Source organism: Cornus florida, unplaced genomic scaffold (genome assembly GCF_030987335.1).
Source record: "Cornus florida cultivar Cherokee Brave unplaced genomic scaffold, ASM3098733v1 CherokeeBrave_3.0.0_Hap2_Chr05, whole genome shotgun sequence".
NCBI classification, from domain to species: Eukaryota; Viridiplantae; Streptophyta; class Magnoliopsida; order Cornales; family Cornaceae; genus Cornus; species Cornus florida.
The window spans coordinates 111,031,571-111,175,749 of NW_026775575.1; the positions used below are offsets into that span (position 1 = coordinate 111,031,571).

The following is a 144,179-nucleotide window of genomic DNA, read 5'->3' on the forward strand; positions in this document are numbered from 1 at the left end:
ATAATAAAAAGAGTGTCAATTGTTCCTTAAGAGATCAAAATAGATTTGAATTTGGTGATTCATGAGTGGACCCGGACCAGTAATACATCTGTCGTGATCACTAAGTAGTGTGAATGATCAAAATATAATTAGTCAGTTATTTCGTAAAGCTATTAGATGATGTTAACATTCAATCTATATATATTTAATTATTTTTTTTACTTAAATTTATAATATCTTCGTTATGGTCGGACCATCCTACCAACCCGAGACTTTGATAAACCTGAATACCTCTAACTAGACGCTTGGCGTGGTGCTTCGTTATATTCAAAAATTAGATCAAACTGAAACAAACTAAAAAATTAAATTTTTAAATAGTGTTCACACTCAATTCATATATACTTTTACAACAAGAGACGAGGCCCGAAAGGCAAAACCAACCCCCCTTGGTAACCTGCCTTTAAAGATTCAATTATGCGGACAGCGGAGCAAGATTGGGACGTTCTTCCATGACAGGATCTGGTCCAAGAGTGTGTTGGGCCACTAGTTGGTTTGGGCTAAATGAAAGACCAACACCATTGGCTTACGATTGTGACGAAAAATTATATTACAATTTTTTTATTTCTTAAACATTGGCCTGCAATCAATCGAGCCGAATTCAGTATTTAACAGTTGAAAAAATTAAATAAATGAGTATTTGACTGCTCAGTCTAGTTTGTTCATGAAACAATGGTATTTGTTTTGATCATAACTTGAGTTGTAGTGAGTTGTGGTTCTTCTCACGTGCAGTCTCCTAGGCAGATACACTTTTAAAAGTTACTTTTGATTAAATAAATATAACAAATAGGAAAAAATATATATAAATACTTTTGAACACTTTGATTTTTTTTTTTTTAATTAACAAGTACTAACTCACTTTTCAATGAGACTTGAACTCTTTACTAAATAATTGTTGTTGTAAAATTTTGAGAAAAATTAATTTTTCATAACCATCCAACTTCTCATCAAATTTTGTTATGAAGCATAGTTTGATTTTCTTGGGAAGGTTTTTTTTAAAAGAAATTTACAATATTGTCCTTTCTTTTCTTGTAAACTTCATGCATTCCAAATCATTAAAAATTGTAATTTTTTATGGCATTCTTGAAAAAAAAAATCATATTGGTTAAATGTTTAGGCCAATTTACATTAACACCCTATATGATTTGGCTTTATTACATCTAGAAACAATCTTGCGCAATTCATCCCCTGAGGTGTGATAAAGTTAACGATCACATGCCACACAAAGTAAATTGACTTATTGATCGTTGACTTGTGAATTAGCCGATTTAAATCATAAAATTACCATTTTAATATTTCTAAATCCTTTTAATGGACCAAAATAACCCTCCATATCTGAAACCTAAACAAAAACTTGTCCACCACCGCCAGCTCTACCTGAGCCCTACCTCTCCAACTCTTTCAGGGTAGCGCTGCCGCAAAATCCTTCCACCGTCTCAGCCGCCACAAACCTCTCATTTGATTCATGGTTAATGTGTAATACCCCGTAATTTTAAAGAATGTATTTAAATTAATTTTGTGTTAGGTTAATTAATTTTATTTATTTGTGCATACTACATTATTATATTATGTTCATTTAATTGTGCATGTAAAGTAATTGTGTATGTTAAAATAGTAAATTTATTCATTTAATTATGCATGTATTATTAATAATAATTTTATTTGTTGGTTATGCTTATATTAATCATTATTAGCTAATTAAAGTATTATATTTGTGTTATATAGTATTATGATGTTATAATGTATTCTTTTGTAATAATAATAATTATATTAGTTTAATAATAATAATAAAAAAATAATAATATAATAATCATATAATAATAAAAGTTTATTAATAATAATATTAGTAATAATAATAATAATAGTTATAATAAATCAATGTAATGATGGAAAATTAAATACTAGGATAGAATTTCATTTACTATGGTAGAATGGTGGATCAAATATCTTGATTAAAGATAGCATTGTCTTAAAGCCATATAGGTAGGAATATGAGAAATGGGTGAGAAGTTATTATAAATTAGATATTTGTAATATTTATATTATATATTTTGTGTATAAATTAACTAGCTTGCCTTAGAAAAAAATAAAAGGGAGTTAGAAGCAAAGTATAAATTCTAGAGAGCTATTTTATAAGAGTGAAAGGAAAAGAGAAAGAGAAAGAAGCTTGGACCGGTGTAGGCAATTTTACCCGACTACGCGCAGACCGGCGGATTTATTTTAAATCCAAAAAGGCAAGTTATTATCTACTTTTCCCCTTTGAATTAATAAATTAATTGTTTAGCTTATTTTTATGCATAGAGCCAAGGTTTGGAGGTTAATAAATTATTAATTTTATTTTATTAAATTAATGGAATTTTAATTATATAGGATGGTATATATTTATTTAATGTCCTATGAAATTAATAATGGCTAAAAATAATTAAATAAGACTTTAGGGATTTTTCTAGAATTTTCTAGATTTTTCCGGGCATTTTCTGCAATTTCCGGCGACCTTCCGGCGAGTTTTCCGGTCGCCGGCAGTGGGGGAGACGACCGGAGTGATCCGGTGCGACGCGGCACACCATAGGAGGGTGTACGCGCGCATCCTGGCCATTAGTGGAGTCTGATTGATCCGGTGCATCGCGGTCCATGATACCGCGGTACACCCGGATCTGTGGGCGTTGGATGGAGGGAAGATAGGGTGAGATGATCCGGTGTGACGCGAGTACGGAATCCGGATGCAGCCAACCAACCAGGAAGTGACACGTCAGCAAGGCACCCTTAGTGCGCGCGTGGCAGCGCGTGCGCGCGCGTGGGAGCGCGTGGCTGATGCCAGACGCGCGTGGAGGCGCGTGGGAGAGTGGGGAAGGTTGGGCTGCGCGTGGGGAGGCTCTGGGAGGCGCGTGAGGGCGCGTGTGGGGTCCCTACAGCTGCTGGAAATTACCAGAATACCCCTAGGGCCTGTTTTGTAAATTCCAGAACCTTAAACTTGGATTTTTAGGTACTGTGTTGGTAATTACGGGTTTAACGGGCCACGAAATTATTATTTTAACACCCGTTACTTATTTTTATGGCCGATTAATCTTTTCTAAGCATTTATTGGCTCGTTCGCAGTACGGATACTAATGTGATTTATTTAACGACATTGTTAAATATAAATAGTGTTATTATCGTATTTAATGGTATCAAACATTACTGTTAAATTAAATAAGGCCATGGTTTTAGTCAGATAAATTATCCATGATATCTTATAGGATGTTTATACTGTTAATTGATATATAAACCATGATTATTATGCTGTGTGCATTTCAGGAAATAAATGGACTGTTTAATTATGTCGCATTTATATTATATGGATGTGTTGCCATATAGAACCATATGAGCTGGCTAATAAGTTTAGACTCATTTATACCTTATGCATTCGTTGCGATAGACAGATGTGTGGCTGTCGGGGTATGTGGTTTAATATTATTGGCATGTGTTGCCTAATTGACATAGTCGGTATATTTATTAATATTATTGGCATGTGTTGCCTAAATTGACATTCTCGGTACATTTATTAATATTGTTGGCATGTGTTGCCTAATTTATATGCTCAGTATATTCATCAGTACTTTGCGAGGTGTTATCACTGTGTAGTTCGTTATAGTCTGCGTTGTCAGTACCGTACACCATGTATAATAGCTGATTTCCCGGGTAGGGAAAGGCGACACTTGACCACCTAGTGTGAGTCTAAGTGATCACCGTCTATTCTGGTTGAGGTCATGTTATACATCGGATAGTTCCCGTAGGATGTATACAGATATAGTACTCATCCGATTCATAATGATTAATTTATTTGATTCTCTGATTTGGGTCATAGTAGAGAGGACTTGCTCGTGGGGTTGACCCACCATTGTTGTTATTTCAGGATACGGTCAGTATCCGTTTCAAGGCTGAGGTTAGCAGTGTGGGACCATCATCCGAACTCATCTACTCCTACGATCCAGTGCAGGGTAGAAGTTTTATGTAGTATTTCAGTTTCAGTTTTTATTTACTTTTGACGTTGAACTCTCAGGGTTATATTTAGGGATCCCTGACGTAGGATTTCCAAGTTGTAATGAAGTACTGTATTAAATAAAGGATGGATGGATGTTGTATTATTTAGTGTTCCTTTCCGGTCTAAATTCTTTTATTATCATCATTTTGTATTCCATGCTTGTATATTGCCAATTGTTTTTGATATCCCTCGTTTTTCGTGTATAAGCCTGATCAACTTATGCGTGGAAAATGTGGGGGTGTTACAGTTGGTATCAGAGCATTCCAGGTTCGAGTGTCTTAGGGATCTGTGATTACTATACTTCCGCGTTGTGTATTCTGATAATTAGAGCCTAAGTATTAGGGTTCTTTGTATTCTTTTAGTCGGTCCATGATAATGTACTGACGTTAGATTCTTTCTGAATTTAATAGAAGGATGTCTCGGCGTGGGACAAGGAATGCGAACCGTCATCGCAGTATTTCCCCAACTCAAAATGAGAATCAGGAATTTTCTCCTCAAGTTGCTGATATCATTGCACGAGCGGTGGCAGCAGGAGTAGCATCTGCTCTACGAAACCAGCAACCTCCTCCGATAGTACCTGTTCCTGAACCAGTGGCACAGCCAATGTCATGGGACAAAGTTCGTCACTCGTTCATCCGGGGAAATCCACCGACATTTGCGGGGTCCACAGATGTCTTGTTAGCATATCAGTGGAAACAGGAGAGCGAGCGTCATCTTCGGATGGTAATCTGTACCGAAGTGCAGAAACAGATGCTGGCTACGTTTATGCTGATAGGCAATGCATTGCAGTGGTGGGAGTCTGTTACTACTGTCGAAGACAGGACCAGATTGACGTATGCTGAATTTCAGACTCGCTTTGACGACAAGTATTTTCCTATGTCAGTAAGATCAGCGATGAAGACCGAATTTCTGGATCTGCAACAGGAAGATATGACTGTGGCTGAGTATGAACAGAAGTTCATAAATTTGTCATTATTTGCACCAGAGGAGGTCAATACGGAAGAAAAGAAGAGAGACCGCTTTGTGAAGGGGTTAATATGGCCGATTAAAGTGGTGATCTTAGGTAGTCCAGCATATACTACTTATATCCAGGTGGTTAATGCCGCCTTACAGCACTGCCAGATGAGGAGTGATTACCGGAAGTCCAAGGGAGATAAGCGGACTAACCGAGACTACCAGACAGTGGAGAAAGGAAGCAGCAGTGGTACCAGGTCCAATGATCGGGGCAGATTTCAAGGACATCAACCTTGGAAGAAAAACAAAGGAAACCTAGATGTGCAGAGGGATGGAGTCCCTAATCAGGGTAGACAAGGTGGGATACCTCAGACCGGACAGGAACAGTGGTCGGGAAATCAACAGAGAAGGCAGGCAGGTCCTTTTACGGGACGTTGTTATCACTGTAGAGAGATTGGGCATCCGGCCAAGATGTGTCCCAAAGCTAAGCAGGGACAGTATGGGCAGCCGAGACCTAATCAGCCGTTACCTCTACCGGCCCCACCGATGCCACGTGGGCAAGTTCAGAATTTTCCGGCACTTCCAGCACCACCATTTCCTCCGGGACAACCTCCACAGCAGTTGCATCATGGCAGAGTTTATAACTTCATGCCACATAATGCGCAGGCTCCTCAGGCTATTGAGGGTATGTTTTCTATACATGGTAGAACTGCTCGTATACTGTTTGACACTGGTGCATCACATTCTTTTATGTCTAGATCTTTTGTTATCTTATCTGGTATGACGACTCAGTTATGTGACCAACCTCTTAATATTTATACACCATTGGGAGTTGGCGCAATTTTACGAGAGTATAGCGGTGATATCCTTATAGATATGGGCCGGCTTCGATTTCTTGCAAATTTGTTAGTGTTAGATGTGCATTCGTATGATGTTATACTTGGGATGGACTGGTTATCTCAGTACCATGCTCAGGTTAACTGTTACGAAAAGTCTATTGTATTTTCTATACCAGGACAGGAGATGTATCTTCTCGTTGTACCACAACCTGATAGAGGGCCTAGCACTTATTTATTCGTTCTTGAGGAGGACTCACAGGAAGCGACTGCGGTATCTCTTGACAGCATCCCGGTAGTACAGGAATTCCAGGATGTATTCCAGGAAATTCCAGGCTTGCCACCGAGTCGAGAGATAGATTTCGTTATTGATTTAGCTCCAGGCACTACGCCTATTGCTAAGGCGCCGTACAGAATGGCACCAGTGGAGATGCGAGAGTTGAAAGATCAAATTCAACAGTTGCTCAGCCAGGGATTTATTCGCAGGAGTACTTCACCATGGGGAGCACCAGTACTGTTTGTCAAGAAGAAGGATGGATCTCTTCGTCTTTGTATTGATTACAGAGAACTGAACAAGGTCACTATTCGCAACAAGTACCCGTTGCCCAGAATTGATGACCTGTTTGATCAGTTGAAGGGAGCTACTTACTTCTCAAAGATCGATTTGAGGTCTGGTTATCATCAGCTACGAGTCAGAGAACAAGATGTTCCAAAGACAGCATTTCTCACGAGGTACGGATCTTATGAGTTTCGTGTTATGCCTTTCGGTTTAACGAACGCTCCAGCTGTCTTTATGGACTTGATGAATAGAGTATTCAGAGAATACTTAGATCAGTTTGTCATTGTTTTCATTGATGATATTCTGGTTTACTCCAAGTCGGAGAAGGACCATGCCAGACATTTACGCACAGTATTGCAGACACTTCGAGAACATCAGTTGTTTGCGAAGTTTGAGAAGTGTGAATTTTGGCAGAAAGAGGTCAAATTTCTGGGACATGTAGTGTCAGAAGAAGGGTTAGCAGTAGATCCAGCCAAGGTTGCGGCCGTTATGGAGTGGGGACAGCCTACCTCACCGACAGAGATTCGCAGTTTTCTGGGATTAGCGGGGTATTATCGCCGGTTCATCCAGGGATTTTCCAAAATTGCGGGTCCACTTACTCATCTAACTAAGAAGAATGTACCATTTGTATGGGATGATTCTTGTCAGACTGCTTTTGCTGAATTGAAGAGTAAGTTAACTTCTGCACCTGTCTTAGCCACACCTCAGAGTGGAATCGAGTATTTAGTATTTACCGACGCTTCTCTGAAGGGTTTGGGTTGTGTGTTGATGCAAGAAGAGCGACCAGTTTCTTATGGGTCTAGGAAGCTTAAGCCTCATGAGCTTAATTACCCGACTCACGACCTAGAGCTCGCCGCAGTGGTTTTTGCCTTGCGTATTTGGAGACATTATCTTTTGGGGGAGACTTTTCGATTGTTTAGCGATCATAAGAGTCTACAGTATTTGTTCACACAGAGGGAACTGAATATGAGACAGCGCAGATGGTTGGAGTTCGTGAAAGACTATCATTTCTCTATTCAGTATCATCCAGGGAAGGCGAATGTTGTAGCAGACGCACTCAGCCGCCGACCCTATGTCAGCCTTTCAGCTTTGTTTACAACAGAGTGGGATGCTTTGAAGACTGTTGATGAGTTAGCAGACGCTTTTATGGCATGTGTGGTAGTAACTCCTTCTATCATTCATCAGGTCATTCAAGCGCAACTCTCAGATCAACAGTGTATTGATCGGGTTTCGGAGTTAGCCTCCGGAGATGTTCCTTTTTATTCTATAGGGACTGATGGAGGATTGAGGTACAAGGGACGTTTAATTGTGCCTTCAGCTGATAATTTGAGAAATGTTGTGATGAGAGAGACACACACTTCTCAGTTCTCTGTACATCCAGGGGGAGACAAGATGTATCAGGACATGAAACGCCAGTTTTGGTGGGCCGGCATGAAAAGAGATATAGCTATCTTTGTCTCTAAATGTAGCACCTGTCAGATGATTAAGATTGATCATCAGAGACCGCCAGGATCGTTACAGCCACTTCCCATACCAGAGTGGAAATGGGAGAGTATTTCCATGGACTTTATAGAGGGATTACCTACTTCACAGCATAATCACAACTCTATTTGGGTCATTGTTGATAGATTGACCAAGTCCGCTCACTTTCTGCCTGTTCGGTCAAACTTTACGTCAGAACAGTATGCTAAGCTGTATATTGCAGAAATGGTGAAACTTCATGGTGTACCATTGTCCATCGTATCAGATAGAGATCCGAAGTTTGTATCAGGATTTTGGAGGAGCTTTCAGCAGGCTTTGGGTACAGAACTATATCTTAGCACTGCTTATCATCCTCAAACAGATGGACAGACTGAGCGAGTTAATCAGATTTTAGAAGACATGTTGCGGGCATGTGTTCTTGATTTTAAGGGCAATTGGGAGGAATATTTGCCGCTTTCAGAGTTTGCTTATAACAATAGTTATCAGAAAACTATTGGTATGGCACCATTTGAGGCTTTGTACGGCAGACCGTGTAGGTCTCCTGTCTGTTGGCTTGGAGTTGGTGAGAACAACTTTCTGGGTCCTGAATTTATTAAGGACACGTCAGAAAAGATCGCTATCATTAGGGATCGGATGCGTACAGCTCAAAGCAGACAGAAAAGTTATGCTGACCGTCGAACTCGTGCTTTGGAGTTTAAGGTTGGTGATCAGGTTTTGCTTAAGGTTTCTCCCATGAAGGGAGTAATGCGGTTTGGGTCAAAGGGTAAGTTATCGCCTCGTTTTGTGGGTCCTTTTATGATTACAGATCGGATTGGGGCAGTAGCTTATCGTCTGGCTCTACCAGATAATCTTCATAGGGTACATAATGTTTTTCATGTATCTATGCTGCGAAAATTTCTACGGGATGAAGATCGATACCAACACATTGATGTGGGTGAGATTGAGTTGCAACCCGATGCAACCTATTTGGAACAACCTTACTGTATTCTCGATCGTAGGAATCAGATACTGCGCACGAAGACTATTCCATTAGTACGTGTACAGTGGAGTCATCATAATGCTACAGAGTCTACTTGGGAACGGGAAGATATTATCCGTGCCAAGTATCCAGAACTTTTTACTACAGGTATGTAGTGAATTTCGGGGACGAAATTCCTTTATTAGGGGGGGAGAATGTAATACCCCGTAATTTTAAAGAATGTATTTAAATTAATTTTGTGTTAGGTTAATTAATTTTATTTATTTGTGCATACTACATTATTATATTATGTTCATTTAATTGTGCATGTAAAGTAATTGTGTATGTTAAAATAGTAAATTTATTCATTTAATTATGCATGTATTATTAATAATAATTTTATTTGTTGGTTATGCTTATATTAATCATTATTAGCTAATTAAAGTATTATATTTGTGTTATATAGTATTATGATGTTATAATGTATTCTTTTGTAATAATAATAATTATATTAGTTTAATAATAATAATAAAAAAATAATAATATAATAATCATATAATAATAAAAGTTTATTAATAATAATATTAGTAATAATAATAATAATAGTTATAATAAATCAATGTAATGATGGAAAATTAAATACTAGGATAGAATTTCATTTACTATGGTAGAATGGTGGATCAAATATCTTGATTAAAGATAGCATTGTCTTAAAGCCATATAGGTAGGAATATGAGAAATGGGTGAGAAGTTATTATAAATTAGATATTTGTAATATTTATATTATATATTTTGTGTATAAATTAACTAGCTTGCCTTAGAAAAAAATAAAAGGGAGTTAGAAGCAAAGTATAAATTCTAGAGAGCTATTTTATAAGAGTGAAAGGAAAAGAGAAAGAGAAAGAAGCTTGGACCGGTGTAGGCAATTTTACCCGACTACGCGCAGACCGGCGGATTTATTTTAAATCCAAAAAGGCAAGTTATTATCTACTTTTCCCCTTTGAATTAATAAATTAATTGTTTAGCTTATTTTTATGCATAGAGCCAAGGTTTGGAGGTTAATAAATTATTAATTTTATTTTATTAAATTAATGGAATTTTAATTATATAGGATGGTATATATTTATTTAATGTCCTATGAAATTAATAATGGCTAAAAATAATTAAATAAGACTTTAGGGATTTTTCTAGAATTTTCTAGATTTTTCCGGGCATTTTCTGCAATTTCCGGCGACCTTCCGGCGAGTTTTCCGGTCGCCGGCAGTGGGGGAGACGACCGGAGTGATCCGGTGCGACGCGGCACACCATAGGAGGGTGTACGCGCGCATCCTGGCCATTAGTGGAGTCTGATTGATCCGGTGCATCGCGGTCCATGATACCGCGGTACACCCGGATCTGTGGGCGTTGGATGGAGGGAAGATAGGGTGAGATGATCCGGTGTGACGCGAGTACGGAATCCGGATGCAGCCAACCAACCAGGAAGTGACACGTCAGCAAGGCACCCTTAGTGCGCGCGTGGCAGCGCGTGCGCGCGCGTGGGAGCGCGTGGCTGATGCCAGACGCGCGTGGAGGCGCGTGGGAGAGTGGGGAAGGTTGGGCTGCGCGTGGGGAGGCTCTGGGAGGCGCGTGAGGGCGCGTGTGGGGTCCCTACAGCTGCTGGAAATTACCAGAATACCCCTAGGGCCTGTTTTGTAAATTCCAGAACCTTAAACTTGGATTTTTAGGTACTGTGTTGGTAATTACGGGTTTAACGGGCCACGAAATTATTATTTTAACACCCGTTACTTATTTTTATGGCCGATTAATCTTTTCTAAGCATTTATTGGCTCGTTCGCAGTACGGATACTAATGTGATTTATTTAACGACATTGTTAAATATAAATAGTGTTATTATCGTATTTAATGGTATCAAACATTACTGTTAAATTAAATAAGGCCATGGTTTTAGTCAGATAAATTATCCATGATATCTTATAGGATGTTTATACTGTTAATTGATATATAAACCATGATTATTATGCTGTGTGCATTTCAGGAAATAAATGGACTGTTTAATTATGTCGCATTTATATTATATGGATGTGTTGCCATATAGAACCATATGAGCTGGCTAATAAGTTTAGACTCATTTATACCTTATGCATTCGTTGCGATAGACAGATGTGTGGCTGTCGGGGTATGTGGTTTAATATTATTGGCATGTGTTGCCTAATTGACATAGTCGGTATATTTATTAATATTATTGGCATGTGTTGCCTAAATTGACATTCTCGGTACATTTATTAATATTGTTGGCATGTGTTGCCTAATTTATATGCTCAGTATATTCATCAGTACTTTGCGAGGTGTTATCACTGTGTAGTTCGTTATAGTCTGCGTTGTCAGTACCGTACACCATGTATAATAGCTGATTTCCCGGGTAGGGAAAGGCGACACTTGACCACCTAGTGTGAGTCTAAGTGATCACCGTCTATTCTGGTTGAGGTCATGTTATACATCGGATAGTTCCCGTAGGATGTATACAGATATAGTACTCATCCGATTCATAATGATTAATTTATTTGATTCTCTGATTTGGGTCATAGTAGAGAGGACTTGCTCGTGGGGTTGACCCACCATTGTTGTTATTTCAGGATACGGTCAGTATCCGTTTCAAGGCTGAGGTTAGCAGTGTGGGACCATCATCCGAACTCATCTACTCCTACGATCCAGTGCAGGGTAGAAGTTTTATGTAGTATTTCAGTTTCAGTTTTTATTTACTTTTGACGTTGAACTCTCAGGGTTATATTTAGGGATCCCTGACGTAGGATTTCCAAGTTGTAATGAAGTACTGTATTAAATAAAGGATGGATGGATGTTGTATTATTTAGTGTTCCTTTCCGGTCTAAATTCTTTTATTATCATCATTTTGTATTCCATGCTTGTATATTGCCAATTGTTTTTGATATCCCTCGTTTTTCGTGTATAAGCCTGATCAACTTATGCGTGGAAAATGTGGGGGTGTTACATAATGTTAGAATATATTATAGAATATATTGTTACCATATATTGTTAGAATATATTCTATAATATATTGTTACCATGTATAGGTTTATCATATAAGGTTTAGGTTTACCATATATGGTTTATATCTTATACGCATCAATACAATACAGAGTTCTATACTCTCTCTTTATTTTAAACATGGTATCAGAGCCTCTCGATTACTGGTAACAATCTTACCAATTTATTATAGTCACCGCCGGGGATGACATCGTTAGCCCTATCCTCGGTGGTGGCAGTCAACCAGCAAACTCACGTTTCCACACTCCAAGATTTTCATATGCCCCGTCCAGGTATGCCCCGTCCAGGGAAGCCTCGTTGTCTAAGTCTTCCTTTGGGAAACCCAACGAGATGCCTTATTTAGAGAAGCCCCTATTACCCTTTGGAGATGCCTTATTCAGAGTTTCTGTTTATATAAATTGGATTAGTAAAGTTATTTTTTTATCTGGGATTCAACTAACTACGAGGCAAGGTCAATATAGATTTACAAATGATAAGCAACGCGAAAGAGAAAACGCAAAAACTCTTTGAATCTGATTTGGCTAAGCCACGTCGGAATTAAAAAAGAAAGATTCTTCTCTTACATATAAATGAAAAAAAAAAAAAATGTACTTTCTCTTTTCTCTCACAAACACGAAATAAAAAACTCTCCAAAATTGGATTGAGAGAGCAAAAGAAAATAATTACAAACAGGAAATTAGTGTTCCATAAATTTAAATTGATAAAGTAAAAATTCATAAAACTATACAAATACAGTATTATCTATACTCTGTATAAACCAAATATTTATTGTTTTAAAATTTATATAACCAATTTTTTTTCCCTTAGAGCACATGTATCAGCCCCACACAACATACGCACCATTCAAGTCAGGAGTGCGATTCGATAGCAAGACCTCAAGGACTTACCTCCCGGATCTTTGCCAACGATGCTATGCTCAGGGATTATATAACCAAATATTTATTGTTTTAAATTTTATATTAAGGAATTTTTAATGTATAATTTATTTATTCTATTAAAGTTCTACAAAAATGTATTTGTCTTTTAAAGAAAAAGTAGGGGTTTTGAGGAGAAGTGTTGTATATATTCAATTTTGGAGAGTTTTTAGTCTTGTGTTTGTGATGGGAAAGAGAAAGTGCCATGTTTTTTTGTTCTTTTCTTTTTCTTTTTCTTTTTCTTTTTTTTTTTTTTTTTTTTCGTGGCTTAGCCAAATCAGATTCGGAGAGTTTTCGCTTTTTTCTTTCTCGTTGCCTATCATTACTCAGTTTTGAAATCTTAAGAAGTGTCAAAATAAAAATGTGTGTTGACCAACCACTGAGTGGCGTTGACTGAAACCTCATGGGTGTCAGTGCAATTTACCCTAATTAATTAGAGGGTAAATTACACTAACCTCCCTCGAGATTTTGTCAAATTACACTCACATAGACCTTTTATTGTTTATTACTCTCACCTCTACTGAAGCCGCTAGTGGACTAATAGATGTTAAATGTGATTACAAAAAGTCCATTATACGCTTATTTGTAATTAATTTTATAACACAAAATATCCTAAAAAGTTACTTATTCGCTCTCCTCTTTTTTCTTACATTCTTTCCCCTCTCCACTTCCTCTTATCAGCGCCTACTCCATCCACTGCCATCTCCACCCACAGTTGCCACCACCACCATATCACCTCTCTCTCCTCTCCTTTCATTCTTAAGTCTTAACAGCAAATCACATATGCATTAATAGATATATATATATATATATAAAATACCTTGTAGGATTGGCTCACAACTAAACCAAGCCACGTGTAGAATACTAGGAATTCTGTTTTAAAGCATTCCTTGAAACTATTTTATATTCACAAAAAGACTTAAAAGGTCTAGCTGTTACACAAACAAACCCTAGCGCTGCACTAGGTCACTCAAAGCCTTAAATGGTTCTCACTAGCGAGCGAGCAAACCCTAGCATTGCACTGGGTCATTTAAAAGCCTCGAATGGTTCTCCCCAATGAACAATCAAAATCTTAAAAGGCCTTGAATGATTCTCACCAACGAGCATCAAATCATAACATTGTGCTGGGTCATTTAAAAGCCTCGAATGGTTCTCACCAACGAGCAATTAAACTAGCGTTTCGCTGGGTCATTCAAAAGCCTCGAATAGTTCTCACCAACGAGCAATCGAATCCTAGCACTGCGCTTGGTCATTAAAAAGTCTCGAATGGTTTTTATTTAAGAAGCTTTAAATGACGCCGTCATCAAAGTTAAACAAACATCGACACTATACAAAGAACTTCAAGACTCCTCGGCAACCAAAATACCACATCATGCGGTATTATGAAAAGCAAATCATAAACAACCAACTCGAGATACTGTTGGCACCAAAACTTGGTAGCCATCTCAGCGATGACGTGGACCAATGAAAAGCTGATAAGTATTTTTAACATGGCGTCAAGGGAATCAGCCAGTTAAGAAATATCAGGAGCAAGTATTGGAGAAAGTTACTCAGCCACTTCATTAACAAGGCAGTTGCTAAAATATAGTAACAAACATTTGACTTTATTCAAGTTGGGTTATCAACAGGAAAGGAAAGACTAAAGTTTTAAGGAAATCAGACAACTGAATTCCTATTTTATAGGAATTCTAGTTGGATGGAACAAGGAAAAAATACAAAAGGCAGCCGCGTCATGAATATAAAAGCGATAAATGGCTTTTGGGCAATTCAAGGGAAGAAACGGTGACCAAGTATAAGGAAAGAAGTTGCTAAAAATTAGCAACTTTCCAGCAACTTCTTTAGCAACTTTTCAGCAACAATTCGACAACTTGCATTTGACTAAATCAAGGAGAGTTTTCAACAAGGAGTTTCTATTGAAGCAAGAAGAGAAGAGACGCAAAAGACTACTGGAACGTGGTTTAGTTTGAGTAATAAAGTGAAGAAAATCAAGGAGCAAAGAGATTTTCTAGCAATTAATTAGGAAAATAAGTTGAGATAGAACTTCTATACATAGAAGTATTGTATTCCATTTCCAATTCGTCCAGCACCACCACAAAACATGCATTTCAACTAAAAATGTTTTCAATTGACTCTATGTCATTTTCTTATCAATTTATGTATTTCAATTTAATGGCAATTGATTAGATCATTGTCAACTATTTCGATTCAGCCATTTACTTTCTTTCAATTTCAATTATGCCAATTTTAATTACGCAATTTTAGTTAGGTTTTCAATTCAATGGCAATTGATTAAATTCTTGCCATTGAATCGTAGTGACAATTGATTAAATTCTTGTCATTACTTGGCTGATGGCAATTGATTAAATTCTTGCTATCACGTTTCAGTGGCGATCGATTAAATTCTTGCCATTGTGTTTGGCTGATGGCGATTGATTAAGTTCTCGCCATCACGTTCGGCCGGCGATCGATTAAGTTCTTGCCGCCTGTCTTCACTCGGCCATTCCATCCATTCAAACATTCATCAGCCGTTGCATTTCTTTAGACACTCTAAAAAGTCCTTGCTACAAACAAGGCATAAAAGAACCTTACTGGGAGTTCTTATTAGTCTCTCTCCCACACAATCGCCTGAGAGTCAGCCATCGGAAAAAGGGATAGGCTGGTGTTCAATTACATATTTTGGGTATTTTGTACAACTACTCTGGTACGCCCGCGAAGAGTCCATCGACCAGCGTAGGGAACAAAAATCGCGCGAACAGATACTAATAAGGGTCTTCTTGATTCTGGGAGCTTCTCCCCATAGGGATCTATAAAAGGATTTGGTTTGGTGGATGAGAAACTAAAACATGCTCTGTAAACTAGCCTAGTGTAACAGGTGGGCGCTTGCTCATTTACCCAAAAGTTCGAACTGTTAGGTATGACTGCATACCCACCCATTTATACCCAACCTTTTTCCCATCCGATTCCGATGTGGGACAAAATAACCCTTGTTACATTCTCCCCCCACCCAAACTCGCAACGCCTTCGTTGCGGTTGGGCCACCCTGCCTACCCGGGTGGACTCACCCGGACGCCTTCCGGGCCGGGCGCTTGGCGTGGCACCGAATCAAGGACTGGGTTTGGCTCTGATACCAACTGTAACGAGTGGGCGCTTGCCCATTTATCCAAAAGCTCGAAATGTTAGGTAAGACTGCATACCTACCCATTTATACCCAACCTCTTTCCCATCCGATTCCGATGTGGGACAAAATGACCCTTGTTACACCTAGTTAGTGAGACGATGGATGCACGCTTTAAAGCAGAAGGCTTCACATTACATTTAATGCTCTGACATAGCCATAATCAACTTGGCTACTGTCAGGTATTAAAAAATGACAAATTGCATTTAATGTAATAGATAAAACTAACCAGTAGGTTCTAGGGATCGATAAGAGGAAATAACCTCTTAGAGTCCTAGGGTCATCATGACTACCTCAGTATCCATGATTTCATACTGAACTACTGGGTAAAATATCTAAGATATATTAAGGCTATAAATAGAAGCCTCAATACAAGTATTAAGGGCGGAGTATCAAGAAAAAAAGTATTAAAGTGATCCTGATAGCGCTATTCCCTATCTCCACCAACGTACTCGCTAACCAATCTATTTTCTCCTCCTTCTCCATCTTTTTCTAGATACTTCACAGTTATGTTTACATATCACAATTTATTTATTATTTACTAATATTAAGAAAAGACCCTCCTACATACCCAAAACGTAACTTCTCTCTCCTGGGTAGAAACCCATTTTAGGTTTGCTCATAACCATTTGCTTCTCTTCTCTCCACCTACTCCCACCATCAACTTCCCCAACTGACGCCATCTCCACCCATTGTTGCCACTACCATACCTCTCTCCTCTGCTCTCCTCCCTCAACAGGAAATCACATATATATTAATATATACTCCCTCTATCCCATATTAGTTGTCCACGTCGAAAACTTTGACTCACTACTACATTTTATTTTTAAGTCATTTTAAATCATTTTTAGTCATATTCTTTTTATATATTATCTCTGTACCATATTAGAAATCAGAAATTTTGACTTACAAAAATTGCGAATCAAAAATTTTAAGATGGTCATCTAATATGGGACGGGATTATATATATATATATATATATTCACAAATACTACCCAAAACGAAATTTCTCTCTCTTGTTGGTAGAAACCTATTTTGTGTCTGTTCACGAGCACATGCCATGAGGGGGCAACCACCACCTCATACTAAATTTGTAAGGACAAAATTAGATTTCACAATTGATTAGGTGAAGTTAGGCTGGTGATGGGTTTTAACTTTCACATTTCATTCACACACCATCTTTATCTTTATATAGATATATATTATGTCTCTCCTCCTCCTCAAAGATTTCAACTTTGGCGATGGTTCTTCTTCCTCAAATTAAGGATTTGATAGAAGATAAAAGCACACAAATTATATATATAAATAAAGGATTATATATACACGTCACTGTAATTGCGCACAGATTGGTAGATTGGTTGGAAGAGATTGAAAACAACTTTAAGGCTATTGTTGTCTTTTCAATGGGTAATATGGTAATTTTAAAAAATTTGTCAGTACCTTATTATATCAGGTCAGTGTAATATACTCTTAATTATATAAGATATTATTTGATTTTATAAGCTATAAATTTTAGAAAGTAATATTGATCTTGAGTATCAAAAACAACGCACTAAAAACAAAAGATCATCCAGATTCCCAATCTTAACAATTGTCTCACACAAAATCAACCATCAATGGGTAGCCTTTCTTATCAATATCATTACAAAATTATTCTTTTACCGCTGATTACTACTATTCAATCATTTCAATGGTTTTTTTTTTCTCCAGATTATGCCTCAACCTTCAGTAGGTTTTTTGGGGAAAAAATGTTTTTCCTTTCAACGACACGCGCAGACACATAATGTGAAAATTTGAATGGCATCGCCAAAAATGAGCCGCTACGGTGCGCCGGATGCGGAATATGAAGGGAGTCGGTCACCAGACAAAGCAACAAATTGCGGTTTTAAAGGCGTGTCAGGAAGCAGCCGCCCCAACCCCTAAAATAATCCACACACACGACACCTTTATTTGCTTTTAATGCCACACCCCTTAATATAACCTAAACGTGGCACCAATAAAACGCGTCCATTATCTCACCCGCGGGTCCTACTAACAAATAAACGCCAGACACGCCGGCTTAAATGTCTCTATCTTTGGACGACACGTCACCTACCACCTGTCAAGTCGTCAGCTCTCGCCGTACGGCCCCCACGTGAAATGTGAGTCGTGGCAGCCTCTGATTGCAAGTATGTCGAATCTCACAGTAGAGTAGAGAAAAAGATACAGATATATATTGAGAGAGTGAAAATCCTGTCCATAGATTCCAGACCATGACGACCGGGTCCCACCGAAAGCGGGCCGCCGCGCCTCCACCTCCCAAGACTCGTTCATACGTGGACCCCACTCACTCACACAAGAATAAATAAAATTGAAAGAAAAAAGAGATAGTAGACTGGGCCCCCAAATTTTTATTCAGCCTCGTGAGTTCTCTCATTTCCACACTTCGGTTTGGTGTTTTTTTTTTAACATATACTACGTATTTTATTGCTACTTTTACTAATCTTGTTGACTTTTTATTTTGGAAATTAAGCCAATGGCGTTTGGTAAAAAGACAGAAAAAAAATGTGGAAGAGAACTAAATGAGAGCCCATTCAGGTGAATATAAATCCTCAAAAAGAATAATACATTTTATTGAACCAAGGAGCTAAGGGTGTGTTTAGGTGGGAAAATAATATTGATGGGTTTTGAACAGCTAGAACTTCAAACAATACACACCATACTTAATAAAGCAAATAAGGTATTAAGTGTCCAATCTTATCGTCTTCAATCTACGTGATAATATTTATAATCACTACCATTCTTTTACTTGATCCCGTCTAACTTGAGTGATAAATAAATTAAATCTTTAAAATAATCAATTATTAAAATAGATGCCATACTACTAATTAAAAAGAATTATTTTATGCTATTAGGCACAAATACAAAAAAAAAAAAAAAAATTAACCATTCACAAAAATTGTAGCCTATTTGAAGCAAAAATAATGGAAGATTTAATGATTTTAAGTAGACAATTGACTTTGAAAATAGTTGCTCATGTTATTAATTTTGTCATCTTCAGGTGGAGTTTATTAGACTTGTCTGCACTTTAGTTTGATCATCAATATGTTTTTTTTAGTGTAATTAATTTTGGGCTGCAAGTAATTACAAGACAAAGAAACGGTCGTATGAAGTCAAAAGCGTAAATAATGTAAAATAACTAGGCAACAATGGAAGTTGGCGAAAATTAGGCGGTGGAGCTACACGTGACGACATTTCGAATCCCGACATCTACCTCGTCAACACGGAATTACTCTCTCTGGTCCCCACTCCCCAAACACCTTGTGATTCGGTCACTTAATCAAGCGGCTTCGCCGTCGGTGCCGCCCTCAATAAAAAAAATAATATAATCCCAAAATTTTACTCTGCACGCGTCCTCTTGGAGGACACATCTGATCCTTTCTTACCAGCCGTTTGATCAAAAAGACTCATATCATGATTCGTGCGTATTGTGTGAGAATCTTAAGGACAGAGGCAGGAGCCCATGCTGCTTCTCATCATCAACGCTGCCTCTTTCAACTTCTCACACGCAGTCCGTACAGTAAGTGGGCCCCTCAAGCCTGCTAAAATACGCCTCATAATCATGCGCATCGAAGTATTCGAGTTTGGTCGGCAGTTGAGTAAAGACGGACGGACGAAACGTTATATATATATATACACACACTATATAATAAAATAAGATAAACACAAACAAATGATTCATTCTTGTAATTGACAAAATAAGAAAAACATAAACAAATGATTCATTGTCTTCTATTGAATTGTTTTATAGAAACAAAAACAGCGATCAACGGTGATAGATTAGATTCCATTAACCAACATCTGAGAAACCATTTATTCCTCAGTTGCAAAAAAGGAGACATTGGTTTATCTATTTACATAAATATATATATATCTAAATAACAGCACATCGATGCAATGTCAGGCTGCGTTTTCTCTCTCTAGTTTTCTCCCTACTCTTTTTTTTTTTTTTTTTTAATATTTTGAAACCAAAAAAGAAAAAGAAAAGATGAATGGAGTCCGAAAACTGTAAACAGACGATGAAAGATCAGAGCCTCCGGCGGCGACGGAGTTTCCGGCTAGATCAGACGACTTCCGGGGGAGGAAGGTTGAGATCAGGAATGTTGAGATTGATATTGAGGAGCGCTCTAGGTGGACTGCGGTCGGAGTAATTGAAATCAACAACGGAAGAGGAATCGGAGTCGCTCTGGACACCGCCAGCGATTGTGTGAGGTAAGTCTGCAATCGATCGGTTGATTCTGAACATGTTGAGATGCTTATTCATGACATCAGACCGCGAAATCGCGTCGAGAAAGAGCACGGGACTCGCCGTCGGAAGAACGCCGAGGTTGAGGTCGAGTGACGGCTGCAGAAGCGGAGCTGCGGCGGTCGGCGGCGTAGAACTGGAGGACTCGACGGTGCTGCTCTGGCTAGGGCTCCGAGCGTTGCTGACGGCAGTGAGTTCCACGGGGGCAGGGAAGTTGGTCTTTGCCTTGGCGCCGCGGAACTCACGCGCCGCCGCGTCGTAGGCACGCGCTGCCTCCTCGGCCGTGTCGAAGGTGCCCAGCCAGACGCGGCTCTTCTTGCCGGGATCTCTGATCTCGGCGGCGTATCGGCCCCAAGGCCTCTTCCTCACGCCTCTAAAACGCGTCTCTTTGCTGTTAACTCCTCCGATACCGCAATTAACGGCGTTCGGCGATTGTTTTTCTCTCGGCGCCATATTTTATGTGTTGTATTTTTGTATCTATTTGGCGAAGGAAGGGAGAGGAGAGGAGAAGGAGAGGGTAGGTTATGAAGAGGGAAGGAGGCGAAGCTTGGGTTTTATAGAGCGGTGTGGTAGGGTAGGGTCCCTTGGCCACGCTCTAGGAGGAGCGTGAAAAAATAATGAGGATGTGGCTCCTCCGCGTGGGCTTGGGATGCATTCAAAAGAAATTTTACAAGCCACTCAAAACTCTCCACATCACTCCAAAAAAAAAAAAAAAAAAAATTGAGTAAATTATAATAGCAGTCTCAGAAGTTTGTCAATATTACAAGCTTTTAGAAAAAAATTACTAAAACACAATTTCCAAAAAAAAAAAAAACTAAAATTACCGAGACATCCTTTGTGACAAAATTCCCTCGTGTCCTCTACTTTTAAAACAAAGTAATTTTGATGTATGAGTATCGAAACTCCTTTAAATAAGAGGGAATACGAGTTTATAGTTTGAAAAATCATCTCAACAAAATCATTGTGCCTTTTGAAATAACGAAATGAATACAAGGCATGTTTGATGATGAAAGTTGTTAGCAGGGTTTGAAATGGATTGGCTTTCATCCCAAATTTATTCTATCGATTTTGTTTTATTTTTTTAATATGAATTATGAAATGCAATGTTTGTCTCGGACCCAATTTAGGTCCAGTACAAAAAAATAATAATAATAATAATACTTGTTGGCATATTCTAACATTCATTTTAACTACAACTGAAATATTAGTAACATAATATTTTTATTATTGAATTAGGAACTTTTTTAACGAATTTATGTGTCTCCCTTGTATATAGAAAAGTTCAAGTTACCTTCGTACCAGAAAAGGTATTAGATGTTTCGGACACACTATGCAACAAGCTCATTCAAGTCGTACGTGCACAACACACGCCTGCGCATGCATAACACTTACGACTCGGATGAGCCCGGTGCACGGTACACCGAGTGCACCCAATATATATGCCTTCAAACCCTCAAAGGTTTCACTTTACAATTTTAGATTAAAGATTTGATTAAAACAGTGGTCGGTCAACTTCCCTTTAGTTTTGTCAAAATCACATAAAGATCATGTTCATTAAAAATTTATTACATATATTTTAATTATACCAAAATTTTCCTTCTGCAACTTAAAACTACTATGTAGTTATAACGACCCGAATCCGAAGGTCCAAATCGTAAATCGGGTCTTTATCCGAACCCAATGACACCCAAAGGTAAAATGGTTATTATTCACCTTACTATGCATTAGGAGTTATAATGAAGTCATACTAGTCATTTATAACCATAATGGATAGTTAAATAATGGTAACTCTGACTTCGGGTTCATATAGGAACCCAAGGGTCATGAGGGGTAAAATAGTCATTTCAAGTTAAATTTATAAAATGAGGTTTATGCCAATGAAAATGTGGCTCAAAATGCATCAATATAGACTAAAGAATGGCTTAAATTGGGTTAGAAATGACCAAGTTATGATTGATTAAAGTTTGGTCAATTCGAAGATTTCGACAATCTCAAATTTTCTATGTCTAGGAAAATCCAATCGATCGGACCAAGAACAGATTTTGGAGGGTTTTCAAAATATTTTAAGTATGGAAAAATCCGATTGATCGGATTGAACCCAGAATGTGAATATGGGCTCTCAAGGGAGCTCTAGTTTGATCGTACCTTATAATTATGTTAATGTACACATTTATACAACTTAAAACTTGTCCCAAAACATTTACATACATAGATTCATTCATAAGCCAAAATAATTTACAAGCATAAAATAAGACGAAAAAACATAAATGCCCCTAGGTTTGTATTTTCTTCCCATCCATTCCATTTCATTCACAAGTTGCAATGTTCAAAATAGATAATTACATGTCCCAAAAAAGAAAATTACAAGTTTGAGACCCTTAAGGTCACAATTACAATGCTTTACAATTGAATTTGCATAGATTACACCTTAACTACAAAATTAATAAAAAAAAAATGATGCCATCAATCCTAACTATGCATGTGAGGGTTCGTTATCAACCACATCATCATCATAACCAGAAAAATGTTAATTGAAGGGGTAAACACAGAGACTCGGTAGAATATGCCTAAGGCGCCAACTTTGGACACCCTTGAGCCACACATCACACATTGGGGTTCTATCACATTTACAACATAATGTCAATCTCATCAACGACATTTATACAATATATCATAAATGTGTATGTAAATACAATACAATGCACAACCGCCCCCGAACTTGGTCTCTATCGACCCAAACTCGTACCAAAAATCGCTAACCGACTTTACCGAGGTGAGATTAATTAACTATCCCTTTTTCAAATTCGGCAAGCATTTGGGGCCTAGTAATCAACTTTTCACATCCTAAACCACCACTCGCTCCTTCTAGGTCAAATTAGCACCGGACTTGCGAAATCTGATTCTTTTTGTAAATTTTTCATTTTATATCCTTTTTTCCTTTCCCTTTCCCGCCATGTCATGCATATGCATCAATCTCATCAAATTGACTTCTATTTCAATAGTAATGGCATTAACATGTCATTCTCTATACAATAGATACAAGCATGACATTTTACATAATTTAATTTCAAACATGGCATGTTGTGGAAATCAACTACAAGTATAACATTCCTCACACTTTAACTATAAACATACACATTATGGTTTTCACATCATTGTTATAATCATGCTGGCATTTAGAATTTAACATTCCCACAACTTGGAAACATCATGTTTCACACTTACCACATAAAGCACATTTAATCACTACACTTAACATGCTTTCATCATATCATCTTCAACTATCATCTTATTCACAAAACATGCATTCCCTATGAAGCAAATGAAAAATCAATGAAGATTACTCAATAATTAAGGCATTAGAAATCCATACCTCAATAGAGCAATCCAACAAGCCCTTAGCCAAGCCCAAATTCAAAATTCCTTTAGCCCTTGCAATATTGGTCTCAAATGGAAGCCCTTGCCATGCTCTCTAACTTCTCCTTCTATGGCTTCACCAAAATCCCATTTTAAACCTCCCAAAATGAAATTTAAAGTAAGGACATATATATGTGTAGATATAGAGAAAGAATGAGAAATGATAAAGAAAGAAAGAAAAGTGCTGAAATGGAGAGGAAGACAAGGGTTGGCCTTGTTTTGTAAAGAAAAATATGATCCTAGCCTTGCCACTTGTCAACATTAGGGAAGTTACTAACATTCCTAAACTATCAAGTTACTAACATGCCCTCACCCTTCCTTTGCAATGCCATCCAAATCCCTAAAGTATCTCCTCAATGTCTATTTACATATATATGTATATATGTGTGTGAAATGACCACAACGCCCCTTAATGCAAATGGCAAAACCGGGAGAAGTTTTCGAGCCCAAAAATCGTCCAGACTTTTGAAAAAATCTAAAATTAATCATGTCACTTCTAAATGATTTAAAATAATTAAAAATGCATTTATAATACTCTCGGCTCAAAAAAATGACCTAAATGGTCCTCAGGCCCCCATGGCACGCAAAACGAGGCACGAAGAGTAACAATATTAAAATTTTCAAAAAAAAATCCGTGACATTACAGTAGTCGTTGTTTGCTTCTATTGAAGTTCAATTAGGGAAAAACACACACTTTACACAAACACACACACACACACACACATATATATATAAGTCATTCACCAAAATATCTCATGCAACCTCTACCACCACCAATATCTCTTTCATATTTCTTCCTTCACTCATCTCTCTTTTTCTCTCACACACACCACATAAACAAACCCCAAGTTAAACCACGTTGTCCATGGACCATGAATCTTCCTATGAAAATATAAATGTATACATATATTCCAGAGGTGATTTCAACATAACAAAAGACAAAGAACATCACATAGACATGCATATATTCATACTTTGAGCTTCAATTGATTGAGTCCGTGAAATCAATCTTATTTTTTATCACAATGATTCTTCTTTGAAATCCATGAAGGAGACTATGACATCCTACATCGTCTAGAAAAAAAGTTGTTGAGATTTATGTGTGGACACCCCTTAACCATGTAGATGCGTTTTGAAAACTGTGAGCACTGAAAGGAAAGTGTGCAAAACAGACAATATTTACATGGTGCAAGTTGGGTTGTGACATATGGTATTAGAACCAATCCCCAATTAAAAGTTGGAGGCGTGCATAAGTCCATACGAATTAGGCTAGTGAGGATGCTGAGTCCCAAAAGGCTGTGATTGTGACATTTCACATCGCCTAGGAAGTGAAATTGCTGAAATTTGTATGTATGGACACCCCATAACCACGTAGACACATTTTGAAAACCACGAGCACCAAGAGAAGAATGTGCAAAGTGGACAATATCTACACGGTGTGGGGCGGATCGTGACAGAGACGTTGAATGGGTCACGGGTATACATTAGCAAAAGGGATGGAAATTACTACCACTATGAGAGAAAGAGATAGAGATAACGGTGATAGTATTGTGCATTGCCTCTGTGTTGATGGATATATATATATATATATATATATATATATATATATATATATATATATATCATATTTCTTTTTGGTTACATCATCAACTTATAATTAAAATCAAAGGATTTTTGTACTTTCATAAGTGCCATTAGCAGTCCTAACTTTGACAAGTGGTGTCGAAGTAAGTTTATAAAAAGTTGCATCTGAGAGTGAATTGTGCAAACCACAAAGGGTCTAAGAGTAATTTACCTTATTAAAAAAGGAAGAGGTTTGATTAAGGTCTATTTAATTTGAGCCTATTTTTTGCTTAATGTGGATTTTTTGAACCATCCAAAATTGAATCAACCAAATATGGATTGTGACGTATACATAGGATCCAATTAAAGTTTGGAATTTAAATCTACTTCAAATTTTGTCTTATTATTCCACCATTTATTTGTTTTTATAATTCTCATGCTACGATTTGAATATTTAACGGTGCATTAACCTTTTCTGCCGTATGTTGCGACTCAGTGGGAGTTTAGGAACATAAAAAAGATATCATATCAACTCGTTATAACCTAACTAGAATAATAGTTATGAGCTTGGTCTTACTTTACTGTCAAGAAATGAAAGAAAAATTCCATTTCAAGTTTAACTCACACGTAACTCCCTTTGCTTCGAGTATGAAGGTCAAAGTAAAGTACCTAACAAGCATTTCATCTCCATGAAAGGATGTGATCCAACCTCACATTCTAGTATATGGCTATAATGTTATGCTTATTCTCCAGTCACTAGCCTTTCTTTTGGCATCATTCTCCTTGCAGTTAAGGTAACAACTTAAGGCACGATCAGCTCCATAGTATGACGGGCAACGTGTTCAAGGTCTAGGAACGAGTTCAAGTTTAACTCAGATGTAACTCTCTTATTTTGGGGTGTGAAGTACTGTCAAAACAAAATACCCAACAAACATTTGCTCATCCTGAAAAGGAGGTGATCCAATTGCATATTCCATGATGGCTACAATGTTACGCTTTTACTACAGTCACAAGCTTTTGGCATCTCCCTCATTACAGTTAAGGCAACGATTTCACGCATTGCCAGTTCCCATTGTGTAAAGGTCAGGATGTACAAGATATAGAAATGAATTCACCCCGTATAACTGACCGGTGATCACTAATGATTTTAACTTTATGCAGTCGAGTTTCAGCCGGTAGGATTGTAACGATAATTTCAAATTGGTAAGTTCATGGAAAAGGAACTACATTTTTATACCATTGAGATTTACTTTGAAATAGATATAAAGATTTATATGAGATCGTATTAGTAAAAATCCAATAGGTTCCATAAGTTGTCAATTATACGAGTTACAAACTTTCATATGTGCCCTTTGGGTTAGGAATATTTATTTCTTTTTAGTGTACTAATTGGACTTAGATTTCAACTATTGCAACAAAACTATCTAATTGTATGACTTTTCCATTGCTACACTAGCATAATTAAGTCCATTTTCATGATCTTTATTGTCCTAATTGAGGGATATATATATATATATATTATTGGGAATTTTAAAAAACTCCATTCATACATAATGAAATAAATACAAGAATTCTTGCTATATATATTAATATTATGAAGCACAATACAAAATAATTTCGTATTTAACATAAAGACATTAAGGGACTAAATTTTTCGAAATGAACAAGAATCTACAATTATAAATAATAAACATATAACATCTATTTAATTGAGAAGTGAATGAATACAATCATAGACTTTTATCAAAACTTGAATCAACAAGGCACACAAGTTATGCATGCAACGATAGAGAGAACAATATCATGATTCTAATAAGAAAAATGAAGAAGCATGAAGTAAGAAAACTCGCTTTTGAGATAAAGTGGCATGCTAAACATTGTTTTAAAGTTGATACTTTTTCCCCACGTGCGGGTGCTGGGTAGTAACGACTCCAAAAATACAACTCAAGAGCTCGCAAACAGTGTCCTCTTTAAGCACATCAAAGGGAAAACAGGGTAACCATGTTAACATCTCGTTGCCCATAAACACATCAAATAATACTAGCTTTCAACAAATGATATTTGATCACGTATATATATAATGATTAAGTTGTAATGGTCATTGGTCGCATAATGACATAATTAACTCATTAATAATATATATAATAATGTATAATAAAACACATTAATAAAATATAGTAAACCATAAGATTTTTATTAAAATATTCTCAACATATATATTTCCACATTTGGAAAATAATTATAAATGACATCCATAAATATACATTTATATTTGTCAAATTAAATTGATCTATTTGATGTATATGCTTTAGTTGAAGGAAAAATAGATGAAATGTGGCGTTAGTGCTTTAATTATATAATATTAGGCCTACTTGGTTTGTCCAGCTAAAAAGAAAAAAACTTAATTGTAGATATTCTCACACACATACTTTCATGAGGCTCGAATCCTTAATCTTGATTGAAAAAGTAGAAGCGTAATACTATTAAGCCACCAATTTATTGATCACTATCTTGTTCTAAAATAAGTTACTCTCTAACTAGTTTGCACAAGAGAAAGTAGAAAAAATGAAAAGAGAGAGAGAGAGAGAGAGAGAGAAAAAAAAAAAAAAGAAACAATTATGATGCTCTTATCGTAAAGAAAATGATATGCCGAACCAAACAATCGAATGAGAGAACTTAACGTGGCTTGGTCACGTCAGATTATTTTCTAAAAATATAAACGCCTTTTTCGTTCTCTTTCCTTGTTTCCTTTAATTCTCAGTTTTTCTTCTCTATTCAATCTTATTTCAATCGATTTTGATTTTGTCTACAAAACCCAAAAAAAATAAAAAATAAATAAATAAATTGTTTGCCCTTCAATTTTTGTTTGTTCATTATAAAAGAAAAGGGTAATTTACACAGACCTCCCCTATGGTTTGCCTTAATTACAGGGAGCACCCTTCCTGTTTCAGAAATTACGCGGACCTCCCCTACTTTTGAAAATATCCTACACGGACTTCCCTTATGTGTGACGGACCGTTAAATACACTAACGGACCTGTCAAAATTACTGAAATACCCTTTCCTTGGCCTCTAATATTACTAAACTACCCTCATAAATTATTTAGTAGGCATGACGTCACATCTGTGTTTGGGTTGCAAGTTTTCTCTCTCTACTAGATTTAGTTATTTCTCTCTTTACAAGATATCCTCACAACGCCGTGACCACCACCACGTCTGACACGGCCATCTTTGTATTTCCTTGTGCATGGTTGAAATCTATTGCGAATCTATCCAAGTATTGATGCAAACAAGACTTCTGAAACAACATAAATTGCCCCATGGTAGACGCCTTTTTTTGTCTTTTTTTTTTTTTTTTCTTTTTCCAAAGCTGCTGGAAACACTTTATGGAAGATAAAAAGGCATAAAACAATACTCTATCAAGAACTTCTCTCTCTTACCAGATTTTTCTCCGTATCTTCGCAGCTTTCTTATTGAGCAATCTAATAATTCCTAGCTACAATCTCAACTGGTTGTGGAAATTGATAAAACCCTAAATGAAATCAGAAATAAACCCTAATTTTACAAATAAAATTAAGTAGAAAAAACCTAAAATTCGCAGGTGAAAAACCCCAATTTTAAATACATATATACCCAAATTGCTTTATTCATATATATATATATATATATACACACACACACACACACACACGTATATATAGACACACCTCAAATAAAACCCAGATCTAAAGGAAAAGACCAAGATTGTGGTGCACACGCGCCCACACACACACATATATATATAATGATGTAACGTAGAAGAAGGTGGAGCTTAAGGACGGTCTCGATGAGATATTGCTACTACAAGAAGATGATTAATTGATATATATATACGATTTGGGAAGACTTTCTGCTTCTGTTACACCTTCCTATTTCATCTTCTAATTTCATGATTTTGTGTATATATATATGTGTGTGTGCGCGCGCGCGTGTGTGTATTAATTGGTAGAGATAGGGGTATTTTAGGAATTTTAGTAAAAATAGTAGATGACGTCATCAATTTTCGTCGTTGACTCTAACGGAAGGGAGGTCCGTGTAGAATATTTTTAAAAGTAGGGGAGGTCCGCGTAATTTTCGAAACAGGAAGAGTGCTCCCTAAAATTAGAGCAAACTATAAGAGAGTTCTGTGTAAATTACCCAAGGGTCTGTTTGGTTAGCCGGAATTTGATGGTGGAAAGTGAAAGGAAAAGAAAGTGAAGTAAAGGAAAAGAATTAGTTTCTATTATGCATTTGGTTAGCATGAATTTTTTTAAAGAAAATTGTGAGAAAATATTGTTTCATGAGTTGGGATGGCAGGAAAGTGAAAAGAAAATGATTTTATATACCAAAACTACCCTTACTAATTTAATATAAATAATATACATAGCATAAAAAAGTATATAAGATTAGGTTATATATATATATATATATATATATATATATATATATAATACAAATTTGGTAATTGAATAGTTTTTTAATTTTTTTTAATTTTAATTTTTTATTTTAAAGTTGCAATATATATTAGGACTCTACTACTGCATTATATTAGTTCATTTCTTTTGTGAGTAGAAAACAGTCCTAATTTTAAGAATCATAATCTAATAACAGAATTCTAATATATCTATTAAAAAAGAGACGAATGAATAAACAATTAATATGGGCATAATAGGGAATCAAAATATAATTATACAACTTTCACGGAAAATTATAATTTTTTAGTATTTTTTGGAAGAAACATTTTTAGAAAAATTAACTACTTGTGAAAATATTACTTTGCTGAAAATTTTCCTTTTCAGGCTAACTAAACACTTAAAAAATTTTAAAATTTCTTATTTCTTTTTCTTTTTGACTTTTTCACGCTAACCAAATTAACCAAAAGAAAATTTTGACCACTAGATTGTCTGACGTGGCTTTGGCTAAGTTAGAAACCTGCTGTTTCTCTATTAGTGCTCTTATCATAATTTAGATTATATCTCATAGAGGAATCTCTCTGGGTAGGGGCGCGTCTGAAAAGAAATGCGCGTGATACGGTTGGGTGTGGGAACTGTTGAGGTTCAAGTCAAAAAGAGGTTTGACGGTACTAGGCCGCCGCCCCTGCGAGGCTATAGATATAGCAATATAGATGTGTGTGTGTATATATATATATATATATATATATAGCTGTGTGTTTGTGTGTGGGAATAGGGCCACGTGGCACGCGGTGGGGGCGACCGACCGGCAGATCCGTGTGGTTGCGGCGTTAATGTGTCTAACGGCGGTTAAGACGGCTCCTTGCCCCTAAAAACGGAAAATAAGTCCGACGGCAGAGCTGTGGGGCATATTCCGCCTTCTCGCCGTCTCAGCCGGATCAATCACTCCCCCTACCAAACAACTTTTGAACCGCTCACACTCATTCAATTAACCCCACCTCTTACTTTCTCTCTCCAGGCTTGACGTAACTCTATTATAAATGCGACACGTGTTTCGGTGATATGAAAGAGCACTTGAAAGCATATCTAGCCACATCTTGGAACACCCAAATTTGGTCGTTGACGTGGTGACACATGATTTGGATTGACAGTGCAACACTCGTCGTACCTGTAGGTGTGAATGAATCACAAAACTAGTACAGCTACAGCGTTTACCATGGGTTGAACAAATTAAAGTTTATAATCCTCCCCCTTTAATAGTCTTAATTTAAATGCTATTTAATGACTTCAAAATCTAAAATTGTTTTTCTCAAATCAAATTTAATTCACGTTAAACAATTTATTTACTGATTAAGTACCCTCTCCAGCACACGGTTTATATATTTTTTATTAATAATTTATAAATTAATCATGTTGACCAAATTAAGTATAAGTTATATTTTAATAACAAAAATATAATCAGGTTTTAATTGAGCTAAAAATACTAGACACTTTTATTATGCTGGTTAAAAATTGAAAAAATGATTCTTAATATGAAAATTAACTAACCAATCAATTCAAGAGATAAAAAAGGGTTTTTTTATTTACTTAAATTCCTTCATTTTGTATGAATTTTGATATCAATTTCTTTTTCAAAACAATAAGAGATTAATTTTATTTTTAAATTTTTCTGTAAGTCAACAAATGATCAATTATTGAGTTTTAATGTAAAACATTTGAATGGTGATATGAAGAACATATGAAGAACAGATACCAACGAAAGAATCAAAAGGCTTGCCTGAATTGACAATAGTTAGTAGCATCGTGACGGCTGATAGCAACGGCAATTCAAATTAGAGAGAAAACAAATGGGGTTTTATTGTGATTAGGGTAGGTTGGTAGAAATTAGATTAAGGATAGTTTTGGAAATTTTTAAAAGAATTACTTTTACTTTTTACTATATTTAGTGCATGAAGTCTAAAAAAAAAGGAACAATCTCTAATATTGTTAATAAAGAGACTAATATCAAAACTCATACAAAAAAACCTGATAAAAAATCAATAAATAGTTTCGATATGACGTTATGTAAAACACACGGTATAATTTATATCTATTGTTTATTTTGTTTCAAAACATGATTAAAATCAATTTGATCCAATTCAACCCGTACAAATTGAATTTGTATTTTTAGATTCACGGTTTGATTACTGATTGATAAATAAAAAAGCCGTAATCCATATATGGGTTAACATATTAGAGTTTTAAAAATCCGATCTGATTCGTTAATGGATTCGGTCAAATTTATAAATATATATTATTATTTTTGTTCTTTTAAGTTTTATTAACTTTGAACCTTACTAATCTTTTTTTTTTTTGTTTTTTTTTATTTATAAATTGCACTCACACCCTGATGAGGTTTGGGTCAACATCACTCAGCGGACTATAAACGCATTAATTTATACTGACACCCGTAAGATTTCAAAAGTCATCATACATACCTCTTTTACCCCAAAAAAATAACTATTTTAATCTTTGACTTAGTCAACAAATATAAAAAAAAAAATTATAAATTACAAATATAACCTTGTAAACTAAATTTTGAAGAACCAAAATAACCTTCTCTTTAACTCACCGTACCCTCTCTCTAATCACACCATACCCTTTCTGTTTCTCTCTTCCATAACACCACCCACCACCATACCCTATTTGTCTCTCTCATCATAAGCACCACCACCACCATACCTTCTCTGTCTCTCTCATCAGAAACACCACCACTACCATCGCTCTCCAATTAGAGGCAAAATCCCTCTGCGAAAACGACGAGACCGTACACAACCACACACACACACACATACTCTTCGATGACGATGGCGATCGAGACGTCCTCAATGCGTTAACGCTTCAGATCGGGGAGCGAATGGGAAATTCCTTTAGACGGCTCGCCGTCAGGGATGTCGGCTAGCGAATCACTCACCATCGCCTCCACCACCCGACTACCACTGCTCTTCACGCGTGTTTTACGTGTTTGATTTGAGGTCGAATCAAGGAGCTCCCCGATTTAAAGTGTTGTGTGGTGGTAGCGGTGTGCGGTGGTTGTGGTGGTGGGTCTATGATGGCGGGGGTGGTTATGGTGTTGTGGTTGTAGGGGTGGTTGCGGAGGTGGGTCGGTGGTTGCGGCAATGGGTGCTCCGGTTTAGGGTTGCGGCATGGTGTAGTGGTGGTGGGTGTGACTGTGTGAGGTTTTACAGGGTCAAGGTTAGCGTTATTTTTGTCATTTAACAGGTTCAGGGGTAAATATGACTTTTAAAACCTCAAGAGTTGTCAATTTAAACTATAAGAGTAAACCTCAAGAGTTGTCAATGTAAACTATAATGCTACGTTTGGTATGCAGGAATGGAATGGAATGGAATGCAAGTGGGAATGGAATGGAATGGTCATTCTCATTCTATTGTTTGGTTGTAAATATGAAATGTGTAGGAATGGAATGATAATAACTATTCTAGTGTTTGGTTCGACCAATTTAAAATTTAGAATGGAATAAATTTCTAATTGAATTCTCCAAAATATCCTTCTTAGTAACAAATAAATTAAATTAACAAAATGATATTCTGTAATAATTTTTTAAAAATAAATGGTGGCAGTAGCGGTGGTGGATGGTGGAAAACGGTAGTAGTATATGTGGTGGTGTTGGAAGGCGGCGGTGGTGGCAATGGTGGAAATTGGTAGCAGCAGTGGTGGTGGAAGGTGGCTATGGTGTTGGTGGAAGGCGATGGCAGTAGTGTGGTGGTTGTGGTGGAAGGAGATAATGGTGTGACTATGGTGGTGGTGGAAAGCAGTGGAAGTGGCGGCGGTAGTGGTGGTGGAAGATGGTGACGGTGGTGGTGGTGGTGGAAGATGGTGACAGTGGTGGTGGTGGTGGAAGGCGGCGGCGGTGGTGGTGAAATGTGGTGGCGATAGCGGTGGTGGAAAGTGGTGGTGGTGGTGGTGACGGAAGGTGGTAGAAGGCAATGGCGGTGGTGGAAGGCAATAGCGGCGGCGTTGGTGGTTGTTGAAGGCGGCGGTAGTGGCGGTGGCGGTGGTGGTGAAAGGCGGCGGTGGCGGTAGTGAAAAGCGGCAACAATGGTATAGGGTTATGGCTGTGGCGGCGGTAGTGAAAGGCGGTAGCATTGGTGGTGGTGGCAGTGGTGAAAGACGTTGGCGGCGGTAGTGGTGGAAGGTGGTGAAAGGCAATGGCATTGGTGGTGGAGGTAGCGGTTGTGAAAGGCGGTGGCAGCGGTAGCGGTTGTGAAAGGCAGTGGCGGCAGTGGTGGTGGAAAGTGGTGGGCGATGGTGAAAGTCGGTGGTGGTGGAAGGCAATGGCGGCGGTGGTGGTGGAAAGGTGGAGATGATTGTGGTGGAAGGTAATGGTGATTTTTAGACTTAGAATATGAGGATGTTTTGGGAAGTCGATTTTTTAAAATAAATTACTTGGAAATGGAATGGTCATTTCATAGTTTTAGTTGTGTGGAATGAATTTTCATTCTAATAGAATAGTCATTCCCATTTTAAATTACATACTAAATAAAAGAATGATTAGAATGGACATTTCATTTTATTTTATTTTTGCACCCCATATATAGCAAGAGTAATGCTGTACAAGACCCCTCTCGTAATGAACTTTTCTTGAATCAATGAATTAACTAACTCATTGGACTTTTACAAATCCCAATAAACTATTTCACTCAAGTGATTAAATAAGACCGTTCATAACTTATTGTGGTAGTAGTCAAAGATACATTAAATGGATGCAAATCAAATTGTTAGTACTACTTACTAAAAAGAGAAAAAGAAATCAAAGATGTACGAGTATTAAATAATTTACTTTTTTTATAAATTTAATAATTAAATGTGAAAACCGTTAGTACTATTTACTAAAAAGAAAAAAGAAAATCAAAGCCTTTCAAAAATAAAATAAAAATAAATCAAAGCCTTTCGCTGAAGGTTCGGACTTTTGAGTTGGGTTTCGATTGGCCATGTTCCACCCCTGCCATATTAGTATAAATATCATATGTTTTCTTGCCATCCAAACGGACCCAACTCAAGTAGAGTTTCAACATGCATTCCAACTTCCAACCGTTGAAAACTTTTTCCCGGAAAATTCAAGGTAAACTCAAACTTCGACTCACAATCCGACCGATATACAATCACACCTACCACCCCGTTTCGCAGAAAATCCTATCTTGGCTAGTCCCTGTTCGGGATTATCAGCAAGAAAGAGAACTAAAATTTGATGATTCCACCTGCAGAGACAATCACAACATTGTCGTGCCGCTGCGCAATTCAGATGAACACTCCACCTCCACGGACAGCGACGCTCTCAGAGTTCAAGACCTCCTCAAGGTTCAAGGGAACAAATCAATGGATGAGATTGACCGAGCTCTTGATCAATGTGGGATATCTCTGTCTGAGGATTTAGTTCTGAATGTGCTTCGACGGCATCGATCTGATTGGAAAATTGCCTATAAATTCTTCAACTGGGTTTCTAGAGGACTAAATGGAAGTGGGTATTCACCTGGGACTGGTGTCTACAATGAAATTCTGGACATTCTAGGCCGAATGAAGCGGTTCGAGGAACTGACCCAAGTGTTCGACGAAATGTCTAAGAAAAAAGGTGTCATAAATGAGAGGTCATATGGGATTGTGCTTAATAGATATGCCGCGGCACATAAGATAGAAGAAGCAACTCAACTTTTCTATAGGAGGAAAGAGTTTGGTCTCGAGCTTGATTTGATTGCATTTCAGACACTTTTGATGTCCTTGTGTAGGTACAAACATGTTGAAGCTGCAGAGTTTTTGTTCCACTCTAAGCAGAGTGAGTTTCGCCACAATATAAAGACGATGAACATCATTCTCAATGGATGGTGCGTATGGGGTAGCTTAAGTGAGGCAAAACGGTTTTGGAATGATATAATCACGTCCAAGTGCAAGCCGGATCGTTTTACATATGGGATTTTCATTAACTCACTGAGCAAGGCAGGGAAATTGAGCACCGCAGTGAGGTTGTTTCAAGCAATGTGGGAGAAGGATTGCAACCCTGATGTTGTGATCTGCAACTGCATCATTGATGGCTTGTGTTTCAAGAAGAGGATTCCCGAGGCTCTTGAAATCTTTCGCGAAATGAATGAGAGATATTGTCTTCCTGATGCTGCCACTTACAATTCCCTTATCAAGCACCTATGCAACATCCGGCGGATGGAGAAGGTCTATGAGCTTTTAGATGAAATGGAACAGAAAAAAGGAAGCTGTTTGCCAAATGCTAGGACTTATGGTTACCTGTTGAAATCCGCAAAGAAGCCAGAGGAAGTTGCTGAGATTTTGGAGAGGATGGAGAGAAATGGATGTAAGATGACAGGTGACACCTACAATTTGATCCTAAGGTTGTTTATGGATTGGAATAATCAAGAAAGAGTAATGTCTGCTTGGGTTGAAATGGAGAGGAATGGGTTGGGACCTGATCAACGATCTTACACGATTATGATTCATGGGCTTTACGACAAGGAAAGAATAGAGGATGCAATGTGTTATTTCAATGAGATGACATCAAAGGGAATGGTGCCGGAGCCTAGAACCAAACTATTAGTGAATGCCATAAACATCAAGTTGAAGGAAAAAGAGAGTGAATTGAAGAATGGAGGAACAATTAACACCGACGATAGGCTTTCAAGTAAAAGGGGAAAGAAGAATAGGCAGGCTAGGTAATGGTTGCTTCACTTTTTAAAGTTTTACGCATGAAATAGTTCAAATTCTTCATGAGAAATGAAGAAAATGGTGTGCGCGCGCTTTCTTTCTTTTCCTGTTTCCTTTCCTTCTTAGGTATTGCATGAGCACTTGAGAGCAATTACAGTTGAGCTACAGCCTACATTGCCTATTAAGGCACGGAGGGTTGTGGTAGTTAAAAAGCTTTGTGTCACTGGACTACCGGGATGTAGTATGTCATTGATCGGATCTGGTAGAGAAACAGACATTTACATGTGTGTGTGTTATATACGAACGCATTTTGTCTCAATCTCTATATGTGCGCGCGCAAGCGTGTAGAACCAAGAAGAAATGAAGAGACATTGGAAATAGGAGCACCATATTGCAAGATTAGATAGATTGCACTTTGATACTAATAATATATTACACCTGAGTTGGAAGTATATCCTATTAGATAGTACTTATATATTACGTCGACTACCGGGCGCACCATGCACCCGATTCATCAGATCAGATGCCCGTGCATGTACAACACCTCGGATGAACGTGAACACCGGATGCACCCAATATCTAATTCCTAACATAGGTACCACTTCAGAGGTTTAAGAACAGTAACGCTACAATTGGATACTACTTAAAAGACCAAAGGAAACGAATAAATGTTGAGTTGTTGAAACACTCGCTCACAATAAAAAAATTGTTGTTGAAACAATCCAAATCCCTCACATCCTGTTGTCTTGCTCTTCCACTTGATTTTCTCAGAAAACAAGCACTTAAAAGAAATCATATATAAAAAGACACAACATTGATAATTTTCTTTAATGTTTCTCATAATTGATAAGAACAACTTTTTCGAGTCAAAAACTTCAGAATAAAATAAAACGTCTTTGGAGAGGTTATTGCACAATTGATCTTACAAGGCCCTTATCATAGTTAGATATCCAGTGCTTCATATTCATGTAAAGGATCCAGCCCTATGTATTGTTTTAGTTCCGGTGGATTTTTGAGAGCCTATTCTATTACAGACATGTGAAGTATAAATTCACAAATTCTGTCACCTGTAAGGTCCCTATAGTTTTATGTTAAGTCAGAAGTTAAAATCTCTCTGCAGTCATTACTGCAGGTTGCGATTCAGAATGCTTTCCTGCGAGGTATGGACCCCTTTGAACAGCTTCATGCAACTGCAGACACAAGGGAGAAGAATACCCACATATCAGTAGTAGTTTGTACACAATTTTTCTCAAGAGATTGACATAACAGACAAGCCCATAATAACGGGAGGAAGAGTTTGCTTGTGACCATAGATTTCATGCATTGCGGCATATATGAGCCCTCAAACACATCGTGTCGGACAAACTTGAATGGACATGTTTTCAAGCATTGTCACGTGATTTGATCCCTCCAAATCATAATTATACATAAAAGTAGATTTGGATTTAAGGAATAATTGCAGGTTAATTAGCACAAAGCATCGAACACCCTTTAACTGGTAAAAAATAGAACTGATAAAATGTTTGATTTTACTGGAATCACACCTTTGCAGCTATTCCACCAAGTGCGGGATCACTGCTTAGTTTACTTGACATAAAGGCCTTGCGGATTGCCTGGCAACATTTATGTCTAGCTTCCATACCTGAAAAATTATCACAATTCACAAAATTGATATAGACAATATAACAACATAGTTGAAAGTTAAATTATAATAAAACAAAAAAGGAAACATTAGATATAAAAAAACACATAAATAAAATAAGAAAAATTTAGAAACCATCAGTGAGATTTAATATCAACGCAAGCAAGGCTAATGAATGCAAATTAACTAGTTCATTATTATTATTATTATTTTTAACTACTCCCTTCAAATTATCTAGTTTATTAGGTTATGGACGGAGGTCTTTCTCCATAAACATGTACGAAATCCAGAAGTTTAATTGCATGCCTTGTTTGATACACCAATGCCTAATAGTTTAGGTACAGCAGAAGATTGGAAAATATTTCGGCTTCTCCATACGAACAATAACCACACTGCAAAATTATATTTTCCTTTTTACTCCTCTTTTTTTTATATAAAAAAAAAAAAAAAAATTAAAAAAATCGTGTACACCACATTTGTATAACACTTGCTAATTATGAAACAAAATAAAGTTTGTTGAACATTCTAGAAAATAGCATGAACATATTTTAATGTGGCGGTTAATATGAAGACTGCTTGTTTCTCATGAAGGGTTTGAGTCTGTTAATAGAGATTGAGAAGTCAAAACTTTATCACACATATTGGATATTATAAATGATAATTTCAGTAAAAGGTGCTCATTAATTCCTTATATCTAGAAAGGGATCTCCCATTTTATTTAACCACCAAAGGTTCAAATCAGTAGTCATTTGTAACATCAGGACCCGTTCTCCATTTTGTATGTGTTTTGCAGTATATCAACAAATAGGTTATAAAGCGTGCTGGTGATAAACACATGCATGCAAGATGATGATTGGATGATAACGAGAAATTGGTGACAGTAAAACAGACCTATCTTGGTGGTTTCAGTATATGTATCAGTCACTATACTTAGTATCTCCTCTCTCGAGCAAATCTCCATCAGGAACCATGACCGAGCCACCAATCCTGTGATTAATCTATAACCCTGTAATATTTGCATGGAAATGCCATACCAGATCTTTAGGACAGAGTACAACTAGCAACATCAAAACCAAAACACAGAATAGATCTAAATTAAACAATCTTATGGAGGTATAGTTACTCTGGCCAGTGGGTTAAAGTAAAGAAATGTTTATCTTGATATTTTTAATCCTCAGTAAATGTATTTTTCTGTGAGCTTCAGCATTTTAGTCCTTTTCTATAAGGCTATAGCAAGTGAAAGCAACAAGTTCTTTCACAAATAGAACGAGAGCATGTAAAGCTGGGTGTAGTGCTAAAAACTCAGGCTGCCAAGCATCAGAAAGCAGGTTCGAGCCTGAGGACCACCACTACTTTTACTAAATAAAACCAAAATTTTGGTTTGTGCCTAGTCCACTTCTTTAATCATTTTGAATCAATGAGGATCAACATAATACGTAATAGTTTTATTGCCAAAAAAGGAACAAATAATTTGAGAACTGCTGTTGCCAAAACAAGATTGGCTACTAGCCTACTAATCAAAGCAACAAACAACTATGAAAACATATGGAACAACTATTCACGACGACACTTGTTTGATAAAAGTCAATGCTACATTGGTGATAGCTGCAGTCAATGATTTACATATATATAGATAGACAGATATATACATCAATAACTATAAAGTCTATTACTTTGTATAAATGGTAAAACCTGAGTCTACCAGGCGTGAGAACAAATTTAAGCCAGATATAAAACATTTTGTGCAAATTATGCTTCTAAAATCATCTTCCTAGGTTGACTCTTAAAAGAGGATTTTTTACCATGATGACTACTTTAGTTTCCGTGGACAATTAGTGCAAGAATATTAACAAAGTTGGAAGCTATAAAAAGTATGGGGAGGAATGGTTGTAAAAGGAGTCCAAGTTTCTTCTGATTTCATGTCTCTCTGGAAAAAAGAAGGCATATTCTTGAAAATTCACGGAATTATTGTTGAATGTCAATTCACATAGTTCACCTAGCATCCTATTTGACAAATGGAGGAGATTCTTTCCACAAAGAGAATCATTGAAGGAACTTCCCAAGGAGATAAAATAATAAACAAAAAGTTAAACTCCATGACTTCTTCCAAATAATATAATTAACACATAAGGGTATTCCTGTACAATCTTGACTATTGATCACGCCCATAACAAATGGAGTGAAGAAGAAAGACATAATATGCTGGTAAATCCAGAAATTTATGTTCGATAAAGAGTTGCTATGTAGTATTATATATGGAAAAGCTGACTGGAAAGATCACTCCAACTTATTAGTAAGAAAAGGGAAACAGAAGTGGGAAGATCTTCTGTGTGTGGTGTGTGTGTGAGAGAGAGAGAGGGGGGGGCAAAGAAACAATTACCCAAAAATAGAAGAAAAAAGAAACGGTGATTCATTTGCTGTTACCCTAACTGAATAAGTACAAGAAGTCTCTCTTACTTACCAAAAAAAACTAAGTACAAGAGGAGCCTCAGAAAAGAAAGAATTACAAAAGTATTTTCGAGCATAAGCTTTCAGAAATGAAAGCTACTCTGTAAGCTGTGCAAGTAAGATTCTCACCGCCACACGAATTTCTGAATCTTGTTGAAGTACTGATGGAATGAGGCCCTACAAAATCAGCAACAACTGAGTTAACTTTCGTACAATTCCAAAGGGCAGGCAAGTGAAGTGACAAGGTACACAAACAAATGAACTTTGTACTCCCAAAAAAATAAATAAAAACCAGAGAATTAGCAGACAGTTTCAGTGCTTCATAAAACCTAGTTGTATGCAAGACACATGTACACCACAAAAATTCTGAAAAGCAAAATCAGAAAGTGGGTAATAAAAAAAAAAAAATCATTGTTACTGGACATAAAATAAAAAACCAAAGCTCCTCCAATTTAGTAATAGGAAAACAGACAGAGAAGTTACCAAAATAAAACAAGAATAATGACAAATAACGAAAAGGTTAATCAACTGACTGCTGGTGTTAGCTTTGAAGTCTTGGATGCTGTCTCATATATCAAGCGCCTAAGGCTTTCTTCTGTGTCACCATTCAGCAGTATGTTGTTTTCTGATCGAGTTTCTCCACAAATGTTTCCAAGAGCATGCAAAGCAGCCTATGTTTATAAATGAACAGCCACGTCAGATCAGAATAACAGTATATAGGACACAGCAGTATCAGGCTGAGTATTTGTAATATTAAAAAGGTTTTGTAAGACAACTTGTCATCCTATTACAAGTCACAATGTTGTGGATACACCATGCTCTCCACTATTTCTATGCCGAGTGTGATCAAACACTTTTGGTTGCTTTTCTTCCCCTTGGAAAAGGTCTATATTGGTACAAATGCATGAGCAGTTCAATTAAAAGGTCCACAGAAGGGTACAATTCAAGATGGCTACACAATCCATGCAACTAGGTTCTACAGTCTTAGCACCCACCAGAAAGTAGGCAAATTAAAAATAGGGTAAAAGAGACTGTAAATTCTTGACAAATGTCTTCTTATCGACAATATCGGTAGTAGTGTTGCTTCTTCTTCTTATTCCCCACCTTTTTCTCAAACCAAAAAAATTTCTTATTTTGCAGCAATTAGGATTTTAAATTACACAAAAGGGCAAAGGCAAGAAACCAAGCTGAAAGAATGTAGAGGGCCTTGTCATCTTCCAACACTTCAAAGCAAAGCACAACAGCATGACACAACTTGTTGCCAAACTGAAGTTGGTGTAAATTATTTAGGAAAAGAACATACAAGAGTTCTTCTAGACCTATGAGAGCCCGATAACTCATCCAGGTTATGGATGAAGAGAGAATTATTATACATATTGTTTTCTTCGTTACTTTTTGATACGCAAGGGGTCAATATTACACATTTCCATAAACTGCCAAGGCATAAAATCAATCATGAGGGCGAGTCGGGCAACTGGACGAGTACAATGACAGTTTTGGTCATGTCTAATGAAATACTGAGATTCTAGCAAAACTGAAGATTGAATACAGCAGTGGCTGCAGCAACAGCTGTTCCAAATAAAGATGGTAAGAATGCTATCTAGGTGTCATTTATAAATTTAGTTGATAGACTCCTTTGGAGAGGAGTCTAGTTGATAGAGTTATACATTTATAAATTTTTGTATCAAGGTCTTTGAAGAGTGTTTCAACATTCTAACCTTTTTGGTTGTGGGGGTTCTAGGCTGAGGGCAAGGATTATTTCTTACTTCTTTTGCAGTTTCTTGTATACAATGTAATTTGTGTGTATAGAAAATGAGCCATTTTTGCCAGTTTATTTAATTGCTTTTAAACACACACACACACACACAGATCCGAGAAATGTTTCCTTTGATGGGGTCTGCCAGTTTTCTTATAATTGACTGAAAGTTAGAGAATACAATGATAAAATTAAACTAAAAAAGAGCGAGAGAGAGAAGATCTCACCAACTGTCTACCATGTCCTTGACGAACAAAAGCAGCATCAACAACATGTCTAGCAGCAGGTGGTGCACTTGAGAGTAACAATGCTGCTCCTTGGATTGCTAGAAGCATCGTAACACAGGAGAATACGATTTGGAGAAATAAAAAGGAAAAAAAAATAAAAAATGAGCTGAGGGTTCTTGGAAACAAACAAGTCTTTAGCAAAGACAGTTGTTAAACTGCTAAAGGCCTCAAAACATATACAGAATAAGTATGAAAGGATAACACAATTTGATATGATCCACATAATTATTATACTGTAACATTCAGTCACAAGAATTTATTGTCATGTTAGATGACGAAGTGTAAAGAGAATGAAAAAAATAAATAAATAAAGATGTTTCAACTTATGGCAGTTATTTCATTAGCATACAGCATTCAGGGGCATACTTACATGATCCAATCTGGCCCAATGCTTCAAGTGCGGATTCACATTCATCTGCATCTTGACTTTTCAATAACCCGAGCCTTCCATCGATGGCTGAAATAACAGCTTTAACACCTAAAATCCAGAAACAATATTAGTACAGTCACAAACCACCTCTAGCCTCTAGGCCATTTAAGAGAAACAAATAACATATTGTTCATAAATAATAATATTTGCCAGTGAAGCTTCTAGTATCATAGATATTGCACTAGCTTTTTATATTATCGTCTACTAAACCATGCTTGCAGAAGAAAACATTTGCATGCAGACAAGTAACACTAGGATATTAACCTGGTGCAGTCGCTGGCATCCCAAGAAGTCAACCATTTTGCTCACCTGTGAAGACTTATCATGCACTTTCATGGAAAGCGGAGCAACTCTAGCACAATTTTTCATAATCCAGATTAATTTTGAACAAAATGGGATCACAAATGAAACATTAAAGAAGATAACAATAGTATCATTCACTCTATATCGGAACTACTGAACTAGTTATATTAGTTTGGAGGTTCAGTGGGCTCTAAGCAAATTTTTTATTTCACAACATAGTATGTAAATATTACTGTAAATATCCAAGTTAATGGAGATTCTTCAGCAATTCATTATATCACAATTATACAGCTATTGCTAAAACCACAGTATCATCCTTTGCTTTGACTAGAAAAGTATATTAAGATTAAGCAACAGCTATATCATGGATGCCATAACCAAAAAACTACCATGAGTTTGCACCTTATACTAAGCAAAAACTAATTATGCAAGCAATCATCAAGAATCGTTGGTGTTTAGCAAATTTTTGTGGAATGCAATTTCCAGACAGAAAGATGTAATGTCAATATCAAAGGGGTAACCAAAGACAATATAAGCAAAGTTGCATTTCTAAAGACAATAAATCTCAACGGCATCAAGAACTTCAGGAGTTAAGCAGAGGCCTTACTAGATTCATCAATGAACATATAAGTATTCTCCTTGGAGAGAAGCCTTCCACTAATCGTCATTGCTCTTGATCTTATAATCGATTCCACTGATGCATTGCTACCAAGGTCCAAAGATATGCAAGCAATCAACTTCTAAGGCATGAAGGGAGTAAAGATGAAAAAATGCGGAAAAGATGAAAAAATGCAGAGGTAATGATTCAGTAAATTACCTGATCATAGAACTAAGTAATTGAAGAAGGGTGGTTCTTGACAAGAACTCTGTACTGTGCGGAATTTCTGCCAACTTCATCAACAAGACATACCAAAAAGAAAATTAAAGAAGTATAAATTGAAACATAAACCTTTATTTTTTTTGATAAGTAAAAAATATATTAGAAAAACGTTCAAAAGGGGAACGCGTCCCTAATATGAAACATAAACTTAGGTAATAATTGTGAGAAAACCAAAATGAACCAAAGAGCGAGAAGTTAAATGGAGTAACATGCTTTTACTCTAATCTTTATTTTGAAGTGATTGATGCATTTTGGTATAGCGTACCAAGAACAAAGAAATTATAGTACTATCAAATCCAGAGACATGATAATCCCCCTTGAACAAATTGAAAATGCAGTATGTGAAGTGCCAATGTAGTTCAGAGTAAAGAGAATATATTTTGTTAACTGAAAGTATCATAAAAGAGTTTATGCATATGAAAGATTGCAACTATTAGTAGAGAGAGAGAGAGAGAGAGAGAGAGAGAGGGAGGGAGGGAGGGAGGGAGGGAGAAAGAGGAATTCAATGAAATGTAAGTTTAATCAGTGCCGAACCTCATAAAAGAGCTCCAAAACACTCAAAGTAACAAGTGCATCACTCGCATTGCTAACTTCTGTCTCTAATAAACTAAGAAGATTTGAATTGTAAATCGTCGACGCCACAGCAGTAGAAATAGAGAATAGCTTCACCAACAAAGCCAAAATTCGTACTCGTCCCTAAAAACATATTCGAAGGGTAAGAAGCCAGTAGTGAAAACATTGAAAAACAGTTTGAAATCATAGACAGCAGGCATGATCATAACATAGCTCATTGAGATTTACAAAAGAGTTATTGTAGCAAGAATTGGTAGGCACAAAATTATAGTGGTCTTCAGCCATTATGACACGGGGAAGATAGGTTTTAATTGAGAAACCTCAGAGACCAAACCAAAGGTTGTTTACATTCAACATAGATACAAAAGGCTAAAACAGCAACCAGAAATGCTATTTAAATAACACCACTGTGGGCTGTGGGTATGTTTCTCATACATTTTTATCTACTTGGTCAAAACTTCAAATAACCAGGATCCCCCCACCCCCTCCCACCTAAGGATATAACCATGATGTTGTTCCTCAGTAAATTTGATATTGTCAACAGTAACACAGGACCAAAAATAAAGACAATTTCAAGAAAACCATTAATATGAACACCTCATTCTGCCTAAATTTAACAAATTTTACAGAATATAAATTACCATACCAATGATGAGCATCGTGCCACCAAATTTCTGAGGTGAGTGGTTTCATTGCTATTAGCTGGGAAGATGATCTCCTGCGTAAAATTTGCATGAAAAACTGAAAAAATTTATATTCAGTAGAAAATGGTCATTTTATTCATAGCACATGAAAGAAAATATGATCGCACAGAGGAAACAAGTACTTACCATGCCCTTTGAAGAGCCAGCCAAATTCTTAATCGCATCCATTGATGCGGTGGCGACTCGTTCATCGCTAAAAAACAAAATGCATTTCACGAGAACTGTATAGGACATAACACATAGGGAGCAAAACAAAAGGATGCCATAAAGCTAACTTCAAATGCAGGGATAGCTCTAGGTTAATCACATTTCACTCTGAAACTTAAAGCCTAACCATAATTATTAATTTAAAAATATTAAAACTAATTAAACTTATTTAGGGGGGGAAAAAAAACAATAGTCAAACTTTCCAAGAAGATACAGCTGGCACAAAGCTTTCTGCAGTTCAACCCTGATTTTGAGCCCTTAAAATTTTAGGAGTAACAGAGGGTTGCAAAAGCCTGTATTGTTAACTAGAACATAGACCTGGATCATAAGAAGGTGTTTTAAGGACATGTAAATCTTCTTAAGACAGACATCCTCTACCTTCTTGGTAATTTGGGTCGATCAGAGATGGGGAATATTTTTAGAGAGAGCATACTTATTTTAGCTTTTTAAAACCTTTTGGACTCAATGCTAATAATAGAGCTGAAGTAAATGACCTTCTCGCTGAGTATTATGAAGGCAAGGAAGGGGAATTGCTCTAACATTTTGGTGTTAGGTGAAATCGCAATGTTATTAGATGGATTATATATGGCATGGAAATCCTTTGAGTCAGTTGAACTTGGCATATTAAACAATCTTCCAATTTTTTTGAGAAGTTTGCTCAGTTTCATTCCAAGATCAACCTACTTCTCTCTTTTGAAGATTTTAGGAAATTAATTTAATTGCCTCTATTAGAAATTAGACTATGTTCCATCATCATGCCAACTAGGATATTCCAAGTCAACCCGAGCCATGAAGCCTCTGCGAGACATGTGGAAGACAAATTCACAAAATATCATGCACCTCACTTGTATTCCAAAATTGAAATTACTCGATATAAATCTCAAAAAAAATTTTTATTGCAAAACCCTATACGAACTTTCTCATCCAGCTTCTAGATACAAAGTGGTGGAAATATGAAACTATAATTTTTTTTTTTTTTTTACCAGTAAGGCACACACACTCACATCCAAGTAAGAGGTGGCAAGAGATAAACACCTAGCTTCTACATACAAGGTAGTGATATCAGGTACAACTCAGATGGGGCATAACCAAAGATGAAAGAAATAAATTTTCTACTAGAAAATAATCTCTGACATCCCATAAACAGGAACACGGTACATAATTTAAAAGACTGAATCTCCATCAGTTAATCTAAAAAGGTTCTAACAAGAATTTTGGCTTCAAACATCAATATTAGGTGTCTGGAACAGCAATGAAAGGGCTACCCAATATACAAGGCCCCCACTATTACGGGATCTGGGGAAGGTCATGCGAGGCTGTTTTCAGTTTCAAACCCATGAGAGGTGTCTGGCACAGCAATCTCAAAACAAACTGAAAGACAATGCAGATGAAGCCTGAAGGTTCCCAAACCAAAAAAAGGATGGTAATACGATAGCATATAACAATGGCATTGTTGTTCAGGGAGAGGCTGAATTTATAGCATATATCAGTAACAGTTTGATGCTATACATCAAAATAGTTACTCTAATGGTCATAAATGAAACAAATCAATACCAGAAAAAATATAACCACGTTACATATATCGTAGAACTAGGCTGACTTGAACTCTATGAGTTGCAGTCGATCATGCAAAAGACAGATAGCGTAATTTACTCAAAATAACTACTCTGGTTCCTAACATTGTACATAGATTATACTTGCATTACTTCCCTTCAATTCAACTAATCCATTCAGATGACTCCTTAATGACATTTCACATCTTTACATTGGCTTTGGCCTTAATTCTTTCCAGAACCAAAGAGTAAATGACGTCAACAGAACAGCTTATCACAAGTGAGCAGAAACACAATTTATTAGAGAAAAAAATGAAAGCAAAATGCAAAACTGTAAAGGAATGGTTGGTGGCTTACCCATCAATGAGGCAATTAAGCATAAGTGGATATAGATCATAATCTTGAACTAGCTGCACCGCAACATCAGTATCATTCTCCAGGAGGCAAGAAACCTGCAGAAGTAATTATAATGTCAAAATCAGTTCAAGTAACTTCTGGTGCATTCATAAATTAAAAAGAAAAAAACTAACTTTGCTGGTGTTTAACTATCAATTACATGACTTCCAAAAGTATGGCAAATCAACAAGCAGTTAAAAACACTAAACACCATATTCCTGCATTTATTTTCCAACAAATAACCCGAGCAGTATTCATTTGTACTGAAAACAACACTAAGCAAATTCAAGATCAATATGCCGATTTTGAACTACAATGAAGTTTGTAGAGAGATGGATCACATCCTTTTTAGTTGGTTACAGCGCTCTTTTTTGCTGGTATTCCAAGCAATTCATAAGTATGCTTTTTGCTAACATAGGGATTCCTCCAACCCTTCCGGAAAAACAAAAAAGGCACATAAAATAAAAAATAAAAATTGGAACCAGCAGAAAATCTCAGCAGGCACATGTTAAATAATCTATTATTTAAAGAATGAATGAAAGATGCCACTGAAAATTAAATGAAAGATGCCACTGAAAAATTAAGTTAAAACTTGCAAGCAATTACTACCAGAGAACAAGTGCCAATAATATCAACTTCTTCAGAAAGTGAGTGATAAAACTGAAAAGGTCATAAATGTACATACTGTTTTGCAAGCTAAACATCTGACTCTTTGAGAATCTGCCCCAAGACCACCAACTACGAAAGGCTGAAAAACAACAAAAATAGCCCAATTAAATACTTGTTAACACATCACAATGAGCAAGCATAGCCCAAATCATAAGAGCAACAAAACTTTTCAAGATAATAAATACAAGAAAATTCAACAAGTGCAAGAGCAAGCAGTTAATGAAGAATAAATTATTCTACAATTATATAATATCTTACTGATCTTGTAGGAGAAGGTATTTTAAGAGGGAAAAAAAACAGTTGGCACACGTGCATTCTAATGTAAAATTAAACAAGAAGCTGGTTTGATACAGGCAATTGGTAGGAAAGCATATATATGTGATTGTGAACCGTCCTGACATTGCATTTGCAGTTGAGTTGTTATTCACTTCATACAAAATCTACGGCATCATCATTGAGATTGTCAAATCTTGGAGTACCTCAGGGGAACTCCAAGGAAATGGTGGAATGATAATGCCTTCTAATTCTCTGGATGCTGTAGTTTATGGTTATGAGATCAATTACTGAACATTGTAATTTTGTTAGTGGAATTTGGTGATGTTGAAGAACAAGCAGCAAGGTATTGCTGAAATTGAATACAGGGCTCCGCCTTAAACAACTTGTGAGATGATTCAGGCAAAATAACTAATGTCATGAGATGGAGGTCACTAACAATACAGATACACCCCATGAGGATGTCTTGTCATAATCGAGCTGCTGTTTATATTGTTTCCAATTCATTATTTTGTGAGAGAAATTAAGCAAATAGAGGTAGATTGTTATTTGTTAAAAAAATGGCGACTGGGAAAAACGATTTTCATCCCCTACTATGTCTGAAGTCCAGTCACATGTTTACTGAAGTTTTTGGAAAAAGTTGATAAATATCTATGCTCCTCCTACTTGAGCGGGAGTGTCAAGAGTAATATTCTTATTAAGGGTATAACTGTAATTCTACTCTCTATTAATGATAATAACATATCATAGAAACTGACCGAGAAAAGAACCATGTTCACTCTCTTTGTCCGTCTTCCCGATCTCTCTCTCTTTTCTATTTTCTCAAGGTTCTAAATGCTAAGAACAGATGTATCGTATAAATGGTATGAAAAAGTGTGGTCCAGAACTACACGCTTTATAGTTGAGATGTGATGTTTGTAATAGATAAAATATAAATAAATAAATAAAATCAATCACCAGGAACTAAAGCAACCTAGAATAAGCAATTCCATCATCGTCCTTGCCCTTTTCCCAGAAGAAAGGGATCAACAACATGAATTCTTTTTTTCCACTCTATTCTATTATATGCCATGTCTCCTCTAATATTTATTATTTTTATTCTTTTGTCATTAATAACTTCTTTCCATGTTCATTTTGATCAACCTCATTGTCTCTTACCTTATATGAAAACTAATCTTATCTTTCCTTTCTTACAGACGCACTATTGTCCATATCATCTAAGCCTTTGTCACTAATAGGCGCTATTCTTAATCTCTCCCTCACACTTTTTTGTAAATTTAGATTTTCTAGTCAGAAATGAGCTATTGCTTTCCCATGATACAAACCAGATCAAATAGTACATTCTAATATATTTTCTAAGGTTGCGTTTTAAATTCATAACTCATAAGTTGTAAAGTGTATCCCACTCAATGTTTCCCAAAAGATTTTTGCATAAAGCAGATAACCACCTTCCTAAATGCTAATTCCAATTCCTGAGCACTATTACCCTCAAATATAACAAATGTAGTGTTCTCCCCCACAAAGAGGTACAAATGGTAAAAAAGATTCACAGATGAAAATAATACTCAAAAGTGAAATGGAATCAGATTACAGAAATGCTGCTACCAGTGATCCTAATGCATAGTAGTATTGTGGAATCACAAAGCATCCAAGAAACTTTGCTTAGATTAATTATTGAAGAAGAAATGTAGGGAAATTAGACTAGACGAGTACCCCCAACAGTTCAGGGAGAACTTTTTCTTTCCTCCAGCAATTAGGCTGATTGTAACACAAATACAGCAAGAGAACACAAATATTAAATGCAGGATCCCTTAACTAAATATCCATAAAGGTTTTAGACATGTAACTGAAGTGGGTCTCGTTTTTTCTCAGATTAAGTCTGCCTGCATGTGGGTATATATTTATTTATGCATATAGCTATATATCCACAGAAAGAACAATTAGCTAAAGGAAGTACGGTGTTGAGAATTTTATAGCTATGGTTGTCCTTTCAATTGGGGTCCCTCAATGTTAGCAAGCTCACTTTGTCCAGTAAAAATATATGAACATTTTCAATGTACAATTGTAAGATAAGATGCAAAACATTAATTATTGCCAATAAACAGATTCATTGTTGTAACTTGAAAACAGGCATGAAAACAGGACATGCGCATGGATGTGATTTTAGTTGTCCATTGAAAAGAAGAAGGGAAAAAAAGTACCATGTATTGTGGGATGAGGGAGGCCCCATATCTAGTTCTAAATATCCTTTCTAGACAAGCAACCAAATCATTTTCAAGGCCAGGCACATCTGCTTTGGTTTGTAAAGCACTGCGAGCAAAAACAATGAATAATGAAGCTGACCAAGCAAAATTTACAAAACAATATTTGATTTGAAGGTGAACTCTACCAAATAGGAAACAAAATCTGAAAAAGAAAAAGAATAAATGGAACCCTATGTTGTCTACATAAAAATCACCCAAATGATAATTACACACCATCCATATATACCAGTATAAACTTGCAGAATATACAAATATATATGTGTGTGTGTGTGTGTGTGTGTGTACATATGAATATAAATTCATAAAGAGAGAGACTCACTTAATGATGACAGGAAGAGGGAAACGATCAAGGAAGTCCTTCGCTGAAGAGTCGGACTGAAAACCTGAAATTAGAAGGACGATGATGACAAAAAAAAAAAAAACAAATATATATATATATATAAAGCGGTGAATGAAAAGTTAAGCGGAGTTAGTGAGAGAAAACCCTGAAGAATGGGTTTACCGGAATGGTATGCAAAGTCTGAAGCAGCCTCCACTAACTCGGCGGTGCTCGCATATGAGAATTCTTCTTCCATGACTCACAAGGGAAGTTTAGAGAGAGAGAGAGAGTGTGTATCAAAACGCTGAATATATGAAGAAAAATATAAAGCGTTTCGAATGTTCCTCGCTACTAAACTCATATATAAAAAGCATTTGTTTACTCATTTTTTATTATTTTTTTCAGGTAAATACTCATTTTCTATTTTTCCTTTCCCTGTTTGACAAGAAATGAGTATTTTCAATATATATATATACTATACATATTAAAACGCATAACGCTGCTAAAAATTTGTTGGAATTAAATTATTAAATATTTGAAAATTAAGAATTGAAATAAACGAGTGCAATGCTAGAGAAATTATGCGTCCTTCTTTTGTAATTATGGAAATAATATTTTTTCAAAAAAAAATTGAAAACGAAAAATAATACAAAAACTCCTATTATTTCAATTAGTTATAATTAAATGTTTGTTTTCAAAAAAATTATAAAAAATTATTTTTTAAGAACAATTTTATATTATTTAGATTTTTGAAAACTATTTTTGAAGTTACAAACTAAGCCTTAATTGATATTTCACTTTTACAGCATTTGACTTACGAAATTATACTTTTGAAGTGAAATTTTGAAAAAAGAAAATGTATAAGTGATATTGACCATTTCATTATTAATAATAAAAGAAAAAGAGAGAGTATATTGGCAAGTGTATAATAATAATAATAAGAAATAAAATGTGAAAATTTCTCTTTTTCTTAATTGTATGATATGGGCGTCAGCCCAGGCCTGCAAGCAAAGCAGAGGTTAAGTTGTGGGCCAACAGGCAAATGTAGGTTGTCCCGAAACCCATACATTGGGCCAAGCCCAGATTTAGAACAGCTGGCAAAACGAAAAAGGTCAATTACCAGCTCACACGTCTCGCACTCTTCTTGCTACTTGTCCAGTTCTAGTTCAATCTAGTAAAACAAAAACAACACGTCACACACACACAGACATCTAACAAACTCATAATTATCTTCCACCGACAGACCTTCCAAAACCGGGTGTTTGGACAATTTGCCTTTACCATATTTCTCCACGCACACAAATATATCTGTATAATAATGTGTTTATATATTTCGTTATCTATATGTGCAGAGTTGGGCCCAGCCCAATACTTGCAAGAATAGGGAAGGCCGCGTGCAAATTCATTTCCGTACAAGGGTAGGGCACTCTTGCGTGTGGTCCCAAGTCCCAACCCGGAAATGGTGCACCATTGATTTGTTGTGCTGCCAAACATAAACAGATCGCACGGCTTACTCCAACCTAGACTCTGGACAAGCCCATCATTACAAATCTTGGCAACTTCCTACTTTCCACACATTAGAGATGGTTACGAAAACCGATTTCAGCATTTGGATGATGACTAAATCGTTTTGGACTGGAGGTGAAGGTGATATATATCTCAATGCCACTGCAATGGCAAAGTTCATGCTTTTTCAAAAGAAAATGACAAACATTTCATTACATAGTCCAGGCGTTTATCATCTAGAGCTAAAAATAAAAATGACGAGACGACATACAAATTTAGGTTTATTGGCCACCTTCAATCATGTTAAGGATAGAGGGACTAAAACACGGACACATCTGTTTGAAGCGCTCTACTAATTAGGTCACTGAATAATCTTATATGTTAAAATCATTTAAAACATTACTTTTTCGCATACCTTTTGCTACAATATTAATAATACTGTTAAACCCTAGCAAAATTAGGATTTGTTGGAGTCAGCTTGGTTCGATTTAGTGAGACTGTGGTATACACCCCCAACTGGGTAGGAATTAATAATACACGTAAACCTTAAGAACAGCTCTAGCGGTTAAGATTTTAACGATTTTGGGCCTAAACAAACGATTTGGGAAGTCCAGTGGGGTCCATATTGTGGTCCAGAATTTTTGAGTCGTGGAATCCGTCGCCAAAAACATCAACCTAGATATCTTCCGCAGACCCACCTGCTTTTTTATTTTTTTTTTTTAAAACCCAAATCACTTAGGGCGTGTTTAGTTGGAAAAAATTTCCATAAAGCAATTTTTGGGGTTTTTTTAATCTTTCTTTCTTTCTTCCTTTCTTTTTTTTTCCCCTTAACACAAATGAACCAAAGGGCTGTTAAGGAATTATTTGGCTGACACCAACAGTGTTATAAAAGTTTTTTGGACCAAAAAATATAAAATTGTATTTTTTTTCTTTAATATTAACATTATAGTCATTTCAGGCACTATTTAGTTTGACCCAAACAGTGCCTTAACGGCTCTATTGGTCCAAAATTTTATGTTTTTTACATTTCATTTTTGTTTTTCCCTAACGAAATGAAATTTATTTTAAACAACGATTTTTTAAAATATATATATATTTGCCTTTATTTTCACCTAAGAAGCACAGATTCTTTCCTGAGGTCGTTGTGGCAGTATCGAACACGTGTTCAGTCTCAATGCTCTTAGGATATGCACAGACATGTGTTCGATACTGCAGAGAAGTATCTGATTTTTTAAAATAAATTTTAAATTTTCAGATACGGATGGGATACGCGGTATACTTTTCGGATACGACTTTGATACACTAAGGACATTTTTCAAATGTTTTTTTTTTTAAATACTAATGCAAATCAGCCCTTTTTTTTTTTTCTCATACTATGAATAGTTTAAGAGCATCTCCAATAGTATGTTAAAATGTTATTTTGTGTAAAATATACACTGTCACGTAGTATGTAAAGATACATTGTCACATTACTAATGTGTAAAATTATTGTATATTTTATACAACTTTTTTACACAACCACATTAACATATTTCAATTTTCCTCCCTCTTTCTCATTTCCATTAATGAATCAACAATATATTAACTTGACATATGTAGGGTCCTAACATGACACGTGGTTAGTTGTTATTGGCAAATATATTTTTACACAAAATAATGGCTGAGTTAAAGTTGAGTAGTCCAAAATTTTTGTATAAATCTACTATAACATATTAGATTTACCAAAAAAATACATATACGCAGAACTATTGGAGATGGTCTAAGGCTTTAAGTTTATTTGATGTTTATTAATGTGCTGTGAAATAAAATTTCGTGTTTTATTTACTTGTAAGAAATAAATATATGAATATGTAATTATTTCATTTAAATTCATAATATTACAACAAAATGATAAAAAAAAAAAAAAATGTATTTTTTGTATGTAAAAAATATATACATTAAAAAAAATTCATCGATAATGGATATAGCCGTTAGGGAAAAAAAAATTAAAAAAAAAAGTTATTAAAAAATTAGCAAGTATTAAAATTTATTTATTTTTTTATTTTTTTTCTAATTGATACTCACACACACACGACCTCTACTGATATTCGAATCCCTGACCTCGCTTTGGGAAGTAGGGGTCTTATATCGTTAGGTTACAGGTTTATTGGTAAAGTATTAAAATTTACTCTTTTCGTACTAAAATAAGTTTTTATTTTTTGTGAGTCATAATTTTTAAAATGGACACATTTATAAGATAAAATAAGTAATATTTGTTATAAAATTTGAAGAGTTTAAAATGTTGATATGGTTCTTGAAAAATGGTAATTAGATGTGTGATTAGAGATGCTCTAACAAGTTAGCAAACCACGTAGCGTTATGATGTCATGCGCATTGGAATTCCCATCTCCTAGCCATCTCAGCATAAAAAGGGCCCGTCTGACATAGCAAAATGGGGACCACACTGATATAAGAGAGATGAACACGGCACTGGCCCATCCCAACAAATAAGAATTGGGCCGTACCAGCCTACTATATATTAGGCTGACAGGGAAAAGATAAAACACCACAGACCCTAGTGTGGATATTTAATTTGTCCCTTCCCTAATTGCCTATATAGCTTGTGTCCAAGTTTCAATTCAACTTATAGGCCCAGAAAGCCCATGTATATCTCACGGTGGTACTGTAGATTTGTAAACCTACTCCCACTTTACACTGAAACAAATTCCACCAATCATATTCCGCCATTACACAACCTCACCCAATAAAAGTACGGAGAAAGAAAAGCACACAAGGGATGGATTAGTGTCCCACCCAAACTATTTTCTTCGTCCATCACAAATTTTTAGAATTTTTTTTTTTAAAAAACCAAACCAGCCAAATAGGCAGAATTCCTTGACCAATGGAGTGCCATCCATTAGATTCACTAGTGTGGAACTCAATAGGTCCTACACTTGTGCAGGTATGGGATAGAGGGTGGTAATTCGTGTACATGAGTTGATTATTGTGTTAATGGAAGAATATTTTATTAAATAAGTAAATTAAAATTCAATTCATTTTATAATTAAGTCAAAATTTTTAATACTAACGCGACCTGTTTATTAAACAAATTAACATATTAATCATTTAGTGACTTGTTTATCAAAATAAGATATTTAATATTTCATCAAATAATAAAATACTAAAAAAAAATTGTCACAATTATTCAAAATATTCAAAATAAGAAAAAAAATCATAAAATTTAATCAAGATTTATGTTAAAATAATTTCATTGTCCATACTAATTAGTTTAAATGTATAACATATATAATACATAGATTATATTCATTATTACGACATGTTGGGTTACACGAGTTAAACTATTCAACCTTAACTCGACACAATTAAATAAACAGGTTAATCGTGTCAACCCGTTTACAACCCAAACCCACTTATCTTGTCTCGTGTTCGAATCGCGTCATAATTTGCCACCAATGTCACACGGAAGAAATGAGTTAAACCCGTAATATGTGTGAATACCTCGCGTAACCAAATAACAATAATAATAATAAGTGCACTGTTTCATATATTTATGTAATCAGTAATCAGTAATCACTCAATGTAGCACTATGAAATCAGTTTAACCCATGAGCAATTTTTGCATCACTTACCCTAGTTAGTAATTATCGAAATTACCATGAAGTTAGATTGTTAAAAAGACATCAAATAAAGACAATAACTAGTTCATAAATAACAAACATTAGCACCAGTGTACCACATACAAGATTCTCTTAACACAAGACACTAGAATGTTATATAATACGAAAACTACCCAACAACTAATTACTTAGACCATGGAGCCAAATAAAATTTGACCGCAGGTGTATGATGATACCTAAACTACCCCAACGCTTAATTAGTTAGGAGATAACCGTCATTAGAAAAAGTTTCAAGGCCACAAATTGAATCTCAATCGCTAGAGAGATTGAGAGCCCAAACTTAAATCTCAGAAATTCCACATGCAGTCGAGCTCGGTGGGTCCCACTGCCACTCTACCACCTTCCAGTTTAAGATTCTCGGGCGGCGGCCAGCAACCCATGGTTCCAAAACCACCCAAATCACCACCTTGCATTGGCGGCGCAGACACCGCCGAGAAGAACGGCAGCTGGAGATTCTCCTGCAGTGACCTCAAGCTCGGGAAAGCAGACATTCCGATGGTCCTGTGGAACCGAGAAGAAGGATCAACGGCCGCGTTGAAAGCCGCAGCAGCGGCCGCTGACGACGGCGGTGGAAACTCGAACGGAGCATGAGAGTTGAAGCTTGCAGCAATGGTGGAGAAACAGGGCACGTGCTCCTTTGTGGCATTGCCGTCGTAGGAGCAGCTGTCGCGGTCGGTGGCGCCGTAGGCGGAGGAGTCGAGCAGTGGCGGGAGAGAAGCTGAGGATGGAGAGCTCACTTCTGGGTAGAGATTGACGACGGAGTTCAGACGGTTTTTCTTGCCTCCTGGGGCGGAGGCGGAGCCACCTGAACCACTCTTCTGGAACACCCGTGAAATAACCCATTCATCCTACAAAGGTGGATGTCAATTATATACGTATAGATACACGCAAAAAAACATTTTGAACAACATAATAAGCCAACGCTCGATCACAGCTACATAAATGCATTCAACTGCTATTGCAGTTGGTATGATGCAATTAAATTGAACATAACTAGCTAGTTGACAGCCCAAATTATTATAAACATATGTGTGTACTGTATATATTATATATATTGATTATATAGCATATTGTACGTACTTTGGTGACTGAAATTACTTGTTTTTGTAATGAATAACCTACAGCTTTTAATAGCTGCCCCATATTACCAGCAATCAACTTTAATGCTAACATCTCAGCAGATTCACATTCTACTTCAGTAGACCGAGGAACATTAAAATCTCTTACCATTGTTAGTATCATCAAAAGCTCTAAAAGTTGTCACATTAAAATAAACAAAAAATTAAAAAATAAAATAAAAACGCAAAAAGTTTTCCTCTCCAACATCAGTTAAAAGGCCTTAAATTCATACTAGTAAATAAATTAATTAAAGTCATTTGTGATCACCAAGTTCAGACCTTTATTGCACATAGACACACACAGTGGCAAACACTAGCTAGCTAGCTAAGGTAGTAGAAGAATATTAGAGATACATGATACATACATACCTTGGAGCTTCTGGAGAGGTAATGGTAGGCGAATTTGCCTTCGAGACGGTACTCATGCATGACCCAGTTGCTCTTCTCACCCTTGGGAGCTCTTCCTCTGTAAAAGACTAGGGTTTTCTTCATACCCACAAGAGAGCAAGTCTTGGAGCTGTAGATCTCTCTGTCCTTCCCAGTGGCTTTCCAGTACCCAGCGTCGGTTGCTCTGTTGGTTCTAAGACCAGTTGGGTACTTGCGATCGCGGAGGCTGAAGAAGTACCACTCTTTCTCTCCCATCTTAGCTTTCTCTGCATCCAAACAAACACATTAAATTAATCAGAGAAAACTTCAAATTTCAATGATTTGACAAATTAATGAATTATAATGATATATACCAGGAAGCTCCCAGGGCTCGCATTTGTTGAGGTCAACTTCAGCAATGGCTCTGCCACTGAAGTTGCTGTCAAGGACCTTCTTGAGGAGGTAGTAGGTGATGAGTTCTTCGTCAGTTGGGTGAAACCTAAAACCAGGAGGCAAGTGTGCTTCATTGTTCCCAAAATGGTTGAAAGCTTCCATTATGAAAGAGATTCAGCAACACCCAGATGGGAATCACAACATGAAAAGCAAGAAAAAATCAACTAGTTTTCCAAGAAATTGTGAAAAACCCAGATGCGAAGAGTTGCAAAAATTAAGCGGATAAGGAACTACAAAAAAAGATGACAAGCAAGAGACTCTGTTTGTCCATGAAGTCCTAACACATATCTCTCCGCTTTTAAGCAAGCGTGTGTTGGTTTGGGGGAGAGAATTGGAAGAGTGGAGTGTTGTTATATGAGTGTTGTTTATGGGGATTTGATGAATCGATTGGCAGGAAGGAAAGGCGAAGAAATAAGGTATGATTTTGGCTGAAGAAATCTGCGTCTCTGGCCTGTCCTATTCTGTTTTCTGATCTCTCTGCACTCTCTGCTGCAGCCCTTATCATATCCATATGGCTAGAGAGAGAAAGTATGTAGATAGAGAGAGAGAGAGAGAGAGAGAGTAGAGGAGGAGGATGATGTATGAGCCTGAGGAGTGGGGCTCTGGTTCTGTTTTGAGTATGCGTGCGTGCGTGAGGAAGTGTGCAGGTATTCCTCTGTCAGTGAAGAAAATGAAAGGGAGGGAACAGAAAGTAGTTTCTAGAGAGAGAAAGGGGAGTTTTAGAGAGAGAAAGGAGGGAGGGGTGGAGAGATTTCACCATGGATCGATAAAGCTGATTCATATCTCATCTGTCAGCACAGTACAAGATTAAATAATCGGATGGACAGGGACAAGCTAAATACACGACATCTTTAATTTCTCTCCACCCTTTTTTTGATTCAGTTATCATCACCCTGTTTCTTGGGTTTTTGTTCATTTCAGCTCATTTTGCTGTCTATCAACATACAATGCGATTATGACAACCCGAAAAAGTATATAAAACCAACATTAAATTAATCTCATTTTTTGCATTTTGGTCGTATATCACATTTACAATACTAGTACTACGTATGCCATTTTCAATTGTGGGCACAAAATCATAGTTCAACATAAAAGGCAGTCTTGTAACTCTGGGAACCAAGAGTTCAATTTTGCCACAAAATATCTCTAAAATGTTGAATTGTGACAAAAATCAAAAGTCAAAGAAATAAGATGAAATATTTTAAAGCAATTTTTTTTAAGGATTTTATTAATATTCTTCAATCATCCTAATCTCATTCCCAATTAATTTAAAACACGAATAATCAACCAATAAAGTAGAATTTTCTTTATATCCCGTCTGTGTCTTATTAATCTTGGAATTTTATTGTCCAAAAAAAATCAAAAATACATTACTACTGTTGTTAGGAATACGATCAAATTTTATCCCGATTTACCTTGGTCCACATAAAATGGAGGAATTGTACGATGAATTATGTGCCACTCCAAGAACCCAACACTTCCAATATCAAAAGAATTGAATTATCTTTTCTTTTCCATCCAAGCCATCTACAATAACGTTAGAATTCAGATTCAGATTGTACTCGGAATGCCGACACCTCAATTTCTTTCGTCTTTATTTTTGCCTTCAATTTTTAACTTATTTTCTTCAAAATCAAACCTAGCCTCAACTTTTTAACAAAAGAAAATAGTAGCATGGTCACTTCGGAAATTCAAAAAGTACTTGGTTCCGCGTGTGATTGAAACAAAGTAATATATTGTACAGTAGTCTACTTCTGTCCCTCAAAATTGTACTACAAGTCCATTATTTGTAGGAAGTAGGGGAATTTTTACATTTATTTCAAGTAGTTGACCTACCTATCTTCCAGAAAATAAAATAAATCTTGGTTAAGATCGAAAATTAAGGAATATAATGCTACTGCAATTAAATTATTAATTTAGATAATAATTAAATTTAAACATTATTGAGTGACGTAAGTAATATTATGTCCTTAAAGAATGTGTTTACGTTCATGTTCATGTTTTCATCTTTGTCAAATTAATAAATAAAATAAATTTGAATTAATCAATATCAGATTAAAAATCTGTTAGTAACCCATTGGAATACCATTCAGGCATAGCAATAAGGGTTTTGATTGTCTGCACTAAAGCTTTGATCAATATCTTAGAAGTCACTCATCAAATCTACCAAAATAATAAAATATGTATTATCACATCAATTTTGATAATATTATAGTGATGCCTATCTTGAGTGCTGCCAAAACAACATTTCTTGCTGTCAAATCAATATGCAACTGTTGGAAAGTTTTAAACAACTGTTCACAGAGTTGCAGGCAATTGCTTCACAGACAAAGTCAACCCTTCACAAGTGCCTACCTAGTTGTTGATTTACATTTTCAATCAACGATGAGAACTATAATTTGTAGTCTAATAAGGAATTGGAATACTCCGTAACATTATTATTAATAATTATTATTATTTTTATTGTAGCATACTTCCCTATTCTCAATTAATATGGTTCAAATTTCTTGTAAGAGAAGTAAAATTTAAGAAATGAAAAAAAAAAATTCAATTCATTTTCAGGTTTTTTTTTTTTAATTGTTATATAGTAAGGCCCGGTTGGCAATTACTTTTATTTTGTGTTTTAATGAAACAAAACACAAATGCATGTTTAATAACATTTATTATGAATTACATTCTTAAAAAAAGAAGTCAAAAGCAGAAGTACTAAGTTAATTTTTCCGGTTAATTCCACATCGTAAATAATTACTAAAAAAAAATTTAAATAACATTTTTAACTACTCTTTTTAATTTTCAAACTTGCAATATTTTTTTTTGCAAATATAATTTTTTACTTTTTATTTCAAAAAACTTGCAACAAATTTTATGTGTTTCTGATTATTATTGAACACACTCTAAAAACTTAGTTCAAAACAAAAAAATAGATAAAAGAACAAAACTAACTTGTTTTTTCAAAGATGTTTAACTTAAAAATAATTATAAGCAGATAGAAGAATTAAACCCAAATAAATATTTAATTTGACGTGTTTTTATTTATCTTATTTACTTAAATAATTTTTAAAAAAATAATTATTTAACACATGATAAAAATAACCTACCACATCAAATTCGAAGTTAATTTAAAAATTCCTATGGTTACTCTTTAATTTGTTTTTTCATGACTTCAAAAACGTGGCCATGAAAGGTGTTAAAAAGTACATTAGTCATTAGTGGTATTTTTGTTTTACAAAGTAGATTTGGTGGGGGTGTGGGTAATATTTGAAGTGAAGTGAAAAAATGGATTTGAATCTAATTAATCTCTCATGCATGTATCTATTCAGCAATCCCGTTCCTGTATCCATCACCATCAGAAGGGGAGATTGATGCCCTGAGATATTGACGCGCCATGCCCGGATTTTGAGAAACAATGCCTCGAAGCAGGCTTTATATCAAATCATCTTATCAATCTGCATGATGCTAGGGACCCACCACAATCTCTTTTTCTCTCTACAAATATATATATACAAATATATGTCTATCATCTTTTCAACTTGACAAATACTACTTCTACTTCCTAACAGTAGTTACCATGAATGGCAAAAAAATCCCCACCGATCTTCTCTTTCTATGGCCATTTTACCAACTTTGCATTTATGGCCTCAAGTCCGTCCACTTCAAATGAGAACGAACCCGGGTTTTTGTCCATCTTGATTATTTAACCGTTCTGTATCTAGGGATGGCAACACACGGGTTTGGGGCGGGAGACCCGAATCCATCCCCATTTTGCTTTTCTCATTTTTGTCCAAAATCATTTATTAAACAAAATAGAAAAAAGGCCGACACAGGGTGCGGGCGAATATCTATTTATTATTTATTAGGTCTTTTGATTAATTAGCATAGAGAGTCTGAGAAGGAAAATATGCCTCCACGAGAAAGGAGGTATGCAGTCTAAGATTGTGGTGTGGGGGTGGATTGCGCACAAAAGTCTTTAATAATTATAATAGGAAAACTTAGGATTTGATTAGTAATACGTACTTAATATTTTTTAATATAAATTATATTATAATGGTAAAATTATAGTTCCTTTTGTCTCAAAAATTGCCTTGCTTTTGAAAAATTGTGTCAATTCAATTTGTGAGACTTGCGATTTTTAAAAAGTAATACTTTTTATGAGACAGAGAAAATAATTTTTAGTATTAACTGGACCAGGGTAACCTTCCGAGTCTCACCCTAGGGAGTTTTTAATCCTAACATATTCCCTTTGAAAATCATTTAATCATCTCCATTAAGTATTCTAAAAAAATCATAAGGGTTAGTTCAAGTGGCTAAGAATTTAGTCTGGTACTTCGAAAAACATGAGTCTAAGGTTCAATTTTTCTTGAGCCAAACAAATTCATTGAGAGAGTGTGAATATCAATTAAAAAAATAATAATAATAATCTAGAAGGGGTGGGTTGGGTATGAAATGAGGTAGGCAAATATCTAATTTTATTCTCTCTTTTATCTTTGTTTGTCACTTTTTTGACATTACATTTTAACTTGAAAAAAAAATTGCACCATTAAAAGACCAACTTATCGAATCAGATATTAAATTAATAACGCATTGGATATAAATTTATTTATCTAATTTTCATCTCTCTCTTGAAAAAAAAAAAAAAAAAATGACTACTTCACAAATCAAGTTATCAAAACAGACATTAAATTAATAACACAACCAATATGAATTTATTCATAAAATAAGCCGTTGAACAATGATATCAAATAGAAACAATTTTTTTTATCTGATTTTAGAGCGGGCCGCTAGAAAATTTTCTTATTGGATCCAATCAAATTTAATGCATTGTACAAGTTTAATTTATTTCTTAAGTCACGTAGAGCTCGGGGCAGGAGCAACTGCAAGATTGCAGTGCAAAAGTCACAAAATTAAAAGTGGGAGTAGGTGAGCGGGAGCAACTGCAAGATTGCAGTGCAAAAGTCACAAAATTAAGAGTTGAAGCGTAAGAATGATACCGGTTTACAAAAATTGTATGACTTATGCTATATTTAGAAGTACCGAACTAGCACCGGTTTACAAAAATTGTTTAACTTATGCTATATTTAGAAGTACCGAATTAGCACCTCAAATTTAAAACGAATAAAAATTTAATTAAAATTTCAAACTAAATTTCTTCTAATTTTACATTGAATGCAATATAGTGCTCCAAACACAACATTAGACTCTTCCAATGAGCTCCAAAGATTAATATTATGTGATTTAAAAGAAAAATGAGAAAGTAATTCATTCATTCGAATGGACTTAGATCCTCTAAGTTAAAGATTCTCTAAGTTATCATAAATTGAATTTCTACCAAATAACACGTAACATTAAAAATTGATCTACTGTGGATGTTAAACCACGTTAACTAATTTAAATTTTTTTAAAAAACTGCACCGTTTTAAAATAAGAAAAATTTATCAGAGCTTAAAAACTGTACCGTTTTGAATTAAGGAAAATTTACCATATTCTAACCACGTTTAATATCGTTATCTCTCCCTCATATCTGAAACAAGTCGCATCTCTGTTTCTCTTTTAAATAGTAACAAATTTTAAAAAAAAATTTCCTACTTAGTACTCACACAATCCTGATTCCAAAGGATTATTTGCACAGAGGCAGGGTTAATTGTTTGGTACATCATTCTTGAGGCTTCGATATTGCTTTCAATTTGAGACAAGTTATTTGGTGCTTTTGTAGCCCTATAATGTATTTAAAGCTTAAGAGTCTTGACATTGTAAATGAAAAATAAAAAATTGTACACATGCACTAAAACATCCTCTAGTTTTTCATAGCCTTATAATGCATTTAAAGTGATATTAATCACGCCTATAATTCAGTTGAATTATGTTTTAACGGATTCATTACCTTTTTATTGTATTACTTAAATAAAAAAAAATAAAATTATAAAAAAATCTAAAATCTAAAAATTTTGTGCAAACAATCATTTGGAACTGGAGTTGTGTGAGTATCAAATAGAAAAAAAAAAATTAAAATTTGTTAATCCCGCTATCCCATTTTATATGTCGGCTTTGGGAACCGTGACTCACAATGTGAGTCAGGTTCCCGAAGCCGACATGTAACATGGAATGGAGGTAGTACTATTTAAAAAAGAAACAGAGACGCGACTTGTTTCGGATACGAATAAAAATGAGAGAGAAGGAGAATCTTTTTTTTGGAAAAGATGAGGGAGAGATAATGATGTTAAACGTCGTTAAAGTATGGTAAATTTTCTTTAATTCAAAATAGAACAGTTTTTAAACTTTAATAAATTTTTCTTAATTCAAAACGGTGGAGTTTTCAAAATTTTTTTAAATTAGTTGACGTAATTTAACACCTACAATAAATAAATTTTTAATGTTTAATTCAGAGGATCCAAGTCCTGAACGAAGAAGCCAATCCCATTCTAACGATTTAATTCAATCTAAAACCTATTCATTCAAAAGTAAAAAACATAGAAAAATGGATTAAATGGTTCCTATTGCAAGCGACACTATGAATAAACATCATCATATACTGTATAATATTTGCCACTTCGATCCTTATTGAAGATCAGTTTCTACATCAACATGCAGGCATCGCTCACAAATGGATAGAAAATGTTTCGAGATGAACATGAAATGATAAATATTTTATTTTCTTTTCGGCTATTTGTATATAGTTTTTAAATATAGTGGCAAAAATTTGTAAAGATTTTGATGTCACACAAAGTAAAAATTAAAATGCTACTACTAAATAACACAAAATCTAAAAAAAAAAAAAAAATGGGAAAATAATTTTTAATTTATTCCAAAATTAATATAAATATTTTGTCAAGAATAATACTTAAGCACCTGTGCAGTGTTTGTCTTCGGCATTCTAACCAATAAGGACTCGCTTATCGATAAATTGCAAAGAGGAACCCACATGACGACAATATAAAGTCAGCCGCCGCCCTCCACCTACGGCGCTTTGTAGTGCGAGACCCCAACTCTGCTTTAAATTCACCTGAGTTTTTATGTATCGTGGACACTTCACTTAACCCTCAGGCCCACTATTCTCGTAATTGGATTTGTAGCTGTTGGATACAAGACTGCCCTGTCCTAGATGGGAATAGACCGTCTTGGATTTGGTCACATATATTTTAATTGGGTGATGGTGGTTTAATAAATAGATATTACATGGATAATAAAGTTTTGTCAACTTTTATCATTTTGGTAATTAATTCATGAGGCACACAAATGCTAAGGTCGAGCTTGACAATAAGACAAGTGCCTGTCTTTAGCTCACAAGGGTGACCCACTCTCATGACGAAGAAAAAAAAATATATTAAAATTTAACAAAAATAATTATTTATTAATTTTTAATAAATTTTTTTACACGTTTCATCCGATGGACTTTTTGATAAATATTTTTACATGTTCCAATCGATGGACTCAATCATGATTTTGACAAAGTAAAAATAAAAAAATATTTTATCTAAAAAATATATATATTTTTTCAAATATATATTTTACGGAAAAAAAAAAAAAAAAACAAAACCTAAATGTAATTATCCTTTCTTTAAATGTAATCTTTTATCCTATCACATCACACAACCTAGCTTGCCCCGAGAGACGATCTCATTTGTTCATAAGATCCTAATCCAATAACTGACATTTTATATTGGTTTTATGTGGTCTTCAACATTCTACATTTACTTAGTGGTAACTTAGCTGGTAGAATAGCTGAAGGCGTGTACTGCCTTCCTTTGTTTCAAATCATTTCCATCTATAAGTTTCAGCATTTACCGTTAACATTTACTTTATACACTAGTGTCATGCTTCATTTGTGTTGTAATACTAGCATTTAACTTTCAGTTGGGATAAGGCTATAATGTAAACTAGGCGGCACGGTAAACATACATATGATACGAGATGAATACGATACGAAAAATTTAAAAATAAAAAAATATACTAATGTAGTGATATGAAAAATTTAAAAAATATACGAATACGACAATACGAAATATTTAAAAATTCAAAAAATATACATTTTTTTTTTTTTTACCAATTTCTTGTAATATTATGAATCTAAATATAATTATTAATATGACGTAAAAGTTTGTTTCACAACACATAAAACAAGATTCCTTAATCATCATTTAATAAATAAAATAAACATCATTTGTCATCACTAGTCAATTTTGAACTTTTCTTAACAATTATATTATGTTATATTGTTATAAAATTTACAATTTGATAGTCAAAACTTATTTAAAATGTGTTATGAAACATTCGAGAAGAATTGGATACGCAATGGAAGTATTTGAAAAGTATCGAATACGTCTAAAAAATATCTGACACAAAATTATCTGTATCCGACATGGATACATCGTTATTGTCGAAGTATTCGTACTTTTTAGGTAAACTTAAAATATGTGCAAATAGATTTTAAATAGGTAAACCTTATTACTTATATACCAAGAATTGATGCTTTATATATGTGTGTGTAGTATTCAGAAGGAAAAAAAAAATTAGAGTATGAGTAAAGAAGGAAAATTTAACGAAAAACAAAGGAATATTAAGAGTTCAAGAAAAAGGAAAAAAAATTTAGAAGATAATATTAGAAATTAAAATTTTTATGGAGGGTGTCATATAAAAATTTTATTATAAATGTAAAAGTAGATTAAAAAATAGCTAGGTTCTATACTGGGCGGGGGCATGTGCCCCGTAAGCACACACTGGCTCCGATTAAATATCAAAATTTTTGACGCCTGACATCTTATTTGAGTTCCAAAAGAGTTCCAAAAATATCGAGTTGAACTCAAACTTGCAAGCAACCAACTAAAATTGTTTGGCCCCAATACCCTACAACGAAGACCGCATCAAAGACGAAGATGTAGAAAAAAATTTAAAATAAAATTTCAAAGTAAGACTCATTTGTCTTGATATAAAATATAGGACTTGTTTGCCTTGTTATAAAATTTTAGGACTAGATTGTTTATTTGTTTTAAATAAAGGTGGCAAATTACGATACGACCTGTCAACACGACTCAAACACGACACGAGATAAACAGGTTTATGTTAACCTTAAACGGGTTCGGGTCATGAACAGTTTGACACGATTAACCCATTTACTTAACTGTATTGGGTTAGGATTTAGGAATTCAATTCGTTTATGACCCGTTTAACTCAACATGTTATAATCGTAAACATGACATATGTAATGTGTTTGTCTAAACCCAATTACTATAAATAGTTAAGTCATTTCAACATAAACTTTGTTTACGTCTTATGATATTTCTTCTTATTTTGAATATTTAGGTTAATTGGAACAATTTTTTTATTATTATTATTTACTATTTGATTCAATATTAAGTGTCTCGTTTTGATAAATAAGTTTTTAAACGGATTAACACGTTTACCCATTTAATAAACATGTTGAGTTGCTTAACTTTCTTTATACAATTATTAAATAAATTGAATTTAAATTTACCTATTAAGTATAAGGGTAAAGTGCATTAAACCACCCTAAACTATACTCCAATGAGCAAAAAAACCCCCTGAATTTCAAAATGAACAAAAAACCTCATTGAACTATTCAGTCTGTTGCACTTTACCCAATCCCGCTACTGGCCGATAAATTTCCTTCCAAGTGAGAGGCCAAATTTATGTAAATGACTATATTGCCCTTATCAATTTAAAAGACTATAATGCCCATAAAACACCATTGGACCCAAACAAGCCCTAACAAATTCACTCATTGTCTTTTTCCTCTAGTACATATGATATATATACACATATATATACACAGCACATGTGATGCTCGTTCTTTGGCATTAGAATTGAAAGATCCAAGGTATAGTTTGAAACTTTTGTACCCAAATGTTAGCTTAGTATACAGTGAGTAAAAATAAAATCAAAATCAAAATAAAAAAATCAAAACCCATTTGGCATATACAGAACAAGAAATCAAAACCCATAAACATATTCTATCTGTACTTCCCACTCCAGTTCAAGAGTATTTAGCAGACTCGATACATTCTCCAACCTCCAACGAAGCAGGCACTCTTCTGCAATTTGACTCATTCTGATTTAGATATCCATCACAAAAATCAACTAGAAGGTGTTCTCACTTCGATTGGGACCGTCACATAGCTCTCTATCTAAATCGATATCAAATAAAAAAAAAAATTCAAAAACTTGCCGACCGCTCCTCTCCACCGACACATTTCTTCCTCACGACCGAGCCCTCGCCGGTCCGTCACTGCCGCTGCACCACCTGCGTTCCATCACAGCTGACATCATCCAAAGTCGAAACCGCCGAGGCTGTCTTCATCCTCTCTACTGTCCGAAGCTTCCTTGCTCGCCGTGAGTTCGACCGCCGTTCAATCCCGCCAAGCTTGCCCATGGCCGAGTCAACTGAGCCCTCCACCGGCTCTTTGCCGTTCAGTCCACCTGCCTCACCGTCACAGAGCCCTTCTCCACCTCGCCATCACAGCCAACCCTTCTCCATCAAGCCGCCACAGCCAAGCTCGTCACCGCCTTGCCCGCCGTTCTGTCAATCGCCGGCTTCGAGATCACCTTTTCAATTTGGGGGTTCATCGAGTTAGAGAGAGAGGGGAATGAGAAGAGAGACCCAGTTGAAGATAACGAAAAGAAAAGGAAAAATAAAAATAAAGTCAGCAGCCAATATTCCGCTGACACGTGTCCTCCAAGCATTTTATTTTCCTTAATGTGATGCGGCACCCTTTTTTGGAGGGGTAAATTAGACTTTTCCAAATTTCGGTAACTAGAAATGACCTGAAAAACATTCTTTGTCCTAAAACTACACCAAGACCATAGTTGAGGGGGGTTATTTTTAGTTAAGGAAGGTTAGTTACACTTAGGATATAGTTGAGGGGGTTTATTACACTTTATCCTTTAGTATAATATCATTATATTAACATAATACGAGTATGATCGACGAAAACAAATTCTAACTACTAGTTGGTTAAAAAGAGGACTAGGAGGTAATTTTACATATATTAAAATCCTTGGAATGAACAAATTGCCAACTCACCAATCCTGGATTACAAATTTGCAACGGCAGAGCCGTTGTCCCGTCCATTGGAGCCTTCCCGTGTGTCCTTGTTCAATTTGTGGTCCCCATGGTTACGTCAAGTTCTATCTTTCAGTTTTTCTGTTTCTTCCTAGCTTTTGATTTACACACAGGAAAAAATATATATATATATCTATATATGTCATATAATTGATTGACTACAAATCATAAATTATACAAGAAATGTATAAAATTTCTTTTAGGTACATAAAATGGACTAATCTGATCTTTGATATATATATATATATATATATGGTCATCAATATATAACCCAGTGCTCCAGCTCACCTGATCAATTTTCTTCCACAACCACATAGGTCAAACACACACTCCTCGCGAAGACTTGCAAGCATAAAAAGCTGAATCATCATCATTCATGATAAGCACAAAACAACCCCAAACTTATCTCAACTGTTTGAATTTAATAAGACCCATTCACCCATTACTCTATAAAACCCTTATATCCACATGTCACAAAAAGAATGGAGCATCATTAAGAAGGATCTTCGGAATCACCACTATGGAGGTCTCATCTTCCTCATTGCAGGCAAGTCTTTTAAATCCCTTTCATTTTCCATTTTTGTTTTTTGGAAGTCTGTTATTACTTATTACTCCTTGTATGTCACAGTTCATAGAATTATTTTTTTGGTAATTAACATCTATTCAAATTATTGCTATGATAATTATGCAAAATTTCACATAATTTACACTAATATTATATTTAAATGTAGTGAATTGGAATACTGGAATTGTAATTGAAATTGAGGACTAAAAGTTATGCGTGACGTAGTATTCTCTAAGACTAGAATTCAAATTCTATCAATATACTGAACAATTAGAAAAAGAGTAGGACAATTCAGATAATTATTAAGGCCATAAATAGAATTTGAACAATCTTGTAGCTCTTTCCTCTTTCTTTTTCTCCCAAATGTTCAATCCAAAGTCCTAGCTAGCTATGAGTATGAAAACAAAACGTGATAAATAAAAATGCTTTCACAAAATAGTGTCGAAAGTAATTGTTATTCCGTTTTGAAGTCATATGTAGTGGATTAAAAGACAAAATTATCCTTACAAATTACAGGACATTTTTGTCTTCATCATACTCCTAAAGTAAGTTACCATGAAATAGATATCTACTACAAATATGGGTAGCATTTAACACGAGTGGTACCTTAAATGTGAATGCGTTTTTTTATTTTGGCACAGCATCCTCTTTTATACATGTGATATAGAGTACTTTGGAGTTTGCCAAAATATTATTTTGTGTTACACAACAATGTTTTCTTTATTTTAAATTCATAATCTTCTGGTCATGTCCCGAATTAGGTGTCGCTTTTGGTATTTGTGCCAAAGACGACATCTAATTCGGAACAGAGATAATATTTATCCTCTCAAACAATATGTCAAAAAGTAGAAATCTGTACTTGGGATGTAACAATGTACACAACAAGTTATACGAAATTCTGAAACACAATACTTATGAGGGTTGCGAGCAAAAAACACTCTTATGGTATGTATATAAAATGTATAATCCTATATACGTTGTAAAAAAATTTTAACATTTAATTTTAGAGCAAATAAAGACATGAATTACAAAATAAGTAAAAATAACTAATTATATATAAAAATGACTAATTATCCCTCTCTTTTTTTTGGTTTTTTTTTAATCATCACTATAGCATACAATAGAAAAGTTGGTTTATTGTGTATATATATATAAGGGTATATATATATATATAGAGATAAGGGTGTTTTTAAAATTGTATATCTAAACAATAACTTCAAATTTTTATTTTTTTATTTTCAAATTTAACGGACTTATATACATAATATAAATTCTTTTTTGTTAAATTTTTTTAATTATATAAACAACATTAGGGATATTATTTGCCCATATATTTTTTCCAGTATTAAAAAAAATTTAACAAAATTATATAAACAACGTTAGGGATATTATTTGCCCATATGTTTTTCCCAGTACTTCACTAACATCTTGCATCGAGAACGCAAAGACTTGGTCTATTTGGTGATTTTGCAATGTATCTTGATGTAATACATGTTACGGAGTATTTTCGATATAAAGTATAATATTTACATCAATACCACGTCGTACTGATTCCCTAAAGCAGCATATGTTACTTTCAACCCCAAACACCGTAGTGGTGTTGGATCAGAGTGAAAAAAGAGGCTAGTGTAGATTTTGTCGTGGCATGTCTAATGGGCTAAAAGTTTGATAAGGATTGGTGAGTCCAAAAGCCTCGGACTCTTTTCTTTTGAAGATCCGACGGTACGGATGAAATGAGTGTGAGTTGTCACCATCACATGACTTTGGCAACAGGGTCGATGTAGATTGATATGATAGCTTGCATTGTATACTATTAAAGTTGCTAGAGGGGGATTGTGATAACATGTGACTAATCTACAAACTCTCATATACAGGAATCCTATCAGGACCAGTTGGTTATGATCAAATCATTTCTAAAAGTGAATGCCTCTGATTTGCCACGTGGCATTTCTCTAATGTCCTGATTGGACCCACAAAATGAGAAGTCTTATCTGGTCCAATCCATCTTAGTAATGTCTTGTCTTTTCAGTCTAATTTTCCAACCTAAAACGTGTCAAATTGTGTATTGGTCCGGACTGGGCTTCTTCTATTACGATTGGTTCGACCATAAAATTCAATGTTATGTTGAAACTAAGGCCTAAAATGTGCCATTTTGTCCAGACCAACCATTCCCCAAGCCCATGTAATGTGAGCACAGGTTGACATGGTTTGAAACAAAATACTCTTCCGTCACATAATAAGTGTTATTTATTCGAAACCGTGAAGTAATATATTCAACATTGATAGTATATTTACATTAAAATTTTATTTTCATGTATTTGTTTAGAATGAAAAATTACAAGAATATTTTAGCACAATACAATTTTATAACTTGAGAAATATGAAGAAAAAAAAGTTTAAAAGTACTTTTCCAAAATTTTTATTTTCTCCTTCCAAACTCTAAAAAAATCTTAATTTTTTTTTTTATATTTTTATTTCCTACACTTTGGACAACTTCCCGTATAAAATTTTAAGAATTGATCCAAGGAAATATAGAGACTGGGCCCAAACAAACGTGTATTGGACCGGTCCAAACTCAGCCTAATATTGCAGCAAGAAGAGCCATGCCTTTTTAGAACTGGGCTGGAAAAAGGCTGAGATTTAAATATCAAACCCAAATTTGTGCTCTTTTGGTCTTAGCCCAAAGCTAAGATCTTATTTTACAAAACCGAAATGTTTAGAATTTGCAATTTTTTGAAGTACTAATTTGTCCTTTTTTCGTCTAAATATGTACAATTATAAAAATTAATTTTTTTTGAAAACATAAAGAATAATGATGGATAACTATTTTGGATAAAGAGAATGGTGGCTACTAATATGGGACAGAAACAGTAATACTTGCATAGTATTATTGCAAGTCCATTTGTATTGATTAAGAAAAGATATACTTCATGTGTGAAGTTGTACCGGTAATGTTTCAGTATTATCAACCAATTACTCTGTGTAGATATCACATAAATAAAAGTGCATTTAATTCGATGAATTATAACTTATCTTTAGAAAAAAAAAAAAAAAAATCAACTATATCTCATCATATAAGTAAAAAGTGCAATTACTATAGTGGGTGGTATCACATTTAATGGTACCATATCATCAATATAGTAGGAGCATTAAAGTATTTGGACTTTGTAACCTTTGACAAGTTAGATTGTAAATTTATTTCTTTTTTTCTTTCAATAACATAGCTTTGCATTACGAAGAAACAAAGGACAATACATCGAAAAGCCATTGAGGGCAAATCTGTCATTGCAGATCATTACACTTTTGACTTGAGCATTTTTACTCACTGTATTAGCAACCTCATTACAGGGTCGTGGAGCCCAACGAAAAACCAACATCAGATTTGCTTCTGACATCTTTTGAATATCCACTTTCATGATCAGTAGGGTTATTTTATGGTGGATGTGAAAACTGATTGTCTCTCTCTTGTTAGATTGTAAATTGATAAATGGAGATTTTGTGATAAAAAAAAGAAAAAAAAGAAAAAAACCAGAGTTCCATTGGCCTCTGTTAAACAAGATTAAACGTACTTGTTGTTTGATATTAGTTGGCAAAGACTCTTAAACCTTCTTAGATAGTGGCTCTAATATTTAATTTTAATTTTATTTATTTGAAATGTAAGTTTGGATATCATTCACGCCATGTCTAAACATCTAATTTGATGGCAATTCGACTTCACTAAGATCCAGGACTAATCCGCTTAAAAAAAATATTCAAAAGCAATCAAGATACTAAAATTCAATCACTTGTACAATTTATAATGAGTTCCGAAAATTGACATTAAAAAAAATTATAAAGGGCGTATATTATTTTTTTTGGGCACATAAATGGCGTATTCAAACGAATTGAAAGGGTACCCATTCAAGTGGCTAATTATATAAAAATATCATTTTTGTAGTTTTCTAGGTGAAGTGATCACTGATCTCTTGTAATGATAAATTAGGTAGAAGTGTTTTCGTACAAGTTTAGTCAAAAGTCATTTTCTCACAAAGTTGTTTTTGTACCCAATTGATATTCTGTAGTGACTCGTAAGCCAATATATATATATATATATATATATATATATATATATATATTATTCTGTCATGTGGTAGACTGAGGATCAATGAATTATTTGGATATGGTATTGCCATGCGTTAGATCTGAAATTTTGTATTTTATTTTCATCGTACCTTTTGAATGCCACTTGAGAGAATTTTAGTCAAATAAAAATCATGTTTACAAGTGATTGTGATCGAATAAAATGTTGCATTCAACACTGTTCGTCTCTGTGTGTATTGTCAAGAAATGTAATGGTCTAGAAACTCTCCCCCTCCCTTCTTGTCTCTCTCAATTGTCAAGAAGAAGACAATAAATAATGGGTCCAAAAACAACTTGCAATCTTGTTTGGCGTGTGGTTCCAATTTTAGACCTGATCATGTTTGTATTTATTCCAATGATTTGAAATAAATAATAAAAAAGTCTATTTTTTTATTTCTTCAATTAGGCCTTTATTTTTATTTTTTTGAAATTTTTATTAAATATTGAAACGAATTTGGAGTGAGAGTAATACTCTGTGTCTGGTAGGAGTAATTGGAAACTCAATCATATATATATATATATATATCTATTTATTATTTCTATTTTGTAAATTTTAGATTTACATCTTGTCAACTTATCAACACACAAAGTATGAATAGCATCAATTGAGATTTAAATTTTAGATTTTTTTTTTTTTGGCAACTCGAAACTAAAATCAATGATTGATATTTCATTAATAATCAACACGTGGTTTGCATGAGAGGGTGGACCATTCTCAACCGCACAGAGATAATTAGGGTAGAGTAATTCTGTGTAATACACCATCTATCTGATTGTGTGGGTCCTACCAGTACTAGACATATGAGAACACATGGACATGGGTGATGGACCCCCTATTCCTATTAAGTTAAGATATGTCTCTCTCTCTCTAACTTAAAAACATTTTGTTGCCATGCAGAAGAGTACACGAGGGAGCTTCAACGGGTGGCCTTCAAATTGAACTCCCTAATCCCTCTATTTATTATATATTCATCTTCTCTCTCTTCTAATCTCAAGAAATAGAGAGAGAAACAACCCATTGAATCTCAGAGATGGAAAATGGTAGAAAGAATTGGGTAAATGGAGCTAATGGGCAAGAGCATGAGACACCTTCTAATATCACCATTAAAGGCATTATTGGGTTGTTAGTGGCCAATATTGATGCTGATGAAAAGAGGCGGGTCATTTCGTTGGGTATGGGTGACCCATCTGCCTATTCATGCTTTCACACCACTCCTGTTGCTGAAGAAGCTGTTGTACACACTCTTCAATCTCAGAAGTTCAATGGTTATGCTCCCACTGTTGGTCTTCCTCAAACCAGACTGTAATTACCCTTCTTTATTCATATCTATATGTGTCTTATTGTTATTATTCTGTGAATTTTGGTTTTGTATTAGCTCTGATTTCTTCATATTTCAATTTGCTGCAATGGGAGTTGAACTAATTTAGTACTGATTTGCCCCTCTCTCTCTCTATATATAAATACACACAAATTGGGGGTTTTTAGAGGGTTGTTATTATTATTATTTGATTTGTTACATGCGATTGTTATTTATTGATTTGATGATACTTTCAGCTTCATTTATTGTTTTACTTTGCAGAAAGGATGTTCTATTTCCTGCCTTACTTCTGCTTTAATTTCATAATTACTCATTCTAGTAATTGAATTTGGAATTTAATCTCCAGGTTGAGATAGTTTTTGTTCAATCTAGTTGGTCCCTTTACATGACCCTATTGAATTTTTAATCCAGTTCATCGTTGTTATATGGTAATTATGTTATTGTTATCTAGCATTACTTTTTATGTTTCAACACACTTATGGTTGGAATTAGTTTGTGTCTTTAATAATTAATTATTTATGTTTATTTTTATTTTTATTTTTAACGACTTACATTTCAGTATAGTGTTTACAGCTCTAATTTCATGCCAATCCTCATTTTAAATGATGTTTATTGATTTTGAAATAGTTTTGTCTTTCTTCTTTTCCTTTAAGTAATCATTTCATCTAATTTCAGTTTCAAATTGGGCATGCTGCACCTGGTTGAGATTTCTCTGGATTAAATTTTATTTTTATTATTTTTTCTATAAACAGGGCAATTGCAAATTATTTGTCCCGGAATCTTCCATACAAGTTGTCACCTGATGATGTTTATGTCACATCTGGTTGCACGCAAGCTATCGATGTATCACTATCAATTCTATCCCGACCTGGTGCAAATATCTTGCTTCCAAGACCAGGGTTTCCCATATATGAACTTTGTGCTGCTTTTAGACAACTTGAAGTCCGGAATTTTAATCTTCTTCCTGAGAAGAGCTGGGAGGTTGATATTGATGCCGTTGAAGCTCTGGCGGATCATAATACCGTTGCAATGGTAATCATAAATCCCGGTAACCCATGTGGCAATGTCTACAGTTACCAGCATTTGAAGAAGGTTAGAATAGGCTTTGAGCTCTGCATTTGCAATTCTGTACTTGGAACTGTTTATGCATACAATTAGTATCATTTAATTAATTTGTTTGGGTACTGACGTCAGATTGCTGAAATTGCGAAGAAGCTTAAAATTCTTGTAATAGCTGATGAAGTTTATGGGCACCTTGCTTTCGGAGATAAACCTTTTGTGCCTATGGGAGTTTTTGGGACAGTTGTTCCTGTTCTTACACTAGGGTCTTTATCAAAGAGATGGATAGTGCCCGGTTGGCGACTTGGTTGGTTTGTGACAACTGATCCCACTGGAAATTTCAAGCACCCAAAGGTTTGTGGCAAGTTATCTTACTGTCGTTTGACCGGAAGAGAGAAGATTGCTCCACATGCTGTCCCTCTTGATATCGTTCCTTTACTAGTTTTGAATATCAACACTCGTTCTCTCTCCTTCAAGTGTTTCTTTACCCTTTTTGTAGCAAAATTATTTTATAAAATAAAATAAAATAATGCATAGCATTTGCCCGCTTTTGCAAATTTTGGCATTATTTTGCACAAAACTTTTGTTCTTGGACTCAAACATGCATCCCCACATTTTGCAGCCCAAATTTTTACCATTCAGCAATCAACAACCCTTTATATTGAGTCAACTTTTCTTTATGATCTCATGGTTATGAATCTTTTCAGTTGATTTGGATGACATGGTACTAATCTCAGAAAACTGACTTTCTGCAATACTAATCCATCTTTCCTCTTCCCTTTTCTCAGATGGTTGAGCGCATTAAGAAGATCTTTGATATTTGTGGAGGTCCTGCTACCTTTATACAGGTTTGTACTGCATTACTTATATTCTTATTCAAGAACTGAGGTATGCTCATGTTTTGTCCCTTTTTTCTTTTTCTTTTTTTTTCTTTCCGGAAAGTATGTTTTTTCTTTTTCCATGTTGATGCAACTCCTAGAACTATCAGTTGAAAACTTTGAACTCGGGCATGCATGCTAACAACTCTTGCATTCATATGGAGCAAGTCAATTTCAAGCACTTGGAAGTAGAGGTTTCCAAGCATTTCTCCACAGAGAATAAGCAGTTGGAAGGATGACACACAAAAATGATTTCTGTTGATTTTTATATATGAGTCCAGAATTCAGAGGCTTAGAGGGCCCTTTTAATTCAAGTCGAAATGAACAGCTGCTAGTATCCTTATAACCATTAGACTAAGAGGCAGACATTGCAACCTTCCAATCCGATATATTGTTATAAGGGCGTGAGCTTAATGACAACGTTCTCATGATGGATTTTTTCCTGTACTTAATATAACCTGAAAAACGAAAAAAGAAAACTAGTGTACAACTTAAATAAATTTAGACAGAAAGATGATATGAGAAAAATACATGAATGAAGTATTGATATGTTGCAACAAGGTATACGACAACTGTGGACACCTTTTCTTTCACTAGATTTAGATTTTTAAAGCAAGACTAGAAAGATTCAATGTACTTTGAAGGGGCTCCATGAATTTTTCTTTTCACAAACTCACCATTATAGAGGGGGCCAGGGGCCACATTTAATTTTCTTATGCAACTTACCATTAGAAGCCATTATTAAGTAATTATAAGTGAGGGGCTCAAATTTTTATTTATTTATCATTTTTTTAGGGGAGGGTATTCTTCCTCTGGTCCTGCCCCCGGGTCCATGCTTGAACTTGACAATAAAATTCTAATTTTAGGAGAAGAATGTACATTTTACTTATTTTATTTTATTTTTTGGGTGTATGTCAAGAACCCATCAACTTCTTTATCTGTTCTTAATTTCATAATATATATATGTGTGTGTGTGTGTGTCAGGCAGCGGTCCCTAATATTTTTGAGCAAACTGAAGATGTTTTCTTTAAGAAAACAATCAATATACTGAAGCAGACCTCGGATATTTGTTCTGATCTGATAAAGGATATCCCTTGCATCACTTGCCCGCACAAACCAGAGGGATCCATGGCCGTAATGGTGAGGAAACAGATAAAAAAAATTGCGGCATTAAATAATTGTTTATTGTAGAAGTAATTATTTGCTTTGCGATACAGGTGAAGCTAAATCTTTCGCTGCTGAAAGATATTAGCGATGATATTGACTTCTGTTTTAAGCTGGCCAAAGAGGAATCTGTGATCATTCTTCCAGGTGAGAAACAAGCAAAGTTACAAATCTTGATAGCCTCACAAGTGATTATTTGTATATGTGTTGAAATACTTGATAGCACAACAGTCACTGATTAAGTTAAACTCAGAACCTTCACTGTTTTTCCTTTAACTGAGAATTATGGACACTTGAATTGATCTATTAGAAATAATTTTAATGACAAAAACAGACACATCTGAAGTCTATATTGGTGGAACTGGTGGTACATTCCAAGCATGCTTATAGACAAATTGGAACCAATGTTTGATGAGCAATGCTATTCACTGTGAGACAGTGGCTGTGGCCGAGCTGTCGGTTATCACAAAGAATATTGTTTTCCATGTTTGAGTTTTCGAGGGTTTGAAGTGACTCTAAAGGGGTGAGATGTTTGTTTTGCAGGATTAGCTGTGGGTCTAAAAAATTGGCTCCGGATCACATTTGCTGTTGAACCATCTTCCCTCGAAGAAGCTTTTGGGAGGATAAAGTGTTTCTATCAGCGCCACTCGCATCAACAGAAAGAACATTAATAATTTATGCTAATTGTGTAGGAGGCAATCAATAATTGCTGCTGAAATCGCGCTTTTAATTGTATAGCCAGTTTTAATAATTGTACATTGTAATTGCAGTTCCCCACAGCTCAATTGTATTGCAATGACATACAATAATTGTTTTCCAATAGTTGGGACCATATTATTTTGTTGAACATCATGCACCATAATATGGGAACTTGTACAAGTTATGAATCTTATAAATGAGTCGTCTTGCTTGTACGTTGAATTATTGATACAATGTTCTGTCATATATGATGTACTGAGTCTTGTAGATTCAAGCATTTTCAATGTCCCTCAACTGTGTGAAATCAATTGTTGGTTGGGATGGAAGTGATCATATCAGAGATGGGGTACTTGATGTTCTGAATAATCTCACTTGCATTCATCCACTCCATGCATTGCGTTGCCGCCCAAATTATCATGAACTTGTCATTAATGAATACCAGTTAGGAGTCAGTACTGCTATTGTAGAGATTGAAAAATTAATACAAATTTAGAAGTGATGTATATTTTTTTCACTTTCTTTTTTCCCGAAAATAATACAAGATTTTATGTTTACGGAGGCTTGAATATTAAGTAAGGAAGATGAGGTAGATGAGATACCAGTCGAATATTTTATGTGTATGAAATAAACATCTGGGTCCTGATTGTACTAGACATTTCAGAAACACATGGGTGATGGACCCCTGTTTTTTATTTGATGGTCGACCCTGTTGCCATGCAGAGTTCTGGAGCTTCAACTAGTGGCCTTGAACGTGAACTCTATCTAATTATCTGGCAACTTTGTTCATATATTCATTTTCGATCTCCCTTCTAGTTCTAATCTCAAGGAATAGAAAGAGATCAAAACCATTGCATCTCACTGTTGATGACCGCGCCACGATAGCTGCTTAGATGGCGCCACCTCTGCAAAATAGGTATAACTGGCCAACTCCTACTTGGCGTACCTACAATAAGGACAATATTCTCGAGCTACTCGTCCTATAACTGGTCTCACTGGCCAAGGAAGGGGTCGCTACCCTTCTTCTTCTGTAGACGTGCCCCGCTCTAGTTGGATGGGCTCCTTCCCCCCCACCCCCCCTGTTTCGATCGAGGTTGCCTTCTGAAAATGGCAACCTCGACTAACCTGCTTTGCGAGTCTCCTCTTTTGGCCATTGGGGACCTCGAACTATAAATTGGGATAAAGCTTTGCGAGGTCATGAAGGCAGGACCTCGAGGAAGGCCTTCTCCCTTTGGAATTCGGGAATCTGAGAACATGTGCACAGATGGCTGAGACCCAAGGGCTCGCCTCAGTTCGAGGCCAACACAAGGGGGAAAGGATACTTGGTACCCAAGCTCGAGTAAGGAAGGATAAAGAATGCATTAATTGCGAAAGACATTTGATAAGACCCATATTAATTATGGAGTGCCATTACATCTTTTGACTGGGGGGCAAAGCATCACGGCTCGTCCACCAATGTCTCATTTGTCAGAAGGAGAGACCCCAGAACCCTTGGCTCACCCAAAGGACTAAGAGACATTGACCGAGGAGGTAAACGCTATAAATAGGGGTGTTAATCAGCCTTTAAAACACACAACAACCACATTAATAGCTATTTGTTGATAAGCTCGAGCTCACGCAGTACCGAGTTCAGCCTTCCCTTTCTTAATCTCTAAGAGTTCCTTGTGTTGCTTGGATCTCCACTTGGATACTGGTCTCAAGATTCTTGGCTTACGTGATCTTCTAATCCTACTCACGAAACACCTTCAACACTCATAGATGGAAAATGGTAGAAAGAATTGGGTAAATGGAGCTAATGGGCAAGAGCTTGAGACGCCTTCTAATATCACCATTAAAGGCATTATTGGGTTGTTATTGGCCAATGTGGATCCTAATGACAATAGGCGGGTCAGTTATTTGGGTAGGGGTGACCCATCTGCCTATTCATGCTTCCACACCACTGCTGTTGCAGTTGCTCTTCGTTCTCACAACTTCAATGGTTATGCGCCCATTGTTGGTCTTCCTCAGACTAGAATGTAATAATAACTCTTCTTTTTAAATCTCTCTCTGTATAGAAATAAATATACACACAAATTGGGATTTTATTTAGAGGGTTAATTAGTATTATGGACATAGATCGTTTCCAATATTTTTGAATATTATCATCCCAATATTGCTTATTATTATTAATGTATATGTAAGTAAGACACACATATACATTAATAATGCTAGAGTCCAGCTCTTTGTGGTCATTTTGCTCATCATTTCTTGGCCAAAATCATAGTTGGTCCCCTTTCATGAACCCTATTGAATTTATATTCTAATGCTATTGTTATCTAGCATTAGTATTTTATTTATTTTATTTTTTTGACACTCTTGTTGTTGCAATTATTTTATGCTTTAGACCCCGTTTGGTAATCGTTTTTGTTTTGACCCAAAACAGAAGTGATATTTTTGCTTTAGAGTATTTGGAAGCTTATTTGGTAATGTAAATTTGTTGTAGGATTTTTAGAAGCAAAAATATGAAAACATATTTAGTAAAAAGTGTTGCAGGTTTAAAAAATTGAATGGCTAGTTAAAAATGTCATTTTAGATTTTTATTTTTTTGAACAGTGCCTTGCTACAGTGAGAAAGTACACAAAAACATCATTTTTATGTTTCCGGTTTTTACCTCAATTTCGGAAGGTTTCGATACTATTCAAATGAAAGCAAACGTTACCAAATATGCTTTGTACTTTTATTTCGCTACAGTACACTAGCAAAAGCAAAAAACACAAAACAAATGCATTAGCCGAACAACCCCTAATATTTATTTTTTACTTTTAACAACAAACATTTTTTTTTTCCCTGTTTTACATTTCAGTTTAGTGTTTAAAGGTCTAATTTCATGCCAACCCTCATATTAGATGATGTTCATTTTATCTAATTTCAGTTTCATATGGTTGAGATTTCTCTGGAGTTGATTTTGCTACTTTTTTTTCCCCTGTAAACAGGGCAATTGCTGATCATTTGTCCCATAAACTTCCATACAAGTTGTCACCTGACGATGTTTATGTCACAGTTGGTTGCACCCAATCAATCGATGTAGCATTATCAATTCTATCCCGACCTGGTGCAAACATTTTGCTTCCAAGACCAGGATTTCCCACATATGAACTTAGTGCAGCCATTACACATCTTGAAGTTCGGCATTTTGATCTTCTTCCTGAGAAGAGCGGGGAGGTTGATCTTGATGCCATTGAAGCTCTTGCAGATCATAATACCGTTGCAATGGTAATCATAAATCCCGGAAACCCCTGTGGCAATGTCTACACTTACCAGCATTTGAACAAGGTTAGAACTTAGAACAGGGCTTTTGTGTTCTGCATTTGCAATTCTCTACTTCCAACTGGTTTTGCATATTCAATTAATTTGTGTACTGATGTCAGATTGCTGAAACTGCAAAGAAGCTTAAAATTATTGTAATATCTGATGAAGTTTATGGTCACCTTGCTTTCGGAGCTACACCTTTTATGCCAATGGGAGTTTTTGCAATACAGGTGAAGCTAAATCCATCGCTGCTGAAAGACATTAGCGATGATATTGACTTCTGTTTCAAGCTGGCCAAAGAAGAATCTGTCATCATTCTTCCAGGTGAGACAAAACAAGCAATGTTACTAACCTTTGTATATTATTTGTATAAGTGCTGCAATACTTGATAATACCTAGCAGAATTAGAATTTACACTTTAAAAACAGAAATTTACTCTTAGTGGAACCAAATCTCACCAGTCACTGATTTAAGTTAATCTTAGACTCTGCGCGCTTACTGTTTTTTCTTTACCTGAAAATTATACACATTTGAATTGATCCATTAAAAATAATTTTTGTGACGAAAACAGACACATCTGAAGTCAATGCTTATAGACAAATTGGAAGCAATCTTTGATTTTCAGCGACTCTAAACGGATGAAATGATGGTTTTGCAGGATTAGCCGTGGGTCTGAAAACTTGGCTCAGGATCACATTTGCTGTTGAACCATCTTCCCTTGAAGAAGCTTTCGGAACGATAAAGTGTTTCTGTCAACGTCACTCGCATCAGCCAAAACAACACTAATAATTTATGTTAACTATCTGCCGCTCAAATTCTGCTCTATTAATTAATTGAACATTGTATTACATCTTGTAGATTCGTTTGTGTAATTTGTATGAATTAATTTTTCAGTCTCTAACAAGCAGGTAAGAATCAAGCATTTTCAATGCCCCAGCGCTGTGTGAAACCAATTGTTGATTGGGATGCAAGTGAAGTTCGGATCTGTGGCTGAAGTTGAAAATGCACCAGCTTGTTGGAACCAGAAATAGGCCGGCCAATGTGGTGCTATAGTCTCCACAGAGCTATAACAGCTGATTGCAAACTAAAAGCCTATAAAACAGCTAGCTCAATGCACATATTTTACTTCTTCTTCGTATTTATTATTAATTTACTTTGATTATTTTGATTCATAGGTTGTATAATGTTAAATTTATTTTCCTCAAAGCTGTGGTGTGATCATTTCTACAATATCAAACAAAAGTTTATATTCAAATTCAGTAGTACTATAAGGATAAGGAAATATGCAAAATCCAATGGTGAAAAGATGGAATGGCCTGTAATAAGAAATTCGACATTCTTTCTGATTCGGATATGTCACCTCCTGCAAAGAGCCTATGCCACATTAGTTGCTACTGCCGCTGCTACTTGTGTACAAGTGACTAGAATACACTATTTTTATGAAGAATTTCCGCTGGCCTGCTTATGTATTTTACTCAACAAAATAAATGCTTTTGTAAAGGGCCTGTTTGGCATGCATTTTGTTTTTGGTTAAAACAGAAATAGTGTTTTTACTATTGGAGTGTTTTGGCAAAAATCGGAAACACGTTTGGGAACGATGTTTTATTGTGGAAATGTTGGAAACAGAAAAATAAAAAACATGTTTGGTAAGCCATGCGTTTCAAGAATTTTGAAAACAAAACATGTTTGGTAACTCCAATTCTTGTTAAAAAAAAAAAAACACCATGTTTGGTTATCATTGTTTTTAAATTTATTTATAAATTTATTTCTATATAAATAGTCTATATATTTTTTTCTTTACAGGGTAGGCTTCTAAGATGACTGAACAAGATTAAGACAGGAGTTGGTAATATTTATTACTGAAACTACTCTCTGACTTGTAGTATACACACATTGGATCCTTTTGATTTGATAAAGTGGTACGTAGCATTTCACTTTTTTATTATATTAACAGTTTGAATTATTAATCAGAATATTGGTGAAATACGATCAACAAAGAATTCAGAATATTATCGCTGGAGACCTAAATGAATCACCCAAGCAGCCCTGCAAAACTCCTCAACTTGCTTTCCTTCTCTCCACTTTTTTGCTCTTGCAACCAAATTTTCTGTCTTCAAATAAATTTGCATATTGCCGTGTGAAGGCTTGAACTTCAAATTTCATCTATAAAAAATGATCTAATTTACTTATTAAAAAAAATGGTCTAATTCACTTATAAAGAACAACAAACTCATTCAAACTCATTTCATAGTCCTAGTTTGTTCTCAATGAAAAGAAGATGGACATCAACAACAGGCTCATTACGAACTCAAAGCGTGGTTTTACAAAGTCACTCAAAGCGTGGTGCCATAGACGATCCAGGAGCCGTACATGACCTATATACTTAGCAGTGGATGAATCTAATTAGGTTGACTTAAATCATCAGATTTAAATCCAGATGCTCTGGCAAGCTCTGACAATTCTTGCTCTCCACTCAAAACCTGCAAGACGTAGTGTTCTATAAGAACAAACCTTTAAAAAATGAGACAATTTAAGATCACCTTTTTCATTTCTAATCTATCTATTTGAAGTTAAACTTCACAAAACATCTATCAAGGAGTCATAACATAAAATAAAAAAAAAAAAAAAAAAAAACACCCTGCTAGAATGGAAGCTTCTCAAATCATATTCATTCTTTTGTATTAGGAAAAATGACAAAGAAATTGAGAACAAATTAAACAGGAGATTAAATTAAACAGGAGATATAATTCAAAGTTCAACCACAATTCACTTCATTGTTTACAAATTTCAACAATAGGATTAAAAAACGAAGAAAAAGATGGTTAACAAATAAAAAGATATTTCCTTATGTTTTCCTTACAGGAGACATACTTCAAAAACACAAATTTCACTTCCATGGAACAAGCTTCAATAGTAGGACACGCCATCTTCATAACAGCACACATCACCTTCAAGAGAGTATCAACACACTTCACATCTGTAATGGTAGAATTTAAGTTGAAAAATATTAACAATAATATCAACAGTAATAAAAGCAAAATAGTAAGAGCAAATATGATATGTATTACATATATATATTACAAGCCCACAATACCAACAAATATATTACAAATAAAAGAAAAAACATACCATCAGTTTCAGGAAGATCAAGAGTGCCCAAGAGAATTCCAGATTCGATCAGCAATAGTATTACACAACTGATCCATTTCTCGAAGCTGAGCTGGAGGCACATGCTCAACAATCTCATCGTTTTCACCATCACTTTGAGGAGGATCGTCACCATTAAATAAATCATCAGGCTGATACTGATTTCTAATGAAATTGTGTAATGTGCAACAAGCCATTACAATCAAATTATTCCAACCACTTTTACTAAATGTTGTGCCACTACGACTACCAATCATAACTTCTTCCACCATAATATTCACAAATTTTTCAATGAGTGACTTATCCCATAACAATTTTTCATCCTTCGTAACTTCAGCCACTTCTCCTTCAATTGTGAGATAATAACCGCATTGTTCCACATTCTCAACATTCATATCCATCTAACATATTAATAACAATACTATAATTAATAACGACAAAAATAATATATTTTGACTAGAACATATAGACTAACCTATTAATGTTCAAACATTCACTTAGACAACCCACTTATATTATAAATAAAAAAAAAATTACATTTTAGAAGCAACGTGCGACAATTTATTAAGAAAAGGAAACACATTAGCTATAAATTGTATCACTCGTGAATCGCGCAACACTTGAAAGAGAGTTCAAATTACATTAGACCCAAAAAGGATAGAGAAAACATATTTTATGTTTATGATATCAGCAGCCATGTCGGAGGTAATTTAGTGGAAACTGCCAATAAATATTCTAGCCCACTATTCTACTCAATTGTGGAGACTAGAACCCAGGTACATCCTTGAACTATTTATCAAGCATGGGAGCCCCAGGGGAAGTGGTTGCAAATGATCAAAGCTAAACCTTTAGAACCTTATTAAAGGGCTACAAGGATGACAAGGAAGAGCTCCTTCTAAATTCTAACCATATTCAACTTTATTTTGCCCAAGGAAAAGACTATTAGATTGCTACAAACTTACTATGACAATTTGCAATCACATAGTTCCATAATACCAACCATGATAAAAACATGGTACAGAGAAACTCAACATGTTATACTGCACTGTTATCAATATCGACAGATCATATTGTACACCAATCAGTATGCAATATCAAAAAATCAAATTGTTACATGTTATATTCCTATGCGCCTTTCCTGGTTCCCACTTTTAACAAGCAAAAGAGAAATCAAGAATTTTGCAAAATGACAAAAGGTCTCCATTGTTCTTTATATGTCAAGTTCTAATTCAGTAGTTAAGAAATTTAACCTCAATCATACATCCATACTGTAGATAGGAATACAGATACATTGTAGAAGGTTACACACAACTTAATAAGAAATTCACTTAAACAAATCTTTTATTGAAAAAGTGAATTCAGGTGATAGTAAATCAAGATTCATTATTAACAATCTAATAATGTACAGTTGCTTTAAAATAGAAAGTTGTATCTCAAATTTTCAAATCAAATTGAACAATAGACTCCACCACAACATTATTGTGGTAATTAATCTAAAAAACTGAAATAAAAATTTAGAATTTATACAAATATAAGATTATTAGGTTCCAACACAACACTGTTGTGGTAATTAATCCAAAAACCGAAAGAAAAATTTAGGGTTTCTGCAAATATTGGTTTCCCTTCAAATATAAGCTCAAATCTAACAATATAGAAGAGTTTTATGTTCGTAAAACTGAAAGAAAAATTACGGTTTTCAGGAAAAATCAATTTTTTTTAAAAAAAAAAACCTCCAAAATCAAAGAATATTTACACACTATCTATGGATTTCCAACAAAAAAACTAAAAAAAATATAGAAAAACAGTCAACATGTTGAACTTAATCGAACAAAGTTAAACCAAATGGGTCAAACCTGGCTTCTTCTTCAACGGAAAGTGTAAAGAGCTTTAGATCGATGGTGGTTTTAAGCAAAAAGGCTTGAATTGATCGAAGTTTTTAGAACCCAAGCACTGTATAGTCGAATCGCCCTAAATCGCCACAGAGAACATGGATGGAGGAGAGAGAAAGTTGGGGTGCAAAATGACCTAAAATATTTAAGCGTCGCCTTTATACTTGTTGTAGAGTGTTCTAAGTTTAGCCGAATTACTTCCTCCGCTTTAGTGCATGAAGTAGGCAAACAGTGCTGAAACAACTTAAAAACACCATTTTGGTCTTTCAAGTTTTGGGCCTTTTTCTTAAAATGTTTTACAACTGTTCCAAACAAAACATAAAGAACCAAACATGCTTTGGGCCACTTTTGAGTACCGTAACGAACCTGCAACAAAAACACATGAAGTAAAACAGATACCAAACAGGGCCAAATTCTTCTCATTTTCTAATATTTACTTTTTGCTTTGGCCTTGGAAAGCTTTGTGAACTTAAACTTGTATTTTGATTGTTATATCAAATCCCCGTTATGCTTTTTGATAATTTTGTTAATACCAAGTGATGTATTTGTGAATTTCCTTCTAATTTGTTCTTAAAACCCAAAAGAAGTCTCAAATTTCACCTAATTATTCCTTTGTTTGAAAAACCTTGATGTATTAACTTGTATATACTATATCATCGTTACTTCTTTACCTCATGCTTCATAAAACCGCCACCAAATTAAAAGACTATAAAATTGATTATACAAATTCACAGATCAAATAAACACTCGAGACTAAAATCAATGATCGGTATTTGATTAATTCTCGACACGTGGCTTGCATGAGGTGGGTGGACCACTCTCAACGGCATAGAGATAATGAGAGAGAGAGAGAGTAGAGTAATGCACCTTCTATCTGATTGTGTGGCCCAACTTATTGCTTTAGCCCAAACTACTGTTTTGAAGGGTGTGTTTGGCTGAAATAATATCCAAAATTCAGGTTTTTGGGTTATATTCGTCTTTTTTTTTAAATTTTTTTTTATTTTAAGTTTTCAATATTTCTACCGACATTATAACCTTTTAGGCACTATTTGACTGACCCAAATAGTGTTTTAAAAGTTATATTGGCACAAAAACATATTTTTTTAAAAAAATAATTATATATATATATTGAAAAAAAACCTTTTATTTTTTCACTATAAATACATCAACCCCTACTATCATTCACTTCATATCTAACCCATCTATATTCTCTACTCTTCAACTTACAACTTTAACCACTAAGTCATTTTCTCAATCTTTTATTTATATTTTTTACTTAATTTCAATTTCATGGATCCTCCACCACCATATTACAACTACAACTCCCAATTCAACCAATCAAATGATAATTTTGATCCCTTCTTACAATTTGTTAGAGAAGAATCTCAATTTCTGTCTCATTAACCTTCTCAAATTTCCAACATTCTTACTGAAGTGCTACAATCCGGTAACTCCCAACCTCCCAGAAAGCTAATGGTTAGTCAACCTCCTAATTGGTCCACGGCTGAAGATGAGGCTTTATGTTATGCGTGTATGGCCATTAGCTCTGATGCGGCATCGGTTCAAACTAACAAAAAACAACGTTATGGGGCTGAATTTATGAAAGTTTTGAGCAACACATTAGTGGTACTGGTACACCTAAAAGAGTTAGTAACGCCTGCTTGAATCATTGGTCCTTCATGCAATAAATGATTATCAAATTTTTTGGATGCATGACCCATATCGAAGGAATCACCCTAGTGGGCAAGACAATGAGTATAAGGTAAGTTATTTACTATATTAATTTTAATTGATAAATATTTTAAAGATTTGTTTTCTAATAATTATTGATTTTTTTTTTTTTTTTGTAAGATGATAACAGCCAAAGAGTTGTTCACTTGTCAAAATAACACTAAATTTAAGTTTGACAGTTGTTGGAACATTTTGAAGAGAAACAATAAATGACATTTACATTGTTAAAAAAAATCGGCATCCAATTACAAAAAAAAAAAAATCAAGTAACCCAACAACAACACCAAGTTCGGTTAAAGGATCGATGCACATAGGTGAAAATGATCCGACGAATGTTGAAAAATGTCAGCGACCACAAGGATGAAAAACAGCGAAACAGAGGCGAAATAAGGATAAATGTTCTTACCAATTATAGAATGAATTCATTAGCAAATTCGATCACGTAACAACCCTTTATCAAACTAAATCTGAAAGTCTTGAAACCGCTCAAATAACACGAGAGTCACGCAAAGCAGATAAAGAAAAGACCAAACAACTAGAGCTTCAAAGCAAACTAAGAGAGATTCAAAACAAACAAATAGCTGAAGAGATGTCAATCATGAAAACAGATCCAGAATCGATGCCAACACAAGCCGCAAAAACATTGCTAATTAAACGCCAAAATGAAATATTAGAATCTATACGTTTACGCAGTAACTCAAGCTTTTCATAGAATTATCCCAAACTTTTCATATGATTGTTCTGTTTTTCCTAATTGATTTTAATAATGGTATTGTATTATTATTATTATTTTTAAATTCATATCGTATTTTATTGTTTGATTTTTATAAATTCTAATAAATATTGTATTATTTAAATTTTTTGTATGATATAACTGTTAAAAAAAACTTTAAAAATAAAATTTATTAAAATTTAAAATATTAATATATTTGCAGAACAAAAATGTACCATTAAAGTACATGCCATAATTAAAATTTAGAAATTTTAAATAATTGATGGGACTCGTAAAAACTATTGACGTGATAATGCTTAAGGTTGTCATTTGAAACGGAGTGAAGTGAATATTTGTGGACCAATCTAAAGCCATCAGGTGAATGATAATGGGCCACAGCTCAGCCCACTACGAGTCAAATGCCGAATGCTAAATGTGGTAAAGAAAGCCGAAAGGACAGAGTTCCAAAAATAGTAACAATTGGAGAGGGAATATGAAGAGTGAGAGTCGTGGAGGATATGAAAGAGACAAGAAAGGGAAAGCAGATAGTAGAGAGAGAGAGACAGAGGGGCGAGAGATCGTTCCATTTTCGTTGAAATTAAGTTTAGGGCTAGGGTTAGGGTTTTCAGTTATCAATGGCGTCGAACGCACAGCAGAGCGGTGCGAAACCAGGGCTGAGAAAGCCGGTGTTCACGAAGGTCGATAACCTCAAACCGGGGACCAACGGTCACACGCTCGTCGTGAAGGTCCTGAATTCGAACGCTGTATTGCAGAAGGGCCGATCTGTGTCTCCGCACCTCCGCAACACTCGCATTTCCGAATGTCTCGTCGGCGATGAAACCGGCGCGATCCTCTTCACTGCACGAAATGATCAAGGTATATAATTTTGTTTTTCTCTGCAATCGATTATAATGCTGCATTCTTGGGCCATTTGGAACCCTAGAAATTGATCTTAATTATAATGTGGTTTCGTCTTTCATATGTTTTGAGTTACTTACATGTGGAAGGAATAATATGATTTGACATTTAAATTTGTGGAGTGAAACCCTAGTTAGAAATTGTTCTATTGAGGAACCTTTATTTATTTAAATATTTGATTTGTTTAGAATGGCTTGATAGGTCATTATGTTTTTTATTTTTGTTGAATGGGAGGAAATGTTGATTGTTATGCAATTTGTGACATTGTGATTTGGAAACATTGTTCTGGTTATTTTGCTGCTTTGATTATCTTGATTCATAGGTGGTATAATGTTAAATTTTATTTAATCAAAGCTGTGGGTTGATCATTTCTACAATATGATAATATCAAACAAAAGTTTACATTCAAATTCAGTAGAACTATAAGGTTTAGGAAATATGCAAAATTTAATTGTGAAAAGATGGAATGGCTTGTAATAAGAAATTCAATATTCTTTCTGATTCGGATACCTCTCCTCCTGCAAAGCCATATGCCACATATGTTGCTGCTGCTTCTTCTTCTTCTTCTTCTTCTAATTACTACAGGCCTACTTGTGAACAATTGACTAGAACACTATTTTTAGGAAGAATTTCCACTTGCCTGCTTATGTATTTTACTAAACAAAATAAATGCTTTTGTAAATTCTTCTCATTTTCACTTATAAAAAAAAACAATAAATAAATCTTCTCATTTTCTAATATTTACTTTTTACTTTGGCAGGAAGCCATTAACATATTCTTGGAAAGCTTTGTGAACTTAAACTTGTATTTAACTGTTATATCAAATCCCGGTCATGCTTGTTGATAATTTTGTTAATAGCAAATGATGTATTTGTGAATTTCCTTATGATTTGTTCTTAAAATCCAAAAAAAGTCTCAAATTTTACCTAATTATTCCTTTCTTTGATAAACCTTGATATATTAACTTGTATATACTATAACATCATCGTTACTTCTTTAGCTCATGCATATGAAACAAGTACTTGATTTTAGCAAGCTGTGTGTTAAGGGATATCATTTTCACAATTATACATAGATGCAAAGACTTGTGATAACTGATAAACTGTTTTCTAGGTTCACATTCCCTTCTATAGTAACGCCCTTGTTGCATTCTGTTCTGTTGAAACTTTCTAAATGGTTAAATACTTCAATATTCAGTTGGAATACCCAATTGTCTTTTTTCACCACTGTCGAAAGCACTAGAAACTTTGGGATTTGTTAAAATTAATTTGTATTTTAATCCAGTCTAGGTTTCTTCTTTTATTATTTTTTCTGCCCAGTTGATTTGATGAAGCCGGAATCTACTGTCATCCTCCGTAATGCAAAAATTGACATGTTTAAGGGAGCCATGAGACTAGCAGTTGATAAATGGGGCCGTATTGAGGTCACTGAACCTGTCACATTTGTAGTTAAAGAAGACAACAATCTCTCCTTGATTGAGTATGAGCTGGTGAATGTCCCAGCTGATTGACTGTGATCTTTTGGCAGCTGATATAGAGATATGGGGAAGCTCGGATATCTAAAGGCCGGATTAGTTGATGTTAATTCTAAGTTCTGTTAATGTCGTGCTGCTGTAGTTACTCCTTTTCTTTACCCGGTAGAACAGAGAGTTTGAAACTCGTTAACAAAATGATATTTCTTTCAGTATTACTAAGATATTAAGAAAGATTTCGTGTTAATGATATGTGGTATCTTGGCTTATAAATACTTTGCTTATGTATGGATTCCTTCCTGGTGTGCCTTTTTGGTTCATTTATGTACATGCAATGGCAGAAAGATCGTCTTTACAGGCTATTGTATCGAATTTAACAAAAAAAATTCTGGCCAAGCCATTTGATGCGCATTTTGCCAGGCAAAGGGTTGAAAATACATTCAGGAAAAAATTGTTGAAAATACTGTCATTTTCTTTAACTTTTTAGGTTAAACAATATTTTTTTTCTGATTAAAACATAATTTTAATGTAAATCATATATATGGGGTTTTTAGTGCCCTGCGCTATACTAGATTTCTTTTTTTTTTTTTTTTTTTGCTATGTTGGTAACCATGTCATCTCGTGGTCATTACTCTTTGAATAATAAAAAGGAAGTTGTTTAAAATTAATTTGATTCACTTTTATTATAAACTTCTTGCCTGTTGAATCATTCTGCAATGTGCAATGACAAATTTTCATAGCTGATAAGTTCAGTTTTTCATTATTAAAATAATAATAAAAACAACAACAAGAACAAAATGTAAAGATCCATTTTTGTTGGAAAAACTACCTCAATTTTCAAATTTTTGTTGAGGATTCTTGTTCTTTGATAGGCATTCCATGTCATATATGCTTGTTGAGATGGAAGCAGTTTTTCAAAAACAGTTTTAGTTAAAATACTGAAATTCGAAAGATGAAGGACAGAACTAAAATTCACAAGGTAGAGTTAGTCAAGGAAGATTTTTTTATTATTATTTTTTAGGTTAAACAAAATCACACACCAGACTTTTTGTACCAGCTTGGTATTATTGCCTATTGCCCATTTGGTATAAAGAGTAAAAAGGAATATGCATAGAATTCAGTAACGGAATTCATCATTAAAATAATACATACACATATACATATATATATATATATATTTTTTTTGAAGTTACCAAAATTACCAAAGGGGTCTTGGAAGTTTTGGGGACATTTTAATGAATTTTCAAGGTTAATCTTGTCAACATAAATATCGTGGACGAAACTCCATTGCCGCGAAAATACAGTTGCCTTGCTTATTTGTAATCTGCCATAATAAGAAACGGTTGTGTCATCTCTCTCTCTCCCTCTCTTACAGACACATACACATACACACAAAAACACACACATGTACACAGACATTCATGAAAACATAATTTTCTTCTGGAATTTGAAAGGAGAGAAAATTAACAAAGAAAAGGAAAAGAATGGCTTGCAGGCCATTGGCATTCCTGCTAGGCTTGCCTTTTGCTCTCATTGCTCTTGTATTATCTGTTGTGGGCGCTGTTATTTGGGTTATCGGGTAATTTTTTTTCCATTGACCTTTTTTTTTTCCGACGAATTTGTTTGTATTATTTCTCTGCATACATATATATATACAACTTTACACACACACACATATAAATTCCTCCTTTTGTCAAACTATTTTCTTAATTTTCTGATTTTTCTAACAATCATTTTTATTTCCTTATAATCTCCCTCTACATTTATATATGTGTGGCATTATATATATATATATATATATATATTATGCATGATGCATTAACTAGAGTCTAAAAAAATTAATGCATTTATCTTAGTTTAATTTATTTCTCCTTAATTACATTATTAAGTTTGCAGTTGATTATTGTGATATTAATTGATTGTTATATATATTGAATGGCAGGGCTGTTGTGAGCTGCATATGTCCTTGTTGCATATGTTGTGCTGCGATTGTAAATATGGCAATGTCCCTTGTGAAGCTTCCTGTAACTATACTCAGAAAATTCATTAGTTTGGTTCCTTGCTGATTATTTTCATTTTTGTTGTATTTTATGTATAATTTCTTTATGTACATGGGCGCGCTAGAATGTATCGTCAGTACTCGAGTTTGATCAGTACATGATATATATATATATACACACACACACACACACACATATATATATATATATATGAACTTTAATATTCTCAGGACTAGTACAGTGGCTTGTTTTTCTTTTTTTACGTATGTTTAGTGGATTTGTTAATTAGTGAGCTTTATGCCTTTGAGGTTGATGCATGATGTGTACTATTGAATTTTAAATTCAACAGCTTATGATTTAACTGAGATTATATTAATTAATTGCTCATTTATTTCTCTCAGAGACACATTCAAGTTTTTGTTACATTGATCATAATAGGATAATTAAATTGCAAAGGGGACTCTATGGTTTGGCAATTGGCATTATGTTATAATTAAGTAATTGATTTTTTAAATCAGACTGTAGTGTGACGAAATTAACAATATTCATCTGATTAATACATGGTGCAAAAGTAATCAAATAAACATGAATTAGAGGAATATTCTTTGCCATCGAATTTAAATTTGAGTCATTTAAAATTTGTTGAAAAGCTACAAATGCTAATCGAATGCTTAAAAAATGTCCAATTATTTTGATTTTCATAATATAAATCTCGTATGCTGATATTTTTCATAACATTAAAGCTTTGATGGAAGTTTTAAATCAACAATTTAAATCATTTAGCATATGGTCCTTTATTATTATTATTTTTAAGCAACTTTCATTTCTACACATACTTGAGCATAGTAAGCGACTGGGTACATTGTGTAGGCTCTTAAAAATGCTACAACATAATTAACTAAAGAACAAAGTGAACCCTTATTGTTTAAATTTTAGGCAAATATCACTTCTAATTTTTTGGTATATAAGTGTATTAAGTTTGAAAAAATGATAAAAGAAAGCTTGAGGTCATTGTTTCCTTACAAATTTTGCACGACATTCTTAAGATATAAAAATCTGAAAATGCATTATTCTCTTCCAAACATACCCGTATATATAAGAAGAAGAAAAAAAACAGGGGCACTTTATTCATTTCACATTCAATTATTATTTATTTTTTTATTTATTTTTTTTAATTATTGAGGAACACTTTAGTCAATTTCAGCATTCAGGTTCTTATTTACTCAAAAATTAAATGTTAGAATTTTTTTGGGAGTTATACACTTTATATGCATATTATAGTGGTGTTTTTTCTTGGCTCGCGACCTTAAACTAAAATCATTATCAGAATAAAGTTTAAGTAGGAATTTAAAGCATTTTAATTTTCATCATTCATGCATTATAATTTGCCAGAATTATCAGTTCCTCTTTCAAACTCAATGCACAGGGTTCTTCATCAATCTCAAGCAATTTTTCAATCTTTGGAAAACTGTATGTAAACCAATTTTTGAGAAAAATCTCTCTTCTATTTTTCATTCTTTTGAAAAACAAAAAACTCTACAAAAAAAAAAAAAAAAAAAAAAAAAAAGGTTCTATATGTTTATCTGGATAGTTCTCTTTTTAACATTTTTAAAGTTTCAGTAAATAAAAAAAATAGTTTAAAGAATTTAAAAAGAGTGTTATATAATTGTTTTTTCTTAACTAGAAGTTTAAAAAACAAAATTTCAGAAAATGTGGACCACCAGTTTTCAATTTGTTTTTTACGTTTTTTATTAAAAAAAAATAGAAATAAAAAAATTAAACCAAACACTTCAGTAATTTTACATAGAGTTATTAAAAATTGGAGTATTAGTACAAATTAGAACCTCACGTGAATTTGATTTGGTTTTCTTTCCCTCCAAACACCTTCGCGAACCAAACCAACCCATGAGCCATTAACGAAGAGTCGAGGACCAAACGCTTCCCACAAAACTAAATGGCATCGACCTCTTCTTCTCGCAACAATGGCTGTGCCGGAAGAATCAAATCTTCTGCTTCGACGCTTTACTCCGACAATCAGTCTCTCATTACTGTAAGTTCACCCTACTTCAAACCCTAGCCCTAATCAATCTTCTGTTTTTCTGATTCAAATAATTGAATCGATTTTCGATTGTTGATTTCAGGAAATCCGAAAAGCTATAATCACGATGAAGGAAGTCGCGGTTGATTTGGAGACAGATAATCAGTCCCAAATGGTACTTATAAACCCTAGTTTTTGAGTTCCAAATTTTCTTGTGATTCTTTTGATGGTTTGAAGTTTTTAACTGATTAGGTTTGATCATATGCACATGGGTTTAATATGTTATCTGATAAACTAAATTTTTAGTTGTTATACAGCGTGTGACGATGCTGATTGTTCTTATTTCTATTTAATTACTTAAGTAATTTATACTTAAAGATGTTGAACTCTAGTTAGAAGATGCTGGTGAACCATTGTTTGTGGAGTTGTAGATAACTCTAGAGTTTCTCTCAGCTGAATAGCCCTAATTTTTAAAATTAATTAGTAGTTGTAACTGGTCAACCCTGTTGAATTTGACTATCTGCTGTGGTTTCAGATTTTGCTGATTTAAGGGTAGTAGCAAACTCCCATTCTTTTAAGATTAAGATGATTTTATTATTATAACTGATGGTTGTTTAGACTTCTTTTAACTGATAAACTCCAGTTTGAAGGTGCTGATACACCCTATTTTGAAGTTTTAGACTAGTTCCTAGTTTTGAGTAAAAAAACATAGTCAACAATGGTGATGAATGTCATCTATTGAAATATTGGATAAAATATTTTTGTCAAATGATGAAAATAGTTTGAGGAGGATGAGAACTTTGGAGTTTTAGATAAATAGATGCTGATTGTCATTGCAGGTGAAGGAACTTGAAGATGGCGTTATCCAGTTGTTGGAAACTTCTGAAGATTGTATGCATTTTTCCTCAGTAATTCAATTGGTTGGAAATGGTTACCAGCCTAGAGAAGAGGTGCTTATTATTATTTTTTCCCCTTACATTTACAGTTTCTTCATATGTGTGGTGGATTTTCTTTCACCTATTTCAAAAATAATATTTTGTTAATTTTATTTAACTCATCTCTGTTGGATGTCTGAAATGCAGCTAACCGATTTTAACAAGTTGTTTGATGACGAGGTTGCAAAGTCCAAGGCTAGTTCATCCGCGGTTCCACAAAATCTTCCAATTTTACGTCAATTTAGGGAAGCTATCTGGGTATGTTTCCCACTAGAATCAAAAAGGAAAATAATTTTAGTTTTGCTTGGATTTGAGCTAATTATAAACATAAGCATACTTGTTGCACTTTTGTCCTGGTTTCTGTTACTCTTAGTTATGCTTTAGGTTGCCTTTTCTACTGGGTGTTAAAAGCCCATATGAATTATCCATATGAATAAAAACTAGAGTTAAAATGTTATATGTAATTCTTTTATTTTAAATTTGGAAGAATTAATTAGCTAATAGAAGAATTAATTTGATTGAATTCCATAATAAGTTCAATACTTCTATCTGCATTAAGCATGCTTAATTTATATGATCCTAGCTGATGGATAAAAGTACCAAAAAATTGGTAAAGGTTGTCAAATTTTCATGTTATAAACATGCTGTAATTTTTTGTTTTTTTATTTTTTAATTTCCTTTTTGTTTACCTTGGAGCCAACATGACTTGGTCTATAACACTTAATGAGTGTACCCCCTGGAAGGAGAAACAAACTGTGTCATATATATGACTAAATAATTTGAGACTTCTGGCTTATGAAAGGCAGGTTGAAAAGTTGACAGTGGTCTGTTGCTGCATATTGTTGCCTATGATCTTGGTTGTGCATGTACCTGTAGATGCATAGAAGACGCTGAAGCAGGGAAGATAATCTAGTTGTGTTCCATTGCTAGACCATATGTTTGTGGTGATCCATTAATCTTTATCCAAGGTTTTTCGATAGAGAATCACCGTCTGTGGTAGAACTAGATGAGAAGTCTCACTAGAATAAGAAGTAAAGGCGGAGTAAACTGTCAGCACATAATGAATGTAGATCTCGCAGTGATATTTTTGTAGGATGTTAATATCATGGCTTGGTATGCTTGACTGCATTAATTTATGTACAAATTCCTCAATATGAGTGCTAGCTGAGCCTTTGCTCGACTTACATGAAGTATTGATTAAGTCAGAAGTGGACTAATGGCAATGGAACTCTTTGCCATTAACATATGTTCTGTGGGATGAGGGGCCAACAAATCTTGGTATAATATATGTATTTAAGTCTTTCATTTGAGGAGTTCAAAGATATGTCAGCTCCTTTAAATTTTTGAAGATTCAGATAGCGTTGCCGAAGATATTTGTGTTCAATGGGGCCTTAGTGACAAAGGCATTTTTTAGAAGGCTTTAATGGAAATTTTGTTGTGCAGATCCGGCATTAGAGACCTAAGAGAGTAATTGACTAGGCAGCTTATAAACGAAAAAGCAGTTGGACTAGAACAGCATATTAGGTGTTTAAAGAAGTGAAACCATGGGTGCGACATAATATGTGGTGCTTGGAAACATGTATTATTTTGAAGTCAATCGTATCCCTTCTTGGCATTTTGTTATGGGAACTTGATTTGTTAATCTTGTTCTATAAACTACAGAATGGGCTAAAATTTTCTTGCTGGGTCTTATGGATTATTGTTAAGGAAGTTGGGGGTAGATTGTCAATGACAACGGAACCTCTTTTAGGAGCCTGTGTGCTGCATGTGTCACCGGTTGAATTAACTCTCCATTGTGTTTTTGGTAAAACGTAGTCTGCAAAGAGATAGGATTACTGGAAAATTTCTAATAGGTGATTAACCACTGACCAGACTTCTATCATTTTTGTAGAAGGATTCAAGGTCTGTATTTAACTTGATTTTCTGATGATTAAATCCAGTATTGCTGTTATATAATCATTATGTATTGAAAAGTGTTGCTCTAGGATGCTTATTGCAGTTATATTATCAATATGTACACAAGAGAGCTGATGTAGGAGTACTCTTCCTCTCTCTCCCCCTTCCTCTCCTTGCATAATGCATATTGTTGACCATTATTGTTTTTTTTTTTTTTTTTTTTTTACCTATACATTACTCATCAGTTTTTAATACTTTACTTTCTATTAATATTATATTTATTCTCTAATTTTCAGGGTATCTTCAAAATTGTATACTTCTAATTTGGTAAAGTTCTTACTGTTTTCCTGCATGGCAGAATGTTCATCATGCAGGACAGCCGATGCCAGGTGAAGAGCAGGAGGATATTGTAATGACCAGTACACAGTGTAACCTTCTGAATATGACTTGCCCATTAAGTGGAAAGCCTGTTACTGAGCTGTCAGATCCAGTTCGCAGGTATTATACATGTCTTCTAGCACTTCCATGTATTCTTATTTCAGTGATGAGATTTGCATTTTCGTTATATCGTTCTGGTTACCGGCTACCCATTTTGATCTCATAAATCAATATAGGTTGAAGGTATATATAGGTAATTAATCTAAACAATAAAATGTAATCATACTTTTTAAGCTTGTTTCTTAGATTATGAATGGGCGACAGAGGTTACCTTGTTTCAAGTCCTTTTGCTTGAGTTAATTTAGATTTTTTTTATTTTTCCAAATTTTTGGCTGGTTTAAATTTATTTTCCCTTCAACAACAACATCTGTATATTTGGGACTTTGACCACTCACTATATGCCAAGGAGATTATGCAAATGCTTTGACCACTCGGTTCACTCACTATATGCCAAGGAGATTATGCAGATGCTCGTGTCCAGTTTGAGTGAATATAAATTCCCTTCGAGTGACATAAAGAAGTTCACAGAAATGTTTAAAATTCTATTTGGTAGGTATTGGATTTGGTGACAGGTGTGTGGACATGAGAGTAGCCACTTTGTGCAATTTAATTTTATGTCAAAGGTTAGGTCTCCCAAGTCTTTTCCTTCCAACATGTGTGGATGGGACCAACACCAAACAATGACCTTTAGTGGCCTTTAGGCTTTGGGTTTGTGAGGAGTCAATTGGAAACTTCTAGTGCTATAACTGGGAAAAAGTTGTTGTATTCTCTTTTGCTTCAATGAACATAGAGAAAAAGGCTATCATGCCCAAAGAATATAAATTAACCACTATTTATCAATATTTTTAAAGCATTGACTGGTGTATGTCCTGCCTACTTTTTGTGCTGGAAGGGAAGAATGGAGACAGACCTAACCTTTGGTATCATTTTACATGGAGTGATTCTTTTAAGCCTCGAATCTGCACTCTCACACTCGCTGGTTTGGGCTTTCACCATTGCAGCAAGCAATGCCCCCCTAGCAAATTTTTATTTATTTTTGGTGTGGCGGGTGGGTGTGTTGGAGGGGCGAGTTGGATTTGTTATTGTAATGTGACTTGAAATGGATTGCTTGGTATCAGAATAGGAACAAGGTACCTTTATTCCAATTTAGTTGGATATGCCAAATGCAATAAGCTGATTTTAATTTCTAAATGTGAGATTACATTCTTGCTCTAAAGCACCTATGTGCTGCTGGGGGGCAACATATCCGTGTGTCCAAGGCTTGGACACGTGTCCTACACCTTGAAGAAGTGTCCTATATAATAATATATAGATATATATATATTTATAAATATGTGACAGACACTTAGAGGACATGCTAGGACACGGACATGGATCTATCTGTAGAACCTTTTTTTATAATGGAAGAAGAAGATGATATCTATATCTATGATTCTATATATATATGTATATCCATTCTCTATATATATTACACAAAGAAAAAAGTTCATTAAGAAGATTCAAGATATGAATCATGGTATAAAGTATAAATTGATACTGTTGTAAACCATAAAACGGAAGCGAAGAGATAAATAAAACAAGTAGATCACACAGATATTACGTGGTTCAGCCACCAAGGCTTACATCCACGACATAAAGAGCCCAAAGGGCTATATCACTTTTATAATACTCTCTCAATTCATATACAATATAATGGCGGAGGCTCCTTTATATAGGAGAATAAATTATGAGAATGGAAAGAATTAGAAAATAGGAAACAAGGAGGATTTTTCTCCATTGATTCCTTTAGTAACACCAATTCTTTAATAATAGGAAACAACATTTATTACTGAAAGATTTTCCTCCACTGATTCCTCCATTAAATCTTTAATACTCCCCCTCAAGTTAGAGCATGAATGCCCAACTTGCCATTGAGATGAAGAGTAACAATAAGTGTGAATGATGAAAAGAGAAGAGAGAAGACGAAGAACAATGCTACCGAACACACCGACAACCCAAACAAGTCAACAAAAAATTGCCGGAGGCACGACAAAGGCGAGGACAATGTTACCGAACAAACTGGCAGCCCAAACAAGTTGATAAAAATTGCCGGAGATACGGGAAAGACGAAGACAATGCTACCGAACACACTGACAGCCCAAACAAGTCAATAAAAATTGCTGGAGACACGGCAAAGGCGAACAACATTACTGCCTAACAAACCGGCAGCCCAAACAAGTCACAAATAGCAGTGAGAAACCCTTAGCAACATTTCAGATGCTAAGGGAATACCCCAAAATAGGGGTCCGAACCTAGGAATACACAACTAAATTTATAGATCGTGTTCTCCTTTGCCAAGATCATGTTCTCCATTGCCACCTCTAAGATTGTTCGATCTGAAATTTTTGGTAGACGAGACTTGAAATTTCTGGTAGATAAAGTTGAGAGAGAGAGAGAGTAATGTCATCCAAATCGGTTGATGGAGGGATGCATAAGGTTATAACAAAGAGGGAGACCATATGTGAGATAAAAGATGAAAAATTTGAAGAGATGAGAGATAAGCACGGCTGGAAGAGAGAGAGACATCTCCGTGGATGAAAGAGGGTGAGGAAGAGAGAGAGGGGAGAAGATGCAATATTATCTTCTTTTACCACTTGGTTGGTCACAAGTATAACACTTGTGGATTGAAATTTGGGTCATTGGACTCTTCTATTTTTTTAAAAAAATATGAAATGAGAAATTGAGAAAAAATTAATTATATTTTATATATAATAAAATTATATTATTATTTTATTGGCGTATCCTTGTTGTGTCTGTGTCCTATTTTTTTGAGATTTAATGTATCGTGGTGTCCCCGTGTCCGTGTCTGTGCTTCCTATTATTCTTGTTTATTGGTTGATAATTAATGAAGCGTAGTGCCTCCAGAAAGCACTCTCGACTATTAGAGAAACTTGTTATGTAGAAAATAATCATGTTAAGGCATAGCACTTGTTTTGGAATTTAGATATGCATTTTGGAATGCAGATCACCGAGATCAGAAAAACTTTTGTAGATACTAAATTGCAGAAATGCATGGTGATACCATTTGGCATGTAGATTGCTGGGCTGTCTGTTAAAGCAAAAAACTTAGGAAACTAAGTCAAGAACCAGTAAAAATACTAGTGGGACACATCAGACACTCTAAATGAAATGAATATGATCCATTATGTTCTTTATGATGCACATTAAAGTAATTCATTGTCCATACAAAATGAAGTTTCTCATCTGAATACAATTCCTTAGAGGCTTAGAGCCTCATCCATGACTATTTGGGTGCAAGCATATGATTTATATTCCAACACTAAATTTACTAGATTTGAGAATGCATGAAAATGTTAAACCGAACTTTTATCTCTTACTTCTATTGGTTCTGCTTTCTTTATTTCTACCGATGCAGCATGAACTGCAAGCATATATATGAAAAAAAGGCTATCATGCACTACATAAGGTCCCAGAATACGCTATGCCCTGTAGCAGGTATTTCTTTTTTCTTTTTGCTAGTAATAACTTCTTAATTCTATTGGTGGGCTGTTGCCTCACCCTTGACCATATTTTCTTTGTTCAGGTTGCCCCAAGATTCTGCAGGCAGAAAATGTGGTGTGCGACCCATTGTTACTTGTTGAAATTGAAGAAATGCGCTCAATGAGCAAGCAAACTGCTATGCCTAATGTGATAGAAGATTTCACTGAGTTTGACGAAGACGACAACTAATAAGGGTTTCAACTACAGGTAAGCTTTCAACGTGAAATCAAGACCATGAAACGATCACTTCAGCTCCTGTACTAATAGGCTATTCTTTCTTTTATGATTCGGAGAAACGTATTTTTACCCCACATCTCCAAAAAGAAAATCCCTTTTTTGCCCTCTTCTGGAATCTGCAATATAGTGTATCTTCATCTTTAGTTTTCTTCTTTGTATATTTTGCATATGTAATCAAACTCAAAAGTTGGATGAGTTGAATTTCTGATTTTTCAGTAAGTTTCTGGATGCAGTTGAATGAAGAATGACATCTAATTACTGAGATGTTTTGTAATGGCTTATTGTAGAGCATATTGCAGAAATCCATTTCAGATTTAATGGGGGTATCACAATTCTAACAGAGGTCTCTGAAGGGACAAAAGTTTCAAAATTTGGGAATATAAAGTCAATATATCACCTTGACCTTCGCCATTTGAAGTGACACTAGTTAATTTCTTCATTGAAACTGTGACTTAACCTCTGATTCTTTCCTTGATCTTTTTTATTTCCGGAAATTAATATTCTTTTAATCTTCTGTAAACAAAGAGGTTGAATCCAGTTCTCTGTTCACCATATGGGTGAACTTCAAGATTTAACATCATGTTATGACCAATCCTTTGTCTGATGCATTGTCCAGAGAAACCATCAATTTATGCAAGTCAGTTTTTTTTGGTAATTATAAGTGTTCCTATTTAGGCTATTTTACATGCATAATTCATAGATGAATCAACAGATTTGTTACCCTTTTACGCATGTTTCGCTTAGTTCTATAGAAAATGCATTTTCTGAAAATTTCAAAAATAAAAAAGAACTACAGTATAAAAGTGAGTCTTTGCTTTTCTTTTTTCTTTTCTACTTTCGGAAAAGATTTATCGAAAAAATTGTTGTCATATAATTGTCCGGAAGATAAATTTAAGATGATGGTTCAGTTCTCCTGGCAATTTCATAGTACCGTGGGTTGTGTTTTCATGCCATTTGACAGTTTTGGCTGTGCAATTCTGGCTATTTACTTGGAACAATATAGGTTTAAATCTTATATGTTCCTGCAGAAATTTAAAGTGTGTTTAAAGCACCACTCCAAATTAACAGGCAGTGTGGTGATTCTTCAATCTAAAATAGCTGTGGAATTAAATATGAACATCTACTTATCTGCCTATACGAATTCCATTCTCTCTCTCTCTCTCTCTCTCTCTCTCTCTCTCTCTCTATATATATATATATATATCTATTTATATATAATAAAAGCAGGGGGATTTGATATTTGGCGTCCTCAACGGTCTGAAGTTAGCAGTACCCCCAAGATTTTAGTCCTTTTAATAATTAAATAATCTCTTGGTAACATTTTAATAATGGGATTGAGCTTTTCATCTTGCTTTAAATGCTTTTGCGTGTAAATTTAAGAGATGATGTCTATTGTCAAATAGCATAGAACCACTTCATAATTGGGGCATTACTTCAAAGTCAGTAACGTTTTTTTAAGAAAGTTGAGGATATATTCATTCAACTACAATATGTGATGGTTGAATTATATACGTGTGTGTGTGTGTGTATATATTCAAATAAACATACTTCTAACATGAAAAGTTGCTCTTAGGGCCAAAAAAACGAAAAAAAGAAAAAAAGAAGTTACACGGCTAAACATGCACTTGTTGAAGTGGTAAGGGCTCCTGTTCTATGATGTGAAAAGATTGTTTGTGATGAAAAATACTTTAATGCTTTTGGAATATGTATGATGTGATATTAATTACCGATTAAATGTGTATATATATTTTATTTGTGTGACAGGACACAATTAGTATTATATATATATATATTATTTATGTGACCGGACATAATTAGTATTATCGATGAATTTTTTTATTTTTTTATATTTGTAACATGAGTATGATTACTTTAATATATATAACATGAAGTTAATGGGGGTCACAATATCACATTCAACTCTCTACTCACACTATATTTTTAATGACTTTACGAATCAATAATAATATATATTCAATTCATTAACCTCAAATTAGTTATAAAAAAAAGAAAAAGGTGTTAGACTTATCACAAAGTCATATCACATTATGGGATAAAAAATGAAAATTAATTAAAACTTTAAAGAACAGTTGAACATGTTATAAATGGGTTTGTTGGGATTTTATCTACTGTGGAAAAATATTTTACAAGTGAAGGTGGCCCCAAATAAGTATCTTCTAAAATACCATAATATTTTTCACTTGTAGCATATGTCTTTGACACACTGCGCATGTCCAATTCAACTAACATACCCAATTCACTCTATTTATTGTCAATAGAAACCTATATATATATTTGGCGGTAACGTTTGGTGGGAAAATGAATAAATCTATTTTTTCTATCACACACTCTCAATCGTTTCTCAAGCGCGTTCCAACAACCGCGAGATCTGAATTCGTCACTTAGCCACGTGGCGCCATGTGATTTAGCTGATGTGGGCCCAGATTGACAAACAAACACCTTAACGCGCGTGGTAATAAAACCCTCATATCAGAGTGGTGTGTGTGTGAACCCCTTCTCTGTACCTCCGCCCTAGTCTTCTTATAACAGCGAAAGAGTGAGAATGTAGAGAGAGAAACAGAGAGAGAGAGAGGGGGGCTCGAGAAAGCAAAACCTATCACCCAATCTTCACGGAACGCAGAAGGGTCGAAAGCAAAAGAAACTGATATCGAATCAAAGAAACTCTCATCGATGATTTCTAGGGTTTCTTTTTCTCTCTACTCTTGAATCATATTTATACCTCTGATCAATCCATCGGACGACGGAATCACAAGGTCAGTGACTACTCATTCATCGTTTTTTCTCCCCAATTTACAGTTACGGAACATCAAATGAAGAAACAAGGAGATTAATCAATACGCATTTATTTAAACTACAGATTTATTCATATACAAAAACACACACACATAGACGCACCATATCACATATATATTGGTAGTTCTTGTCATGCGATTGGCTCGGTCAGCTTCGGTTGCGAAGCGGCATAAGAATCTGCAATTGGGTATTTCTAGGGCTCGAAAGAAGCACAAGAGGCTTGACGCAATATGTGAAAAGGCATATACTCGAAGCCATCGTGGTGTCAAAGCTGAATCAAGTGAATGTAATGTTGGAAGTGAATTGAGTATTAATGAATCTGAGCTTCGTCGAAGTACAAGGGTTCGGAGGGCTCCAGTAGTGCTCGATGCCTCGCCCCCGCCTGCGAGGAAGAGGGCAAGGTTCCATAGAGGGAATGGAAGTGATTCTGTTGGAAGGGCGAAGAGGACTGATGGGATTAAGACTGATTCGACTTGTTCCACTTCGAAGGATATTGAGGAAGAACAAGTTAGTTGGACGTCTAGATTGAGATCTAGGGCTAAAAATGTGACTTTTGGAGTGAGAGAGAAGGGGGATTCATGGCCAAGGGGTAAAAGGAAGCTTTTTGAGGATTTGGATGGGCTTGAGAAAGAAACCAAGTTGGAGATTGGAGATTTGGATGACAAGAAAGAGGGACCAGAAAGTGGCAAGTCAACGGTTGTTAAGTCAAAGAGGCCGGGTAGAGTTAATGCTTCAAATGTTTTGAGGAATGCACATCAACAGATTGAGTCACATGGTGTTGAAGAGGATGATAAAGAGAATAATGAAGTGGAGGTGCTAGAAAGCAATGGTGGGGAGGATCCCTTGCATTTAAAGAGTGGAGCAGGATGTGGAAGTGAGGCGGAAGTAAAAGATGGTAATTCCATGCAGTTGGTCGAGAAAGAGGAGGGTGTTATTTCAACTGTCTCAGGGTTAGAAGGTTGCGTTGGCAATGAGAAGGTGGAAGCCATGGGCCAGGATAAGCAGGTGGAAGAATCAGAATATGTGGAGGGAGGAAATCAAAGTGATGCTATAGAAGTTGGCGAAGTTCCCACTGACCAAGCAGAGGATGAAAGATGTCATGATAAACCTCAGGAGGATGAGAATGCTTCACAGTTGGATAAGACAAATTGTGTTTCAACTTATGCACTTATCAAGCCACGTGTAAAAGAGGGGAGAAGATGTGGTTTATGTGGGGGAGGGACAGATGGTAAACCTCCAAAGAAGTTAGTACAAGATGGGGCTGGGAGTGATAATGAGGCATATAGTGGATCTTCAGGTTCTGAGGAAACCAACTATGACATATGGGATGGATTTGGCGATGAGCCTGGCTGGCTTGGACGCCTCCTGGGGCCCATAAATGACCGTTTTGGTATTGCTGGAATTTGGGTTCATCAACATTGTGCTGTATGGAGTCCAGAGGTATGATATCCTCAATAAATGCAGTTTATTGTCTTTCGTTTTTCATAATTGGCTTGCTTTCGTATGGAGTATGCAGATTGCTAGTATTTCTGTTTTGATGATTTATGCATATTTTCAGTGATTCCCTTATTAAAATTATAATATAATTTTGCTATAGCTGATAGATAGAAGTCCTTTGTGGATCCATCGAATTGTGCCAATGTGAAGATATATTGTTTCTTGCATTCTTTTATGATGAATATCTAAATTACTCACTTATTAAAAGCATGATACCGTAACGGCTTCTAAACAAGTAAGCATTGGTCACCCATTTTCATGTGGAGTAAGTTTGAGATTGGTGTGAGTCTTGTGACTAGCAATGGGTAATCACTTTTTTCTTGAGTCACTAATCAAAAAAAAAAAAATTACATTTTTCTCGAGTCACAAAAGTTAATCTGAGAATGTGGTATGTATTGTTGTGCTTACTCTCTAACAGATTTAGCTTTTGGGATAAGTGGTTTTTTGATGTGGCATCGGATTTTTGGTTTTTGGATGGTCCTGGATTCAAGTCTCTACATATGCTTCTGTCCCGGTCCTGGATTCATGTCTCTGCATATGCTTTTGTCCCCTTAGTATTTTTTTTTTTGATTGCTCTCAATATGTTCATTTAGTTTGCGCATGTGAATGGGTTGCATGTGATGGGGAGTGTTGGAGATTGATATTTATTGTAAGAGTCCATTTCTTTATAATTTATTGTTTGACAGTAAATATACTTTCCTAAAGTGGCTAGCAATACAATAACTTTTATTGTAAATCTTAATATAATCGGGCTAATGTCACATATACAATGAAATGACAAGAAATGGTAGAAAATGAAAGGGCAACAGGAAGAATGAGTTGAAAATGGAACTTGGATGAAAAAAGGGGAAGAATGAAAGAGGAGTAAGTAAATGGAAAGCCGTCCATGCTATATGCAATAAACTGTTGTGCTTACCAAAATGAAGCTGAGTGCTGAGACTCAGAGCGAGATTTTGAAAACTCCTTTTTTCCTTTTCTTTGTTGGTCCATATTGATACGAACGCAGGGGGGCTTGATAGCTTGTCTGCTTATGTCAACATCAAGAGATTTTGAATGCTTCACTTTGAGGGAGATATTGCATGTTATGAAATCAAAGGAGCTTTAGTAGGTGACTGTTTTTTTTGGTTAGATAGGAAATGGTGCCATTACTAGATTCTCAGGTCGATTTATATGAAGGTTTTGCGAGTTACAAGATGCTGATAGAGTTAAATTTGTTTTTGAATTCTTTCATGATGATTTTTAAAGCTTGAGTAGTGTACTATATATGATTTATAGAAGATTTAGGGAGTTCTTGCAAAGCTTGAGAATCTTTCAACTCTAAACCTAATCAAAGTATTGAAATTTGATTATTATGAGAGGACACATATATGGTACAGAAAACTGTTTGGATATATTTATTTTTATTTCCACTATCGTGTTCCCTACTCGTTACGAACTGAGGCTAAACCTTATGAATGCACTCATCGCCAGCAATTTAATTGCTTTAAGGAGTCCATGGGGTTGAACCTAAGATGTATTTTTCTTGAGTATGGACCTTGATTGATGATTTAGGATGGAGAAGGTACTAGGTGAAGTTTGAAAAGACCTTCGGTGGTGCTAGATTAGGGTCGCAGTCAACGCGGATTCATAGAAGAGATAGTGTAGCATTGGAGGCCACCAAAACTACTTGGGTTCAAGGCCTTGTTGGAATAATTGGTAGGCTTCTTTGAAATTAAGTTAGGTAGGATACTTTGAAGTTTTACAGAAAGGTCGTGGATGAGTTCAAGTTTGTGTTTATATCCCCTCTAAGATTAGGATGATGATCTATTTGGTGAGGAGAACATGGTAGTGCTCATTCTAATGTGACGGCTTCATCTCATCATTATGTCCACCTTTTTCTTGGGTTAGTGGGATGCCTTCGAGTGCATAAAGGGTGTTCAATTGAGATAGACAGGGATGGTATTGCTGCAATAGGGTAGGTGACTATGTTTGTAGAGGAGGATAGCTGAGGACTAGTAGGGCTGTAAATAAACCAAGCTGTTTGTGAACAGCTCGAGCTCAGCTCAAAAAGGGCTCGGTTTGTGTTCATTTGTTTAGTAAACGAACCGAGCTCAAACAAAACAAAAATCTTACGTTCGTTTATTAAACGAGCCGAGCTCAAACATATCTTTGCTTGTTATTAAACGAGCTGAGCTCAAATACCTTTGTGCTCGTTTTGAGCTTGTGAAATTGATATATTAATGTTGTAAATTTCTAGATATAAGCTTAGCCCATGTGGACTTGGCCTAGGTTGCAAATGAGTTGAGCCGAGCCGAACTTAGAGGTGTGTGGCTCAGCTCGGTAATGTGAGAGGAGTGTTGGAGCTCGGCTTGTTTTCAAGTGAGCTTGGCGCGACCAATAAAATCTCTCATTTTCTCTTTCTATCATCTCTCAAAAGTTTCTCTATTATTTAGGATTTTAATTTTCTTTTAATTTTTTTATTCAAATCAACTGAAAGGGATTTTATTTTGAACTCGTTGGTCTTATAGGGTTTAAAATCAGATTTGTTTGGGTTCTAATTTTGTTCTCTCTCACGTCTCAGCTTCCTATTTTATGACTTTTCAAACAAGCTCGAGTTTGAGCCAAGCTCATTATGTTAAACGAGCTAGGCGAGCCGAGCTCGAGTTTACTCACTTATGTTCTAGCTGAGCTTGGACGATAATGTAAAAGCTCGGCTCGAGCTCGAGCTGAGCTCAAACACTCTTCTAAAATGATCGAGCCGAGCTTGAACAGCCCATTCCTTGGCTTGGCTCGTTTACAGCCCTAGTCCCGAGATGTCCCTCTATTTATACTACCTCTACCTTGATCATCGAGTTCAAGGTTCGTAAAGATGGACTGAAAAGTGTGGTTGATGATGCAACATAAATTACTACATTGATGCCCCCTTTATGCCATCCAGGAGCCACATGTAACCTGGAGGTCATTTATCCATGTCGTATCGTTGCCTCGGACAACTCACCTTTGTGGGCTGGACAGAATTGTTCTGATTTGGTTTACTGATTTGCTAAATTCGTTTCGATTCTATGTTTGAATAGCTTTATTGCAGCAGGGGAATGAACATATGCTAGTATGAGTTGATTATTTTTTTTCCTAGTTGGTTACTTACCCCCCTCCCCCCCTCCAAGGAATTGTTTGCACCTAGTAGGAATCGATCCTGAGACCTGATGCTTCATGAGGTACCAGGGCCGAAGTCTTTTCCAACTAGGCCAACCCCTTGGGGTTTATGAGTTGAGTATTTGTACACACATCGAATCAGGCTTTCCTTTTTCTTCTTAGATGAGATGCCAATTTTTGGAAAAGGGGTTGGGAATTTGTTCAACCTTTGGACTGTTTTGTATTGCTTTCGGGAATTTATTTTTCCTTGTTGGTTTCTAATACTAGAAGTTACTCAAATGAAAATTACAATTACAATAGGAGAAACTTCTCCATTACATGACAAGGAATACACAAATTCCATTTCTAGCAAGCTAGTCTAACTCAATAGAACTAACATTACAGACCAAAAACAACCAAAAAATCTGCTAAGCTAATATTAAGATATGTGATAACATCCCAGATAATAGCCTGCACTGCATATGAGCCTTGTTCTTGAATCCCTGTATGAAGAGTAGCATTTCTGATGGACCAAATCTTCCAAAGAGTAACTGAAAAAATTCCACTCAATATCTTAGACTTTGTAGACTTAGCCGAAGTATTCTGCAAAAACCATTCCACAATTTGATTCAAACTAAAGAACCTTGGACACTGAATCTGCATTAACTCAAATAACCCTTTCCAAATCTCTGATGCAAACCTACAATTGCAGAACAAATGATCATTTGTATCCTCCTCAGCAAAGCAATTGTGACAGATAGATGTAACTTGCATCCCTCTTTTCTGTAAGTTCACAAATGACAAATTCTTGTTGTGTAAAATAATGACAGCACATATGCTGATCCAGGGCCTGCAATTTTTCCAACATATAGTAGCCCATCTGCACCTATTTCCAGTGGCGCGACAACTATTCCAAGCTGCCTTCAGTGAGAAGTTCCCATGATTCCACTTGATTTGATCAATTCCTGCATTAATATGAACCTGCTGGATAGCAGCCTTCGTATTATCAGAAAATTCTGCAGGTAAATTCCAGGTTCCTTGCTGTAAGATCACGGACAAATTAATCTGTCTGTCAAAATCCCTGAACCTCGTAGCTTCAAACAACTGGATTAAAGACTGCCCTTGGCACCATGGGTCAACAGCTTAAACTTTGTGCCATCCCCAACCTGAAAATTCACATTATCTAACACCATCTCTCTGACCCCCAACAGATACTTCCAAATAACTGAATCATTCCCCTTTGGAACAGCAAGCCAAAAATTAGTCTTGTTCAAATACACTGCCTTCAACCATTGAACCCACAGTTTGTCTTTCTGCTGAATAAAAACCCAACACATGGTTAATTTTGCTGCATAATCAATATCCCTGATCCTTCCAATATTAAATCCTCCCTCTGCTGCAGGTAGAGTAACTTGACTCCATTTGATTTGAGCCATCTTCTTAACATCTTGTTTACCACTCCACAAAGAGTGTTTGCATCTTTTCTCCAACATATTCTTAACTTCCCAAGGCACTTTAAACCCAAAAAGCCAATGATATAAGTATGAAAACAGCACTGATTGATCAACTCCAACCTCCCAGCAATTGATAAGTTGATTGTATTCCAATGCTCCAATCTGGCATCAACCTTATCAAGCAAAGTCCTATAATCACCTGCTTTTAAAGTATTATTGGATAAAGCAAGCCAAGATACCTGAAAGGAAATTGCTCCACTTGGAACTTCAAAATTCTGATTAATCTTCTTCTGCCTCGCACTGCCTTAGAAAAAACAATTGAACTTTTCTCTTTGTTAACTTGCAGCCCTGAAGTGTTCTTGAATAACCTCAAAATCTCTTCAATAGCTCTAATGGATGCCACTTCAGCCTTCACCACCATAAGCAAATCATCTGCATAAAAAGCATGAGTTATATTCAGACCCGTTTTTGCCACCTCCTTGCATCTCTTAATTCTACCATCCTCAATAGCCAAAGCTATAAGTTTTGAAAAATACTCTTGCCACAAAAGAGAACAGAAGAGGAGACAATGGACACCCTTGTCTAAGACCTTTAGAAGCTTGAAAAAATCCTGCAGGTACCCCATTGCAAAGCACAGAAAAATTAGCAGTAGAAATACACCCCATAATCCATGTAATCCACTTCCCACTAAACCCGTGACTGTGAAGAACTTTCTGAATAAACCTCCAACATAAGCCTTTTTAAGATCAATCTTTAAAGCAACAGTAGGGTCACCATTCTTCCTACCAAACCCTTTGACAAGATCATTCACCAACAAAAAATTATCATGTAATCTTCTAGACTTTATGAAAGCTGATTGTTCAGGTCCTATCAGATTGGGAAACACATTACTCAGTCTGTTAGCAAGCAGCTTGGCTATGATCTTGTAAGTAATATTACACAAAGCAATGAGTCTATAATTGGCAATTTTATCTCCATGATTACTCTTAGGAATAAGAGTAAGAAAGGTTGCATTAACTCCCTTTGGTAGATTCCCATTATTAAAAAAAATACAAAACAGCATTCACAACATCTTGCCCAACAATCTCCCAAAATTTCTGATAGAACCTAGCAGGGAATCCATCAGGCCCCGGGGCTTTATCAGTTTTAAATTGCATCACCACAGTTTTTATTTCCTCTACAGAAAAACATTGATCTAAACTACAACTATCTTCCTGAGATAACACCTTTCTGGGATTAATAATTGCATCATTCACTCCCTCATTAGCATTATATAATTCAGTATAAAATTCTACTAACCAGTCCTTAATAATGTTAGGATCAGTGGACACATCACCTGTAGTATTCTCCAGAGCAGTAATTGCATTACTACATCTTCTTTGCTTCACCACATTATGAAAGAAAGCTGTACATTTGTCCCCCTCTTTCAGCCAATTAGCTCTAGCCTTCTGAGCCCACAGAATCTCTTCCAAATCCAAATAACGTTGAAGTGTACTACTAGCATCCTTCTCCTGATCAATCAACACAGAATTGTCTGGATCCTGCGACATTACCATTTGAACTTTAGATAACTACTCCCTAGCTGTCTTCACTTGTTCAGCCATTACCCCCTTCTTTTTATTCCAAACTTTCACAGCAATTTTAACTTCTCTAAGCTTTTTCTGTAAAACATGTAGCGGATTCCCTGTAACAACTGTCTTCCAAGCTTCAGAAACAACCACTTTGACTTCGTCTTGAAGACACCAAATTTTCAGAAATTTGAAAGGTTTTGGACCTGCAGAAACTCCAAAATTCATGTGAATTGCTAAACCATAATGATCTGATAAAGAAGCTGGGGTTAAGGTAACCTTGGCATCAATGAATTTATGTAACCAACAAGGATTAATCAGCACTCTATCAAGTTTAGCATTAATCCTTTTTTGAGCTTTTTGTTTGTTACACCATGACCAATCTCCATTATTAATAGGCATCTCATCCATTCTAATATCAAAGATCACTCCATTAAATTCATCCAACAGCTTCTGAGATTCCCTCCTACCCCCCTTCTTCTCATTATTAGCCCGAACCATGTTCCAGTCACCCAAAGCAATCCATGGCCCTGCAATCACAGTTTCATGACCCTTGAGAGATCTCCATAATTCTCTTCTAGTGACTACCCTATTAGCAGCATACACAGCAGACACATACACCACAAAACCAGAAATAATGTGCTTGACATGGAATAACATAGCTTGAGAGTCTTCTTTCATCAATACCACATCAAACAAGACAGGATTCCAGCCAAACCAGATTTTCCCTAACTCATTTGCCTTGTAGTTTGCCACCCAAGACCAATTAGGACAAATTTTTTTCTGAATTCTGCTAGCTTTTTCCTCCTTAACCCTAGTTTCAACAAGGACAGTTAAAGCAAAATTATTCTCAATTATCCATTGCTTAACTTCCTTTTGCATTGGAGACCTATTAAGGCCTCTCACGTTCCAAACTCCTAACATTGAGAAGAAGGTTGCAGCGAACCACTGCTAACATTCGTACCCCTAGTCACCCTATCTGATAATGGTATCTGAGGTTCCTTTCTTTGTCTTGATATCTTTCCTTCTCCTTTGACATCCAAATTCTTTGAGTAATTGCCCCCCTTGTCACCATCAATAACAACCAGCTCTTGTCTATTTTGTGAAATCTCATTGCCCTCCTCTGCTAGACGTGGATGGATTACTTGGATTGGAGTTATATGTTGATACACCTCCAAAGCAGAATTAACCTCTTGGCCATTACTCCTTTCATCAGCCCCTTCATTATTAACTTCCACCAGGTGTAAAACTTCATTCGTTGTCTGATTTTTCTCTGTCAAATCCTCACCTGTAGTATCACTTTCTATTTTGTCAACAACAACCACTTCATCATCAATCCTTTGATCCTTGTCTTCTTCAATACTTCCTAACACATCAAAAGCATTTGTAGTAACCAGATTTTTCGTGGGTTTCACCTGCACAACTCTCTCAGTAATTTGTTCGACCACTTGATCTTCACCTTCTATCTCAATCAATTTACCCTTTTGCTTGACCACCCATTTTTCCATTCTTTTCTTTGGTTTAGTCTGCCTATCTTCTGTGGACATTGCGCTTCTGTGTGACCCACTCTCTTACAAACCCCACACAATGTAGGTTTCCATTCATATTCAAGCCCAATTGTACAGTCACAGCCATGTATGTCCACAATCATATCATTCGGTAATTCCTCCTTAACATCCACTTCCACCATAACTCTTACAAATTGACTTTTGTCACGATGGATCTCAGGGTCATCCATATATATAGGGTTAGCAAATGTAGAGCATATCTTAGAAACAGAACTCTCATTACGGCAATGGACTGGCAGATCATGTATTCGTAACCAGACAGGCACTGTCTCCATCACTTCCTTAACCAAGTTCACGTTCTCATCCCATTTCTTCAATATGATTGGACGCCCTTCAAAAGTGTGAATTCGAGATAATACAGTTTGTATGGCACTCTCATTCTTGAACCTCACCATAAAAAAACCATCCTTCAAATACACAAGGGTAAAATCCTTGGACCAATATTTCGCTACAAACGCTTTGAAGTATGGATAGTAAGGCTTTTTTCCCATAACATAACCCATCACCGAGGTCTTCCAAAACGCAATTTCTTCTGCAACATCTTCTTCCATTATAGAAACTTTCACCCCTCGACATTCTTTGTGGAACTACAGATTTTTAAATGACGAAGGTGCGGTATTATTAAAAAACTACTAAAGGTAGGTCGTGTAGGGGTCATAATCCGGCTGGGATCGCTTGCCGGCGTCGTGAGGGAGGAGGTCTGGCCCTCCTCCATGGTGGCCGTACCCCCTTCACGTGAAAACCAAAGCCAAAGCCCTAATTTTTTCCAAATCGTCTAGCAGAGAGAAAAAGGGTAAGAAAAAAAATATTATCAAAATAGCCAATGTTTAATTGTGACTTGTAAACCCCAAGTTATTACAAAGATAGCAACTTCCATGTCACATTTTTGTTATTAATAAACCCAAGTTTTTGCAGAGGTAGCAATTCCCTTTTAGGTTCCTTTAAAATTTATTAGGAATGGTTTCCAAAACCATTTTCCAGAAAAGCCCTTTTAAATGTGCTTTTCACCACATTCCCATTTCATCCTTTTTTGAAAATACAAGAAGCCTTTTTCCCAACTACTTGGGACTGGCGACATGAATCCAATATTTTCATTCCGCTCTATTAAAGTACATAGCCTCGGTCAAACCACCCTTTTTTGAAAATATAAAGCATATTTTGGGGATGATATAGAATTAGCAATTAGATGTTTGTTTTTCTGATTGGTATGCTATCACCTTTTCCTTCATAGAGCACTGTTGTTATTCAACCTTGTTTTCCTTTAGTTTTTTGTCATTCAAACTTGTTTTCCTTTAGTTTCTTTGTCATCCAAACACTTTTGCTTCTTGTTGTGGTGAAAAAACTTGATAATGTTTGAAAATTTTGCTTTTTTGTGGAGGTAGACCCTAAGATGGATCTGCTGGATGTTTTGAATGTGTTGATTGCTTTTTGTGTTTGGCCGTTTGACCAAAATGTTTGTGTTGGACCTTTGGTTGAGAACTGGAATAGTAAACACTATTTAGACTCTACTGAGGTGGGGCATTTGCTTGAATTTTTTTGATTTAATTGTAACCATCCTCTTTGGGTGGCACATGGGTTTTTTTGCTTAAAATTCCTTAGGTAGTTACTGGTTGGAATTTCCTGAATAGAAAATTCTTAGGCAGAAAGCAGATAACTTTGATTGCTGTTTGTATTGAGTTAGTTGCTTCTGAGTTCTGACTTTCATAGTTCTTGCTGAATTTGCTGGTTGCCTCACCACGTTCAGATCAACAGTGAATCGTTTCCGTTGTTCTTTTATTGTTATTGTGTCAGCCTTGATCATCCATGCTGCTGTTAGTGACTTCACAGTTGCTGTTCTCCTTACGTCCCTCTTAGCCCACGTGTGAAAGATTGTGGAGAGATTCTTTGGTGATATTTATTTGTCTTCCTGAAGTCCCTTTACCCCACGTTTGGCGGAGAGGTTTTGGGAGGGTTTTTTACTGAAATTTATTATTGCTCTTCCTCTTGAAATTCTAGTATTTATGCGGAAGCCACTAGTAGTCTAGTTCCATATTTCCTATTTTCTTCCTCTAAGATTGTTTCATACTTTTTATTGTCTTCCTTTGATAAGCATATTAATTGGCACTTGATTTTGATTTGAGTTCGTTAGCTGAATTCTTGGTGGTCTTAGTACTTTGTTGAAAATGCTTACTGATATTTTGTGTTTATAAGATTATCAGGGCTCAAAATTATACCATCTCGAGTCTTGCTATATGATGGACCATGTTAGTAGGAAGTAAGCTACAATCTTAACTGCTTTTTTTTTTAACACCTTTTTTTGTTATATGCGCTACACATACTTTTTAAATTGGCTTCATTAGCTTAATGTATTTGCTGCAGGAATTTCATACTTGTTTTGTTTATTTTTCTTTTAACTATTTTGTCGAACTAAATCTCCATTCATTCTGATTTGTGTTATCAGGTTTATTTTGCTGGTTTGGGATGCTTGAAGAATGTTCGGGCAGCACTTTGCCGAGGACGAGTATTGAAATGCACCCGTTGTGGGAGGGCAGGGGCAACAATTGGATGTCGTGTTGATCGGTGTCCAAAAACTTACCACTTGGTTGGTTGTCAATATCTCTTTTTTCTTTTATTTTGCGGTCATTTAATGCAGTAGTGACTTCCAGATTAAATTTTCTTCATCAAAGTTACTTCATTAAATTATCCTCATTTTCTTATGCATTCTTTATTTTTGCAGCCTTGTGCACGAGCTAATGGTTGCATTTTTGATCATCGTAAATTTCTCATAGCCTGCACAGATCACCGGCATCTCTTCCAGCCTCATGGGAGTCAATATTTTCACCGGATAAAGAAAATGAAAGTTAAGAAAATGAAGTTGGAAACGAGAAAGCTGTCAAATGATGCTTGGCGGAAGGATCTTGAAGCAGAAGAAAAATGGTTAGAGAACTGTGGCGAGGATGAAGAGTTTTTGAAACGTGAGAGCAAGAGGCTTCATCGCGATCTATTAAGAATTGCGCCTGTGTACATTGGAGGCTCAAACTCTGAAAGTGACATACCTTTTCAGGGTTGGGAATCTGTTGCTGGTCTTCAAGACGTCATCCAGTGCATGAAGGAGGTTGTCATTTTACCATTATTATATCCTGAGTTTTTTAGTAATTTAGGGATTACTCCTCCTAGGGGTGTTCTTTTGCATGGATACCCTGGAACAGGTAAAACTCTAGTAGTACGTGCATTAATTGGTTCATGTTCTCGTGGTGATAAACGGATAGCCTATTTTGCTCGCAAAGGTGCGGATTGCTTGGGAAAATATGTCGGTGATGCTGAACGCCAGCTGAGACTTCTGTTTCAGGTTGCTGAGAAATCTCAACCATCCATAATTTTTTTTGATGAGATAGATGGTTTAGCACCTTGCCGCACTAGGCAGCAGGATCAGACTCATAATTCAGTTGTTTCAACTTTGCTCGCTCTATTGGATGGCTTAAAACCTCGCGGTTCAGTTGTGGTGATAGGTGCAACAAATCGTCCTGATGCTGTTGATCCAGCTTTGAGACGGCCTGGGAGGTTTGATAGGGAAATTTATTTTCCTCTGCCATCAGTCAAGGACAGGGAGGCTATTCTCTCAGTTCACACACAAAGGTGGCCGAAGCCGGTTACTGGTTCATTGCTCAGTTGGATTGCGAAAAGAACTGTAGGCTTTGCTGGTGCTGATCTTCAAGCTCTTTGTACTCAAGCAGCCATAATTGCCCTGAGGAGGAACTTCCCCTTACAAGAAGTATTGTCTGCTTCTGGAAAGAAAGCTTCACATAGCAAACGTCCTCCTCTTCCAGCCTTTACTGTGGAGGAGAGGGATTGGTTGGAAGCTCTTTCAGTTTCGCCACCTCCATGCTCTCGAAGGGAAGCAGGGATGGCTGCAAATGATGTAGTTTCCTCGCCTCTTGAAACCCATCTTGTTCCTTGTCTGCTCCAACCACTGTCAAAATTGCTCATTTCCCTTTATCTTGATGAACGCCTCTGGTTGCCGCCTTCTCTTTCTAAAGCCGTTACTTTGATCAAAAGTGTTATGATTTCTACTTTGGATAAGAAGAAAGTGGAGAGTGACCACTGGTGGTCCCATGTTCATGATTTGCTTCAAGAAGCCAGTGTTGCGAAGGAGATTGAGAGTTGCCTTTCACGTGCCAGCATTGTTATTGGAGAGGCTAGTTATGCTGGTTTTGATGATTTGGATGCCGTTACTGACGCCAACAGTTCCAAAGTGCTGCAAATGGGTGCCCGCACTAGTTTGTTGCGAAATATATCTTTTGGGCAAGGAAAGAAGTTGGGATTCCGGGTACTGATATCTGGAAGTCCCAGATCTGGCCAGAGATATCTTGCTTCTTGCCTTCTCCACTGTTTTGCTGGCAATGTCGAAATTCAGAAGGTTGATTTGGCTACAATTTCACAAGAAGGACATGGAGATCCGGTGCAAGGTTTAACACAAATATTAAGTATGTTCCTTTATCTTTTCATCTCTAGTTGGCATAATTTTGTCAATAAAGTAAAAAGTACTTGCAGTTATAGAATTAAAAGGTATAGATCCAAGGTGTTTGCATGTATTTAGGATTTTTTATTTATTCAATATCCAGATATTGGTTATGGGGACGTCGTCTTAGTGTTACAATTGGGTGTAGCGACTTGGTTGTGCCCAAAAAGTCAGATTACAAAGATTCTTCGAATATTTTAACACTGGTATTTGATACAAACTTCCAACATGATTCCAGTGGTTGTTGTTGATTTAGGTCCTTGTTTCATTGAATCAAATCTTAGTATTAGTGAAGGATTCTTTGAGTCTTCAAATCTTAGGATGCTGGGACAGGGTTAGATTCTTAGAGTTCCCACTCTTTCTTATCGTGTACCTTTGGGTAAAACTATGTTTTTGCATTGCATACTGTCTGGTCCTTCTCTAAAATGAGCACTAGAACATTTTTAGATGGTAAACAATGGAACTCCTTGTGAATTTGGGAAGTGTTGCTCCCTCACAAGCATGTTAGACACATGTTCCGTAATTTGATCTAGTTAATTCTGGGATATATTGATTGGATTAGGTATTGCAAGGCTTGGTTTTGGGAGTTACATTGGTTATTGCAGAGATTCATGAAATGAAATTGTTGGCTTACAAAATTCAATTTTCAAAAGTTTTGCATTATACTTCCACAAATTCAATGGTTTGCTTTCTATTCTTATTTTAGCTTTGTGAAAGTGAAATGGGTGCTTTGATCTCTAGACTTCTGAAGCTTGATTTGACTGATTTTATTGTGCTATGTTTACCGCTTGGTGTCTTGCTCTTTAATTTCTTCTCTTGCCTCTTGTGAACTTTTTCATGTTGTTCACCAACTAGGCTTCCCAGTCCTCTCTTAATGCAAACGATAAGAAGTAACCACCTTATTTTACATGGCACTGTTACAGAAAGTGTCATGTGTTGGCATATTCATTGAGCAAATGTCGTGTCATGGTGTATATGTGGTGTCACTTTACATCGACATTGAAGCTATGATTGTAGATTGATGATTGAGCCGAAGGATCGCATTGACATCTTGCTTCAACATTCATCAATTACACAATATAAAGAAGGTTAGTGACCTAAGAGACCATTGATTCAGAGTGAATAAATTAGGAAACTTGAATTAATTTGAAATTATTAATTACAATAATTATAAATTTAAAGTTGAATATTAATTCACTATGAATGAATTCGGTAACATTAATGCTGGTTAGAAAACGTAGATTTTGAGTTTAAGTTGAAAACCAGTTTAAAAGTTGATTTTGGAGAGGATTTTAAGTTGTAAAAATTGATCTGTCCTTAAAAATTCATTAAAAGTAAATTACTTGGAATTTTGTTATCGTCTTATATTTATATATACACATAAATTAGACATGATAAGCTTTCCAACAATATATTATTTGCTTAATTTTGAGTTCGTTTGACCCCTCAACGAAGCATCCAAAGTTAGGCTATATGCAGTCAGGTTTAGCAGAAAAGCTCAATCGATCGAGCAACCTGAATCTCGATTGATCGAAGTTACACCAAAATAGCTTGACTGGAAGCTCGGTCAATTGAGGAAAACCCAGAAGGTGTCAATTGATTGAACAGGCACCCAAAGTAGGTGAAAAACGCGATTCCAAGTCCGAAAAAGTTTTTAAACTTTCCAAAATTCATCCAAAAAATTCCTATCACTATAAAAAGGTGCTCAGGGTTCTCTAAACATTAGAAAGCATAAGATTCATGAATACACAATTTTGAGAGAGAATTCAAGTGAAGTTTGTTCTCGAAAGATGCCTATCCCATGCTCTCTTCGTCTTCGATATAATTCCATTTGTGATATTAGTTAAATTTGATTATTTTTCTTGAATTTAAAAATATGTTTCCACAGTACTTCAAGGATTCAAACATGGATTGGTTGGCCTGTAGAAGTACCTCAGTTTCCCCTTATGTTCTTTGTGTTTGCGGATCATTTGATGCTCTTGTGATAATTGGTGTGAGAGTAAAAGATTGGGCTGCTAAATGTGATAATTAAGGTTTGACTATGAGTGCAAATATTTTGTACAGATAATTTTGAAGATTAAGTCTACCTAATCTACCTTTCTTAGAAATCGATTTCTCGAGTTGCATTCTTAGTCATTCTAACAATTCTTGCCATTTATCTGCTCAAATGGTGGAGTTTTTTGGTCGTAATGGCTGGCAATCTATCTTTTCCTTCACTTCTTTTTTCCCTTTGAAAGTTCTTGACATCTTGTCATATTGAATTTTCATTGTTGATTTTGAATATGTTGTTGTATATGATTTAATGATTCTCTTCATTGTTTTATTATTAGATGTTGTCTACATTCCTTGTAATTTGTGTGGTCTTGTTGTTTTCTTTACTATATATATGCTTTTGAATCATTTGGCCGTCAATGTTCCATTCTTAATTGTTTCTGTTAGTTTATTTGTGGCCTTTGCATATGGTGTTTTCGTTTATCACAAAGTACCTTTTTGGTGGTATCTCACAAAATATATTTTAGTTGGCTATAGCAACAAGAAGAATTTTAAAATGTCACACGCAGTTTTAGCAATTTGTGAATTTCTGTAAGGTTGAGGATTCCATTGTTGGTATATTTTATCCAATCGTATTGAAATTTGAACCTCAAAACCTCAAAGGCCAACACCTAATTGACACGAATGAGGAAATACTTTCATGAATGTGTGCGTCATAGTGATTTTCTAGATTTATTTATTGGAACAGATGCTCAATATTTTATCGATTTCCGTCGCAGTGAGATGTGCTAGTGTGGGGTTGTGCATGATATTCATGCCAAGAATTGATTTGTGGGCTATAGAAACATGCCATCAAGTTGGCGAAAAGGAGAGCGATTCTGATTCAACAAACCTAGAACCATCTGAGAAGAAATGTTGTTTTACACACAGTGATGTCGGAAAGGATAAGAGCTCTAGTTCGATGGTATGTGAATCAGCGGAGATGAGGGGTTCCCAAGATGATATCCAAAGAACCTCGCATATCTGGAACTTATTTATTGAGCAGGTGGAGTCCATGTGTGTGTCTGCATCTTTGATGATTCTGGTATGACTGCCTCTCCTTATTTTATTTTATTATTATTATTTTCTTTTCACAACCTTGAAAAAGTATGACTTATACGACTATTATGCCATCTGACTTCATCTTATTGCATGGGTTATGCTGGTACTAGATATCCACCAACTCACAAATTATTGTATATAAATATATATATATATATATCATTGTATTTATGTGTAAACAAGTAGAAAGTTACTTTTGCAGTGCTTTTCCTACCTACATTCTGAATTTGTTCCCTTATTTTTTGTTCAAGGTGGATTGTTTGAGACTGTGATGTTTACCTGAGTTGTAACTCCATGTTTATTTATCTGACAGTTCCCTCTCTCACTGGATTTAATTTTTTTTTGCTTAACTGCTTTCTGGATGTGGTTTTTGGACACTAATAAGTGGCCTAAATCTGAATGCTTATGAGTTCATCCCTATAGATTTATAGAATTTATGTGGTGGAAATAATTTAGTTATTTTCTCCATTGACAAGTCAGTCACAGAAGGGAGAAGTTAACGCACCATATGACCGGCCCTCCTTAAATGTTGTCTGCTATCGGGAGTAGGTATTAAATTGCAGGTGAAGGGTGAGAAGGCTGGTTGAAGTGGAGTTAATGGACCAAATCATAATGTTAATAACCTGTGCTCAAAATTTCCAACGTTTAGCCATCTTGCTCATTTCTATGATGTTTTTGTCACTCCTGCTAGTGCCATTGCCTTTAATATATCATCTCTATCCTACTTGGCAACCATTCTTGTTGCAGTTGACTGAATTATTTATTAATATTCTGCTTGAACAGGCTACTTCAGAAGTGCCATTTTCATTACTCCCTCTTAGAATAAGGCAGTTCTTCAAGAATGACATACTGAATTGCAATTTTTCAATTCCCTCAGTGGGCACAGTACCCCGATTCTCCGTGCAGGTTGATGGAAAATTCAACCATGATATTGTAATTGATTCATCTGCAGTAGAGTTATCAAAGGATTTAGTTCAACAGTTTGTTCAGTTGATTCATCATAAAATTCACATTCATACGAGTTCACGCAAGGAGGACAAAGCTTGTGACACCTTTGAAGGGGATGCAGATATGGCATGTCACAGCACGGATCCTTGTTCTTCCAGTGGATATGGAAGGAAAACAGAGTGTCCTGACACTTCTGTTACGAAGGTTCCACTTCCTCCTAACAGTAAGAGTGCGAAAGGGAAATCAAGCTTGCTGCTGGCAATATGTATGTTTGGCTACCAAATTCTGAGGTATCCCCATTTTGCTGAACTCTGTTGGGTGACATCCAAGTTAAAAGATGGTCCCTCTGCTGATATAAATGGACCTTGGAAGGGTTGGCCGTTCAATTCCTGTATTGTTCGTCCTAATAAATTGTCAGAGAAGGTAGCTGTTGCTTGTACCTCCAGCAATATCAAAAGCAAAGAAACACCTGGTTTAGTTACAGGCCTAATTGCTATTGGTTTATCGGCATACAGAGGTATGTACACATCACTGGGAGAAGTTTCCTGCAATGTTCGGAAGGTTCTGGAGCTCCTAGCTGGAGAGATTAATGACAAAGTTCAGGCTGGGAAGGATAGATGTCAATTTATTCATCTTTTATCACAAGTGGCTCATTTCGAAGATATGGTTAATAGCTGGGCATACACACTAAAGAGGTACTGTTGTGATTTATGTCAGTGTGCCCCAAAGTTTATTTTAAAATTTTCATTCAATATTTGTCTGACATATGTCTTGTATTTCAGTTTAGAAGTAGATGCACAAATGGCAGTGGCAAACCCTAAGCTACCTTATTTAGGATCTCCGCAAAATTATAATACATGCGAGGATAATCGGCTTCAAATTGATGGCTGCAAGCCAAATGTTTCTAACAATGGTTTCCATGAACCTGAAGTGCTAGAAGAAGGCACCCAGGGGTTTGCTGCTAAAAATATTGAATGTGTTGATTTAAACAAAGGAGATGGCGATTTTGGTAATGCAAATTCTGAGGGTAGAGTTGCAGATATAGAAGGACCTGCAGAACAAATGGTATTACACCATTCTACCCCTGATAAACCGAATGGTATCAATCCTGAACCATGCAGGTCAGAAAATCCAGGATATTATACAGGTTCTGATGGAGGCATTGGGCCCTTGCAACATTCTAACGGAATTGCATGCACAGATTCTGTAGTCCTTCTGGAGGATGGTCCCTGTGGTTCAGTTAATGTGGATAGTGTTGAGTTTCCTAGTTTCACAAAAGAAGATTGCAGAAACAATTTGTCCATGGATGAAACTATTACTGCATCCAAGGATGGCAACCCAATATCTGAAGAACTAAATATAGATGTCAATCCCTCGTCAAACAAGACTAGCAGTTTCTCTTCCGACTCGAAGGTTGTATGTTCATATAGTTGTTGCTCTGGGTGCCTATTCAACCTCCACAATTTGATGCAGAAATATCTCATCCATGAATGGCGATTGAGAGGGATTGATTGGACAGTAGAGGATGTCCATGATGGTGTTGCATCATTATCTGTGAATCTTCTTGCAGCAATAAGGAAATTGTGTTCTGCTGAAAGTTCTGCCAATTCATTTGACAAGAAACCGGTGCATGGTGATATTGGTAATTTGTTTGAATATCAAGAAAAGTGTACGTGCCAATGTAAAAGTTCAGGAAATAGATTAATCATGCCAACAGAATGTAGTTGTCATTCAAGAAGCGAGAGTATAATGCCAGAAGCAAATTCCTCTTGGAATGCTCAGCATGGGTTCAATTTGAAATTCATATACAGAGACGGTGTATTGGCCCCGGTAGACCCTGATGAAGATGTCTCTTTTCACTGTAAATTCGAGACTTTATGCCTTTGTTCTCTTATAGAGTGGATAGTAATGACCAAGCAGCCTTTAAATTGATGTGATGTTGTCACAGCTTTGATTGGCCTCATCTTGTTAGTAATTTTTAATTTCTTGCGGAATTTAGGTGAGAAACTTCCATCAAGAGATGTAAATCAAAATTTTGCTATGTGAGTTTCACTTCAACCGAGTTCTTCCTGTTCTTGCTTGAGCATCAATTGAAGAGTTGCTTTCCTTTGTTTCCCTTGCAAAGCGTTCCAAGTTTTGCTTTCTTGAATTGAAACCATATGTTGTGCCATGTAACTAGCATTTGTGGTTTTTTCATCTCTTTCAATGAAACTATACATCTTACATTAATTTCTTTCATAGTTATTTTGAAACTATATATCATACTTTAATGTCTTTCATATTTATATTGGTGTATATGATGTTCAAGATTATTGATATCTTGATTTGGTGCATGTGTTGAACTGACCCTTGCAGATCATGAAAATTGTAAACTTGTGCAACAGTTGTTGATGAAATGGAAGACCTAAGCCTCGTCCGCAGGTACTCTTTAATAGTTGTTACAGAAAGCTTCAAAAACTTTTTATTTCTATTTTTGAAATTTTGTTTCCTTGAAAAGCTTGAGAGAGAAACTAATAGACTTTGACTGAATTAAAAATGACTATCCAAAAGTTACACCCTCATCAGTTGGTGGTTGTTCATGTGAAATTGAGCTAAAGCTGGTGCAGATTCTGTATAAACTTATCAATGTACCCGCTCATGAAGCCTTGCCTTGATAGGGTCGTCTTCCACTTTTCATGGTTTTTCTGAATCAGACAACCCATTTCACTGTCTTTGTCTGTCACGCACTTGATGGCATTGCACAAGTTCTCCTTTGAAAACCATCCATTTTCATCCCTCTCTACCTCCACTGCAACCTTCAGTTCTTCGGCCATTAACTTAGTATTCAAGATTTGATCGCCCAGTTGTGGTACAAGCACTATCTGATTATCAGTCATCAAAGACTCCCACATTGATCCAAACCCACCGTGACTCACAAAACACCCAACTGATGGGTGAGCCAGTATTGCTGGTTGTTCTATCCATTCTCCATAAACCACTCCTCTCCCTTCAACTCTCTCTTCTAACCCCTCTGGAAATGCTTCTTCTACTGATGTCGAACCTGAGGGTGGTCTTGCAGCTACCAAAAATGGCAGGCCTGTTAACTCAAACCCTAAAAGTAGTTCCTGAAATTGGTTCTTTTCAAGGATCCATTGACTTCCAAATGCGCAGAAAACCACTGATCCTGGCTCGAACCCATTGAGCCACTTGACCCACCGATCGTCTTCCAATTGTGTTTTATCCGGTTCAGGCAAGGCTGGTCCTGTCAGCAACACAGGCTTTCCAAACTGGCTTCCTATGTAGTCACAGAAGTGTCCTTCTATTTCCTGGCATGTCCTGATAGAGATTGCATTGCATTCTTTCATGGCCGTTGTGACTCGGTCATAAAATGTTACGCCACGGCCAAACTCTAACGATACAAATGACAATGCACGACCTTCATATCCGCTTAAAAGGACTATGGAAGAGGGGTATCCTGGTGGTGGCTGTATCAACTCATCTGCTGATGGACCTATACATGCGGCCGGGACTAATGCAATAGCCAATGACGCTGCAGAAACAGGATTGTAGCATACGGTTTTGGAGCCAATCTTGGATGCTATTGCCGGAATCCAATGAGCAAAGTCATAGAAAACAAAATCGGGTTTCAAAAGGCGCAGCGATTCTTCTACTTGGTCACGCATTAGGTCCATGGCGGTGGCTAGATGACCATTCAAGAAAATGGTTATTTCTGAAGCGGTCTCGGTGCCAGGAGGAAGGCCTTGGACGTGTGGGACGGTCATGGTATGGAAGGTGATTAGATGAGGATGAAGATTGGAATGTTGCAGCTGAAGTTGAGCTTTTTTTGGCAACAAGAAAGAGATCCTGTGTCCTCTTTCTGCAAGTTTGTTAGCTAGACGGAGGAATGCAGTCATGTGGCCGAAGGCTAACCATGAAAACATGGCTATGTGAAACTTTGACTCCTTGGATTCTGCCATTTTTCATGTGGGGTTGCTAACTTCTTCTTCAACCTTTTTGTATACGATGAGAGACAGACAGAGGGCACTTCCCCCGATTCTGTTTGCAAAATTCTATTAATAGCAGTTGAATTATGGTGATCAGTAATGGAGATCTTATATAGAAAATCTGAAGCTGGCCTCCCAATTTTTTTTTTAAAAAATTCTATTTATAATTACCTATATATGTATGGTCATTAAAGGTGATTTGCAATGAAAATAATTTTTTTCTTCTTTTATTTTTAGGACTCTTCTAAGAGGATCATACTTGTCTATTCACTTGTGAATAGATATGATTTAATTATCGTTGATGTGGTCCAATCTTAATTACAAAATCAAGAAAGTAATAAATAAAAAAAATAATTTATTTTTGATAAATTATATTGTGTATTTATTTTCGATTTTATAATTAAAGACAATGTGTACATTTATGATTGGACCACATCAGTGTCAATACATTACGCCTACTAATCAATGAGTAGGGAAATATTGTTCCCTTCAAGTTTTAATGAACCTTTTTATTTTATTCTTTAAAATTCAAATGTAGTGAAAAAGTGTTAATTATTATTGTAATTATTTCTACAACATATTATTACTCTATTCATAGTTCCATACACATTTTTAAAAAACAAATGAATTTAAGAGAGAAGAAATTTTTTCTTGACACTTTATAACCTCAATTATTGGTCACTCATATTGAAAAGATATGTAGACATGCTGTTGAAAGCATACATTAAAAATGCATTGGAATTTTTTTTGTTATAACTTTTTAATTATATTTTTAGAACTTAATTTTAGATTAATAACGTCGAATAAATATGAAATACTTGAAAAATTACATATGTCGTCTAAGCAGGGTGTTTGATATTATAGGTGTTTAAATTAGGCCCTTTGCGGTTAGAGAGCTATTACACTCCTTCAAATCACAAATTGAAAGGCTTAATTTAACTTTTGTACGTTTTTAGAAACACAAATTATAAGGGTAAATGTGGAATTAGTCATGTCAGTGTCCAAGACCATCCATGGCCCAGGTGAAGATGAAATTAACGTGGCCGACACAATATCTAGCATCAATGAGTTGATGTGAAATATTAGGTCCCGCCAATTATTGTGATGGTGGAAGAGATTCTATAGGATAAGCTTTACCTATTTGATAAGGTTTATGAGGAGGAGTTGTTATCGGAGTATTTAGGACTTGTAAGCATTTAGTTTCACCGAAGTTTAATTGACAAGGGATAGTGATACCACAATTACACCTGATTTATGAATTAAGAGTCTTATCAAATGGAGTGATTAGATATAGTTTTGTTCAATGGTTTGCCTGCTGAGTTGAGTGGTTAGATAAAAAAGGTGGAGTGATTTTGGAAATTTAAAGTAATTTATTTATATACTCTTTATTTTTTTTATAAAAAGTTAAGTATAAAAAACTATATAAAAGATGTGCAAGAAATACCCCTATTAAAAATTAAGTGTATATAAATTTCAATATTATTAACCTTTTAACCAAATGGTCTCTTAATCATCAATTTTGACCAAATAATATATAGACTGATAGAGGATATTGGTGTTAATGTTTGTTGAAATTAGAAAAACATTACCCAAGCTCACAAAATTTCGGACTAGGCTCGGGTTATTTTGAGTTGGACCTGCCCGAGTTACACCCCTAACTACAATATTATTTAGACTGAATTAACAAGAATTGTACATGGTAAACATGAATACAACCATGGCAAACACATGCTATAAACAAGATGCTACCACAGCAAATTAACACCACTAACAAAAGCTAGACAAAACTAGAATTTTACATCATAATCAAGAATACAACAACTGCGCGGGAACACGAGTACCAACAATATTGTAGACTGAACTGGCCAACCGTAGAAAACTTACCTAATTAAACGCAAAGTAGATCACATCTAAAGGATCAGGCACAGAGTGTAACATGAATATATATATATATATATATATATATATATATATATATAGTTGCATAAAGCTTAATTATAATAGACTGATAGAGGATCAAAACATGAATGAGTGTCCGAGTTATATCCTCATCAGTTGATCATGTTTGATGTGAAATTGAGCTAAAGCTGTTGCAGATTCTGTACAAACTTATCTATATAACCACTCATGAATCCTTGCCTTGTTAGGGTCTCCTTCCACTTTTGGTGGTTTTTCTTAACCATACCACCCTCTTCACTCTCTTTGTCCATCACGCACTTGATGGCCTTGCACAACTTCTCTCTTGGAAACAATCCATTTTCATCCCTCTCTACTTCCACTGCAACCTTCAGTTCTTGGGCCATTAACCTAGCATTCAAGATCTGGTCAGGCGAATGTGGTACAAGCACTATCTGATTATCACTCAACAAAGCCTCCCACATTGATCCAAAACCACAATGACTCACAAAACACCCAACTGATGGGTGACCCAATATTGCTGGTTGGTCTACCCACCCTCCATAAACCACTCCTCTCCCTTTAACCCTCTCTTCAAACCCCTCCGGAAATGCTTCTTCCACTGATGTCAAACCGGAGGGCGGTTTTGCAGCTACCAAAAATGGCAGTCCTGTTAACTCAAACCCCAAAATAATTTCCTGAAATTGGTCGTTTTCAAGGACACATTGGCTTCCAAATGCGCAGAACACCACTGATCCTGGCTCGAACCCATCGAGCCACTTGCCCCACCCATCAGTTTCCAATCGTGTTTTTGCTGCTGGTTCAGCTGGCAATAAGACTGGTCCTGTCAGCAACACTGGCTTTCCGAACTGGCTTCCTATGTAGTCACAGAAGGGTCCTTCTAGTTCTTGACATGTCCTGATAGATATTGCATTGCACTCTTTCCTTGCAGTTGTGAGTCTCTCATAAAATTTTAACCCAATGCCAAACTCTACCGATACATATGACAAGAATGTACGAGCTTCGTGTCTGTTTAACAAGACTGTGGAAGAGGGGTATCCTGGTGGTGGCTGTAACAAGTACTGATCATCATTTGCCTCGTCCATGGGAACTTTACATGCCGTGAGTAATGACATACATGATGGAGAAACAACAGAGTGGTGTATGGTTTTGGAGCCAATCTCGGATGCTATTGCCGGTATCCAGTAAGCAAAGTCATAGAAAACAAAATCCGGTTTCAAAACACGCAGCAATGCTTCTACTTGGTCACGCGTTAGGTCCATGGCGGTTGCTAGAAGACCATTTAATAAAATGGGTATTTCTGAAGCGGTCTCAGTGCCAGGAGGAAGTCCCTGGACGTGTGGGACGGCCACGGCATGGAAGGTGATGAGATGAGGATGAAGATTGGAAGTTTGCAGCTGAAGTTGAGCCTTTTTTGGCAATAAGAATGAGATGTTGTGGCCTCTTTCAGCAAGTTGGTTAGCTAGATGGAGGTATGGAGTCATGTGGCCAAAGGCAAACCATGGAAACATAGCTATGTGAAACTTTAATGAGTCCTTGCACTCAGCCATTTTTTTTTTTTTTTTGTTGTTGTTGTATGGAATGGTTTCTCCAAAGACTAGAATATTTATCATATGCGGGGATAAGGTGCAATGATGGATTATGAAGCCCCCAGGGGCATAACTGTGATGGTTGGAGCTTGGAGACAAGTTTGAAATGGTCGGTGTTCGACTCTTCTCAAGCTATTTATTCTCGATTGACTGCTGTGCGTGTTGAGAGGCCGGTGCGTGTGGCACAGGTTTGTAACTTGGGGTGGATCCCTAAGGGGCCCTGCCCAGGAAGTTCCTGTTTTTAAAAAATAAAAAAATAAAAATAAAAATGATGGATTATGAAGCTGTATTGAGCCATATATTTTAGACACATCATTTTCAAGTGGGGAACAAAAGACTGTTGACATTAGCCCACATAAATTCGACTTATTTTGACTTGGTCACGTACACTACCACAAAAGTGACCTTTTGTGATGTAAATTTTATTGACAAAATCAATTTCGTTGGTAAAAGTAATTCTTTAGTGTCGAACAAAATTTTGGTCAGAAAAAGGGATTGCTTTAGTGACCAACAATAATGTTGGTTACCAATTGTTTGGCGGGAAAAGAAATCACGCTCCGGCTGTTCTTGCAATGGTGCCTGTGACATCGTTTTGGTAGATATTAGTGACTAAATTTATATATATATATATTGTGTGTGCATATAGAGAGAGAGATAGAGAAGTTATTTAGAATTTTATATAGGTTTGAATTTTGAACGAGAGTTCATAAATTTTAGAACTCTTGGAATTTTGAAATCAAATGAGAGTCAATAGTAGTTTTTCCTGTAACTCCTCAACGTCTTTATTCTTCTTTTGTTGAATCTTTTTTTTAGCATTTATTGATGTCTCACAATAAATGCTAGATGGAGGTATGGAGTCACGTGGCCAAAGGCAAACCATGGAAACATAGCTATGTGAAACTTTAATGAGTCCTTGCACTCAGCCAGTTTTTTTTTTTTTTTGTTGTTGTTGTATGGAATGGTTTCTCCAAAGACTAGAATATTTATCATATGCGGGGATAAGGTGCAATGATGGATTATGAAGCCCCCATGGTCGGTGTTCGACTCTTCTCAAGCTATCTATTCTCGTTTGACTGCTGCGCGTGTTGAGGGGCCGATGCGTGTGGCACAAGTTTGTAACTTGGGATGGGTCCCTAAGAGGCCCTGCCCAGGGGTTTCCTGTTTCTAAAAATAAAAAAATAAAAAAAAAAAAGAAAAAAAAAAAGAGGATGGATTATGAAGCTGTATTGAGCCATATATTTTAGACACATCATTTTCAAGTGGGGAACAAAAGACTGTTGACATTAGCCCACATAAATTCGACTTATTTTGACTTGGTCACGTACACTACCACAAAAGTGACCTTTTGTGATGTAAATTTTATTGACAAAATCAATTTCGTTGGTAAAAGTAATTCTTTAGTGCCGAACAAAATTTTGGTCACAAAAAGGGACTGCTTTAGTGACCAACAATAATGTTGGTTACCAATTGTTTGGCGGGAAAAGAAATCACGCTCCGGCTGTTCTTGCAATGGTGCCTGTGACATCGTTTTGGTAGATATTAGTGACTAAATTTATATATATATATTGTGTGTGTATATAGAGAGAGATAGAGAAGTTATTTAGAATTTTATATAGGGTTGAATTTTGAACGAGAGTTCATAAATTTTAGAACGCTTGGGATTTTGAAGTCAAATGAGAGTCAATAGTAGTTTTTCCTGTAACTCCTCAACGTCTTTATTCTTCTTTTGTTGAATATTTTTTTTAGCAATAATTTTTTCAATAAAGATATGTGAAATTTTGTTCAAACATTTTTTAATTCTTGGATAAAGAACTAACGAAGAAGATAATATAGAAGGCGAAAGAGAAAAGTTTGCAATGGAATTCAGAAAATATAGGAATTTTATATTTATTACTTAAATAAATGTATAGTTTGGTTAATCGAATTTTTAAACCACTGAAATTTTAAATCAGTTTTGAAACTACAAAAAAACCCAACCAAACAAGCCCTACATACGTCGTCTAAGCTGAGTGTTTGATATTATTGGTGTTTAAATTAGGCCCTTTGCGGTTAGTGAGCTATAAAGGAGCTATTACACTACTTCAAATCACAAATTGTAAGGCTTAATTTAACTTTTGTCCGTTTTTAGAAACACAAATTATAAGGGTAAATGTGGAATTAGTCATGTCAGTGCCCAAGACCATCCATGGCCCAGGTGAAGATGAAATTAACGTGGCCGACACAATATGTGGCATCAATGAGTTGATGTGAAATATTAGGTCCCGCCAATTATCGTGATGGTGGAAGAGATTCAATCATAGAAATAGGATAAGCTTTACCTATTTGATAAAGTTTACGAGGAGGGGGAGGAGTCTTTATTATTTAGGACTTGTAAGCATTTAGTTTCACCAAAATTTTAATTGACAAGGATAGTGATACAACAAGAATTACACCTGATTTATGAATTAAGAGGCTTATCAAGTGGAGTGATTTTGAAAATTTAATTTTATATTTAGAAAGTAATTTATTTAAAAATTCTTTATTTTTTGACAAAAGAGTAAAAAACACCCCTGTATTATATCATTATTACGTAATGCACCCTTTAATTATTTTTAGAAACAAGTTGTCTCCGTCAACTATTAAAAGTAAGCAAAATGCCTCCTTTAAGATCATCGGAGACATCTTTCCTACCGGCAAAGCGATACAATTACTAATTTACCCTTATTTATTAATTTATTATAAAAAATATATAATTCATGGATGTGAAATACCAATAATGCCCTCAAATTTTTTATTTTGCTTTTTTCCTTCTTCAGTCTTCCCCACCTTCAACCACTGTACACAACCTTCAACAGACAAAACCCACCACCGACAACCATCGGTTCTCTCCAAACCACGAGATATATCATTGAGAGAAGAAAATGGAGCATCTTGACAATAGTAGCAGCAGCAGAGCAAAGGCCGAGCAGTGGTTTCGAATACACAGACCGGATCCTCGCTGTCGCTGACACACTTCTTGTCGCTGAGAGTCGGTTCAACAACCAAGCATTGGAGACGAGCTTAAGGGTCGATTTGATGCGGTGAGGTCGTTGCTTTTAGCAGCAGCTCAATTTGTTTGGTCCGGCGATTAACACTTGAGTGGCAACCGTATGGTCATGGTTGAGAGATAAGGTGACCCATTTCCCTTCGGAGGTTTCTAGTTTTAGAGAGAGAAACAAAACTGAGTTTTAGAGAGAGAAAGAGATTGAGGTTGCTTTGTGAGTGACGACTAGGATTGAGCCGATTCAGCTGTAATATTATAGTGAAGCGAAGACTTTGTTTCATCCACAATATTTTTTCCTCTGCAGTGAAAACATCCTCTACAAATACTTTTCTCTCTTACCGTTTTCTGAAAAAATTCAAATCAATGGCATTGGATTCATTTGTTTGCAGATTAATAAATATACTTACTATTTATATATGGAAGATTTTGGCAAATTTACAACACATACCTTAAAAACAAGAATAATTCTTACAAAACCAAACATGCCTTTTAAGTAACTTTGCCGTGTTTTTATTAGGCTACTAGGTCAATGGATCCTTATCTTTTCATCGGACGGTTGAGATAGATTATATTCGCCATCCAGGTCCGGTCAACACAACAAAAAATTTGAACATTGACTCACCTCGGACAAGCCGGTCTATGGAGTAAAAAAGCTTTTCCACGAGGAGGGTGAAAGTGGGGAAGACCGAAGAAGAAAAAAAACAAAATAAAAAATATAAGGGCATTGTTAGTATTTCACATCCATGAATTATATATTTTTTATAATAAATTAATAAATAAGGATAAATTAGTAATTTTATCGTTTTATCGATCGAAAAGTTGTCTCCGATGGTCTTAAAAGGGACATTTTGCTTGCTTTTAATAGTTAAGAGGGGCAACTTGATTCTAAAAATAATTCAGGGAGGCATTATGCAACAATGGTATAGTATAAGGGTGTTTTTTGCTCTTTTGCCTTAATTTTTTATATAAAGAGTTAAGTGTAAAAAATTCCCTAACATCTTTATTAAAAATTAATTACATATAAATTCTAATATTATTAACCTTTTAAGCAAATTGTCTCATAATTATCAATTTTGATCCATTTTTTTATATAAAAATACTAAAATGCCCTCAAAAAAAAAAAAAAAAAAATCTCTCAACAGATTCTCTCTAAAGCGTTTATCTCTTCACTCTTTCCCTCTGCAACTGAGTACCCGTGTCCTTCAACTCTTATGCCTATTGAGCCAGAGTCCATATGCGTTGTTGGTTATTGCTGAAAGCTATGGGTGATGACAGTGATGGGTAACCAGGTGATGAACGTGATGGGTCCGATTACCCGATGCCACCAGCTCCTCTGGTGGGGACACAACGGCACTACTGAACAATCCCAGCTCCAAAGATGCTCCAAATATGGAAGCAATACTTATGGCTCATTTAGAGCATCTCTAATGGTAAAAGCCATTTTTGCATGCCAAATCTATATTTTGACAGGTGCTACAGTGTCAAAATGCTACATTTTAGCAATTCTGCTCCAATGGTGTATTTCATGTAAAATACTATTTTTTGACATAACCATTATTCTTTTTCAACTACCATTTCCACCATTCATATTTGTATCAGTAATATTAATATTAGTCACATTCCAAGTCAAGTTGTAGACATTAGAAGGAAACTAAAATTAAACCTAATTAAAAAGAAGCAAAAATATAAAATATCTTGTTAAAAAAGGACCCAAAAAAAGAAAAAGAAAAAAAGAGAGATAAAACAAAATGATATATATTTTTTAAATTTTTTTTTTCGGGAATTTTTATATATATATATATATTATATTTGATTATATTATTATTAAAAATCAAAATAAACCGTTCTGATTTACACAAAAGGAACACTAAACATAGCTGACTTAACTATTTTTTTTTTCTCCTGACTGAAACAAAGGAACACTAAACCGTTCTGATTTACACAAAAGGAACACTAAATCGTTCTAATTTACACAAAATGAACACTAAACAGTTCTGATTTACACAAAAGGAACACTAAAGAGGGCCACACATCCCTTCCAAATCCGAAGATTTGTTTTTGACAGCCCATTTACACAAAACGGCGACAACTAGTTGCAAAAGTGAAATCACATCTTCACGTGTCCTTCGTGATGGAGATGGGGGAAGAAGAACATAATAATCATAGTTTGTTGAGCGTGCTTATAGTTTGGCAAGAATCTCTTTCTTGCGCAGCTGGTAATAAACTTTCGCCTGAGGGTCCATGTTGGAAAGGTTCATCATTATAATTTTATCATCTCTCTATTTTTCTTTGGCTTCTTTCTCTTCTTGTTCCATTTGATACATTTGCTCCATTACTTTAACTTTTCTTTCTTCTATTTCGAATTTCTGCATTCTACCCTCAGTTGTATTTTCGTTAAATTTTTCCATCAAATCTAAAAAACGAGTGTCTGAAGTATCTGCTATCTTGTTTTTCCTGCGTGCTTCTTTTGCAGCTTTCCTTCCAATAGACCTTTTGGTTCTTAGGGAGTTAACTGATTTCCAGGTTGGATCTTGATCGGAATCGAGAAAAATGGGCGTCTCAGGAATTTGGGATGCGGAAGAGGAATATGGGGTCATTGTAGGAGACTTTGGCTTTTTGGAGGATCCCTAATCTTCCCACTTAATAGCATGTTCCAAGATCGCCCAACAGTGATCCAAGGAAAAATGTTTCTTCTCATTTGCATAATACAAACTTTTTGCTTGAAAAACCTAGAAAATGATATGAAACAAAATTAGATATATAAAAATTAAAATTACAATTAACAAGAAAAGTAGAAATCTCACCTTATCTATTTCATTGATTCCACTTTGTTCCCTATTTTTAATTTGTTTGAGGCACCCATTATATTTACTGCAACACTTCATAATTATGCCCCAACGAGATTAGATAGAAACTTGTGTTCTACCATTTTCATCGTTGCTGTGATCAAGATAATTTTAGAATATCCGATTCCAAAACTTACTTTGTGATTGCGAGTTGCCAACAATTGGATCTTGGGTAATGCTAAACCAAGCATTGCAAATTGCTATATCTTGATCCGGCGTGAATGTCTTTCCCCGCTTTATTGATGATTGAGAGACTTCGATTGATAGTTATTAATATGCCAAATCAAAGCAAAGGTCTGTGAAAAAAAATGAACCTAAAATTAAATCTAATTTGGCTGTAACAACTATTTTAATTTGGCTATGAACCTACTGATATTTTTTATAGTAGGAAAATAGTCCATAAAAATGTAACGACTCAAAACTAATACTTTTTAAACAAAAAAATTCGGCAAAACCTTCCCTAAAAATGGACCTACCGCAACTTGTTTAAATGCATAATTAACCTGTCATGCAACTAATTTTTGAATTCACGGCAACAAAAGATAATGATACAACCTACTAATCTAGACAATGCTTCAAGCTAGGATTATCCTTCCATTCATCAACAAGTTACATATCATCAAGTTCGCATCCCACATGTCATCAAGTATCATAAGTGTATTACATGATCATGGTTCTTCAAAAGAAATTTACATCATTACACCTTTGGAATTTTACAAAAATGAGGGATGAACAAAGGAGTAGTCTATTACAAAATAACAAGGAAAATGCTCCTCTAGCAACTTTCAAAGTTGGGGTGGATTGTCGTCCACCGGTTCTTTTCCAAGACCTGAAAAAAAAATATATATATATATAGATATAGGGGTGAGCATATAGCTCAGCAGAGACACTTAAGACACAATTCTTGTGTCCTAGTGAATCCAATCAAAGCATAGGCCAATGGGAGATAGGGATCATACAACATAGGGGATCAAATACAACATACAAGTCAATTCCAAGTATAAACAATGCAATGCAATGAAATGAAATGCAATGCATGTCAATGACACTCCCCATTCTCATTCTCAAAATCATCACTTTCAAACGTTAATACAGCCCGCCCTTTGGTAACCCCGCCGCGACACGAGAGGAGGATTGGCTAGTGTCCCTGACCCTTGGTAACCCCGCGGCGTCATTATGGGGCCAGCCTAGCTTAACCACGCTAGGGCGACTCCCTAGTCCCTTCTAGGCTATATTAACCTCCGGCCCGTTGGTAACCCCGCAGCGACCGGGTTTATCAAAACCAATTTTTCCAAACACATCACCCAAAATTCCCATTTTTCTTTTCAAACACCAACATCCCTTCCTATGCAACCCAATAAAATGTATGTATCTTACATGATGTCAATACAATGATAAATGGGAATTTAACACTCTACAACAAGTACCATTTCATATAACATTATAGCATGCTTGTAAAATAATAATCATGATAGAAACTCACTATATAAACACGCTATCCATTCAATCAAGTAACACATATTCACATAACATGGCATATTCTCAAATATCTTAGTTTAAACAAGAATCAAAGTAATCAAACATGCTGTAACACAATTAGAAGAGCATGATTCAATATGGAACAAGATTCCATGGCTTAAGATGTCCCTACCTCAAGATTGCACCAAAACCCTAGAAAATGGGTCCTCAAATTCGAGCTCCCAAAGAGGACCAAAAGTTGGAATTTCTGATACTGGCACGTAGGGCTCGTCGTGCTCGTCGTTTTGCCTCAAACGGCACCTAAATCCGGCAAGGATTGTGAGAGTAATCAAGGGTTAAAGCTTCAAGTGAAAAAAAAGAAAAAAGAAAAAAGAGAAGGAGCCGAGAGACAAACAGAGAGATGGACGCGCGAGAGAGAAGATGAGGTTACAGTGAAAAAAAAACATGGTCTTAACATTTGTGGGTCCCACTTTTTTTTTTTAATATTCCTTTTCTCTTTTTCTTTTTTTTTCTTAATACACACCGCACACACAGACATATATATATAAAGGCACAAACATTACACTCTCCCCAACTTTAAAAGATTTCGTCCCCGAAATCAAGACATACCTGAGGAAGAAAACAACTCTGGATACTTGGAGGGAACCTCCTGTTCAAGCTCCCAAGTAGCTTCCTCGACTCCGTGGTGTCTCCAAAGGACTTTCACCATTGGTATCGTCTTGTTCCTCAACACCTTTGATTGTGTGTCAAGAATCTGAACTGGTCCTTCCTCGTAGGAAACATCCTCATCAATGTCCACATCTACCCAACTCAAAATGTGAGATGGATCCGGTTCGTACTTCCGTAACATCGATACATGGAAAATATTGTGGACCCTATCCAACTGTGGTGGCAAAGCAAGCCTGTAGGCAACCTCTCCTACTCGGTCCAAAATCTCAAACGGTCCAATAAATCGTAGCGACAACTTGCCACTTTTCCCGAATCTCATCAATCCCTTCCGTGGAGAAACCCGTAGAAAAACGTGGTCTCCCACCTCAAAGGATAACGGTCGTCTCCGCTTATCCGCATAGTTCTTCTGTCGACTCTGAGCTGTAAGTAACCTCTGTCTTATCAACTTAATCTTCTCAGTAGTCTCGAGTACAATGTCGGGTCCTAAGGCGGCTGTCTCACCTACCTCAGTCCAACAAACAGGAGACCTACAAGGTCTACCATATAATGCCTCAAATGGAGCCATCTGGATACTCGCTTGATAACTGTTGTTGTAGGCAAACTCAATAAGTGGAAGGTGATCCTCCCAACTACCACCCAAGTCAAGCACACATGCCCGAAGCATATCCTCCAAAATCTGGATAGTACGCTCCGACTGACCGTCCGTCTATGGATGGAATGCCGTATTAAGATGCAACGCTGAACCAAACGCTACTTGAAGTCCTTCCCAGAACTTCGAAGTGAACTTAGCATCCCTATCTGACACAATGGTTACAGGAACTCCATGCAACCTTACAATCTCCTTCACATAAAGAACACCAAGCTTCTCTGCATCATCTGTTGCCTTAATAGGCAAAAAGTGAGCCGTCTTGGTCAATCTGTCAATGATGACCCATACGGCCTCATTGCCCCTTCTTGACCTTGGAAAACCTGTCACAAAATTCATAGCAATATGCTCCCATTTCCATTGCGCTACAGGTAATGGTTGCAACAAACCAGCTGGCCTCTGATACTCGGCCTTTACCTGCTGACAGGTAAGGCATCTAGCCACAAACTGTGCAACATCTTTCTTCATCCCGTTCCACCAATACTGACGTCTTAAATTATGATAAATCTTGGTACCACCTGGATGAACTGCAAAACGGGAAGTATGAAACTCCCGTAAGACATCCTCACGACAAATCGTAAGAACCACTAACAAACTCCTGAACCGTAGACCCCCATCTGCATACAAGGCCCAATCTTTCACTGTCTCACCACTAGAGATCAAAGCGTGGATGGCATCTAAGTCCGGGTCCTGTCTCTGTGACTCAATCACTCGTACAATAAGAGTAGGCTGAGCCACAAGACTAAATAAGAATGCCGACTTACTGCAAGCATCATCATCACAACACTGTAATCCCATCTCTGCCAGATCTTCAAGTATCTTCCACTTTCGAATAGCTAAGCTGGCTAAAGTTTCACGAGATTTTCGGCTTAAGGCATCAGCTACAACATTTTCCTTGCCCGGATGATACTACAAATCAAAGTTGTAGTCCTCCAAGAATTCGACCCATCGTCTCTGTCTGTTGTTCAAGTCCTTTTGGGAGAAAAGGTACTTGAGACTTTTGTGATCTAAAAATACCTCGAATCTCTCACCATACAAATACTGTCTCCAACACTTCAAGGCAAACACAACTGCCGCTAACTCCAGATCATGAGTAGGGTAGTTAAGCTCGTGAGTCTTCAACTGTCGAGACCCATAAGCCACTACTCTATCATCCTGCATCAACACACATCCCAACCCGTCACGTGAAGCATCACAATAGATCATATAACCCAAGCCACGCTCAGGTATCACCAACACTGGAGCTGTAGTCAATCTCGTCTTCAACTCCTGAAAAGATGAATCACAGGCCTCATTCCAGACAAACTTGACCCTTTTCCGGGTCATAAGAGCTGCCAAACGAGAGAAATCCTTCACAAATCTCCGATAGTAACCCGCTTAACCAAGGAAACTGCGGATCTCAAACACATTCTTGGGTCGCTCCCAAGTCAAAACTGCTTCAACCTTTGATGGATCAACTGATACTCCACCTTCTGAAACAACATGCCCCAAAAACTTCACCTCCTGTAGCCAAAACTCACATTTCTCGTATTTGGCATACAATCGGTGCTCCCGCAAAATCTGTAAAACAATACTCAAATGGACCTCGTAATCTTCCCGAGTCCGTGAGTACACAAGAATGTCATCCACGAAAACTACCACAAACTGGTCCAAGTAATCGTGAAAGACGCGGTTCATCAAGTCCATGAATGCCGCTGGCGCATTAGTCAAGCCAAAAGGCATAACAAGGAACTCATAGTGTCCATACCGTGTACGGAATGCTGTTTTCGGGATATCCTCATCCTTAACCCGTAACTGATAATAGCCAGACCTCAAGTTAATCTTCGAGAAATAACTGGCTCCCCTCAACTGATCAAATAAATCATTTATCCTTGGCAAAGGGTACTTGTTCTTGATGGTGGCATGATTCAACTTCCGATAATCAATGCACAACCTCAAAGAACCATCTTTCTTCTTAGCAAACAAGACCGGTGCGCCCCATGGTGACACACTCGGTTGGATGAAACCTTTCATCCTCAAATCATCACGCTGTCTTTTTAATTCCTCCAATTCAACTGGTGCCATACGATACGGTGCCATAGAAATCGGCGCGGTACCTGGCATTAAATCAATAGAGAACTCCACTCCTCGGTGTGGAGGCAACTCTGTCAAATCCTCCGAAAACACGTTCAGAAAATCACAAACAATCACAGGATAATCCTCTTTCCCAACATCATATTCTTCAGCTATAAGGCTAGCCAAGAAGTAATCACCATGACTTCGTCCACGAACTCCATAAAACGATAAAATGTGGGAATCACTCCGATATCCCACGAAAAAGAAACAGTCTCCTTCTGGAGTGCAAACTGTAATTCTCCCTTTGAAACAATCGATCGTGGCATGAAAGAAGGCCAACCAATCCATCCCGAGAATGACATCAAAGCTACTTATCTCCAAGAGGATAAGGTCAAACACGAAAGCCCGCCCGACTATCACAATGGGACACTCCCGCACAATTCGGCTCAAAGACACTGAAACCCCAACTGGCGTATCAACATTCAACGCTCGTTCCAAGAAACTAACTTCTAACCCCGATGCAAGTGCAAATGATGATGAAATGAAAGAATGAGATGCACCAGAGTCAAACAAAACACGAGCCCAACAACCAAACACTGGAAATATACCTCGAAGAACTAACGGTCCAGAAGATGCATCGGTCTGTGCCAGTGCAAAAACACGTCCCTGTGGTATCTGTGCCTGAGGACTGCCAACCTGAACACCTGACTGTTGCACTGACATAGTAGGAGTATCCCTCCTAACTGATCGTGAACCCTGTGAAGACATAGTAGGCTGTGGTGGTGGTGGTCTGAAACTTGATTGAACTGTAGCCGATTGTGACGGCCTCTGCTGTGACCCTCTGCCACTAATGGTGCCTGCTCTCTGACTCGGACAATCACGAATCAAGTGACCCTGCTGGCCACACCCATAACAAGCCTTCGGAGCTGACGAAACTGAAGACGATCTCATTGGACAACTGGACTTGTAATGTCCGGGCTGCTGACACTGATAACAAACAACTGCACTCCTGTCAGATCCAGCTGGCATAGGAGTGGTAGGAGCAGATCTTGTAGACTGTTGCCCCTGAAACTGAGATGGACTGCCCCTGTTCCTTTTCCAAGAAGATCCCTCTGAGGATGGCCCTGCACCCCTCTTTTGCTTCAATTGCTCTCTTCTTGCATCCTTCTCTCTATTGTCAGCCTCCAGCATCAAAGCCCTTTCCACTGCTTCAGAGTGAACCTTAATAAACTGTGCCATGATCAACGGCCTTATTCGATCATTAAGACCCGAGACAAACTTCCGAGTCTTGTTAGCTTCATCTCTCACCACTTCTGGAGCAAAACGGGAGAGTGAGGTGAACTTGTTCTCATACTCTGCCACTGACATGTTCCCTTGAATAAGATTATGAAACTGGTCTTGTAACTCCCATCTTTTGGAAAGTGGAAAGTACTTTTCATATAACAGTTCCTTGAACCTGTCCCAGCTCATCTCTTCAATCTTGTACTGGTTACTGATCGACTTCCACCAAACCTTGGCATCCATAACAAACTTGTAAGTTGCTAGGATGATCTTCAAGTGATCCTCTGTCATATCCATTGAGGTTAACTGAGTTTCAACTTGATCCATGTAGTTGTCGGCTACTATTGGATCCGCACCGCCCTTAAACATAACCGGCATCAGCTGAGAAAACCCCTTAATGATCTTGAGACTCTTCTGAGCTGGAGTCTCCTCAACTTGAACTGTAGGTTGTGGTACCAACTGCGGCTGAGCAACAATAGTTGCTCTCACGGCATTTTGCAACAATCGATTCAACTCTAGTGCCATAGAACCTTCACCCACTTCTACGGGTACAGGTGCTTCAACATTCTCTCTTCTTGGGGGAACAGCTCTTGGGGGAATCAAGTCCCTAAGAAGCATGTTCTCATCAACTGGCTCCACCGGATTGGAGCTAGAACTCTCACCAACATCGCCCCTTGTTGGCCTAGGGCCAACTTCTCTAGGTTCCTCACGCCGTGACATCGTGCTATAAAACGAGAAAACGATTCAGAAACATGACACTAAGACTGTGGACGACTCAACAAGAATTGATACCATACAACACTTAGCAT

General features: G+C 35.9%; 11 protein-coding genes across 11 annotated transcripts; 6 read left to right on the plus strand and 5 right to left on the minus strand.

Annotated features, from left to right (window-relative positions):
- Window positions 1-19,747: 19,747 nt before the first annotated feature.
- On the minus strand, window positions 19,748-20,820 carry LOC132308571 (ethylene-responsive transcription factor 4). Its single transcript, XM_059806689.1, has one exon. It carries the CDS (start codon window positions 20,734-20,736, stop codon window positions 20,101-20,103), a length of 636 nt encoding a protein of 211 aa, XP_059662672.1. The 5' UTR covers window positions 20,737-20,820; the 3' UTR covers window positions 19,748-20,100.
- Window positions 20,821-34,389: 13,569 nt separating this feature from the next.
- LOC132308572 (putative pentatricopeptide repeat-containing protein At3g15200) lies at window positions 34,390-37,044 on the plus strand. The gene has a single exon (XM_059806690.1). It carries the CDS (start codon window positions 34,766-34,768, stop codon window positions 36,407-36,409), a length of 1,644 nt encoding a protein of 547 aa, XP_059662673.1. The 5' UTR covers window positions 34,390-34,765; the 3' UTR covers window positions 36,410-37,044.
- Window positions 37,045-37,194: 150 nt separating this feature from the next.
- LOC132308573 (uncharacterized) lies at window positions 37,195-51,435 on the minus strand. The gene is made up of 17 exons (XM_059806691.1): window positions 51,285-51,435; window positions 51,102-51,165; window positions 50,720-50,828; window positions 48,262-48,324; window positions 47,538-47,632; window positions 45,547-45,613; window positions 45,363-45,434; window positions 44,678-44,839; window positions 44,081-44,154; window positions 43,871-43,968; window positions 42,901-43,008; window positions 42,471-42,568; window positions 41,021-41,158; window positions 40,617-40,664; window positions 38,931-39,045; window positions 37,942-38,039; window positions 37,195-37,587 (listed from the first exon to the last, which is right to left on the minus strand). The coding sequence occupies exons 1-17, from the start codon at window positions 51,355-51,357 to the stop codon at window positions 37,501-37,503; spliced, it is 1,569 nt and encodes a 522-aa protein (XP_059662674.1). The 5' UTR covers window positions 51,358-51,435; the 3' UTR covers window positions 37,195-37,500.
- A 5,128-nt stretch (window positions 51,436-56,563) lies between these two features.
- Window positions 56,564-58,323, minus strand: LOC132310482 (protein CUP-SHAPED COTYLEDON 2). The gene is made up of 3 exons (XM_059808654.1): window positions 58,143-58,323; window positions 57,772-58,055; window positions 56,564-57,132 (listed from the first exon to the last, which is right to left on the minus strand). Exons 1-3 carry the CDS (start codon window positions 58,321-58,323, stop codon window positions 56,572-56,574), a joined length of 1,026 nt encoding a protein of 341 aa, XP_059664637.1. The 3' UTR covers window positions 56,564-56,571.
- A 16,558-nt stretch (window positions 58,324-74,881) lies between these two features.
- Window positions 74,882-79,317, plus strand: LOC132308574 (probable aminotransferase TAT2). The gene is made up of 7 exons (XM_059806693.1): window positions 74,882-75,279; window positions 76,048-76,387; window positions 76,490-76,708; window positions 77,143-77,202; window positions 78,217-78,372; window positions 78,450-78,543; window positions 78,940-79,317. Exons 1-7 carry the CDS (start codon window positions 75,008-75,010, stop codon window positions 79,065-79,067), a joined length of 1,269 nt encoding a protein of 422 aa, XP_059662676.1. The 5' UTR covers window positions 74,882-75,007; the 3' UTR covers window positions 79,068-79,317.
- A 1,533-nt stretch (window positions 79,318-80,850) lies between these two features.
- On the plus strand, window positions 80,851-83,166 carry LOC132309974 (probable aminotransferase TAT2). The gene is made up of 4 exons (XM_059808219.1): window positions 80,851-81,107; window positions 82,065-82,404; window positions 82,500-82,704; window positions 83,039-83,166. The coding sequence occupies exons 1-4, from the start codon at window positions 80,851-80,853 to the stop codon at window positions 83,164-83,166; spliced, it is 930 nt and encodes a 309-aa protein (XP_059664202.1).
- Window positions 83,167-90,311: 7,145 nt separating this feature from the next.
- On the plus strand, window positions 90,312-92,536 carry LOC132308575 (uncharacterized protein At4g28440-like). Its single transcript, XM_059806694.1, has 2 exons — window positions 90,312-90,735; window positions 92,097-92,536. Exons 1-2 carry the CDS (start codon window positions 90,495-90,497, stop codon window positions 92,285-92,287), a joined length of 432 nt encoding a protein of 143 aa, XP_059662677.1. The 5' UTR covers window positions 90,312-90,494; the 3' UTR covers window positions 92,288-92,536.
- Window positions 92,537-96,052: 3,516 nt separating this feature from the next.
- Window positions 96,053-103,551, plus strand: LOC132308576 (E3 SUMO-protein ligase MMS21). Its single transcript, XM_059806695.1, has 7 exons — window positions 96,053-96,298; window positions 96,390-96,461; window positions 97,126-97,236; window positions 97,369-97,479; window positions 99,476-99,615; window positions 102,971-103,050; window positions 103,139-103,551. The coding sequence occupies exons 1-7, from the start codon at window positions 96,203-96,205 to the stop codon at window positions 103,282-103,284; spliced, it is 756 nt and encodes a 251-aa protein (XP_059662678.1). The 5' UTR covers window positions 96,053-96,202; the 3' UTR covers window positions 103,285-103,551.
- A 2,304-nt stretch (window positions 103,552-105,855) lies between these two features.
- LOC132308577 (uncharacterized) lies at window positions 105,856-126,121 on the plus strand. The gene is made up of 7 exons (XM_059806696.1): window positions 105,856-106,106; window positions 106,211-107,586; window positions 117,785-117,925; window positions 118,061-119,807; window positions 122,614-122,918; window positions 123,719-124,578; window positions 124,666-126,121. Exons 2-7 carry the CDS (start codon window positions 106,279-106,281, stop codon window positions 125,813-125,815), a joined length of 5,511 nt encoding a protein of 1,836 aa, XP_059662679.1. The 5' UTR covers window positions 105,856-106,106; window positions 106,211-106,278; the 3' UTR covers window positions 125,816-126,121.
- Window positions 126,122-126,389: 268 nt separating this feature from the next.
- LOC132308578 (UDP-glycosyltransferase 79B6-like) lies at window positions 126,390-128,125 on the minus strand. The gene has a single exon (XM_059806697.1). The coding sequence runs from the start codon at window positions 127,837-127,839 to the stop codon at window positions 126,475-126,477; it is 1,365 nt and encodes a 454-aa protein (XP_059662680.1). The 5' UTR covers window positions 127,840-128,125; the 3' UTR covers window positions 126,390-126,474.
- Window positions 128,126-129,644: 1,519 nt separating this feature from the next.
- Window positions 129,645-131,566, minus strand: LOC132308579 (UDP-glycosyltransferase 79B3-like). Its single transcript, XM_059806698.1, has one exon. It carries the CDS (start codon window positions 131,394-131,396, stop codon window positions 129,948-129,950), a length of 1,449 nt encoding a protein of 482 aa, XP_059662681.1. The 5' UTR covers window positions 131,397-131,566; the 3' UTR covers window positions 129,645-129,947.
- Between the last annotated feature and the right edge of the window lie 12,613 nt (window positions 131,567-144,179).

What these genes read in the sequence shown, in the direction of transcription:
- LOC132308576 (XM_059806695.1), top strand. Translation starts at nt 96,203, where the DNA reads ATGGCATCGACCTCTTCTTCTCGCAACAATGGCTGTGCCGGAAGAATC. An exon ending in ACAATCAGTCTCTCATTACT is followed by an intron (nt 96,299 to 96,389) that starts GTAAGTTCACCC and finishes TGTTGATTTCAG; the next exon opens with GAAATCCGAAAAGCTATAAT. An exon ending in TACGCTATGCCCTGTAGCAG is followed by an intron (nt 103,051 to 103,138) that starts GTATTTCTTTTT and finishes TTCTTTGTTCAG; the next exon opens with GTTGCCCCAAGATTCTGCAG.
- LOC132309974 (XM_059808219.1), top strand. Translation starts at nt 80,851, where the DNA reads ATGGAAAATGGTAGAAAGAATTGGGTAAATGGAGCTAATGGGCAAGAG. An exon ending in GGTCTTCCTCAGACTAGAAT is followed by an intron (nt 81,108 to 82,064) that starts GTAATAATAACT and finishes CCCTGTAAACAG; the next exon opens with GGCAATTGCTGATCATTTGT. An exon ending in ATCTGTCATCATTCTTCCAG is followed by an intron (nt 82,705 to 83,038) that starts GTGAGACAAAAC and finishes ATGGTTTTGCAG; the next exon opens with GATTAGCCGTGGGTCTGAAA.
- LOC132308577 (XM_059806696.1), top strand. Translation starts at nt 106,279, where the DNA reads ATGCGATTGGCTCGGTCAGCTTCGGTTGCGAAGCGGCATAAGAATCTG. An exon ending in GTCCAAAAACTTACCACTTG is followed by an intron (nt 117,926 to 118,060) that starts GTTGGTTGTCAA and finishes TTATTTTTGCAG; the next exon opens with CCTTGTGCACGAGCTAATGG. An exon ending in TGGGCATACACACTAAAGAG is followed by an intron (nt 124,579 to 124,665) that starts GTACTGTTGTGA and finishes CTTGTATTTCAG; the next exon opens with TTTAGAAGTAGATGCACAAA.
- LOC132308575 (XM_059806694.1), top strand. Translation starts at nt 90,495, where the DNA reads ATGGCGTCGAACGCACAGCAGAGCGGTGCGAAACCAGGGCTGAGAAAG. An exon ending in CACTGCACGAAATGATCAAG is followed by an intron (nt 90,736 to 92,096) that starts GTATATAATTTT and finishes TTTTCTGCCCAG; the next exon opens with TTGATTTGATGAAGCCGGAA.
- LOC132308578 (XM_059806697.1), bottom strand. Translation starts at nt 127,839, where the DNA reads ATGGCAGAATCCAAGGAGTCAAAGTTTCACATAGCCATGTTTTCATGG.
- LOC132308572 (XM_059806690.1), top strand. Translation starts at nt 34,766, where the DNA reads ATGCATTCCAACTTCCAACCGTTGAAAACTTTTTCCCGGAAAATTCAA.
- LOC132308574 (XM_059806693.1), top strand. Translation starts at nt 75,008, where the DNA reads ATGGAAAATGGTAGAAAGAATTGGGTAAATGGAGCTAATGGGCAAGAG. An exon ending in AGGGATCCATGGCCGTAATG is followed by an intron (nt 78,373 to 78,449) that starts GTGAGGAAACAG and finishes TTTGCGATACAG; the next exon opens with GTGAAGCTAAATCTTTCGCT. An exon ending in ATCTGTGATCATTCTTCCAG is followed by an intron (nt 78,544 to 78,939) that starts GTGAGAAACAAG and finishes TTTGTTTTGCAG; the next exon opens with GATTAGCTGTGGGTCTAAAA.
- LOC132308579 (XM_059806698.1), bottom strand. Translation starts at nt 131,396, where the DNA reads ATGATAAATATTCTAGTCTTTGGAGAAACCATTCCATACAACAACAAC.
- LOC132310482 (XM_059808654.1), bottom strand. Translation starts at nt 58,323, where the DNA reads ATGGAAGCTTTCAACCATTTTGGGAACAATGAAGCACACTTGCCTCCT. An exon ending in CGAGCCCTGGGAGCTTCCTG is followed by an intron (nt 58,056 to 58,142) that starts GTATATATCATT and finishes GTTTGGATGCAG; the next exon opens with AGAAAGCTAAGATGGGAGAG. An exon ending in ACCTCTCCAGAAGCTCCAAG is followed by an intron (nt 57,133 to 57,771) that starts GTATGTATGTAT and finishes CCACCTTTGTAG; the next exon opens with GATGAATGGGTTATTTCACG.
- LOC132308573 (XM_059806691.1), bottom strand. Translation starts at nt 51,357, where the DNA reads ATGGAAGAAGAATTCTCATATGCGAGCACCGCCGAGTTAGTGGAGGCT. An exon ending in TTTTGGAGCTCTTTTATGAG is followed by an intron (nt 44,155 to 44,677) that starts GTTCGGCACTGA and finishes TTGTTGATGAAG; the next exon opens with TTGGCAGAAATTCCGCACAG. An exon ending in AAGGACATGGTAGACAGTTG is followed by an intron (nt 41,159 to 42,470) that starts GTGAGATCTTCT and finishes TTATAAACATAG; the next exon opens with GCTGCTTTGCATGCTCTTGG.
- LOC132308571 (XM_059806689.1), bottom strand. Translation starts at nt 20,736, where the DNA reads ATGGCGCCGAGAGAAAAACAATCGCCGAACGCCGTTAATTGCGGTATC.